This window comes from Dendrobates tinctorius, unplaced genomic scaffold, assembly GCF_039654945.1.
Source record: "Dendrobates tinctorius isolate UK_male_01 unplaced genomic scaffold, ASM3965494v1 ptg000158l, whole genome shotgun sequence".
In the NCBI taxonomy this organism is placed as follows: Eukaryota; Metazoa; Chordata; class Amphibia; order Anura; family Dendrobatidae; genus Dendrobates; species Dendrobates tinctorius.
Window position 1 is genome coordinate 25,877,302 of NW_027361825.1, and position 144,179 is coordinate 26,021,480.

General features: G+C 46.0%; 2 protein-coding genes across 3 annotated transcripts in view; both read right to left on the reverse strand.

The window, feature by feature from the left end:
• Window positions 1-24,602: 24,602 nt before the first annotated feature.
• On the reverse strand, window positions 24,603-64,787 carry LOC141051992 (olfactomedin-4-like). 2 transcript variants are annotated; one of them, XM_073549154.1, is made up of 5 exons: window positions 64,680-64,787; window positions 62,253-62,402; window positions 31,104-31,316; window positions 29,972-30,134; window positions 24,603-26,822 (listed from the first exon to the last, which is right to left on the reverse strand). In XM_073549154.1, the coding sequence occupies exons 1-5, from the start codon at window positions 64,731-64,733 to the stop codon at window positions 25,999-26,001; spliced, it is 1,404 nt and encodes a 467-aa protein (XP_073405255.1). In that variant the 5' UTR covers window positions 64,734-64,787; the 3' UTR covers window positions 24,603-25,998. The 2 variants fall into 2 exon arrangements, with proteins under 2 accessions (XP_073405255.1, XP_073405256.1); XM_073549155.1 differs by lacking the exons at window positions 62,253-62,402; window positions 64,680-64,787 and adding exons at window positions 42,510-42,714; window positions 42,877-42,894.
• A 70,804-nt stretch (window positions 64,788-135,591) lies between these two features.
• Window positions 135,592-144,179, reverse strand: part of LOC141051993 (olfactomedin-4-like) — an 11,750-nt gene continuing 3,162 nt past the window's right edge. The window contains exons 2-5 of the mRNA XM_073549156.1: window positions 142,847-142,996; window positions 141,691-141,903; window positions 140,018-140,171; window positions 135,592-136,802 (exon numbers count right to left, since the gene is read on the reverse strand). Coding sequence (XP_073405257.1) covers window positions 136,006-136,802; window positions 140,018-140,171; window positions 141,691-141,903; window positions 142,847-142,996 — 1,314 coding nt within the window. The 3' untranslated portion in view covers window positions 135,592-136,005. The remainder of the gene's footprint in view (window positions 136,803-140,017; window positions 140,172-141,690; window positions 141,904-142,846; window positions 142,997-144,179) is intronic.

The window sequence follows — 144,179 nt, forward strand, 5'->3', positions numbered from 1 at the left end:
TGTATGGTGGTATAGTGTGCGGGAAGGGGCACCTGAGTCTCATCAGGGTCAGAATCTGGCTCTGTACACTGCGAGGACAATGTAGTGCTCTGAGTGAATGTACCAGCAGAATCATCCATCAGCGGCTGTGCATCAGTGCACTCCATGTCAGATTCATCTTGGCCTGGGTAATTCACCATTTCACTTGATAATCCAGGCATGGTATGTGAAAACAGCTCCATGGAGTAATCAGTAGTATGGCCTGCGTCATCCTTCAATCTTGGTTGGGGTGAAGGACACAAGGAAAGGTGTGGTTCATGAACATGAGCCTCCAATGACGACTCAGTGCTTTTACTTTTTACAACTGAAGAAGAGGAGGCGATAGAGCTGGAGGCTGAGTCAGCAATGTAAGACAAAACTTTTTCCTGATGCTCTGGCTTTAAAAGCGGTTTGCCAACTCCTAGAAAACTAAGCGTTCGAGGCCTTATGTAGCCAGACGATGACGCAGGCTCAACACCTCCTGCATTCGGTCCTATTTTGCTCTTGCCACTACCATCAGATCCACCACCAACACCATCATTACCAGCTGCCAACCCCCGCCCAATTCCACGGCCTCTTCCACCAGCCTTCCTCATTTTTGGTAGAAATGTAGACAAAATCCAACAAACTATATAGTAATGTAAAACAAGGTACAAGGTGTCTATAGGACAGGGGAGATTTTGAATTTCTGCAGACACTTGTGGACACTGGACACTTTTGGATTGTGTGAGGCCCACTGACTAGTATCTGAGCGCTCTGTCACAGGCTCGATGGCAGAGCTGTGACCAAAGTGACTAGAGGATAAGGGAGATTTTGAATTTCTGCACACACTTGTGGACACTGGACACTTATGGATTGTGTGAGGCCCACTGACTAGTATCTGAGCGCTCTGTCACAGGCTCAATGGCAGAGCTGTGACCAAAGTGACTAGAGGATAAGGGAGATTTTGAATTTCTGCACACACTTGTGGACACTGGACACTTTTGGATTGTGTGAGGCCCACTGACTAGTATCTGAGCGCTCTGTCACAGGCTCAATGGCAGAGCTGTGACCAAAGTGACTAGAGGATAAGGGAGATTTTTAATTTCTGCACACACTTGTGGACACTGGACACTTATGGATTGTGTGAGGCCCACTGACTAGTATCTGAGCGCTCTGTCACAGGCTCGATGGCAGAGCTGTGACCAAAGTGACTAGAGGATAAGGGAGATTTTTAATTTCTGCACACACTTGTGGACACTGGACACTTATGGATTGTGTGAGGCCCACTGACTAGTATCTGAGCGCTCTGTCACAGGCTCGATGGCAGAGCTGTGACCAAAGTGACTAGAGGATAAGGGAGATTTTGAATTTCTGCACACACTTGTGGACACTGGACACTTATGGATTGTGTGAGGCCCACTGACTAGTATCTGAGCGCTCTGTCACAGGCTCGATGGCAGAGCTGTGACCAAAGTGACTAGAGGATAAGGGAGATTTTGAATTTCTGCACACACTTGTGGACACTGGACACATATGGATTGTGTGAGGCCCACTGACTAGTATCTGAGCGCTCTGTCACAGGCTCGATGGCAGAGCTGTGACCAAAGTGACTTGAGGATAAGGGAGATTTTGAATTTCTACACACACTTGTGGACACTGGACACTTATGGATTGTGTGAGGCCCACTGAGTATCTGAGCGCTCTGTCACAGGCTCGATGGCAGAGCTGTGACCAAAGTGACTAGAGGATAAGGGAGATTTTGAATTTCTGCACACACTTGTGGACACTGGACACTTATGGATTGTGTGAGGCCCACTGACTAGTATCTGAGCGCTCTGTCACAGGCTCGATGGCAGAGCTGTGACCAAAGTGACTAGAGGATAAGGGAGATTTTGAATTTCTGCACACACTTGTGGACACTGGACACTTATGGATTGTGTGAGGCCCACTGACTAGTATCTGAGCGCTCTGTCACAGGCTCGATGGCAGAGCTGTGACCAAAGTGACTAGAGGATAAGGGAGATTTTGAATTTCTGCACACACTTGTGGACACTGGACACTTATGGATTGTGTGAGGCCCACTAAGTATCTGAGCGCTCTGTCACAGGCTCGATGTCAGAGCTGTGACCAAAGTGACTAGAGGATAAGGGAGATTTTGAATTTCTGCACACACTTGTGGACACTGGACACTTATGGATTGTGTGAGGCCCACTGACTAGTATCTGAGTGCTCTGTCACAGGCTCGATGGCAGAGCTGTGACCAAAGTGACTAGAGGATAAGGGAGATTTTGAATTTCTGCACACACTTGTGGACACTGGACACTTATGGATTGTGTGAGGCCCACTGACTAGTATTTGAGCGCTCTGTCACAGGCTCGATGGCAGAGCTGTGACCAAAGTGACTAGAGGATAAGGGAGATTTTGAATTTCTGCACACACTTGTGGACACTGGACACTTATGGATTGTGTGAGGCCCACTGACTAGTATCTGAGCGCTCTGTCACAGGCTCGATGGCAGAGCTGTGACCAAAGTGACTAGAGGATAAGGGAGATTTTGAATTTCTGCACACACTTGTGGACACTGGACACTTATGGATTGTGTGAGGCCCACTGACTAGTATCTGAGCGCTCTGTCACAGGCTCGATGGCAGAGCTGTGACCAAAGTGACTAGAGGATAAGGGAGATTTTGAATTTCTGCACACACTTGTGGACACTGGACACTTATGGATTGTGTGAGGCCCACTGACTAGTATCTGAGCGCTCTGTCACAGGCTCGATGGCAGAGCTGTGACCAAAGTGACTAGAGGATAAGGGAGATTTTGAATTTCTGCACACACTTGTGGACACTGGACACTTATGGATTGTGTGAGGCCCACTGAGTATCTGAGCGCTCTGTCACAGGCTCGATGGCAGAGCTGTGACCAAAGTGACTAGAGGATAAGGGAGATTTTGAATTTCTGCACACACTTGTGGACACTGGACACTTATGGATTGTGTGAGGCCCACTGACTAGTATCTGAGCGCTCTGTCACAGGCTCGATGGCAGAGCTGTGACCAAAGTGACTAGAGGATAAGGGAGATTTTGAATTTCTGCACACACTTGTGGACACTGGACACTTATGGATTGTGTGAGGCCCACTGAGTATCTGAGCGCTCTGTCACAGGCTCGATGGCAGAGCTGTGACCAAAGTGACTAGAGGATAAGGGAGATTTTGAATTTCTGCACACACTTGTGGACACTGGACACTTATGGATTGTGTGAGGCCCACTGACTAGTATCTGAGCGCTCTGTCACAGGCTCGATGGCAGAGCTGTGACCAAAGTGACTAGAGGATAAGGGAGATTTTGAATTTCTGCACACACTTGTGGACACTGGACACTTATGGATTGTGTGAGGCCCACTGAGTATCTGAGCGCTCTGTCACAGGCTCGATGGCAGAGCTGTGACCAAAGTGACTAGAGGATAAGGGAGATTTTGAATTTCTGCATACACTTGTGGACACTGGACACTTATGGATTGTGTGAGGCCCACTGACTAGTATCTGAGCGCTCTGTCACAGGCTCGATGGCAGAGCTGTGACCAAAGTGACTAGAGGATAAGGGAGATTTTGAATTTCTGCACACACTTGTGGACACTGGACACTTATGGATTGTGTGAGGCCCACTGACTAGTATCTGAGCGCTCTGTCACTGGCTCGATGGCAGAGCTGTGACCAAAGTGACTAGAGGATAAGGGAGATTTTGAATTTCTGCACACACTTGTGGACACTGGACACTTATGGATTGTGTGAGGCCCACTGACTAGTATCTGAGCGCTCTGTCACAGGCTCGATGGCAGAGCTGTGACCAAAGTGACTAGAGGATAAGGGAGATTTTGAATTTCTGCACACACTTGTGGACACTGGACACTTATGGATTGTGTGAGGCCCACTGAGTATCTGAGCGCTCTGTCACAGGCTCGATGGCAGAGCTGTGACCAAAGTGACTAGAGGATAAGGGAGATTTTTAATTTCTGCACACACTTGTGGACACTGGACACTTATGGATTGTGTGAGGCCCACTGACTAGTATCTGAGCGCTCTGTCACAGGCTCGATGGCAGAGCTGTGACCAAAGTGACTAGAGGATAAGGGAGATTTTGAATTTCTGCACACACTTGTGGACACTGGACACTTATGGATTGTGTGAGGCCCACTGAGTATCTGAGCGCTCTGTCACAGGCTCGATGGCAGAGCTGTGACCAAAGTGACTAGAGGATAAGGGAGATTTTTAATTTCTGCACACACTTGTGGACACTGGACACTTATGGATTGTGTGAGGCCCACTGACTAGTATCTGAGCGCTCTGTCACAGGCTCGATGGCAGAGCTGTGACCAAAGTGACTAGAGGATAAGGGAGATTTTGAATTTCTGCACACACTTGTGGACACTGGACACTTATGGATTGTGTGAGGCCCACTGAGTATCTGAGCGCTCTGTCACAGGCTCGATGGCAGAGCTGTGACCAAAGTGACTAGAGGATAAGGGAGATTTTTAATTTCTGCACACACTTGTGGACACTGGACACTTATGGATTGTGTGAGGCCCACTGACTAGTATCTGAGCGCTCTGTCACAGGCTCGATGGCAGAGCTGTGACCAAAGTGACTAGAGGATAAGGGAGATTTTGAATTTCTGCACACACTTGTGGACACTGGACACTTATGGATTGTGTGAGGCCCACTGAGTATCTGAGCGCTCTGTCACAGGCTCGATGGCAGAGCTGTGACCAAAGTGACTAGAGGATAAGGGAGATTTTGAATTTCTGCACACACTTGTGGACACTGGACACTTATGGATTGTGTGAGGCCCACTGACTAGTATCTGAGCGCTCTGTCACAGGCTCGATGGCAGAGCTGTGACCAAAGTGACTAGAGGATAAGGGAGATTTTGAATTTCTGCACACACTTGTGGACACTGGACACTTATGGATTGTGTGAGGCCCACTGAGTATCTGAGCGCTCTGTCACAGGCTCGATGGCAGAGCTGTGACCAAAGTGACTAGAGGATAAGGGAGATTTTGAATTTCTGCACACACTTGTGGACACTGGACACTTATGGATTGTGTGAGGCCCACTGACTAGTATCTGAGCGCTCTGTCACAGGCTCGATGGCAGAGCTGTGACCAAAGTGACTAGAGGATAAGGGAGATTTTGAATTTCTGCACACACTTGTGGACACTGGACACTTATGGATTGTGTGAGGCCCACTGAGTATCTGAGCGCTCTGTCACAGGCTCGATGGCAGAGCTGTGACCAAAGTGACTAGAGGATAAGGGAGATTTTTAATTTCTGCACACACTTGTGGACACTGGACACTTATGGATTGTGTGAGGCCCACTGACTAGTATCTGAGCGCTCTGTCACAGGCTCGATGGCAGAGCTGTGACCAAAGTGACTAGAGGATAAGGGAGATTTTGAATTTCTGCACACACTTGTGGACACTGGACACTTATGGATTGTGTGAGGCCCACTGAGTATCTGAGCGCTCTGTCACAGGCTCGATGGCAGAGCTGTGACCAAAGTGACTAGAGGATAAGGGAGATTTTGAATTTCTGCACACACTTGTGGACACTGGACACTTATGGATTGTGTGAGGCCCACTGACTAGTATCTGAGCGCTCTGTCACAGGCTCGATGGCAGAGCTGTGACCAAAGTGACTAGAGGATAAGGGAGATTTTGAATTTCTGCACACACTTGTGGACACTGGACACTTATGGATTGTGTGAGGCCCACTGAGTATCTGAGCGCTCTGTCACAGGCTCGATGGCAGAGCTGTGACCAAAGTGACTAGAGGATAAGGGAGATTTTGAATTTCTGCACACACTTGTGGACACTGGACACTTATGGATTGTGTGAGGCCCACTGACTAGTATCTGAGCGCTCTGTCACAGGCTCGATGGCAGAGCTGTGACCAAAGTGACTAGAGGATAAGGGAGATTTTGAATTTCTGCACACACTTGTGGACACTGGACACTTATGGATTGTGTGAGGCCCACTGACTAGTATCTGAGCGCTCTGTCACAGGCTCAATGGCAGAGCTGTGACCAAAGTGACTAGAGGATAAGGGAGATTTTGAATTTCTGCACACACTTGTGGACACTGGACACTTATGGATTGTGTGAGGCCCACTGACTAGTATCTGAGCGCTCTGTCACAGGCTCGATGGCAGAGCTGTGACCAAAGTGACTAGAGGATAAGGGAGATTTTGAATTTCTGCACACACTTGTGGACACTGGACACTTATGGATTGTGTGAGGCCCACTGAGTATCTGAGCGCTCTGTCACAGGCTCGATGGCAGAGCTGTGACCAAAGTGACTAAAGGATAAGGGAGATTTTTAATTTCTGCACACACTTGTGGACACTGGACACTTATGGATTGTGTGAGGCCCACTGAGTATCTGAGCGCTCTGTCACAGGCTCGATGGCAGAGCTGTGACCAAAGTGACTAGAGGATAAGGGAGATTTTTAATTTCTGCACACACTTGTGGACACTGGACACTTATGGATTGTGTGAGGCCCACTGAATATCTGAGCGCTATGTCACAGGCAGAAATTGGCTAGTGTATCACAAACTACAAGGTGTATGTAGAATTGGGCAGAATTGGAATCTCCCTAGAGTGCAGGTCTGTAAGAACGGAACATGTCCTCGACTTATTCTCACAGAGTGACTCACTGATAGCTTCACTGTGGCTGTGATAACAGCCGTTACACGGTACTGTGTGAGGAGCGTACACCGCTGTATGGTGTGAAAAAATGCACGCTCAGTACCTCAGCAGGACAAAAAAAAAAAATTGTGATTGCTTTTAAAAAAGCTGTTTGCGGAGCAGTGGGTAAACAGCAATGCAGGAATGTCAGGAAGCCTTAGAAGGCAGCCCAACAACCAACACCACTGATACACCACTATATAGCCTCCCCTTGAACTGCACAGTGACTGGTGTGTTGTACAGGCAAAATCGCTAGCAGCAGAAGCAGTTTTTTTTTCTTCTCAGCAGGACAAAAAAAAAAATTGTGATTGCTTTTAAAAAAGCAGTTTGCGGAGCAGTGGGTAAACAGCAATGCAGGAATGTCAGGAAGCCTTAGAAGGCAGCCCAACAACCAACACCACTGATACACCACTATATAGCCTCCCCTTGCACTGCACAGTGACTGGTGTGTTGTACAGGCAAAATCGCTAGCAGAAGCAGTTTTTGGTGTTTTCTTCCCTGCCTAACGCTCTCCCTACAAAATCAGCAGCAGCAGCTCTCCCTATTCTGAGATCAGCATGAGTAACATGGCGGTCGGCGTGCACGCCCTTTTATACCCCCTGTGACGCCCACCAAAGCAAGCCAATCACTTGCATGCCCTTCTGAAAGATGGTGGTGACCCGTGCCTATGTCATCACGTTGCCCACAGTGTCCGTGGATCCTGATTGGCTGAAAAAGAGCGCAAAACAAACCTCTGGCACTGGACTGCTTGACCGTGTGCATGGCATTATGAAGTCTGAAGACTACCAACAAATTTTGCAGCATAATGTAGGGCCCAGTGTGAGAAAGCTGGGTCTCCCTCAGAGGTCATGGGTCTTCCAGCAGGACATTGACCCAAAACACACTCCAAAAAGCACTAGAAAATGGTTTGAGAGGAAGCACTGGAGACTTCTAAGGTGGCCAGCAATGAGTCCAGACCTGAATCCCATAGAACACCTGTGGAGAGATCTAAAAATGGCAGTTTGGAGAAGGCACCCTTCAAATATCAGGGACCTGGAGCAGTTTGCCAAAGAAGAATGGACTAAAATTCCAGCAGAGCATTGTAAGAAACTCATTGATGGTTACCGGAAGCGGTTGGTCGCAATTATTTTGGCTAAAGGTTGTGCAACCAAGTATTAGGCTGAGGGTGCCAATACTTTTGTCTGGCCCATTTTTGGAGTTTTGTGTGAAATGATCAATGTTTTGCTTTTGGCTTCATTCTCTTTTGTGTTTTTTCATTTAAGACAAATTAAATGAAGATAATAATACCAAAGAATATGTGTTGCAATCATTTTCAGGAAGAAACTGAGTATTATCTGACAGAATTGCAGGGGTGTCAATACTTTTGGCCACAACTGTATGTATGTTGTATGAATGTATTATATATGAAGTATGTATGTAGCATGTAGTATGTATGTATGTTGTATGAATGTAGTATGTATGTAGTATGTATGTATGTTGCATGAATGTAGTATATATGAAGTATGTATGTAGTATGTAGTATGTATGTTGTATGAATGTAGTATATATGTAGTATGTATGTAGTATGTATGTATGTTGTATGAATGTAGTATATATGAAGTATGTATGTATGCATGTTGTATGAAAGTAGTATATATGAAGTATGTATGTAGTATGTATGTATATGGTATGAATGTAGTATATATGAAGTATGTATGTAGTATGTATGTATGTTGTATGAATGTAGTATATATGAAGTATGTATGTAGTATGTATGTATGTTGTATGAATGTATTATATATGAAGTATGTATGTAGCATGTAGTATGTATGTATGTTGTATGAATGTAGTATGTATGTAGTATGTATGTATGTTGCATGAATGTAGTATATATGAAGTATGTATGTAGTATGTAGTATGTATGTTGTATGAATGTAGTATATATGTAGTATGTATGTAGTATGTATGTATGTTGTATGAATGTAGTATATATGAAGTATGTATGTAGTATGTAGTATGTATGTTGTATTAATGTAGTATATATGTAGTATGTATGTAGTATGTATGCATGTTGTATGAATGTAGTATATATGAAGTATGTATGTAGTATGTATGTATGTTGTCTGAATGTAGTATATATGAAGTATGTATGTAGTATGTATGTAGTATGTATGTATGTTGTATGAATGTAGTAAATATGAAGTATGTATGTAGTATGTATGTTGTATGAATGTAGTATATATGAAGTATGCATGTAGTATGTATGTATGTTGTATGAATGTAGTATATATGAAGTATGTATGTAGTATGTATGTATATGGTATGAATGTAGTATATATGAAGTATGTATGTAGTATGTATGTATGTTGTATGAATGTAGTATATATGAAGTATGTATGTAGTATGTATGTATGTTGTATGAATGTAGTAAATATGAAGTATGTATGTAGTACGTAAGTTGTATGAATGTAGTATATATGAAGTATGTATGTAGCATGTATGTATGTTGTATGAATGTAGTATATATGAAGTATGTATGTAGTATGTATGTATGTTGTATGAATGTAGTATATATGAAGTATGTAGTATGTATGTTGTATGAATGTAGTATATATGAAGTGTGTATGTAGTAGGTATGTATGTTGTATGAATGTAGTATATATGTAGTATGTATGTAGACCCCCGGCAGGCCCGCACAGACCCCCGACAGCCCGCACAGACCCCCAGCAGCCCGCACAGACCCCTGTCAGGCCCGTACAGACCCCCGGCAGGCCCGCACAGACCCCCGGCAGCAGGCACAGACCCCCGGCATACCCGCACAGACCCCTGACAGCCCGCACAGTCCCCTGGCAGCACCGCCCACACTCTTCCCCCCTCCCGAACTGGATGTACAAGTAAAGAAAGGGTTTTTTTTAATTCCGATATTTCTGTCCCAATGACTTGAATGGGACTTCCGGTATCGGAATCGGCGATACCCGATTCTTTTTGGGTATCGGCCGATCCAATCCGATCCGATATTTCTCAATATCGAATGGTATCGCTCAACACTATTTGTGACACATTCTCTCGGTCGTTTTTGTCATTAATAATTGATTATAATTCCCAGTCTTTACCAATACTGGAAAAGTAAATTGAGGATCTGAATAAAGATCTAAGTAAATTGATTACACCTGCTGAGATTCAAAGATTCAAAAAGGAATTAGAAGATTTACATTCTACATGGGAAAGACAAATTAAAGAGGTCAAGACCAAAAAATATACCAGGGACCTCTCCGATTCAGAGAATAATAGGGTATTTAAATGGAAACTTTCCTCGAGACAGAATAGGATGAGGAGTGCCTCTTCTATGACTTCTTCTACATCTATTGAATCATCCAGCTCCGGTTTTAGAAGAACGTATAATACAAGAGACCGGAAGTGGAAGAATTACCCCACACGGGTGTCCCCTACCAAAAAGAAGGATGTTTTGGGTCCAAGTGACATATCCTCTAATAAGGTAATCAATTTGTCTACTATTGAACTGACAGTACCACAGATGGAAGTCCTTGAGTTGGGACGTTCTCACCCACTGCTAAATTTGATCCATTTTTTGCAATAAAAGATTTACATCTTTTTGCTCGTAAACTCCTTCTCAAAAAGCTTCATCATAGGACAAATGCTGAAGTGAATGATGACTTCAATACGGAGGAAGAAATCGAGGCATTGGAAACCTTGAATGAATTGCTTTCGAAACAGGCCCCTAAAAAAATAAGTTTCCTGGTGCTTTGGTCCCTAGGTCAAAGAAATTTCCACCTCTAACTCTTAATGCGAATATTGACTTATTTGTCAAGTTGGTTAGCTCTGACCTGAAAAAAGTATCCACAGGGATTTCAGATTATAATTGCACTTTGGCACAGGCAAAAGCAATTAAAGAACTTTCTACCAGAACAGATGTGGTCATTAAACCATCTGATAAAGGTGGCAACACTGTATTTTGGCCATGTACTATGTATGAGAAAGAGGTGTATAAATTATTGAGGGATGCCAAATGCTACAGGAAACTTACTTTTAATCCTCTGAATTCCTTTTGTTCATAGTTAAAGACTATTTTGACACATGCGGTTGAGTCCTCAGTTATCACTCAAAAACAGATGGAATATCTTACCTTGGAACATGCAACTATTGCAACATTTTATATTCTTCGAAAGGTACATAAAATTGCAACTTGTCCACCTGGCCGCCCTATTGTGGCAGGCAATAATAATTTTTGTGAACCTATTTGCAAGCTAATAGATTATGTTCTTTATCCTTTGGTAGAAACTCTACCTTCCTATTTAAAGGACACAAATGATGTTTTGAGGAAAATGGATGGCCTACAATTGGAAGAGGATATGATCCTGGTGACATGTGATATAGAATCTCTTTACACATCTATATGCCATGAAGATGGTCTGTTTGCTGTCAAACAGTTTTTGAGAATGTCCAATGAAGATGGTGAGTTTTGCAGCTTCATTATGGATCTCCTCCAGTTTGCACTCAACCGTAATTTTTTTATTTTTTCTGATTGGTTTTTCCTATAGCTCCAGGGCACTGCTATGGGAGCGGCCTTTGCGCCCTCGTATGCAAATTTGTTCCTGGGGCTGTGGGAAATAAACATCTTTACAACTGATTCTACACCATTGGGGGATAGAGTGCAATACTGGGGGAGATACATTGATGATATTTTATGTATTTGGCAGGGCTCTCTGGACGAGTTACATACCTTCATGAACCATCTGAACAAAAATGATTTGAATTTGTGTGTAACATATAAAGCAGGAAGATCCAATATTGAATTTTTGGACATTATTTTCCAAGTTGATGATTCTGGTTTTGTCTCTTCTGATGTTTTCCGGAAGCCTACCTCGACAAATAGTCTTTTACACTTTTCTTCATCACATCAACAGAGTCTCATACGCGGTATACCTGTGGGACAATTTCTACGTATGCGACGTATCTGCTCAAAAGAAGAATTGTTTGAAAAACAGAGTATGGATTTGAGTCGCAGATTTAAAGAAAGAGGATATCCAACCAAATGTATCAAAATAGGATATTGGCGTGAAAAAGAAAACAGAACGTCTTGAGACACTCCATAAACGAGGAATTGAGAAACAACCTTCAGATAGGGTACGCTATATCCAAACTTTCAATTGCAAATGGCGTGAGATTAGTAATATCTTGACTAAGCATTGGCAAGTTTTGCTATTGGATCCGATTCTTACACAATATCTACCACTTATAGGAGATCTAGGAATTTTCGTGATACCCTTGTACATAGTCATTATAAGAAAAAGGAAGTTAATGTCTTTGGATCACGAGGCCCGCAATGAGGCTGTCGTCCATGTGGATCCTGTGTAGCATGTCCCAATATTGAAAGGTGTGCTGATTACTCCAATTCTGATAACAGGACATTTAACCCCTTAACGACCGCCGATACGCCTTTTAACGGTGGTAATTAAGGGTACTAAAACCACAGCGCCGTTAATTCATGGCGCTGTGATTTAAGTGAATAGCGCCCCCCAGTGTCGGACTTACTCCGGGGTCTCGGCTGCCAGGGGTAGCCGAGACCCCAGAGAACATGAATTGGTCAGTTTTTACCGACCCCCGCTTTTGCGATCGCCGTTATTAACCCTATAACGGCGACCGCAAAAAAAAAAAAAGCCGCGATTTTACATTTAATTTCTCTCTCCTCTGATGTGATCGCACATCAGAGGAGAGAGAAATAGGGTCCCCGATCCCCCCCGGGTACCTCTCCGTGGCCCTCCGTCCCCTCCCGGTGGTCCCACGTCCTGCCGGCATCCTCCGATGGGCGCCGCCATCTTGAAAATGGCGGGCGCATGCGCAGTGCGCCCGCCGGGAATCTGCCGGCTCCGACTGGCAGATTCCATTCATTATTTTGATCACTATGATAAACGATCATAGTGATCAAAATAAAAAAAATAGTACATAACCCCCCCGTTTATCACTCCCTTATATAGGCCAATATAATGAAATAAAGAAAATATTTTTTTTTTCAGTTTTCCATTAGGGTTAGGGTTAGGGTAGGGTTAGGGCTAGGGTTAGGGTAGGGTTAGGGCTAGGGTTAGGGTTAGGGTAGGGTTAGGGCTAGGGTTAGGGTAGGGTTAGGGCTAGGGTTAGGGTTAGGGTAGGGTTAGGGCTAGGGTTAGGGTTAGGGTAGGGTTAGGGTTAGGGTTGGGCTAGGGTTAGGGTTGGGCTAGGGTTAGGGTTGGGCTAGGGTTAGGGCTAGGGTTAGGCTAGGGTTAGGGTTAGGGTTAGGCTAGGGTTAGGGTTAGGGTTGTGCTAGGGTTAGGGTTAGGGCTCGGGTCACGACTAGGGTTAGAATTAGGGTTAAGGCGAACTAGAATTAGGGTTAGGATTAGGATTAGGGATTAGGGTTGGGATTAGGGTTAGGGTTGGGATTAGGGTTAGGGGTGTGTTGGGGTTAGGGTTGGAGCAAGAATTGAGGGGTTTCCACTATTTGCCAACTTTGGGGGTCTAAAAATTGGGGTCTAAAAGATCACTTTTGTGGAAATAAAAAAATACTTTTTATTTTCACGGCTCTGCGTTTATAAACTTTTGTGAAGCGCTTGGGGGTTCAAAGTGCTCACCACACATCTAGATAAGTTCATTAGGGGGTCTAATTTCCAAAATGGGGTCACTTGTGGGGGGTTTCCACTGTTTAGGCCCATCAGGGGCTCTGCAAGCGCAACATAATGCCCGCAGACCATTCCATCAAAGTCTGCATTCCAAAATGGCACTCCTTCCCTTCCGAGCTCTCCCATGCGCCCAAACAGTGGTTCCCCCCACATATGGGGTATCGGCGTACTCAGGACAAATCGCATAACAACTGTGCGGGTATGATTTCTCCTGTTACCCTTGTAAAAATAAAAATTTGGGGGCGAAAAGATCATTTTTGTGGAAAAAAAATGGATTTTTTATTTTCACGGCTCTACGTTATAAACTTCTGTGAATCACTTGAAGGTTCAAAGTGCTCACCACACATCTAGATAAGTTCCTTAATGGGTCTAGTTTCCAAAATGGGGTCACTTGTGGGGGGTTTCTACTGTTGAGGCCCATCAGGGGCTCTGCAAGCGCAACATGATGCCCGCAGACCATTCCATCAAAGTCTGCATTCCAAAATGGCACTCCTTCCCTTCCGAGCTCTCCCATGCACCCAAACAGTGGTTCCCCCCCACATATGGGGTATCAGCGTACTCAGGACAAATCGCATAACAACTGTGCGGGTATGATTTCTCCTGTTACCCTTGTAAAAATAAAAATTTGGGGGCGAAAATATCATCTTTGTGGAAAAAAATAGATTTCTTATTTTCACGGCTCTACGTTATAAACTTCTGTGAAGCACTTGAAGGTTCAAAGTGCTCACCACACATCTAGATAAGTTCCTTAATGGGTCTAGTTTCCAAAATGTGGTCATTTGTTGGAGGTTTCCACTGTTTAGGCACATTAAGGGCTCTCCGAACGCAACATGGCATCCGATCTCAATTCCAGCCAATTCTGCGTTGAAAAAGTCAAACGGCGCTCCATCCCTTGCGAGCTCTGCCGTGTGCTGAAATAGTGGTTTACCCCCACATATAGGGTATCGACGTATTCAGGAGAAATTGTACAACAAATTTTGTGGTTGATTTTCTCTTTTAACACTTGTGAAAATAAAAAAAATTGGTTCTGAAGTAAATTTTTTGCAAAAAAAAGTTAAATATAAATTTTTTCCTTCCACATTGCTTTAGTTCCTGTGAAGCACTTAAAGGGTTAATACACTTCTTGAATGTGGTTTTGAGCACCTTGAGGGGTCTAGTGTTTAGAATGGTGCCACATTTGGGTATTTTCTGTCATGTACACCCCTCAAAATGACTTTAAATATGATGTGGTCCCTAAAAAAAATGGTTTTGTAAATTTTGTTGTAAAAATGAGAAATCGCTGGTCAATTTTTAACCCTTATAACTTCCTAACAAAAAAAAATTTTGCTTCCAAAATTGTGCTGATGTAAAGTAGACATGTGGGAAATGTTATTTATTAAGAAATTTGTGTGACACATCTCTCTGATTTGAGGGCATAAAAATTTAAAGTTTTAAAATTGCAAAATTTTCAAAATTTTCACCATATTTCCATTTTTTTCATAAATAAACACAAGACTTATCGAAGAAATTTTACCACTAATATGAAGTACAATATGTCACGAAAAAACAGTCTTAGAATCAGCAGGATCCATTAAAACGTTCCAGAGTTATAACCTCATAAAGGGACAATGGTCAGAATTGTAAAAATTGGCCTGGTCATTAAGCTGCAAACTGGCTCTGTCGCTAAGGGGTTAAGATATTGCACCATATCACTTGCACTACTACTGCAGTGATCTATTGTGCGAGTTGTCCCTGCAATCTTAAATATGTGGGTTTAACATCTAGAGAATTTAGACGCAGAGTGAGAGAGCATGTTCTGGATATCAGAGCAGCACAAAATGTTTCTAAAATGGATTCTTTAAAAACACTGCCCAGGCACTTTAAACTCTTTCACCAATGTGATGAATCATTATTGAAAGTTCGAGGAATTGATCATGTTATGTTAAGTGCTAGGGGGAGTGACATCAAGAAGCGTCTCACACAAAAAGAATCCAAATGGATCTTTAGATTGGATATTGTTGCGCCAAAGGGTCTTATTGAGCAGTTGTCTTTTAATGCGTTTTTATAAGTTTTATTAATTAATTTTTTACTCTTTTCTTTTCTTTTGTTTCTAGCTTGGGTCCTGGCATTGGAAACATCTTTATCCATTATATATCCATATTTCATAGCACTTTATATAATTATAGTGCTTTGAAGAAAGCACTGTCTTGTAATCCGAACGCTGCTAACTTATTATAGTGCTTTGAAGAAAGCACTGTCTTGTAATCCGAATGCTGCTAACTTCTTCTTCTTCTTCTGCTTCTTCTTCTTATTATTCAGTTGATTTTCCGCAATTAATGCAGCCCGAACCGCTACACGCACAGACTCCGCTGAGGTGTAGTTTCGAAGCCAGCGTCCACGAGAGGTGTGCTAAGTAATTTTTGTGTTTCGATCGGATTTGCAGTTTTTGCGCAATTTGCGTTTGAAAAAACATTTTCCTCAATGCATTTCAATGGGAAAATGTTGCCACAGTCAAAACATGCCCTGAGGCGATTCAAATGGCAGTTAAGCTCGTTGCTATGCGCAGGCACATCCAGTTACTATGCCAACGCCTACGAACTTCACATGAAGCCCCCAGGACACAGATTCTGGCAGATAATATCAGCTCTTAAAGTGAAACCCACAGCACAAATGCAAATCTAGCTTCATCACATGATGCATGCCCCTGAGAGAGAATGTGCGCCAAAGTGGATTTAGAAGCCCAGTGAGCCAAACTGGCTCTTAAAGGGCCGACGCGCCAAAGTAATTCTTAAAGGGCCGGTGCACCGAAATGAGTCTTAAAGGGCTGGCACGCCAAATCGAGAGTTGAGTGATCCCAGGCTCCAAATCGGAGGCTGAGCCACCCCAGCCTCCAAATCGAAGGGCTGATCGACCCTGGCCTACAAATCGGATGCTGAGCCACCCTGGCTTGTGGTACACACAAGGACACAGGACAGAGGTTGAGTCAACTTTAATCCATGTCAACTGGCTGCAAGTGTGATTTAGTTATTGCGAACACCTGTTAGGTGCCACAGGTAAGTTACAGGTGCTGTTAATTACACAAATTAGAGAAGCATCACATGATTTTTCGAACAGTGCCAATACTTTTGTCCACCCTCTTTTTTATGTTTGGTGTGGAATTATATCCAATTTGGCTTTAGGACAATTCTTTTTGTGTTTTTTTCATTTAAGACAAATTAAATGAAGATAATAATACCAAAGAATTTGTGTTTGCAATCATTTTCAGGAAGAAACTGAGTATTATCTGACAGAATTGCAGGGGTGTCAATACTTTTGGCCATAACTGCACAGTGGTCCTGTGTACAATGTCACCAGTGATCACTGTATTACCTTTACATTATACACTATATACAGAGCTCCTGTGTATAATGTCACCGTGATCACTGTATTACCTGTACACAGACACTGCATGCTAAGTACAGCTCTCCTGTGTATAATGGCACTTATGGCGACATTACTATTGTGTTTTTTTACTACTGATCAGTATTGTAGTATTCAGTCACTATGTGGTGGTAATAAGTTGTCCGGCCATGGTGTGGTGGTATTTGTTCCTTGTATGTGCTATTATTTGATCACTATGTGGTGGTAATATGTGATCCGGTCATGGTGTGGTGGTATTTGTTCCTTGTATGAGGTAATATTGGTCATCATATGGTGGTAATATGTGGTCTGGACATGGTGTGGTGGTATTTTTTCCTCGTATGTGGTATTATTCGGTCACTGTGGTGGTAATATGTGGTCTGGACATGGTGTGGCAGTATTTGTTCCTTGAATGTGGTATTATTGGTCATCAAATGGTGGTAATATGTGGTCTGGACATGGTATGGCAGTATTTGTTCCTTGTATGTGATATTATAGGTCATTATGTGGTGGTAATATGGTGTCTGGTCATGGTGCAGTGGTATTTGTCCTCTGTATGTGATATTATTGGTCATTTTAAAAAATTGAAAAATAAATAAAAATTTACCTAAATTGTATTGGATATTTTAAAAAATGTTTAATAGGTTAGAGTAGGGTCCGGCCAAAAGAGTCTACCTTGTCATGGTGGTGGCATAAAAAATCTTTTGACTGTGGACAGTTCGAGGGGTGGAGCCTGGGCGGAGTCTCAAGGGGGCCCCAAAAATTTTTCCAGTATGGGGCCCTGAAATTCCTAGTGCCAGCCCTGCCCCCAAGCCCCCTTACTCTGTCAGTCTCAGGGATTTCCTGTTCTCCTCGGCAGGGCACCCTGGACCGGCCATCACCTTCCGTCTATGCTGGTCCCTGTCCATCTTCCTCTGTATGACAGAAAACATGATGTATTTGGCAGCCCCTATGTCAGACATTGGGCTCCGGAAATGACGGGAGCCACCGATCAGGGTCCCAGTAATGCCTCCCACTGCCTGGAACAAGCAACACATGCTATCCCTAGCAACCCACCGCACCTGAACTTGACCTTCACTATTCACTTCTCTACCTACTCACTAACTCATTACTACCAGGAAGTGCCCCGCTTTTTATTAACACTAGTGCCCACCCACTGGGCTAGTTCTATCTTTTACTATTTTCTATCTCATATGCTAAACCGCCGTTAACCCCCTCACACCCATAGCCGTATGTCTAGTTCACTGCACTGGAGCGCCAGGCAGGGGCACCACTCTCATGAGAAAATGAGAAGGATCCGGCCCATGCCTGGTGTACGCCCAGTAAAGTGCTCAAAATGTGCAGGAGAAAAATCAGAAATTGTATCTGCCTGCAAACTGCATATCAGTAAGGTTTGAAAATTAATGAAGGAATGAAGATTGTACATAGAAACCTTGTACAATTTTATTAAGTAAATGTGACAGCTAAGGCTACTTTCACACTAGCATTTTTTTGCGCTGCGTTTGGAGCGCACATGAAACACATGTCAAAAGCGCATGCAAACGCTGGTAAACGCTGCATTATTTTGTATCATTATTGTGCACATTACAACAAAAAATCACAGCGTTTTTATGTGTTTGTAAGCGTTTTTCATGCGTTTGCATTTTTTATGCGCAATAAACAGGAGAAAAAATCCTTGAAAAATTCTTGCAACACACTCCACCAATGGGATAGCAGTTTGCATGTCTTATGGAAATTCTTTATATAGACCATGTTTATATAGACCTTTTTTACAGCTGAATTCTTCACATTTGCTTGCATTTGACTTGAGAAACATGGATCTGCGCTGGAAGAGCTTTTACTTTGACTTGGATCTGGACATGAGGACGGCTCAGGCTTATGCTGTTGCTTGCCATGAACAGAGGGAGAGCCGTGGAGCGTACCACACCCTCTACAGTGAACTACAGGCAAACCTGGAGAAATTTACGGATTATACCCGGATGTCCCAAGAAACCTTTAACTTTTTGCTTGGTCGGGTAAAAGAAGTCATCCGGTGACAGGACACGCAGCTCCGGCGTGCGATTACTCCTGAGGAACGGCTCCTGGTCACATTAAGGTATGTAGTTTTGCTAAACCAATGCCTGTTGATTTTTCTTGCTTGTGACATGTACTCTTCCAAATCTGGCCTAATTACAGTTCTGCCATGTCGGTAACTACAAGCTGCGTTAATTTTTGGATGACATGTATTGAACCAAAGGCTGCAGAATTTTTTTTTTTAATTTAACGTGTTAAAAAAATTGTGCATACACAAATATTAATTATTGTTTTCTTTGTGTCACAGATTCCTGGCTACTGGAGAGACCCTCTCGTCACTGAACTTCCAGTACCGGATTGGAATCTCCACGTTTGTCTGGAATTGTAGCGGACACCTGCCGAGCTCTCTGGAACGTTCTTTGTCCCAAATTCATGCCCATGGCAACCGCAGAAAAGTGGTTGGAAATCACCGAAAGATTCTGGACTGTCTGCAATTTCCCTAACTGTTTGGGAGCGGTGGATGGGAAACACATCCGGATTATCAAGCCCAAAAGAACAGGCTCTGAGTTCTTTAACTACAAAAAGTACTTTTCTACTGTACTGATGGCCATTGCGGATGCAGACTGTATGTTTATTGCAGTGGACATTGGGGCATTTGGCCGTGGGAATGACTCCCAGGCTTTTAAGACCTCGGACATGGGCAGGAGGTTGTATGGCAACAACTTCAATTTCCCCATGCCACGGTCTCTTCTCAACACTGAAGGTCCGCCACAGCCATTTGTAATGGTTGGTGATGAAGCGTTCCAGATGTGCCAAAACCTGCTGAAACCCTACTCCAGCCGGGACTTGGACCACAACAAAATAATTTTTAATTACAGGCTCACCAGGGCCAGGAGAACAGTAGAGTGTGCATTTGGTATCCTTGTATCTAGATGGCGTATTCTTGGCACAGCTATTAAACTGGAAACCGTGGATGAGGTGGTCAAGGCCTGTGTTGTTCTACATAACTTTGTACTTTCTCGAGAGCACCCGAACCCAGATCATGTTGTAATGAAATCCATAGCTCCGTTGATAACTGTTTCACAAGAGCCCAAAAAAAAGAGGATTCCATACAACATGATCTTTTGGTGGACCTTGAGGACTGGAGTTGGGGAACCCTGCTGGATCGAGTATGTGCAATATTACTAGAATGTAGAGACTGTTGTTGAAAAGACAAGTTATGTAGATTTGGTTTGTTGACATCACACATATCTCCAAGACTGACACAAGAAACATGTCTCACACAAGAAACAGTAATGGAGATATATGTTGTTGCAAAAACGCTAAGTGTACGGCGCACTGTGTGTACGGCGCAGTGTGTGTAGTCGGCGATAGACACAGTAACCATTCCAAATTTTTTGAAAGCACAAGTGCACATTTATTTTGTAACAAAAAAGAACCAAACTTTTTTTTATTAGGAATGACGTTTGGGGGAAGATTGGGAGACTTTGGGTGTGTGGAGAGACGAGGAATGACTGGAGGTAGAGGAAGGGGTTCTAGGAGAAGGGGCGACAAAAGTACTGGGGGAAGGGAGCTCTGGAATGGACACTGAGCCAGCTTGAGACACATTAGGAGGAGACGGTGGATGGACAAAGAAAGTTTTTTTTTCTTCTTCTTTGGCGCAGGAATATCCTGCCCGGACCGATTTGCAGCCTGTGACCGCGTTACTTTTGTTGAAAGCCTGGTGACGGTGGACTGTGGCATTGCCCTATAAAATAGGGAATGCGGATCACCCCTTTGCTGCTCTGTGGTGGCGGTGGCGGTGCTGCTAGAAGTGGCGGTGCTCCTAGAAGGAGAGAAATTTGGGTCGGTGCTCTGAGCAGGAGGCTGCCTGTCTGGGATCTCATCCACAGTTCTTGGGGGCCTCAGAGGAGGAGAATTGGTGGCGGTTATGTTGACATGAGGAGTGGAGGTGGTGCTCCTTTGTTGAGGAGTGCTGGCGGTGCTCCTTTGCTGATGAGTGCTGGCGGTGCTCCTTTGCTGCGGAGTGCTGGCGGTGCTCCTTTGCTGCGGAGTGCTGGCGGTGCTCTGTTGCTGCGGAGTGCTGGCGGTGCTCCTTTGCTGATGAGTGCTGGCGGTGCTCCTTTGCTGCGGAGTGCTGGCGGTGCTACTTTGTGATGAGTGCTGGTGGTGCTCTGTTGCTGCAGAGTGCTGGCAGTGCTCCTTTGCTGATGAGTGCTGGCGGTGCTCTGTTGCTGCGGAGTGCTGGCGGTGCTCTGTTGCTGCGGAGTGCTGGTTGTGCTCCTTTGCTGATGAGTGCTGGCGGTGCTCTGTTGCTGCGGAGTGCTGGCGGTGCTCCTTAGTTATGTCCGGCTTCGCTGGGAATGCAGGTGGCCGTGCAGTGGTATGCAGCAGAAGTCGGTAGTGTGGTAAAGCGAGTCAGCGGTGGAACTGTTGGAAATGACACCACTGACTGCTGAACATACCGATTCTGCTGCATAGCCTGCAAGTAAGCAGTGTTGCAGGCCTGTAACACACTCAGCTGTTGCTCAGGACTAAGGTGTTCCGCCATGCCCTGTTCAATTTTACTGAAAAAATGGTGCGCTGGTCTGTTGAGTTCGGCCTCCAGACGGCCAAGGCGCTGGTCAACAGAGTGGAAGCGGTGTTCCATGTGGTTAAAACCACGTTCCATCAGGGAAAAACCGCTTTCTGTTCTGGCGGCCAGCGCCTTGAAGCTGGGCTTAAAGGCCTCGCTCAAGTGCATGAACTCGGGCATGACATTCCTGTTCAAGACCCTCTGCCGCTGGCGGGTAGTGCCCGCATAACATGTGACAGAGACCTGGGACAGGGGAACACCTGATGGACCAGCTTCCTGGTCATCAGCTGTCTGTGTTGCTGACCTGCAAGATGCTTCCTGGCTGTCGGATGGCTGGGACGGGTCCGAGGTCGATCGATGAAGAACTGCTCCCGGGACAGGGACAGGTTGCAGGGTGCTGCTCCAAGTGCTGTGGCAAGAAAGGGCAAACATGAGTATCATGTATTTACAAGAAACATCACCTGTGGAATAGAAAAGCACATAGTAATAACAAACCAAAAAAAAAAAACCACTTACGCTCTGCTGGCAAGGACCGGTCTAAGGAAAGCCAACTTGCGATGATAGCGGTACTTTCTTCTGCGCCTTGCCGCAGAACCACTCTGAACCTGTCCCTCAGCAGGAACATCAGTGTTGAAGCGGTCCTTCATCGAGCGCCAACGTGTGTGGATTTTGTTCACTGTTGGGAAAAAAAATAAAAAAAAAATTAGAAAATACACTTAAGGAAACTTAATTATCAGCACACACACCGGATAGAACTTTGCAAATAGTCAATGCTGCAGCACAAATAAAATTCTAGACACAATGCAGTCACTGTTGATACTGAGGACACTGTTATGTTTCCTGCTAGAATATATGTATCAACAAAAACAACAGTATCATCAGGAGCAAGAGTGAAAACAGGATCAAGACAGCAGTTGAAAAAGCAATCACAGTTTTCCACAAGGCATTGGTGTTTTAAAAGCAAGAATATATCTTGCCAAAAAAAACACCAGCACCATCAGGACCATAAATCAATGCAGCAGTTGAAGACACAAATCAATCACAGTTTTCCACAAGGCATTGGTGTGTTTAATGCAAGAATATATCTTGCAAAAAACACATCAGCAGTGCACCATCAGGTCCAAAAATCAATGCAGTATCACAGAGCATGTTTATACTTACTGAACGCCCTTTTTGAAGCTGCAGAGGCGCTGTCCCAGCCATCCATCATTGCTACGGCCACCTCATTCCAGAGCTGCCGGGTCACCACTGTGTCTTTGTACTGCTGGTCATGGCTGTCCCACAACGGGAAACGCTCCTCAACAAGGTGGATGAGGTGCTCGTTGTCGATGTAGACTTCGTCATCCCGTTGTGGAACCTAGAAAAAAAATATAGAATGTTTAGAATTTTGGAAAAGATACAAAAAGAAACAGAAAAGAAGCAAGATAAATAAAGACAGAAAAAAAATATATATATACACTCACATTGCATCTCCTCGCCACGACGTGACTACGCTGCTCCCGCTCAGAATCCTCAGACTGCTCCCGCTCAGACGGCTCCCGCTCAGACGGCTCCCGCTCAGACTGCTCCCGCTCAGAACGCTCGCGCTCAGACCGCTCCCGCACTTCTTCAGTGCCCGTGTCCGATGTCTGTAAAGAAAAAAAAATTAAAACACATTTCTAGAGGCAGCTATACTTACCAAAAGGCAGCAAGATTCTCACCTCACGATCAGCTTGGGCCAGTTCTTGCCGTGTTGGCGAATACATTGAGCCAGAAGAAGACATGCTGAAAAGAAAAAAAAATACATTAGTACAGTATAAAATTGTACAGGACACACAGACATTATGTTGAAGCATACTCACATTTTGGCTCCTGAAGCTTGAATCCACACTTGTAGGCTCTTGTCTGCTCTCTGCAAGGCTGTATGTAGAGTAATTGTCTGACCCTGAACACACCTTCTTTTATTTACACTCCTCCAAAACAATGTTGCTTGTTTAGGGGGAGTTCTAGACAAGTGTCTAGACATTGTTTACTCAAATCGCGTGCGCGCACAAGGCACTGACGTGCGCGGTGCCAAGCGCTCATCAGCGACCACATAGACTGTAATGCTATTTTTGTGCGCACACGTGCACGCGCGATTTTTTAACGATGTCGCCGGAAAAAAAATGCAACATGTAGCGTACGGCGCGTCTGGGCGCACACCTGTAAAATGCGCAGCGCACGCTAAACGCTGAAGAGCGCATACATTCGCAAGACCCTGCGATCACCATGTTAAACATAGCGGAACATTGCGCGTGCGCCCGATGCGCACGATGCGCTGCGCGATCGAACGCTAGTGTGAAACCAGCCTAACATATATTAAAATCAGTTTTTCCATGTCAAAGATGTCCATATCTTTCCCTATAAGAAGCAGTATTTAGTCCTAAAAACATTAATTACCACTGATGTGAATTTTTTTTTTTTTTTACTGTTCAAAACATTTATATGCAATAATTAAAATATATTTGGATTTCTGTTCCATAGGATTATAGGATCAATATATTCAATAAAATAATTAATAACCGTGACCGTGAGTCGTAGCCTATGGCTCAGTACATGAGTTAAACCTACATAGGTTGAACCATATGTAGTTCTAATGTCAGCAGTCTTAAAGGATGATACACAGCATATACAGCACAGAAATAGAAAAATAATACCTGCTAAATAAATGTATAATAATATCCTACATTTGTTGCATATGGTTATATTTCATTCATGTAGATGAGACAAATCTATAGCAGGAAATGGGCACATAAAACCTTTTATTGGCACAACTTTCCATAAGCATAAAGATCCTGTTGCACTGAATGCCAGCTACTTTAATTATGAGTAAATTTATTTGATAGTTTATATATAGACATAATATAAATGAAAATTAAGAAAATGAAATAACTTGCATCATTGAGTTCAATGCTAATGCAATAGAAGCTGTATAAATCCTTGATATTATCTTCTTTTATACAGCGATTGGCAGAAGATTGAATCTTATGATGTCACTCTATAGCTGCATTAATCTAATATTCTCATCAGACTTACAGGGATACCAGTTAACAGTTCATACCATGTATAATTTAGATCTACATAGTTTCATACCCGTGACCACGAAATATTGAAAATGAACCACAGCTTCTAACAGAAATGTGACGAATGCCATCAATAACCCATATACAAACTGAAAACGTGTAATAGAAAAGTGGAAATGTTGCAATCCGGCACCAAAAACATTTGAAAAATTCAAACTTTTATTTTAAGTTCCTTAAAAATACATAGCGTAAAAACTAGAGTTGCAGAACATACATTACCTTTTGTATTTCAGACAGTAATGTCCTTACTCAACAACGCAAACTGTGAAAATGTGCAATGTAATTTATGTATGACAGAGTAGGTATAAATGCAAAAAATATGCCATATCATTTGCAAATCTCAATTTACAAGTGCTGTAGTCATTGCATGGCATGACCACTGAGCCCAGGGATTGGAGGTCCCATATAGTCATCATGTAGCTTCTGCAGTCATATCATCAAATATCGAAATTACGGCACTCAAAAGAAATATATGCAGAAGAAATTTATTTGTACAACAGATTCTCCCAAAATTATATGACGTTTCGGTCTACAACTCAGACCTTCATCAGACTAGAGGTATGGAGATATATGTGAGCATGGAAAGTCCATGGAAGGCAGCCACGATAAGTAGCAATATTCTCCTTTTTGGAGGGGAAGAGAGAGAGATATCAAGGTCTTGGGACAAAGGGAGAGAGTCCCTATGGGCACATAGTCAGGCGTGCACGCAGCTCTGGCAGGGGGGCTGGGTTGCCCCGTGGTAAAAGCCTTTTGAGTGACGAAATTTCTTATACTATACATTTTGAGGAGTGGTATCCTTTTCCGTGCACCTCGAAGACGGAGTGACGTGTACTCTATTCTTGTTCTTATCAAATATCGAAAGGGAGAGGCAGCAGCACTAGGTAAGTAAGGTTCATTTTGTTATTTTTCTACAATTCAAAAACTACAAAAATTAAAAATGGAAAACGCTTGAAATAATTGTTTTATGTCTACAGCTCCTCTGCAGACCAATGTGAATCCATGATAAAACACAGCTAGCAAACCCTGTTTTAGGCTTATTCTGCAGTTATTATTATTTATTTTTTAGAGCACCATTGATTCCATGGTGCATGGTACATGACAGACTGGTACAGAAGGGAGAGGGCTCTGCCATTTCAGACTTACAGTCACACAAGATAATGGGGAAAGAGACAGTAGGTTGAGGGATTTGCGGCAGCACTGGTGCTGGTGAAGAAGCAGCAGGGTCATTTTACGTTGTAAGCTTTCTTGAAGAGATGGGTTTTCAAGTTCCGTCTGAAAGTTCTGAATGTGGTAGATAATTGGACTTGTTGGGAAACAGAATTTCAGAGTATGCTGATGCTCAGGAGATGTCTTAGGGGCGATTAGATGAGGACATAAAATCATCAGTATATCTTTTACTGGACCATAAGGGGCACAGGTTGGCTTTATAGTGGTTCTGTTTTGACCAGTTGGCATCATCATTGTCAAATTGAGAAATATGAAAGATCTAGATTATGAGGGAACACATTTTGGGGTGGTGGACGTATGTTGTGGTTATGCTTCAGATTTATCTTCTAGAAGAGGCTGAAAAGTAAGGTCATAGTTGACTAAGAAGCCATCATTGTACATGTAGAGCTTATGATCGTTAGGGTTGTAAGACAGACTCTGCACAGCGTCCTTTGGTTTCTCTAGGGGAATGCTCAGCCACCATTCCTTCTCAGTTTTTGTATCATACATATAAAATATGTCTTCCTTTTTTGTGTTGATGGCTCTAGTGACATACAAGACACCACACGCCATGAATGCATTGCTGGCTGAAGGTTTGTGCTGAGCAGTGGCCCAAGTTTGCGTTACTACAAGAGATATGGGGTCTAGTTTACTTATCACAATGTTTCCAGCATTTGATTCTGTTGAATAAATTGCCCAAAGTCCTTCTTCATCACTGGCCATGTCAATGTCTTGGTAAACTGAGGATGAATAGCTGAAACGGTTGTCGTAAACTGCATTTGGGAGGTTAACATCAAGTTCCATGCTATTGGTCTGTGGATTGTATCTGCAGATATTTCCATTGGTGTAGCAATTAAAGTACATAGATTCATTATACATAATCATACCACCACCTTGTCCAAATTGCCCATAGTTGATGCCTCTGTCAATGGTCGGGTTATAGATCAGAAAGTTATCATATGTGTCGTAGATACGTAAATTGTTCATTAACCTTCCATCCGTATTGAGTGGAGCCACCCACAGAATGTTCTGATCTGCTCCCACTAAGGAATCTCTTCCCCATCCTCCATATCTATAGCTGAATCCCAAGTAGTTCAATTGCACTACAACTGGTTTACTGACGCCGATAATATAGCCATGTCCACAGGCACCTGCACAATAAAACAATCAAATGTCATTAAAAACTAGAAAGTGGGTCAACATGACTTACATTAATCAACTAAGGCCGTGTGCACTTCTATTTTGGAGCCTCTTTAGCAGATTACATCATATTTTTTCAAATAATTAACTTAAAGGGGTTTCCCCACTAATGAATTTAAGTTTAATCAACATTTTAATCAATAGATCTTTGAATAACAATAATTTCCACAATTGGATGTATTTAAATAAAATGCTCCTGTGCTGAGATAATCTTATAAATGTGTTCCTGCTGTATACTGTGTAATGGCTGTGTCTGACTGTGCAGGAACATAGGCTGATCATACCACAGCTCCTGGGAAGGGGAGGACATAAAAGAGTATACAGACATTACAGCAGGGGAACACAGCTGATTCTCTCTTTGAGGTAAAACACTGGTTTAAAACTAGCAGCAAAATGATTTACCTCACAAAAAGAATCAGTTGTGATCCTATGCTGTAATGTCTGTATACTCTTTTCTGTCCCCCCCCTTCCCCGGCCAGGAGATGTGGTATGTTCAGAAATACAGTTCTTGCAAAAATTAAGAGACCACTGCACAGTTTTATAAAAATCAGCTTCTCTACATGTCTGACAGCCATTCCATTCCAGTGTCAGTTGAATTCCAACCAGAGTACACCTCATTCTACTTAATGTGCTTCTGATTAGGAGATCACCTGAAACAAATGTTATTTAACGAAGGAAAGTATAAAAAAAAAGCCTGCTGTGGTGTTCACAATCCTCTTGAAATAGGACAAACTGGATGGCCAAACAAGTGCTAGTAATATCCCAAAAGTAATAGGAATGAAAAAATAACTTTTAACCTTGCCAAAGGAGTTGAAAGGACAAGTCTTGAGTGAGGAAAAGAAGGGCTCAATTCTGGCTTTACTAGCAGAGGGATACAGTGAGCATCATGTTGCCTCCATCCTTAAAATTTCTAAGACAGCAGTCCATTACAGCAAGGTCAAGCAGCAGACATTGGGGACAACAAAGCTACAGATCGGCAGAGGGCGAAAATGACTGGTCGTCTAATGGTTAGACGGAAACCTGGAGAGGCATACAAGCCACAGTGTCTTGCATCCACTGTGATATCTGGTGGAGGATCGGTGATGATCTGGGGATGCTTCAGCAAGGCTGGAATTGGGCAGGTTAATATTTGCAAAGGAAGTAAGAATCAAGCCACATACAAGATTATCCTGGAAAAACAGTTGATTCCTTCTGCTCGGGCAATGTTCATCAACTCTGAGGACTGTTTTTTCCAGCAGGACAATGTGCCATGCCATACAGCTTGGTCAATCAGTGTGTGGATGAAGGACCACCACATCAAATCCCTGTCATGGTCAGCCCAATCTCCAGACCTGAACCCCATTGAAAACCTCTGGAATGTAATCAAGAGGAAGATGGATAGTCACAAGCCATCAAACAAAGAATTGCTTACATTTTTGTACCAGAAGTGGCATAAGGTCACCCAAAAGCAGTGTGAGAGACTGGTGGAAAGCATGCCAAGACGCAAGAAAGCTGTGATTAAAAATCATTGTTATTCCACAACATATTGATTTCTGAACTCTTCCTGAGTTAAAACATTAGTATTGTTGTTTCTAAATGATTCTGAACTTGTTTTCTTAGCATTATTTGAGGTCTGCAAGCTCTGCATTTTTTGTTATTTTGACCATTTCTCATTTTCTGAAAATTTAGTGCTTGGAAATTCGAAGACATGTTGTCAGTAGTTTATAGAATAAAAGAGCCATTTACATTTTACTCAAAAATATACCTAAAAGAGAAAAATCAGACAAACTGAAAATTGTTAAATACACACAATTTTGGCCGCAAAATAAATTTGGACTGAGAACTCACAATTAAACTAAACACAAAACCAACCAAACTAGAATTTATTCAAAAACAGAGGCTACCAATCCACACAAAAGGATAAACACTGGCAGAATAATACCATAGCTGCTCAAAGAAGTTCAAGGTGCCAATAGATAAATATGTGCAAATGTGCAAATGTCACTATTGCAAAAATTATGACAGCATTAAATCCTCTGCAAATACAGTAGGCTGCATGTAGATTACGGTAAGTGAAAAAATTATGTCCAAGTATTCATGAACAAATACAAAAAGGTCTCATGTATCCAGTGAGCAAAAAAGTGCAGAAGGAATTTGCATGCCAAAAAATAAATATATATCTGCAAAAATGCAATTTTTGCCAAAGCACTCAAGCAAAAGAGTATCATACAAATAGAGCAGTATTAATTCCCCTGCAAACTAGATAGACTGCAAATGGACCTAATATATAATTATCACCTGGTGGTCACAAGTAGTAAAAAAGGGCCCATAGGTCAAATGTACAGATATCAAATAGTAAAAGCAGGAGAAACTTACAAATAGCCAGGGGATGTCCAGTCTCCCCAACGCACGTTTCATGTCTCACTTCATTAGGAGGTGTCCATGATTATGTATAATGAATCTATGTACTTTATGGGCCCTTTTTTTACTACTTGTGACCACCGGGTGATAATTATATATTAGGTCCATTTGCAGTCTACTGCGTCTACGAGGTGTACGGAGCAGAGCTGTGTGTATTCGAGGTGTACGGAGTGGAGATGTGCGTGTATTTTGGCATGGGGGACCCATTTGAAAGTTTGCACCGGAGCCCATAACTTTGTAGTTACACCACTGCCAGGACCTCAACCCCATCCAACACCTTTAAGGCAAACTAGAACTGAGATTGTGAGCCCGGCTTCTCCTCTAACATCAGGGTTTGACCTCAAAAATACTCTTGTGGATGAAGGGGCAAATGTCCACATGGACCCCTCCAAAATCTTGTAAGAATCCTTCCTAGAAAAGCGTAAACTGTTTTTGCCTATTAATGCCTATAGTCAGCTGTCTTAAATTCAACTACATGGCACTTGGCCTGATCTACTACCTGGGCAGCCGATTTGGCACCGTTTGGTAAAATATACTGTGTTAGAGTATTATTTAGGCACTGTGCAGTATACCATAAGGGAAAATGAGGCATCAGTACAATGGCCAGCAACCAGGACTTCGTCAATGTAAAGATGCCGGTCCTGGTGATAGTTTTCATTTAGTCATAAAATACCTAGAAGCAAACACTGATTTTACTTACCATTTTCTTTTACTGGAAATGGAGGGTAAGACATTGGTTTTGACTTGTGGTTTTCACAATCTTCAAGTCGTTTTCTCAAGGCTGCAATTTCTTTTCGGATTACGATAACATTGTTCTTATCATGGACCTCCAGCTGGCTCACCATGATGGAAATGTTGTGGATCTTTAGGAAAGAAAAATAATAGCTTCGGCTATAGCAAAAGTAACATTTATCTTATCTATCTATCTATCTATCTATCATCTATCTATTATCTAGCTATCATACATCTATTATCTATCTATTATCTAGCTATCATCTATTATCTATATCTATCTATAATCTATCCGTCTATTATCTATTATCTATCTGTCATCTATTATCTATATCTATCTATAATCTATCCGTCTATTATCTATTATCTATCTGTCATCTATTATCTCTCTAGCTATCATATATCTATTATCTACCATCTATTTATTATCTATCATCTATTATCTATCTATTATTTATCATCTATTATATATCTATCATCTATCTATCATCTATTATCTATCTATTTATTATTTATCTGTCATCTATTATCTCTCTATCTCTCTATCTATCTATCTATCTATAAGTCATCTATTATCTCTCTATCTATCATCTATCTATTATCTATTTATTGTCTATCATCTATTATTTATCTATCATTTATCTATTATCTATCTATTATCTATGTATTATCTTTTTATTATCTATCATCTGTTATCTATCTATCTATCATCTGTCTATGTATTATCCATCTATCATCTGTCTATTATCTATGATTTCTATATATATATATCAATCATCTATCTATTATTTTATATCTATCTATCTATCTATCTATCTATCTATCTATCTATCTATCTATCATCTAGCTATTATCTATCTTATCTATTATTTATAGATCTATGATCTATCTATGTATTATCTATCATCTAGCTATTATTTTTTATCTCTATCTATCTATCTATCTATCTATCATCTATTATCTATCTATCGTCAATCTATTATCTATCTATCTATCTATTATTTATATATCTATTAGCTATGTATCAATCATCAATCAATTATTTTATATCTATTATCTATCTATCTATCTATCTATCTATCGATCCATCCTCTTCTCACCTCCATGTACAGCTCTTCCACCAGAACATTGGTGGCATTCATAGAAGTCTTCAGTTGCAGTATCAGAGCCTCCATTTCTTCAATCTCCAATTTAACCAGCTCAATTTCCAACAGAGTGTATGAGATTCCTCCTATCTCCATCACCTCCACACGTCGGGTCAGGTTAACCAGCCGCTCTGTATAACTATTCAATGTGCTTTCATAGTAATGGATCTGTGAGATTATTGTAAGTTTGTTTAGTTTTAGCCAAATATTAACAAAACACTTGAAACTCGAGATAAACAATTTTATGTGAGAGGTTGTAAAAAATCCATTTTTTTTACTTACATTAATTATGTACAGCACTCCTTCAAGTAAAATATAAAAAAAGGGCAGTGCATATATAGTACAATAGTACAATCAAAAAGTAGTACTGCACAGATAGTACAGACAGACAGCACCGCAGTGCATATATCACAGGTAGAGGATGACACTGTGTATGTGGTGAAGGTAGAGAGTCATATAGTACATTTAATACAAACTGGGAACAAGAAACTGCATTTAGTACAGTTAAAGGGCAGCATAAAACATGTAATCAGGGTACAGTAAATGTAGTAAAATGGTGAGCACTGCCGTATCTAACACAGACAGGGAGCAATGTACAATAAGTACAGATAATAGAGCAGTACATATAGCACAGATAGCTGTACAGTACATATAGTACAGATAGCTATATAGTACATTTAGTTCTTACAGAGAGCAGCACAGTACATGTAGTACAGATAGAAAGTATCACAGTAAATGTAGTACAGATAAAGAGCTATATAGTACATTTAGTTCTTATAGAGAGCAGTATAGTACAGCTAGTACAAGTAGAGGTTATCACAGTACATGTGGTGCAGGTAGAGAGTAGCACAGTACATGTAGCACAGATAGAGATATTGTCACGATGTGACTTTACCCAGCGGGTGGTCGGTCAACGGATGGCACAACACACACAAAACAGGATGGAATTGGGGAGAGGAAGGCTCTACTGATAGGGAAATGAGGGATGGTCACCACCTGAGTCTGTCCCTACACTATCCTAACGCCTTAAATGGGTCCTTCCCCCCACCGCCATCAGAATACCTTGTCACTGTCACCTCACACTGTCCTGGCTAGTGCATTGGCCGGCAAGGGGCGCTAGCCTCACCACTGCAGATAGCACACACAGGGACAGTGACAAACACGAAAGGGGACGAGGAAAAAACACCATATTTAGCTTCCAGACATCGCTGCCAAGCTCCACACCGCAGATGACACAGAAGCCGGACTCCCAACTTCAGAAACAGCAGACACCAAGAAGCTACCACACTGCTAGACTGGTCTCAATAGAGAAATTCTATCACCAACAGTCAGCTGATGCATCAGGTGACCTTTTAAAGGATTGTGGGAGTGGTCACCACCCACATCAGCTGACCCAGCAACTCTGCAGTACAATATATTGACAGTGGTGAAAAACTGACATTAACCTCCGATGGACTGAAAGGAAAAAAACTACATTTAAACAAAGTGGAATCAGAGCTGTCACAAATCCAAAAATGGATTGTGACAGTACCCCCTTTTCAATGAGGGGCCTCTGGACCCTCAACACCAAACCTCACCGGAAACGACATTCACCTTTACAGTCACCTGATCCTCAGGTTTATTAACGTAGCCCAATGGAGATGACAATAATGTAGACTCCAGAGGTGCCACAAACCTCCAGAGTGCTGACCTGTGGAATTTGTTGTGTACGTGCATTACTGGGGGTAACCCCAGCTGCAAAGTCCCCGGGCTGGGAATGGCCACCCTAGAACTCCAGGTCCCAGTAGCATACTTCCACCTGATGTTTTTGGTGGACACCCTCACTTACTCACTCATACACAGGTCCGGACCTGAACGTTTATTTCCATGCATGTGTTTGCCACAAGATGGCGAACTATTTGAGGAACCGACAGCAGAGGTGTCTCCCTGTGTCACCAAACTCATACCCCTACTACCCACAGAGGGAATCACCACCCTCCCCGACCTCTCCTCCTAAGAAGGCTCCGAGACTCAGCATTTACTTGTGGTGAGTGTTGAGTATTACCCCTACTCCCTGGCAGCTCCTTAGCTGCCTCCAACGGAGAGGAAGGGGTAGGTTTAAGAAGGACGGTAGAGATAGCAGCTCTCAGGCAGCAGTCTTTGCAAGACTGATCTCAACTGACTACCTCCCTGGACCACCAATCTATGATCGGGTTGTGTTTCTTCAGCCAGGGAAGGCCTAGGATGATGGGAATTGGCATACCCTCCAAGACGTAGCATGACAGGGACTCCTCATGAAGAGTCCCTACATGTAGATTAATATCTACAACTTGGGTCACTCTCCCCTGGCTGAGAGGAACAGAGTCAATTGCCTGAACCCTAATGGGTCTCGCCAGCGTCCTACCACCAGGCCATGGGTCTGAAAAAAGCAAGCATCCACCAAATTGACTCCCGCTCCAGTGCCCACGATTACCGGTAGTCTCAGTAACCCCACCAAACACCACTTCAGCAGGTATATTACACTGAGATGAAAAGATATAGGGAATATTCACATCCTTGTCGCCTCCCTCCACACAACCAGGGGGACCCAGTTTTTGAGATGGTGAAGGTACTTTAGCGTGAGCTGGGCAGTCACTGATGAAATAACCAGTCTGCCCACAGTAGAAACATACCCCCATACCATGGTGAACCGCAGGCAAGCCTGTTTGAGATGAGACTCCTCCCACCTGCATAGGTTCATCCGTCTGCACTGACTTGTCCTCCCTAGAAAGGATAACAGGGGGAAGATTTGTCGTATGTCTCTCCCTAAGGCTTCTATCCACTTGGATAGCAAGGGCCATGGCGGCTTTCAACGACCCGGGACTAGCGTTTACACTAGAGTATCTTGCAGCATAGGTGACAGACCCTGACAGAAATGGCTCCTAAGGGCAGGATCATTCCACTGCATGTCAGTGGCCCACCTCCTAAACTCTGCACAGTACTCCTCAGCCGGCCGGCCCCCCTGCTTGATTTTGCGAAGTCGAGACTCAACCAGGGAGACGCTATCAAGATCCTCATACACCAGCAACAATTGTTGTGAATTCTCTCTCTGGCTTCCCTCTGGTGATTTCTGAAGATAGTGGAGCTGGTCAGATTGAGAGTTCTCTTTCTGGGCTCCCCCTGGTGGTTACTGGAGGTAGTGGAGCTGATCTGATTGACAGAGGCTTGCCACCTGATAATGAGGAAGACGATTGGAGATCTGGGGTTTCTGATTGGGATTTAAGACAGCTGACTCCCTCTATCCCTGCTGGTGATTTTTTTCCTGTGCCTCCTTAGGTCTGATATCTCCTGCTCTTTCCCTGCATGTTCAGCTAAGTGGTTCATTTGCTATTCTGTTTGCATTTGATCTGGTTTTGTTTATCTCTGCTTTGTGCGGGTCAGCTAACTCCGGCTGGGGCTGTGCTGAATCACCACCCATATGTTACTGCATGTGCCAGTTTGTTTTGTCCCCTTTTATATTGGTTTCTTTTTGCTTGCTTTCAGAGTATACCAGAGTGCTGATATAGTGGGGGGCGAAGTCATGTGACTTCAGTGTTTTTGCATCAGACGTGTTGGACTTTTGCAGGGTTTTTTGCATGATTGCAGACAGTGTCTTTCCTTTCCTGTCCTGTCTAGTCAGTGTAGGCCCCATCGTTTGCTCAGTCTATTTTTCTGCCTGCGTTTGTGTTTTCATCTTGTCTCACTGACAATATATGTTTGGGGGCTGTCTATTCCTTTGTGGTCTGCTCCGGGGCAGTTTAGATTTCCCCTCTCTTGATTTGGCTTAGTTAGCTCTCCGGCTGTGCCGAGGCGTCTAGGATCATCGTAGGTACGCTCCACGGCTACTGCTAGTTGTGTGGACGGGATCAGGGGTCTGCATCTGCTTAGTTACCAACCTCTCTGGTTTTCTTTGGCTTAGCCTGGGCCTGCTATCCTCCACAGTGACCCATTCATAACAGACAATGCCGTGAAAAACTCTTCCACTGACCACAAAGATGGTGAATTGGTCAGCAGGGAGAAAGCCCAGGATTGGGGATTACCCTTGAGAAGGGAGACTATTATCCCCACAGGCTGTTCCTCACTCCCTGAAGAACAAGGGCGGAGGCTGAAATTTAATTTACAGGCCTCCTGAAAAACCAAAAATTTATCTCCCTCCAGAGAACCTGTTAGGTTGAGATATCTTGGGTTCCGGTTGAGTCTGCACATGAGTCGAGACACAGAACCCTGACAACTGCTGAAGCTGCTGCACCACCTGAGACCACAGCTCCTTAAGCTCATCAGTGAAGGTCTGGATTAGTTGGGCAAAGGCCTGCAATTGAGCCATGGTTCATTGGAAATTGTGATGATGATTGGGAAAATGTCACGCTGTGATTCGACCCAACGGGTGGTCGGTCAGGGGATGGCGCAACACACACACAATGGGATGGTATTGGGGAGAGAAAGGTGGGTCGCCCTTCCAGGGCTGTGGGGTACTCGGTACCGGGCCGGTGTCAGGGGGATGTGCTGCGGTGGCGGTGACCCGGTCCGTGGCCCTGGGCGCCCAATAAAATGGTGGTTTAATGTAATGGTTTAAATGGATAGTTCGTGACGCCACCTGTGGTGTTTGGCAAATGTGATGTTAAGCCAACGCTGCGTGCAGATCCGCTGGGACTGATGGTATAGTGCAGCAAAGATGGTGTAGCTCCCCACAGGTGGAGCTGTAGTCCCAGGGCAGTGTAGATGCGCTGTTAGAGGAGAGGTATGGGCAGTGTGGATGTTGGTGCACATATGTAGCAGTGCTGAAGGTGTGAACGCACAAATGATTGGAGGACACCAGGGCTTGCAGTTTCAAAGCTTTACTCACAGTTCTTGGTACACACTGGTGCCTGCCTCCGTGCCGTGTCCTCCAGGGCAGAGACCCAGCCAACCTCCAGGCAAGATAGGATTCTCCCCGCCAACACTCTGCCAACATGTGCCTTTCTGAATGACTCCTCCAATGCGCTTTTAATGGTGAAGCACTCCAGTACTTAGTTACCCTGGAATGCCTCCTGACAGATGTTCCTAGAACCTCACTTGTATGACAGACAGCTGTAGCCTGCTCGGGGACCTCCTGGATCCCGGCTCTCTATTCGTGTTGCTGTTGTGTCCCAAGTCTTGGATGGGAGTAGTGCATTTACAGCCAGCTACTCCACCGGTGTCTGCTGCAGAACCATAAGTGTCCATACAACCTCGGGGACCGGGCCCCGGCCTTGCGCTGAGAACCTATAGGCAGGGTTCCTCTCTCAACCCACGTCTCCTCTCTGTTCTCTTCTCCTTCGTTCCGTACTTGTCTTTCTCTCTCTTATGGAAGTGCAGGTTACAGTTCTACGTCTCTCTCTTTCTCTCTATCCCTCTTCCAGGGATCCCTTCTCCTAAGACCAGTCCTCAGTCTCTCCTGACTGACTGTCTTCCTCTTCTGACCTCCTGTCAGACTGACCTCCTTCTCCCTCACTCTCCTGGAAGACTGACCTGTAATCCTACACTTTCCCCTTCTTTTATATCTAACTCCACCCACCTCCCAGCACATCTCGTGTTACAAAGCAAGGACCCACGAAAGGTGCTCTGCTACCCTCTGAGCTAAGAGCCGCAATGTGGCCCTGCTGAACTATTCTGTGTGTGGGGTGCAGGTGTTGGAGTGTGGCAAGGAGTTCCCACCTTACCTGGACGGTGGGGCACCACACCTTAGGAGAAGGTGCAGTACCTCTGTGGCGACTGAGCCTCAGGGGCACCACAAAGGCCCTACTGATAGGGAAATGAGGGATGGTCACCACCTGATCTCAAACCAGAGCCTGTCCCTTCACTCCCCAATGCCCTAAGTTGGTCCTTACACCCACACCGTCAGGATACCTCATCCCTTGCTCTCACCTCAGACTACCCTGGCTAGTGCACTGGCCAGCAAGGGGTGCTAGCCTCACCACTGCAGATAGTACACACGGGACAGTGACAAACATGAAAGGGGATGAGATAAAAACACCACACTTAGCTTCCAGACACCGCTGCCAAGCTCCACACCACAGATGACACAGAAGCCGGACTTCATACTCCAGAAACAGCAGACACCAGAAAGCTGCCACTGCTAGGGTGGTCGCTATAGAGATATTCTATCACCAACAGTCAGCTGATGCATTTAGGTGACCTTTTAAAGGATTGTGGAAGTGGTCACCACCCACATCAGCTGACCCAGCAGCACTGCAGTTACACCAGATTGCCAGCGAGGAAAAACTGACTTTAACCCCTGAGGAACTGAAAGGAAAAAAGCTACATTTAAACAAAGTGGAACCAGAGCTGACACAAATCCAAAAATGGATTGTGACATATATAGTGCATTTAGTTCTTAAAAGAGCAGTATAGTACATCTAGTACAAGTAGAGAATAGTACAGTACATGTAGTACAGGTAGAGATTAGCACAGTACATGTAGTACAGATAGAGAGTAGCACAGTACATGTATAGATAGAGAGTAGCACAGTACATGTAGTACAGATAGAGAGTAGCACAGTTCAAGTAGTACAGGTAGAGAGTAGCCCAGTACATGCAGTACAGATAGTGAGTAGCACAGTACAAGTAGTACAGGTAAAGAGTAGCACAGTACATGTAGTACAAGTAGAGAGTAACACAGTACATGTAGTACAGGTAGAGAGCAGCACAGTGCATGTAGTACAGATAGAGAGCTAGGGAGCTTTATAGTACATGAAGTTCTTGTAGAGAGCAGTACAGTACATGTAGTACAAGCAGTGAGTATAAAGCAATTGTAGCATGAGAAGAGAGAAATACAGTAATGGTAGTACAAGTAACTAATAGTGCAAGACTTGTAGTCCAGGTAGATAGCAATACAGTACTTGTGATAAAGGTAGAGAGTAGCAGAGTACATTTTGTACAGGTAGGAAGGAGTGCAGTATATGTAGTACAGGTAGTGATTAGTATAGTACATGTCATACGGTAACCATAAAAATGCCCACAAGAAAATTGCCCACATGGAAAATTGCCCACATGGAAAATTGCCCACACAGAAAATTGCCCACACGGAAAATTGCCCACACGGAAAATTGCCCACATGGAAATTTGCCCACATGGAAAATTGCCCACATGGAAAATTGCCCACACAGAAAATTGCCCACATGGAAAATTGCCCACACAGAAAAGTGCCCACACAGAAAATTGCCAATTGCAGCATCACAAAGTTTCAGATCTACAATATTTGAGGTGCAAGGTGAGGATGTTCACATGATATGTGAAAAATGCCCACAGAAAATTGCCCACAGACATGAATACCCACAGAAAAACAGTAGCGAGTTATAGGTGAGATGCTCTACAGGACAGAGAGTAGCATAGATCTATAGGTTAAATGCTCTGCAGAACAGGGGGATAGTATGCAAGTATACATGAGATGCGCTGCAGGACAGGAGAATAATATAGAATTATAGGTGAGATGCTCTGCTGGACAGAGAGTAGCATAGATCTATAGGTTAAATGCTCTGCAGGACAGGGGGATAGTATGCAAGTATACGTGAGATGCTCTGCAGGGCAGAAGAATATAGAATTATAGGTGAGATGCTCTGCAGGATAGAGCGTAGCATAGATCTATAGGTTAAATGCTCTGCAGGACGGGGTATAGTATACAGGTATAGGTGAGATGCTCTGCAGGGCAGGAGAATAATATTGAATTCTAGGTGAGATGCTCTGCAGCACAGAAGCACATTTGCTTCTGCTTTTTGAGGGCAGGAGTCATGATAATGTTCTGTTGGTTTTGAGAATTGAATGGCACTTTGAAGAGCGATGCAGTCGGCATCTCCAAGTCACCACTGCGTTGATAGTATGAAATGCATGATATTCAAACCCCAAGTAAATCATAACTTTGTTGTTCCTCTAGCTAGAATACTTTAGATGAACTCAAAATACACTTTTATTGAAAAGAATATGAATATGAATGAATATGGGGATAGATCTATTACAGTACCGTACATGTTTTAACTAACCAAAACACAATTGGCTGGCACAGCAGGAAAGCCATTGTTCACAGAGGTTGTACCCCCTGATTGCCAATTGGAAACAATGGGGGTGGGGAAGTGCTGGAAGGAACATGTGAAATAATGTCAACAAGGAAACCCAGTTGACTTCCATGGGCTCCATTGAAATACAATACAGCACAACACAGGCAGCAAAGAAAATGCAGAATGGATTTCAACAAAAGTATGTGGGCCCAGCTTACTTCTCCGGGTTCTACAGGTACGGTTCACTCATACCTAGTCCCAGAATACAGATTCTGTTCTTGCAAGTTGTCATTCCAATCTCAGTGTGGTGTGTATGGGCCTAGAGACCCTTATTCAAATCTATTCTACATTTTCTTTCATCCTATGCCTGCCTACACCTGCAGTATATGTGTATGATACATAACTATGCAGGATCTATTCACTCTTACTCTTGGTAGTCATAAGTGGACAGGGAAGGAAGTGCAGGCACCAGATTCTCTGCCACTGAAATCAATAGGAGAGTGGCACTGCTATGGCACTTCCGGTGTAACGGGCCAGATTAACACCCCGCCCAGAATATAGCAGGGGTTAAAGTGGCCTAGGCCAGGTTATACCCCTCAGGGTCAGAATATACCCCAGCTGCTGTAGATCAGGCAGCACACGGGGCCCCAGGCAGCACATGGGCAGAGACAGCGAATGGGGTCCCAGGCAGCACACAGGAGCAGAGACAGCGAAAGGGGTTCCCAGCCAACACACAGGGCCCCAGGCAGTACACAGGGCCCCAGGCAAAGCACATGGGCCACAGGCAGCACATGGGGACCCCAGACAGCACATGGGGGCCCCAGGCAGCACACGGGGCCCCAGGCAGCACACAGGATACCCAAGCAGCGCATAGGGGCCCCAGGCAGAACACGGGGTCCCAGGCAGCACACGGGGCCCCAGGCAAAGCACAGGGGCCACAGGCAGCACATAGGGCCCCCAGGCAGTACACAAGGCCCCAGGCAGAGAACAGGGCCCACGGCAGCATACGGGGCCCCAGGCAGCACACGGGGGTCCCAGGCAGCACACGGGGGTCCCAGGCAGCACACAGGGCCCAGGCAGCACATGCGGGCTCCTGTTAGCACACAGGGCCCAGCCAGCACACACAGGGCCCCAGGCAGCGCACAGGGGGGCAGAGACAGCACGCAAGGGGGGAAAGAGACAGCCCGCAGGGCCCCTGTATGCTGTCTCTGCCCCCTGTGCGCTCTCTGGGACCCCCTGCGCACTGTTTGAGACCCCCTGTGCGCTGCCTGGGGCCTTGCCCACTTCCTGGGGCCCCCGTGTGCTGCCTGGGGCCCCTGTGCTCTGCCTGGGGCCCCGTGCTCTGCCTGGGGCCCCGTTTGCTCCCTGGGGCCCCGTGTTCTGCCTGTGGCCCCTGTGCACTGCCTGGGGCTCCTGTGTGCTGCCTGGGACCCCGTTCGCTATCTCTGCCCCCCATGTGCTGCCTGGGGCCCTGTGTACTGCCTGATCTAAGGCAGCTGGGGTATATTCTGACCCGAAGGGGTATAATCTGGCCTAGGTCACTTTAACCCCGGGTATATTCTGGGCGGGGGGTTAGTCTGGCCTGTTACACCAGCTCCTCTTTTGGTCAGTGACATCACTATGTGCTCTTGTCTGCTGACTTGGCTGTCTTTCGAGAGCCCTCAAGAACCAGGGCTCATCCCACTGAATGCCCGCACTCGATCCCCATGGGTAGAACACCACTCAGACAACACAGAGTGAGGGGAACACACATTGGTAAAACTATTGGTTCACCAACAGAAGAAAACACAGAGGTGTAACGACTGTGCTCCCAGGGATCAAGGCCGCGACCATGCACGGGAGTACAGGTGCCTGCTTCTGCTGAATCTGCGTCCTCACTGAAGACGCAGAACCAGATGACATGCATCGTGTTGCAGAGACCCGTCGGGTCCCTGGTCTGCGATACATGCTGCACTGCGACACATGCAGTGGCTATGAGCTGACGTCGGAGGTGCAGCCACAGGGAGCGGCTCATGACAATGGCGCACACTCCGATGTCAGCTGCCGGGCTGTGCGGTGGCTACAAAAGACATTGGGCGAGGTGGGAGCAGAGGAAAGGTGAGTAGAATGTTTTTGTTTTTAATTATGCATTAGGGGCAGAACGGGGACATATACACTAGGATTGGGGACCATGTGAACCAGGATGGGGACTAATATACCAGGAAGTGGGCATATATACCAGGGTGGAGACCATGTGGACCATACATACCAGGATGTGGACCATATATACCAGCATTGGGAAATATACTGTATACCAGAATGCGGACATATTCACCAGGATTATGGGCATATATACCAGGATGGGGGACATTACTACATAATGAAGGGGGCAATTCTTTATAGAATTTAGAATACAGAGGTGTTATGAAAGAGTCACCGTAGGAGGCAAAAACAGAAATATTAGCTAAGTCCAGAAACCCAGAGAAGTTGGCAGCTATCAGATTGCAGACCCCTGAATCTAACAACAACAACTAGCAGTAGCCGTGGGGGGTTCCTACGGTGCCCTAGACCCCTCGATCACAGCCAGAGAACTAAATAGCCTAAAGACAGAAAAGGGAAATCTAAGCTGCCCCAGAGCAGACCCCAAAGCAATAGGAAGCCCGCAACATATAATGACGGTGAAGCGAGATGGAAAAACACTCACACAGACAGAAAGATAGGCTGAGCAAATGGTGGGGCCCAAGCTAACTAAATAGGATAGAATAGAACAGATGCTGTCTGCAATCCGCCAAAACCCTCTCAAAAAACAAGAGCCAACAGACTGATAGGGAAAAAAGCCCTGAAGATGCTAGGCTTCAAAAAGACTATATCAGTACTCTGGTATTATCTGAAGACAGAGCAAAAAGGAATTCAGCTCATCCAGCAGGGAGAGGCAGAAATCCAGACCAACAAGGCAAAACAAAACAAAAACACAAATGCAATAAGTAGAGCAGAAAACTTAGCTTTTGAGGAGCAGGAATCAGACTGGTCTCCAAGAATCCCTCAGAGGAATCACCCGCAAGGCATAAGGGCGTCGGCTGTCTTATATCCAGTCAGCGATCCCAGTCACCCAGTCATCATCGCTCTGCTCAGGTGCTTTGTAATCAGCCTCACTACCTTCCTTCACCAGAAGAGGGAGTTCATCAGACCTCAATGGTGAAGGGGAAAACGAACTCACAACACAGAGGCCCATACAACTGACCAACGTGTGTGTGTGTGTGGGGGGGGGCAGGTCCAAATTTCGCACTGGGGCCCATTGAACTCCAGTTACACCACTGCAAAAACATATCATACATTCTCAGCAAGAATACAAGGTGGTACAAGTGACAGAATCTAACCTTTCTGCTGTGCCTTCTGGGCTTCCAGGAACAACTATCTCTGCCAGGAGCACCCTGCTTTTGGTGGGCTCCCACTGTATTAAATGTGACCTGCAGTCCCACGTAACTTCACAGATAACACAGTGATACTTTTGTGAGTACTGATAGCGGTGATGGCTCCTCTGTATCACACTGCTTCTGGTTCTGCATGTGCTGCTGTTTTGGGCTGGTGGGAGGAATAAGGCAGAATCAGTGAGAGATATGAGCAGACTATATCTATCTATTGCTGATAATGACAGACTGCTACAAACACAGATCTTCATTTCTGCAGTTTTGCACTAGATCAACTGTAAATCACAAGTTAATCACATATCATGAACATCCTCACCTTGCACCTCAAAAATCATAGATCTTAAACTTTGTGATGCTGCATTTGGCAATTTTCTGTGTGGGCAATTTTCCGTGTGGGCAATTTTCCATATGGGCAATTTTCTGCGTGGGCAATTTTCCTGTGGGCATTTTTCCTGTGGGCATTTTTCAGGGAACCATGTCATACTGGTAGAGAGCTGTATAGATAGTACAGGTAGAAATTAGTTCAGTTCAAATAGTGCAGGTTTGAATTACATGTATATGTTCAAATGGAGAGCAATATGATACATGTAATATTGCTAGAGAACTATACTGCTCATATAATGTGGGTAGTAAACCTTACATGTAGCACAGATAGGAATCGGTGCAGTACAGGTAGTACAAGGAAAGTTTAGTAATGTGAATGTACAGATAGAAAGTAGAAACAGGTCTAAAGAAGTACAGTACATGTTGTACAGGTATAGAATAGTAGAGAATCTGTAGTCCAGGTAGACAGCAGTACAGAATATATTGTATAGTAATGCCAGAAAGCACTACTATACATATAGCACAGGTAGAACGCAATGCAGTATATGTAGAACAGGTACTGATTAGTACAGCACATGCAGTATAAAGAGAGAACTGTACAGTACATGTAGTACAGGTAGAACAAAGTACAATAACTGTAGTGCAGGAAGACATTAGTACAGTACATATGGTATAGGTAGAGAGCAGTACAGTACATTTAGTACAGGTATAGAGTAAAAGTCCAGCCAGATATCAGTACAGAATATATAGTAATGCTAGTAAGCACTACTACTGTTAGCAGCGGATTAATCAGCGTAACATCCAGAGTCATCAACACAGAACGTAGATTTATTCATATCCAGGTTGAACAGCTTACAGCATGAAATGTGATCAGTCTGGTATGTGCTGTGGCTTGCAGCATGGGAGCATTACAACAACAAGAGAGGAAGAGAAGGAGGGGGCATCCTGTCTGAGTTTCCCGCCTCTTTTTTTTTTTAACACAGAACTTTGTTAACAATCTCACAATATGCACAATACATCAAACAGTACAGTAGTAGTTGTTGCAATACATACAGATCAATATGCATTATTCCAACACCCCCACTCAACAACTACTTATCCTCTTAGTCCCATTGTGGTTCTCAATTCTTGGAACCTGGCTCGTGGCAATGGCTTTGTCATAATGTCAGCTGCCATCTTATCAGTTTCACAATAGACGAACTGAATTATGCCACGATCTATCAAATCACGTAAATGATGATGTCTGACGTCAATGTGCTTGGTTCTAGCACTGATCTTTTCACTGCATGCAAGTTTAATGCATCCTTGGTTGTCCTTATAAATCACCGTCGGCTGAGTTGACGGTGTGCCAAGATCATCCATCAATTGTCTTAGCCAAATGACCTCCTGGCTTGCATAGGCTGCGGACACATACTCCGCTTCTGTAGATGACAAGGAAACAGACACTTGTTTCCTACTAGACCAGGAGATTAAACTTTCTCCAACTTTAAACAAGTATCCGCTTGCGGAATTACGATCATGCGAATCACCAGCCCAATCTGCATCTACATAACCGGTGAGTTCTAGATCTCCCGTTGCAGACAGCCTTAAATTTACATCTTGTGTTTCCTTTAAATATCGGAGAAGTCTCTTAACAGCATTCCAGTCTCTTGGCGTGGTTTTTCCACATATCTGCAAAGGATTCCAACTGTTGTTGTGATATCCGGTCAACTCATAGCTGATATGTATAGAAGTGCCCCCACTGCCTGACGATATTTCTCATTGTTTGGCAACAGGTCATCTTCTCCTTCCAGCTTCAGGTAGGATGGTTCCATTCGGGTTGATATACCTTTGGCCTCTGACATTCCAAACTGATTCAGAATCGAATTAATTTTTGCACTTTGGTTTAGAAGAAAACTTCCATCTTTCTCTCTCTGAATTTGGATTCCTAGATAATATGTCACATTTCCAAGGTCTTTCGTTTCAAAATGCTGGTTCAGAATTTCAGCCATTTTTCCAATTTCTGCGTCTTCCTGATGAACTACAATCACATCGTCCACATATAAGAGAATATACATCCACTTTCCATCTGTATATTTTGTGTATAAGCATGGATCCGCTTGACCTCTTTTAAAACCTTCTTCCAACAAGACCTTATTCATCTTGGTGTTCCACGCTCTCACTGATTGCTTAAGACCATAAAGGGATTTTTGTAGTTTGCAAACAAGATTCTCTTCACCCCCTTTTACATAACCTTCAGGTTGAGTCATGTATAAGTCCTCCTCAATGTCAGCATTTAAAAAGGCAGTTTTTATATCCAAATGTCTGACAATCATCTTTTGTACAGCAGCTACAGCTAACAAAGCTCTGAACGTGATCTGTTTAGCGACTGGAGCAAACGTAGCATCGTAATCTTCGCCATACTTTTGAGAATATCCTTTTGCCACCAATCTTGCTTTAAATCTGTGGATTTTACCTTCAGAGTCATATTTGGTTTTGAAGACCCACTTGCACTTGATTGCCTTTTTGCCCTGTGGCAGCTTGGTGAGTTTCCAAGTTTGAAGTTGATGAAGCGATTTGATTTCCTCATTAGTGGCATTGATCCACTTTGTTCTTTCATGGACAGGTAGTTCTTGCATTTCATCCCATGACTGCAGCTCTGATTCAGGTAGCATCTTGACTATGTAGGATAGACGTTTAGCTGGCATGCCTTTGTTTGATCTTGACGATCTCCTGATTTTGGATTTACCTGATTTTTCTGTTGTTCCTTCAGTGGTTGAAGAATCCAGCCAGACCTCTACATCCTCCTTGTTATTGTCTTGTAATTGTGACTTCAGCTGGACTACTGGCGTGATGTCACAAAACTTGGGGGACACAAAGTTCTCATCAATCACTACTTATTGTGACCTTGTTTGTTTCTGTTAGGCGTCGGATTCCTGGCACTGCACAGCGGGAATCCAGAGCCAGACATCCTGCGGTCTCCCATTCTTCCCCAACCGCTCAGACTCCTGCTCAGCAACCTCGGCAAGCCAGGAATTTCCCTCAGACTCGTTCTGTGAGCCTGGATGTTGCTGCCACCTCTGGTGCAGCAATGGTAGCGCAACCTGCTTCACAGGGAACTGCTCCAGAGGCTAAGTCCTCGTGCCGTGCTACTGGGCATGCCCGCAACTTGTCCTCTCAGAGGAGAGCAGGGGTCACATGTGCAGGTCCTATGTCGGATCTGATTGGTCCTTCCTAAAGTACTGGAAGGTCCCGGAAGCGCATGGCTATAAAAAGCCCGCATGGCGGCTCGGCCATGCGCTAGTGTAGCATATTATGCTGTGTGTGTATGGTGATGGATGCATGGACTGGTGACTGACTTATTATGAAACCCCTTCCCTTGGATATTACGATTGGTGACTGTGTGTCGGGTTAGTCAGCTCCAGGTTGTGGCAAGCTACACGCCAAGTGCGATCCACGCCTACACTAGCGTCCGTCGGTGCCCGGTTCTCGGTGCCGACACTTGCAGCTTTAGTTGCCGCTGCGCTGCATTACCAGCAGCTATTGGTGTTCGCGGCTGCGACGCCACACGCCGGCTCCTGTGACATTAACAGGGCCAGCGCCTTTGCATATACAGTGCCTACAAGTAGTATTCAACCCCCTGCAGATTTAGCAGGTTTGATAAGATGCAAATAAGTTAGAGCCTTCAAACCTCACACAAGAGCAGGATTTATTAACAGATGCATAAATCTTACAAACCAAAAAGTTATGTTGCTCAGTTAAATTTTAATAAATTTTAAACATAAAAGTGTGGGTCAATTATTATTCAACCCCTAGGTTTAATATTTTGTGGAATAACCCTTGTTTGCAATTACAGCTAATAATCGTCTTTTATAAGACCTGATCAGGCCGGCACAGGTCTCTGGAGTTATCTTGGCCCACTCCTCCATGCAGATCTTCTCCAAGTTATCTAGGTTCTTTGGGTGTCTCATGTGGACTTTAATCTTGAGCTCCTTCCACAAGTTTTCAATTGGGTTAAGGTCAGGAGACTGACTAGCCCACTCCAACACCTTGATTTTTTGCCTCTTGAACCAGGCCTTGGTTTTGTTGGCTGTGTGCTTTGGGTCGTTGTCTTGTTGGAAGATGAAATGACGACCCATCTTAAGATCCTTGATGGAGGAGCGGAGGTTCTTGGCCAAAATCTCCAGGTAGGCCGTGCTATCCATCTTCCCATGGATGCGGACCAGATGGCCAGGCCCCTTGGCTGAGAAACAGCCCCACAGCATGATGCTGCCACCACCATGCTTGACTGTAGGGATGGTATTCTTGGGGTCGTATGCAGTGCCATCCAGTCTCCAAACGTCACGTGTGTGGTTGGCACCAAAGATCTCGATCTTGGTCTCATCAGACCAGAGAACCTTGAACCAGTCTGTCTCAGAGTCCTCCAAGTGATCATGAGCAAACTGTAGACGAGCCTTGACATGACGCTTTGAAAGTAAAGGTACCTTACGGGCTCGTCTGGAACGGAGACCATTGCGGTGGAGTACGTTACTTATGGTATTGACTGAAACCAATGTCCCCACTGCCATGAGATCTTCCCGGAGCTCCTTCCTTGTTGTCCTTGGGTTAGCCTTGACTCTTCGGACAAGCCTGGCCTCGGCAGGAGAGGAAACTTTCAAAGGCTGTCCAGGCCGTGGAAGGCTAACAGTAGTTCCATAAGCCTTCCACTTCCGGATGATGCTCCCAACAGTGGAGACAGGTAGGCCCAACTCCTTGGAAAGGGTTTTGTACCCCTTGCCAGCCTTGTGACCCTCCATGATCTTGTCTCTGATGGCCTTGGAATGCTCCTTTGTCTTTCCCATGTTGACCATGTATGAGTGCTGTTCACAAGTTTGGGGAGGGTCTTAAATAGTCAGAAAAGGCTGGAAAAAGAGGTAATTAATCCAAACATGTGAAGCTCATTGTTCTTTGTGCCTGAAATACTTCTTAATACTTTAGGGGAACCAAACAGAATTCTGGTGGTTTGAGGGGTTGAATAATAAATGACCCTCTGAATAAACTTTTCACAATTTAAAAAAAAATTAAACAAAGAAATAACATTCTTTTTTGCTGCAGTGCATTTCACACTTCCAGGCTGATCTACAGTCCAAATGTCACAATGCCAAGTTAATTCCGAATGTGTAAACCTGCTAAATCTGCAGGGGGTTGAATACTACTTGTAGGCACTGTATTTCTCCCAAGCGACTCTGTGTCTGAACAGAGCCGCTCCTAGCGTTCGGGTGACGTTAACCCGTGCGCACTACGGCACCTTCTGGTGCATCTGCCATTGTCCAGCAGCGGTCTAGTCACCTACCGCACGGTGGACCCCGGCGGCGAACGCACCTCCTATTATTTATATTTGGTGCGTTCCGCTGTCCCTAACATTACACTAGCGCCAGGGTTTGGCTGGCAATGGCATAGGTGGTTTCCTTAATTGGAGACTGCCCTTCCCGTGGTTGTTCCTTCCCGGTGAAAGACCTGGCTAGTCATTGCTTGCGTTGAGAAACATGTGATGGTGTCTCCGCGGCTGATTGATTTACATGTTTTTGCATATTTCCCATAAGGGATGGGGGCATTGCTCTAGAATCACTGCGTTGAGAAACATGTGATGGTGTCTCCGCAGTGTTGGATGTTGATCTCCATGAGGTCACTCATCCTCATTTTCACAGTCTTTTACTAGGCATTGCTCCTACTAGCCAGTTTCCTACTCCACACTGATGAGGGGCAATACCCCGAAACAGCTGTCTGTGGATGGATACCGTGTTTTTGGCATAGGTGGTTTCCTTCATTGGAGACTGCCCTTCCCGTGGTTGTTCCTTCCCGGTGAAAGACCTGGCTAGTCTTTGCTTGCGTTGAGAAACATGTGATGGTGTCTCCGCAGCTGATTGATTTACATGTTTTTGCATATTTCCCATAAGGGATGGGGGCATTGCTCTAGAATCACTGCGTTGAGAAACATGTGATGGTGTCTCCGCAGTGTTGGATGTTGATCTCCATGAGGTCACTCATCCTCATTTTCTCAGTCTTTTACTAGGCATCGCTCCTACTAGCCAGTTTCCTACTCCACACTGATGAGGGACAATACCCCGAAACAGCTGTCTGTGGATGGATACCATGTTTTTGGCATAGGTGGTTTCCTTCATTGGAGACTGCCCTTCCCGTGGTTGTTCCTTCCCGGTGAAAGACCTGGCTAGTCATTGCTTGCGTTGAGAAACATGTGATGGTGTCTCCGCGGCTGATTGATTTACATGTTTTTGCATATTTCCCATAAGGGATGGGGGCATTGCTCTAGAATCACTGCGTTGAGAAACATGTGATGGTGTCTCCGCAGTGTTGGATGTTGATCTCCATGAGGTCACTCATCCTCATTTTCACAGTCTTTTACTAGGCATTGCTCCTACTAGCCAGTTTCCTACTCCACACTGATGAGGGGCAATACCCCGAAACAGCTGTCTGTGGATGGATACCATGTTTTTGGCATAGGTGGTTTCCTTCATTGGAGACTGCCCTTCCCGTGGTTGTTCCTTCCCGGTGAAAGACCTGGCTAGTCATTGCTTGCGTTGAGAAACATGTGATGGTGTCTCCGCGGCTGATTGATTTACATGTTTTTGCATATTTCCCATAAGGGATGGGGGCATTGCTCTAGAATCACTGCGTTGAGAAACATGTGATGGTGTCTCCGCAGTGTTGGATGTTGATCTCCATGAGGTCACTCATCCTGATTTTCACAGTCTTTTACTAGGCATTGCTCCTACTAGCCAGTTTCCTACTCCACACTGATGAGGGGCAATACCCCGAAACAGCTGTCTGTGGATGGATACCATGTTTTTGGCATAGGTGGTTTCCTTCATTGGAGACTGCCCTTCCCGTGGTTGTTCCTTCCCGGTGAAAGACCTGGCTAGTCATTGCTTGCGTTGAGAAACATGTGATGGTGTCTCCGCAGCTGATTGATTTACATGTTTTTGCATATTTCCCATAAGGGATGGGGGCATTGCTCTAGAATCACTGCGTTGAGAAACATGTGATGGTGTCTCCGCAGTGTTGGATGTTGATCTCCATGAGGTCACTCATCCTCATTTTCTCAGTCTTTTACTAGGCATTGCTCCTACTAGCCAGTTTCCTACTCCACACTGATGAGGGGCAATACCCCGAAACAGCTGTCTGTGGATGGATACCATGTTTTTGGCATAGGTGGTTTCCTTCATTGGAGACTGCCCTTCCCGTGGTTGTTCCTTCCCGGTGAAAGACCTGGCTAGTAATTGCTTGCGTTGAGAAACATGTGATGGTGTCTCCGCAGCTGATTGATTTACATGTTTTTTCATATTTCCCATAAGGGATGGGGGCATTGCTCTAGAATCACTGCGTTGAGAAACATGTGATGGTGTCTCCGCAGTGTTGGATGTTGATCTCCATGAGGTCACTCATCCTCATTTTCACAGTCTTTTACTAGGCATTGCTCCTACTAGCCAGTTTCCTAATCCACACTGATGAGGGGCAATACCCCGAAACAGCTGTCTGTGGATGGATACCATGTTTTTGGCATAGGTGGTTTCCTTCATCCTTCCATCCTCATTTTCACTGGCTGGCAATGGCAGACGTGCAGCAGTTGCTTCGCTATATTCGGCAGCTGGAGAGCAGGTTGGCGGCTATTGAGAGCGCCAACTCAGCAGCGAATACCGCGCTAGCTGCTGCCCAGACAGTCGCCGAGGCTGTCTCACGTGCGCCCGCTCTTTTGCCCATGCCGACACTTTCTCGCCTCCCGCTTCCCGACAAATTTTCGGGTGACAGCGCCACCTGTAGGGGATTCGTCAGTCAGTGCTCAATTCAGCTCGAGTTACTGGCTGCACGGTTTCCTACAGAGCGGGCTAAGGTGGGGTTTATTTTGTCACTTTTGTCTGGCAGAGCATTTCAGTGGGCCACGCCATTGTGGGAACGTGATGATCCCGTGGTTCAGGGTGCTGCGCAGTTTCTCGCGGCCCTGAAGCAGGTCTTTTTGGGACCACGGATCACTCACGACACCTCTTTACAATTACTCTCTCTAACACAGGGGTCACTCTCGGTCAGCCATTATGCCGTCCGGTTTCGGACATTGGCTTCCGAGTTAGAGTGGCCGGACAAAGTCTTAGTCCCGGTGTTTTGGAGAGGGTTGGCTGAGCACGTTAAAGACGCTCTAGCTACCAGAGAGGTTCCCACAAGTCTGGAAGATTTGATTGCCGTTTCCACCCGCATTGACCTCCGGTTTACGGAGCGCGGGTTGGAACGGGTACAATCCAGACGTAGGGTGAGCTTGGCTCCCACATTCACCGAACCACTAATATACCCCGCACAGGAGCTTTCACCCTCTGAACCTATGGAGGTGTCTCGCACCGGCTCAAAGCCACGACCGATGCGAAGCTCTGCACGTTGCTATCACTGCCGACAGTTTGGTCACCCGGCTAGCACGTGTCCTCTGCGGGTGAAAAAGCGTCCACGCCCAGTGGTCATAGGTAGTGGGCAGTCCAATATCAAACTCTTCTCACCCAAACCGGTGTTCCGGGGCCTTTTAGACAGTGAGTCCTCCACCTGGGAGGCAGAGGTTACCGTGGACTCTGGGGCCGAGGGAAATTTTATGTCTTCTACCTTCGCCCAGAAACACGCTGTTCCCCTGGTACTATTACCTCAGCCTCTGACCATCAGGGTGGTTAACGGAGCACCGTTACCCTCTCAGGTGACCCATCAGACAGCTCCACTAGGGCTCACTATCTCACCATCTCATCATGAAACTCTGTCCCTGCTAATCCTGCCAGACGGCATCGATCAGGTGCTGCTCGGGGTTCCCTGGCTTCGGTGCCACTCTCCTCATATCGAGTGGGCGACAGGGAAGATACTGGCCTGGAGCAAGGACTGCGAGGGGAGATGTCTGAGGGGCAGTCTTCAGGTGGCTTCCACTGAAGTGCCTGTGGATCTCTCCGCACTACCTAAACCTTACCACCAATACGCGGACATCTTCTCCAAAAAATCTGCAGAGACGCTCCCGCCGCACCGTCCCTACGACTGCCCGATAGACCTCATGCCAGGCACAGAGCCTCCTAGAGGCTGTGTGTATCCACTATCTCTCCCTGAGACAGAAGCTATGTCACAATACATCCGGGAGAACCTGGCTAGAGGCTTTATCAGAAAGTCGGTGTCACCGGCTGGTGCAGGGTTCTTCTTCGTTCAGAAGAAGAGCGGAGAGGTACGCCCCTGCATAGACTACAGAGGTCTCAATGCGATCACGGTTAAAAACAAATACCCTCTACCGTTGATCTCTGAGTTGTTTGACAGGTTGCGAGGGGCCCGGATCTTTACTAAGTTGGATCTGCGAGGGGCATACCACCTGATCCGCATTCGCGAAGGAGACGAATGGAAGACAGCTTTTAATACAAGGGATGGCCATTACGAATATCTGGTTATGCCTTTTGGTCTTTGTAATGCGCCAGCTGTCTTCCAGGATTTTGTCAACGACGTCTTCCGCGACATGCTTTCTACCTCAGTGGTGGTATATCTGGATGATATACGGTACTCATCTTTTCGCCAGATTTGACTACCCACCGGAGGGACGTCTGCAGGGTCTTCGACCGTCTGAGGGCGAATTCCCTCTTTGCCAAGCTGGAGAAGTGCCAGTTTGAGCAGGAGTCCTTGCCGTTCCTGGGCTATATCATCTCGGCCCAGGGGCTGGCCATGGATCCTGCCAAACTGCAAGCGGTAATGGACTGGCAAGAACCTCATTCACTTAAAGCGGTGCAGCGCTTTCTGGGGTTCGTGAACTATTACCGCCAGTTTATACCACACTTTTACACCCTGGTAGCTCCTTTGGTTGCTCTCACCAAAAAAGGAGCTAACCCCAACGCTTGGTCTGAACAGGTCTCCAAGGCCTTCTCGGCTATCAAGTCTCATTTTGCTGGCGCTCCCATACTACATCGTCCCGATGTGAACAAGCCATTTATACTAGAGGTAGATGCCTCTTCTGTCGGTGCAGGAGCAGTTCTTTTCCAAAAGGATGCTCAAGGTCGGAAGCATCCCTGCTTCTTCTTCTCAAAGACCTTCTCACCGGCAGAGAAGAATTACTCCATCGGTGACAGGGAGCTGCTAGCCATGAAGTTGGCCTTTTCAGAATGGAGACATCTCCTGGAGGGGGCTCGGTTTCCCTTCCAGGTATATACGGACCATAAAAATCTGGTCTATTTACAGACTGCCCAGCGCCTGAACTCCCGTCAGGCTAGGTAGTCGCTCTTCTTTTCCCGCTTCCGCTTCACCCTGCACTACCTTTCTGGAGAGAAGAACGTCCGTGCGGATGCTCTCTCACGCTCGGTGGTCTCGGTGGAAGAAGGAGAGGCTGAGCCTCGGTTAATTCTCCCGTCGGAGAGTTTTACGACCGTGGCTCCAGTCGCTCTCGAGTCAGTACCACCAGGCAAGACCTTGGTGCCTCCTCAGCTACGGCCGGAGGTCCTCACCTGGGCACATGCCTCCAGGGTGGGTGGCCATTTTGGCAATAAACGGACCACCGAACTCCTGGCAAGGTCATATTGGTGGCCACATATGGCTCGAGATGTCAAGGAATACGTGCGAGCATGCGTCTCGTGTGCTCGAAACAGACCCTCTAGACAGAGGCCAGCGGGGCTGTTGTATCCCCTGCCAGTGGCGGATAGACCATGGGAGATAGTTGGCATGGACTTCATAGTTGGCCTGCCCAAGTCTGGTGGCAGTACGGTCATCTGGGTGGTCACCGACCATTTTTCCAAAATGGTGCACCTGGTGCCACTCGCACGCCTGCCTTCCGCTCGAGGTCTGGCCACTTTGTTTATTAAGCACGTATTCCGTTTGCATGGCATGCCGGACAAAATCGTGAGTGAGCGAGGTCCCCAGTTTGCGTCTCGGTTCTGGAGGGAGCTCTGCAGCCTACTCAGCATCGAGCTAAATCTGTCCTCCGCCTACCATCCCGAGACGAATGGCTTGGTCGAGAGAGCCAATCAGACCTTGGTCACCTATTTACGGCATTTTGTATCTGCCAGGCAGGATGACTGGGCATCCTTGCTACCTTGGGCTGAATTTGCCCTAAACAATGCGGTGGCTGATTCCACTGGACAGACGCCCTTCCTCTTAAACTACGGCCAACATCCACGCGTCCCTGTCCCGATGCCAGTGTCCTCCACCGACTCCAGGGTGGCAGACTGGGCAGTGGAGGCCCGGGACATTTGGGATCGCACTCAGGATGCTATCAGGGCATCTAAAGAAAGGATGAGGGCGTCTGCCGACACGCATCGGCGGCCCGCGCCAAGCTTCTCCCCTGGCGACATGTTATGGCTCTCCACCCGAAACATTAAACTGTGGGTTGAGTCTCCCAAGTTCGCACCGCGATACATTGGACCATTCAAGGTCCTCGAGCAACTTAGCTCGGTGGCCTACCGCCTGGCTCTTCCTCCACATTTGGCCATTTCGGACGTGTTCCATGTGTCCCTCCTCAAACCAGTTCACATGGTCCGGTTTTCTGAGTCATCTGGCGGGTCATCAGACTTATCGTCTGATGAGTTTGAGGTTAACGCCATCGTGGGGCGCAGGTTTGTCCGTGGCAAAAATTTTTATTTGGTGGACTGGAAGGGTCATGGGCCCGAGGCTCGGACCTGGGAGCTGGTGGAAAACATTCATGCACCGCTCCTGATCGCGGCCTTTGAACACAGTGAGGCTCAGAGGCCCTGGGAGTAATGTTAGGCGTCGGATTCCTGGCACTGCACAGCGGGAATCCAGAGCCAGACATCCTGCGGTCTCCCATTCTTCCCCGACCGCTCGGACTCCTGCTCAGCAATCTCGGTGAGCCAGGCATTTCCCTCAGACTCGTTCTGTGAGCCTGGATGTTGCTGCCACCTCTGGTGCAGCAATGGTAGCGCAACCTGCTTCGCAGGGAACTGCTCCAGAGGCTAAGTCCTCGTGCCATGCTACTGGGCATGCCCGCAACTTGTCCTCTCAGTGGAGAGCAGGGGTCACATGTGCAGGTCCTATGTCGGATCTGATTGGTCCTTCCTAAAGTACTGGAAGGTCCCGGAAGCGCATGGCTATAAAAAGCCCGCATGGCGGCTCGGCCATGCGCTAGTGTAGCATATTATGCTGTGTGTGTATGGTGATGGATGCATGGACTGGTGACTGACTTATTATGAAACCCCTTCCCTTGGATATTACGATTGGTGACTGTGTGTCGGGTTAGTCAGCTCCAGGCAAGCTACACGCCAAGTGCGATCCACGCCTACACTAGCGTCCGTCGGTGCCCGGTTCTCGGTGCCGACGCTTGCAGCTTTAGTTGCCGCTGCGCTGCATTACCAGCAGCTATTGGTGTTCGCGGCTGCGATGCCACACGCCGGCTCCTGTGACATTAGCAGGGCCAGCGCCTTTGCATATATTTCTCCCAAGCGACTCTGTGTCTGAACAGAGCCGCTCCTAGCGTTCGGGTGACGTTAACCCGTGCGCACTACGGCACCTTCTGGTGCATCTGCTAGTGTCCAGCAGCGGTCTAGTCACCTACCGCACTGTGGACCCCGGGCGGCGAACGCACCTCCTATTATTTATATTTGGTGCGTTCCGCTGTCCCTAACAGTTTCTGGGTGTAGAATCCTATAACCTTTTTGGGTTTCACTGTAGCCTACCAGGATCCCTTCCTTAGCGTGAGATTCCCACTTAGTTCACCTTTCTTTGGGAATATGTACAAGTGCTTTACTTCCGAATATTCTTATATGATGTAGTTTTGGCTTTCTGCTGTTCCATTGCTCAAACGGAGTTTTCTCTGTAGCTTTACCTGGTAGTCTGTTCTGAAGATAGCAAGCTGTCATGATTGCTTCACCCCAATATGCTGTGGGCAGATTTGCATCAAACAACATACTTCTTCCACTTTCACAGAGTGTTCGGTTCCTTCTTTCCGTGACACCATTTTGCTCAGGATTGTACGGTACAGTGGTCTGAAATAGGATTCCATTTTTCTTTAAAATGCTCTGTGTCTCATTACTTGTGTATTCAGTCCCATTATCTGCACGTAGAATCTTTGGCATTCTCCCAAATTTATTATTTACTTCAGCTAGATATACTTCAAGTTTCTCTGGAACTTCTTTCTTGCTGTGAAGCAGATGGACAACTGTATATCTTGAATGATCATCAACAAATGTGAGAAAATATCTCTTCTTCCCAGGAGTCTGAGTGCTCATTGGACCACAGACATCTGTATGTATTAAATCTAGTGTCTGTTCTGTTCTTGTTGTACTTCTCTTAGGAAAAGCTTTTCTAGACATTTTCCCTTTGATGCAGCTTGTACATTTCATTGTCTGGTTACATAGATCAATTGTAATGTCCTCAGCTAGTTGCTTCTGAACTAACTTCCTTATTGCTTCTGGGTCTCTGTGTGCTAGGCGCCTATGCCATACATGAATGCAGGTATTGTGCCTTTCTTCCTGAGCAGTGTACACACACTCTTTGCATTTAAGCTGGTAAAGTTCATTTGTGATTTTTCCTTCTGCTAGTGGGTGGCCTTCTTTTGAGATGATGCTGCTATCATGCTTAAATGTAACTTCATTTCCCTGTTTTGTGAGTTTCTTCACAGAAAGTAGATTACTCTCAAGACTAGGCACATAGAGCACATCTTTTACTGGGATCTTCTTGCTTTGTGTTGGTGAGATTTGACAATCAATATAACCATCTCCTATACCTTGTGAAGTCATGTACTGACCATTAGCCATAATCACTTTCACTGACTTACTTTGGTTAAGCTTAGAAAAGAAGTCTCTGTTATTAGTCATGTGACTAGTTGCTCCAGAGTCTATACACCATGCATGCTCTGATGTACTTACACTGACAGTAAATGCAGTTTCAGCATTCACAGAATCATTTTCTGCAGACACAGCACTGCTTTGCTTTTTCAGCTGATTCATTCTAGCTTTCCAGATTCTACAGTCGGCTTTCAAATGTCCTGATTTCTTGCAAACAAAACATTCACGTGTTTCTTTTAGGTGCTTTCTATTATCATTTAGATTTTGTGTCTGTAAAGCAGACTCTGCATTGCATGTCCTGCTGCTTACACCTTCCGCTTTCTGCTTATATGCATCTATGAGCTTCCCTCTGACATACTCCAATTTAAGCTCATCATCTGGGCGCGCATCTGGTGCGGTTACAAGTGTGTCATAGCTTTCTGGAAGACCACTAAGCAGTAATGCGGCTACATGAAAGTCCTTCAAATCTTCCCCAATGCCTCTCAGGCGTTCTACAATCTCTAGAATGCTAGTTATGTAGTCCTGCATATCCTGGCCATTCTGTAGTTTAGACTGGTACAATTTTCTCATGAGATAAAGTTTATTGCTTAAATTTATCCTCTCATGCAGCTTTTGCAGCTGCTCCCACATTTCTCTTGCAGTTTCACTTTTAAACACATGCACAATCTGATCATCATCTATACTGAGTGATATGGTACTTTGTGCTTTCTGATCCATCTCTATCCACTCCTGTGATACTGGGTCAGGTTTAGGCTCCTGTCTGTATTATTATTATTATTATTATTATTATTATTATTATTATTATTATTATTATTTATTGTTATAGCGCCATTTATTCCATGGCGCTTTACATGTAAGGAGGGGTATACATAGTAAAAACAAGTACAATAATGTTAAACAATACAAGTCATAACTGGTACAGGAGGAGAGAGGACCCTGCCCGCGAAGGCTCACAATCTACAAGGAATGGGTGAGAATACAGTAGGCGAGGGTAGAGCTGGTTGTGCAGCGGTTTGGTCGGTCGGTGGTTACTGCAGGTTATAGGCTTGTCGGAAGAGGTGGGTCTTCAGGCTCTTTTTGAAGGTTTCCACGGTATTGTATTTCCACGTACCTTCTCTTATCAGCAGCATTTTCACTTTGAATTTCCAGGATTGATAATTCTGGTTAGTGAGAGTTGGTACTGTAAACTTCATGGAGTTGCTGTTGCTGGTGGCCATCTTTGCTGTCTTCCTTTCTTTTCTTTTCTCTGTGCTCTGGGGATCTGGGACTCTAGGACCCATAACCTGTTAGCAGTGGATTAATCAGCGTAACATCCAGAGTCATCAACACAGAACGTAGATTTATTCATATCCAGGTTGAACAGCTTACAGCATGAAATGTGATCAGTCTGGTATGTGCTGTGGCTTGCAGCATGGGAGCATTACAACAACAAGAGAAGGAGGGGGCATCCTGTCTGAGTTTCCCTCCTCTTTTTTTTTTAACACAGAACTTTGTTAACAATCTCACAATATGCACAATACATCAAACAGTACAGTAGTAGTTGTTGCAATACATACAGATCAATATGCATTATTCCAATAATTACACATATAGCATAGGTAGGAAGCAGTGCAGTATATGTAGAACAGGTAGAAATTAGTACAGTACAAGTAGTATAGTAAGAGAACAGTACAATACATGTAATAAAAAGTACAACAACTGTAGTGCAGGAAGACATTAGTACAGTACATATTGTTAGGCATCGGGAATCCCGAGCCTTGCCATCGACAGTCTCCCATTCCCCTCCAGCCACAGTGGAGCCTGCTCAGCAGACTCCACGATCCCGGTGTTCTGCCCACACCAGCACTGTGGGTTCAGTTGCTGCTGTTACCTCTGGTCCAGTTATGGCAATGCAGCCTGGCCAGCAGCAAAAGACTCCAAAGTCTAAGTCCTTCCTTCGGTCCACTGAGCATGCTCATGAGACGATCTCCAATTGGAGATCGAGAGTCACATGCTCAGGTCCTTCTCCAGTTCTGATTGGTCCATCTGGAGGATTAGGAAGGTCCCGGAAGGGCACGGCTATAAAAGGTTCGCATGGCCGCCCCGCCATGCGCTATGATAGACTCTGAGGCTATAGTACTTAGTGTATGCATGAAGATGGATGAATGAGCCTGGTGACTGACGCATTATATTTCCCCCTCCTTGGATATTACACATGAGTTAGGGTTAGGAATTAGAGTCAGCTCAATAGCTCGGACACTGCAAAGCGCCGCAGTGTTATCCTCATCTACCTTCAGCGCCTAGGGCGTCGGCCAGTACTGGCCTCCTCGACACTGCTACCGCAGCATCTGCCACAGTAACGCCGTACGCCATGTGTGCACTTTACAGCACCGTTGTTAGGCTGGTTAGTGGCGTCCGTCAGGGCGGACATTGCACCCATCATAAGCAGTGGTTCATACTACTGTGACCTGTGACGTAAACAGGTTGCGGTTGTTCACCGGCTGGCACGTGCTACGTGAAGCAACAGAGTTCGTGCCTGCTAGCATCGGGTCAGGGGTTACCTACTGGTGTCCTGCTTTTCTCCTACACGCCTTCCCCTCATTGTTTAGCAGCAGTTGGTCACCTCTGCACGGTGGGCCCGGGATGCGAACGGACCCCTTATATTATTTCATCTTTATTTATTTGGTGCGTTCCGCCAGCCCGTAACACATATGGTACAGGTAAAAAGCAATACAGTACATTTAGTACAGGTATAGAATAAAAGTCTAGGCAAATATCAGTACAGAATATATAGAGCTATTCTAGTAAGCACTACTACGCATACAGCACAGGTAGGAAATAGGAAGCAGTGCAATATATGTAGAACAGGTAGAAATTAGTACAATAACTGTAGTGCAGGAAGACATTAGTACAGTACATATGGTAAAGGTAGAGAGTAGTACAGTACATGAAGTAAAGGTAAAGAGCACTATCCTACATGTAGTACACATCGGAAGGAGTGCAGTATAGGTAGAGATTAGTACATGCAGTACATGTACCATACCTCCCAACTTTTGAAGAAGGGAAAGAAGAACAAAGGCCACTCCCCGACCACACCCATTTCACAACTAGTCACAGCCATGTCCACACCAAACCGTACTCATTTAGCACTGCTGATCACACTGACTGGTACTGAGGGCACAGTGGCTGGCATTATGGGCACAGTGGCTGGTACTGTGGGCACACTGACTGGTACTAAGGAAAAGAAAGAAAGAAAACATATGGCTACACTCCGTACACACACGGCTCCACTCCGCATACCCCATACACATGCGGCTCCGCTCCGTACACCAAGTACAAACACGACTCCACTCCGTACACCTCATACACGCATGGCTCCACTCCGTACACCTGCGGCTCCACTCCGTACACCTCGTACACGCGCAGCTCCGTACTGTACACCGCATACATGCGCGGCTCCGCTCTGTACACCTCGTACACGTGCGGCACCGCTCTGTACACCTCGTACACGCGCGGCACTGCTCCGTATGCCCCGTACATGCGCGGCTCCGCCCCGTACACACGTGGCTCCGCTCTGTACACCTCATACACATGTGGCTCCCTACACCTTGTACACGCGCGGCTCCGCTACGTACATCTCATACAAATGCTGCTCCGCTCCGTACACCTCATACACACGTGGCTCTGTACACCTCGTACACGCGCGGCTCCGCTCCGTACACCTCGTACACGCACGGCTCCGCTCCATACACCTCATACACGCGCAGCTCCGCACACCTCGTACACTCGCAGCTCTACTCCGTACACCTCGTACACGCGCGGCTCCGTATGCCTTGTACATGCGCGGCTCCGCTCCGTATGCCCCATACACATGTGGTTTCGCTCTGTACACTTCATACACATGCGGCTCCGCTCCGTACACACGCGGCTCCGCTTCGTATACCTCGTACACACACGGCTCTGCTCTGAACACCTCATACACACGTGGCTCCGTACACCTTGTACACGCGCAGCTCTGCTCTGTACACCTTGCACACAGCGGCTCCGCTTCATACACCTCGTACACACGTGGCTCCGCTCCGCACACCTCGTACACGTGGCTCTGCTCCGTACACCTTGTACACAGACGGCTCCGCTCCGTCCACCTCCTACATGCGTGGCTCCGCTCCGAACACCTCGAACACACACAGCTCTGCTACATCCACACTGTAAACCCCTCCTGACCCCACATAGAAACTTACCCCATCCAGCACCATGACAACCAGCACAGCAGAGTCCTGCAGACAGGAGGCCCCTGATCATGTGACCCCTGACTCCTCCCCTCCTGTGACCTCATCACAGGTCCTGTGCGCACAGCCACAGAACATCATTGCAGCGGTGGGTCTCTGGGAGGGCGAGGATGGTGTCGGTGCATGGGGGGGTGTGGCGGCTCAGTGCAGTGCGGGAAAAATAGCATCCCGGGCGGGACGCGGGTAGGGGGTGTCAAAAACAGGACTGTCCAGCGAGAATCGGGGTGGTTGGGAGCTATGCATGTACAGTACATGAAGTGCAGATAGGAGAACAATACATGCGGTATAGATAGAAAGCATTACAGTACATTTAGTATGAGGAAGGAGAGATTAGGTCAGTACATGTAGCTCAGGTGTAGAGCACCAAAGCAGTATAGCACATGTAGTACAGAACAGTCAAGCACATGTAATACAGGTAGCGTTATTCACTGACCATGTAGTACAAATAGAGATTAGTACAGTACATGTAGTACTGGTAGAAAACAATACAATATATGTAACACTGGTGGAGGGAAGTAAAGCATTTATGTATCTATAGAGAGTAAATCAGTAAATGCTTCACATGTGGAAAGCAGAAATTGTATGTGTACTGTAGTACAGGAAAAAGCTGCAAAAGCACATGTAGAGAACAGTACAGGACAAGACGTGCAGGTTTAGTACATATGGTACTGGGTAGATATTAGTGACTTACAGGTACTTTAGTTCTAGTAAAGTCCAGGACATATTTTTCTATACTGTACTACAGAAAAAAACATTGCTCCCTTAAACCTTTATCTAGATACCCTGACAAAAGGAAGAAAGCCATATTGGCACCTTCAGCTCCAGTCCTCACCCTCAGCTCCAGTCCTCACCCTCAGCTCCAGTCCTCACCCTCGGCTCCAGTCCTCACCCTAGGCTAGAGTCCTCACCCTCAGCTCCAGTCCTCACCCTCAGCTCCAGTCCTCACCCTAGGCTAGAGTCCTCACCCTCAGCTCCAGTCCTCACCCTCGGCTAAAGTCCTCACCCTAGGCTAGAGTCCTCACCCTCAGCTACAGACCTCACCCTCAGCTCCAGTTCTCACCCTCGGCCTGACAGAAATCTTTCTATCTCCCAACATGAAGGTAGACTTGGGAGGTCAGTTTTGGGGCCTTAAATAAAGTAAATCCTAAAACCATTTGGAGTTTTAATTATTTCTTATGTAGACAGAATTCTGGCTGCAAAATCAACAAACAAATATCTGGATTTTTTTGGGATGAAATCAAAATATTTCCTCCTATGTTCAGTATCAACAGACACTATTGTCTCAAAACAGATGTGATGGGCACTGTTATTATTATTAAGGGTTATTGCTATTTATTTACCTTAGTGATCTGCTCTTCAACGGTGATAGTCAAGTTCCGGTTGGATATCTCCAACATCTCAAAATGATCTGCAGGGAAGGTAGAGTCTGGGATGAGAACAGAGCAGCGACAGACCCCAGCCTCATCTTGCGACCCCGTGGTGTTCTGGATCTGTTGAAGCAGGAGGAGATGACTTTAAGAAGAAACATCTATTTCAGGTACCATAGCAATTAGATTATGCTATATAATAAAGATAAAAAAAACAACTAAGAAACTGTAAACATCAAAGACTATCACAAGGACAAGAAATACTTAATAGGAGGAGACAAGTTGTGGTTGCATGATGCATCCATGACCCATGAGCTGAAAAATAAGATGTCACTAAAAGCCCTAAGGAGACCTGATATTTTGAATATTTTGAAAGCCATGGGATCTTCCATCGTGGCCAAGCCAAAGTTAATACCGTCCAAGAGATGCTTCAAAAACATCTTACCCAGCCAATAAAAACTTCTAGCGTGTACTGATGAGGTGCAAAAAGTGTGAAACAGTCTTGTCTATGGATAGGTGTCTCTGGTTTGGCTAATATTCATAATTATATCTCTAGCCTCAGTATAGTGAGATTTGTTTTTTTTTTTTTATAAAAATTGTTTTGAAGGCAAGAACAAGGATTTCTGGAAGCCTAATTCAAATGGATGAGGCAATATGTTTCCCCCCAAAAATGTGCCATTTCTGAATTCACAGTAGGATTTGTACACTGGTTTAGGCCGGGGTCACACTTGCGTTGAATACGGATGAGTGCTATGCGATAAAACATCGCATAGCCCTCGGACCATTGTTAATGTATGGGGCAGCTCGCAACCCGTATTCTATGTGCGAGAGACAGTCTATGGGTGCTAATGACACAGAGCATATTACTCGGATATCATTCAAGGGCTGTGCAATATACGCTGACCCCGGCAATGGAGGAGATGGAGAAATTAGTTTCTCTGCCTCCTCCGCAGCTGTGCTCCAATTCTCTCTGTGCGAGAGGCTCGGAGCCCAGACGCATGATACTCGGCTCCGGCTCGCAGCAGAGCAGGAGCCGAGGGTCATTAACTCTCGCATCGGATGCCATACGCTAGTGTGACCTCGGCCTTACAGGGTAACTACCCATGGGTGGTGCTACAGAGAGAGTTTCTTTTCCTACTGGAGGAGAGCAAATTTGCATACTTTTCAAAGGTTGATTTGCTTTTAAAACTCCTTACACTACACATAGCTAAACATACACTCACTGGCCACTTTATTAGGTACACCATGCTAGTAACGGGTTGGACCCCCTTTTGCCTTCAGAACTGCCTCAATTCTTCATGGCAGAGATTCAACAAGGTGCTGGAAGCATTCCTCAGAGATTTTGGACCATATTGACATGATGGCATCACACAGTTGGCGCAGATTTGTCGGCTGCACATCCCTGATGCGAATCTCCCGTTCCACCACATCCCAAAGATGCTCTATTGGATTGAGATCTGGTGACTGAGGAGGCCATTTGAGTACAGTGAACTCATTGTCATGTTCAAGAAACCAATCTGAGATGATTCGAGCTTTATGACATGGCGCATTATCCTGCTGAAAGTAGCCATCAGATGCCTGTTCTTAGCTGAGAGGAGTGGTACCCAGTGTGGTCTTCTGCTGCTGTAGCCCATCTGCCTCAAAGTTCGACGCACTGTGCGTTCAGAGATGCTCTCCTGCCTACCTTGGTTGTAACGGGTGGCAATTTGAGTCACTGTTGCCTTTCTATCAGCTCGAACCAGTATGCCCATTCTCCTCTGACCTCTGGCATCAACAAGGCATTTCCGGCCACAGAACTGCCGCTCACTGGATTTTTTTTCTTTTTCGGACCATTCTCTGTAAACCCTAGAGATGGTTGTGCGTGAAAATCCCAGTAGATCAGCAGTTTCTGAAATACTCAGACCAGCCCTTCTGGCACCAACAATCATGCCACGTTCAAAGGCACTCAAATCACCTTTCTTCCCCATACTGATGCTCGGTTTGAACTGCAGGAGATTGTCTTGACCATGTCTACATGCCTAAATGCACTGAGTTGCCGCCATGTGATTGGCTGATTAGAAATTAAGTCTTAACACACAGTTGGACAGGTGTACCTAATAAAGTGGCCAGTGAGTGTATATTGATAACTATATAGATGCTATAAGTATGTGAACCCCTGGGAACAATGAAACATGTTCAGATGCAGCAGAATTTTAATAGCTTAGGGATAGAGGGACACTATTTTAATGAGAAGAGCCTATTTATTATTTTCGTATCCACCCATGGTCAATACAAAACCAAAAAAATTATCCTTGAATTTTTTTTTTTTAAGGATTTTATTTATTAGATGAAAGAGGGGAGATAGATTTGACACATGATATATAGAAAGCAATAGAGATGGAAATTTCCAATAGAACTTACACTGGCGGCCTGAGTCTGGTAGATGCCAAGGAACAAAAGTAAGAAGGTGAACATGGTGACCTCGTTGTCTTCTAATACCGCCAGCTGGTGTTATCCCACTATATATACAGTATACACCCAGATGTGTATATTCCCTCCCACTCGCTGTCTCCTCTTTCCTTACGTGTAAGAAAATGACTAATACTGTAATTGTTTGGATGATAAACCGTGGGAAAGAGACATTCCATATTCCATGAGAGATGAATATCCGCTCCCTGACAAGTCCAAACACATTTCAGTTATTATGACTTGTTTCAGTAAAGGAGTTTTCAAGAAAAGTTGCATAAAAATTTTAGGTTTCATTCTTAAGACCCCAAGGACATTTCCTTAAAAAGATATTTTTTTGGATGGGGAGAGGGACGTGATATTTTTCTTTTAATTCAGTTGTTTTTCATTTTACAACTTTTGAATGTTTAAAATGTTTTTCCTAGAAATTTTATTTTTGCATCACCAAATTCAGAGAGACATGATTTCTTAATTTTTCAATGAAGTAGCGTCATGAGCTTGTCTATTTGGGAGAAAAGTTACATTTTTTAGTAGTGCCGCTTTATGCTTTTAGAACTTTTAAAGGGATTGGAAAACTGCATTATGCCACTGTTCTTGGTGATTTATTTTATGGCTCCCCAAATATATGTATGCAGTCATCATGACCAAAAGTGTTGGCACCCTTGAAATTGTTCCAGAAAATGAAGAATTTCTCCTATTAAATTATTGCAGTTACACCTTTTTTGTTATACATGTTTATTTACTTTGTTTGTATCGGAAAAACACACTCACACACACACAAAAGAGAAAATAGGCAAATTGGACATAATTTCACACAAAACCCCAAAAATGGACCAGACAAAATTGTTGGCACCCTCAACTTAAAATTTGGCTGGACATCCCTTGGAATAAATAACTGCAATCAATCGCATCTTATATCCATCAACAAGCTTCTTACACCTCTAAACTGCAGGTTTTGACCACTCTTCTTTTATAAACTGTTCCAAGTCTTTCATATTTGAAGGTGCCTTCTGCCAACAGCAATTTTAACATCTCTCCACAGGTATTCAATGGGATTTAAATCCCGACTCACTGTTGGCCACTTCAGATTTCTCTCTAACTTTGTGTTTCTGTCCATTTCTGGGTGCTTCTTTAAGTATATTTTGGGTCATTGTCCTGCTGGAAGACCTATGACCTAGGCCGCAAACCCAGCTTTTTGACACTGGGCACTACAATGTGACCCAAAATCTGTTGGTAATCTTCATATTTCATGATGCCTTGCACACAGTCAAGGCACCCAGTGCCAGAGGCCGCAAAACAACCCCAAAACATCTTTGAATCTCTACCATATTTGATTGTAGATACTGTGTTCTTTTCCTTGTAGGCCTGATTCTGTTTTCGGTAAGGATATGCTTTACAAAAAAGCTCTATCTTGTTCTCGTCTGTACACAAGATGCTTTATCAGAAGGATTTTGGTTTACACAAGTGCATTTTGGTAATCTTCAGTCTAGATTTTTTATGCCTCTGTGTCAGCAGTGGGGTCCTCCTTGGTCTCCTGCCATAGCATATTATTTCATTCAATTGTCGACGGATAGCTTGCTCTAATACTGATGGACTCTGAGCCTGCAGGACAGCTTGAATTTCTTTGAAGCGTGATTGGGGCTGCTTATCCACCACCCTGACTATCCTGCATTGCAACATTTCATCAATTTTTCTCTGCCATCCATGTCCAAGGAGGTTAACTACAGTACCATGGGTTGTAAACTTATGTATTATGTTGCACACCATAGACAAAGGAACATCAACATCTTTGGAGATGGACTTGTAACCTTTAGATTGTTGATATTTTTCAGGACTTTTGGTTCTCAAGTCCTCAGACAGTTCTCTTCTCCTTTATCTGTTCTCATTTCTTAGTGTGGCACACACAGACACATCATGCAAAGATTAAGTCAACTTCTCCCCTTTTTATCTGGTTTCAGGTGTGATTTTCTGTTAGGTGTCTGATTCCTGCAGCTGCACAGCAGGAATCCAGAGCCATACATCCAGCGGTCTCCCATTCCTTTCCGACCGCTCAGGGACCTGCACAGCAATCTCGGCGATCCAGGCGCCCTGCTCAGACCAGCTCTCTGGGTCTGGATGTTGCTGCCGCCTCTGGACCAGCAATGGTAGTGCAACCTGCTTTGCAGGAAACCACTCCAGAGGCTAAGTCCTCTCGCCGTGCTACTGGGCATGCCCACGAGACGATCTCCCAGTGGAGATGGGGGGTCACGTCCTCAGGTCCTTGTTCTGATCTGATTGGCCCATCTCAGAGGTCTGGAAGGTCTCGGAAGTGCATGGCTATAAAAGGCTAGTATAGACTTTACTTGCTATATGTGAATGGTGACGGATGTATGATTCTGGTGACTGACTCATTATAAAACCCCTTCCCTCTGATATTATGTATGTGGTTAGGGAATTGGAGTATAGTCAGCGCCAGTCAGTGGCAAGCCATACGCCACAGTGCATACTGCACCGCTACACTAGCGTCCGATAGTGTTATGCTTCACGGCACTGTCGTACAGCGGCAGTAGTTACGGCCGCGCTGCAGTTAGCAGCACTTACCGGCGTCCTCGGTAGTGATGCCGCACACACGGTAGGTCAAGATGGACACTGACCTCTGCCTTGGGCCGTGTTCTGTGACCATATACCATGTGTGCACGCCAGCTGAGACCTGTGAAGCTAACAGGCTCGGCGTTTATGCTTTATTTATATTAAAGCGCCTCTGTGAGTTTAACAGAGTCCCCTCTGCGCACCTCGGGTGACATTTAACCCGAGCGCAGTATACTGCCATATAGCGAGTCTGCCATTACTCAGCAGCGGTTGTTACACCTACTGCACGGTGGACCCCAGGCGGCGAACGCACTTCCTATTATTTATATTTAGTGCGTTCCGCCGTCCCTAACATTTTCATATTACCCATACATGTTACTTGCTACAGGTGAGTTTGAACAAGTATCACATGCTTGAAACACAGTTGTTTACTTTACCCACAATTTTGGAAAGGTGGTGTCATGCAGCTGCAATGCAGGTTAGAGCGAATGTAGTAATCGCAGGTACGCAGGATGCAGTGACGAGGCGGAACACGGGAGGAACTTTAAGATGTAACTTGATTGCTTCGGCGTATCAGCCGCTGGGCCCAGCCGACAAGGACTTGGCGGAGACTTCGGGCGTTCCTACGCCCCGGCGAAGTGGGGGCACAGCAGGCCCCTGAAGAGTTCCTCTGCGTCGCACCTCCCAGCGGAGGTGGGACAACGTTGCCCAGGGTCCAGATGGCGTAGGCCGCAGGTGGCAGCAGACAGGCCACAACTGCAGGCTGGAATGGAGCAGTGGCGGCCACGGGTGGCAGCGGACGGGCTGCACCCGCGGGCTGGAGTCGGGCGGTGGCCACGGGTGGCAGCGGATGGCCTGCACCCGTGAGGTGGAGTTGGGCGGCGGCTGTCACAGGCGGCAGCGGACGGGCTGCACCTGCGGGGTGGAGTCGGGCGGCGGCTGTCGTGGGCAGCAGCTGACAGGCCACACCCGCAGGGCGGAGCCGGGCTCCGTTGGACGGCTCGGTGCCGTCTCCCTTCTGTTAACGGTGAGTCTCCCTTCAGTCTCTCCCGTCGCTGCTCTGCTCTACTTGCTCTGGTTCTGGCTCTCGCTCTGGCGCCCTATAGCTTCCTCGCTTCTCCTCTCCTGCTGCGTCGACTGACTCCTGCTGGCGTCCTCAGTCCCTTTTATAGTAGCTCCTCCCCCAACCTTTCTAGAAGTCTCTGCGGTCCGTCACCCAATTGTGTCCCCCGGAAACAGTTTCCCTAGGAACCTTGGTGACGGCCCCCTTGGTTCCGGCCCGGATACACAGCGGGGACTCCTCCTCCTTCACGAGCTCCACCAGATGGCAACAGAGTGGAGGAAGGGCTGCACACTCCCATGGCAGGCCTGCAATGCAACAGCAAGGCTACCACCAGGTGCCAGCGGAATAACCAAACTAGCAGAATCATCAGCAAGCACATGTTATACCAGAGGTCTCAGCAAACACGTGGTCAGAAAACAAGCCAACAGGTCAGAAAACCAGACGGGAGCGTGGTAACCAAGGGGAGAGATGGAAGGGTAGTCAGAGACAAGCCAGGGGGTCAGATAACCGGAACAAGCTAAACAATACCAAAATGGAGGATAGAAACACAGGTCAGGGGGCAAGCTGGGTCACACACACAAAGCGGGCACACATACAAAGAAACACGATTATCAACCGAGTAACCTAAGGTCAGCTGCTCAGGCCGAGGGACCGGAACTTTCACCAACATCGGACCTCGGTCGTGTGGCAACTAAATAGCCGTCCTCAGCCCGGAGAGAGGCAGATACAATTAACCCCTGTCTGACCAGGATGGGATAAAGACAAAACCCCGTTCTGGATCATGGCAGTTGGCATCAATTTTTTTTGTGTTGTTCCAATACACACAAAGTGAAGAAACATTTGTATAGTAAAACATGTGTAATTGCAATAATTTTTTGTGAGAAATACTTCATTTTCTGGAACAATTTCAAGAGTGCCAACAGTTTTGGCCTTGATTGTATGTGTGTGTGTATATACAGTTGTGTGAAAAAATGTTTGCCCTATTCCTGATTTCCTATTCTTTTGCATGTTTGTCACACTTAAATGTTTCAGATCACCAAACAAATTTAAATATTAGACAAAGATAACACAAGTAATCACATAATGCAACCTGCTGGGTCCTGTGTGAAAAAGTGATTGCCCCTTAAACCAAATAACTGGTTGGGCCACCCTTAGCAGCAACAAATGCAATCAAATGTTTGCATTAACTGGAAATGAGTCTTTTACAATGCTCTAGGTGAATTTTGTCCCACTCATCTTTACAGAATTGTTGTAATTCAGCCACATTGGAGGGTCTCTGAGCATGCACCGCCTTTTTAAGGTCATACCCCAGCATTTCAATCAAATTAAGCTGATGGCTTGGACTAGACCACTCCAAAGTCTTAGTTTAGTTTTTCTTAAGCCATTTAGAGGTAGACTTGCTGCTGTGTTTTGGATCATTGTCCTGCTGAATAACCCAAGTGCTCTTCAGTTTGAGGTCACGAACAGATGGCCGGACATTTTCCTTCAGGAATTTTTGGCAGACAGCAGAATTCATAGTTCCATTTATCACAGCAAGTCTTCCATGTCCTGAAGCAGCAAAACAGCCCCAGACCATCCCACTACCACCACCATATTTTACTGTTGTATGATGTTCCTTTTCTTAACTGCTGTGTTACTTCTATGCCAGATGTAATGGGGCATATACCTTCCAAAAAGTTAAACTTTTGTTTCATTAGTCCACAGAGTATTCTCCCTAAAGTGTTGGGGATCATCAAGATGTTTTCTAGAAAATCTGAGACAAGCTTTTATGTTCTTATTGCTCAGCAGTGGTTTTCGGCTTGCATTTCTGCCATGGAAACATTTTTGTCCAGTCTCTTTCTTATAGTGGAGTCATGAACTGTTATGGTCGGCGGAACGCACCAGATATAAAATAATAAGAGGTGCGTTCGCCGCCCGGGGACCACCGTGCGGTAGGTGGTAAGACCGCTGCTGGGCAATGGCAGATGCACCAGAAGGTGACGTGGTACGCACGGGTTAATGACACCCGAACGCTAGGAGCGGCTCTGTTCAGACACAGAGTCGCTTACAAGAAAAACATGCAAAGGTGCTGGCCCTGTTATCGTCACAGGAGTCAGCGTGTAGCCGCGAACACCAATAGCTGCTGTTAATGCAGCGAAGCGGCAACTAAAGCCACAAGCGCCGGCGCCGAGGACCGGGCACCGACAGACGCTAGTGTAGGTGAAGGAGCACTGAGACGTAGCTTGCCTCTACCTGGTGCAAACCTATGAACACACTCAGTCACCAAACGTATTGTCCGAGGGACGGGGTTTCATAATGAGTCAGTCACCAGTCCATGCATCCGTCACCATTCACACACATAGCAAAATGAGTCTACGCTAGCGCATCGCCGAGCCGCCCTGCGGGCTTTTTATAGCGATGCGCTTCTGGAACCTTCCATTAGCTTGGGAAGGACCAATCAGATCCGACGAAGGACCTGAGCATGTGACCCCTGCTCTCCAGTGAGAGGTCAAGTTGCGGGCAGGCCCAGTAGCACGGCATGAGGACTTAGCCTCAGGAGCAGTTCCCTGCAAAGCAGGTTGCGCTACCATTGCTGCACCAGAGGTGGCAGCAACAACCAGGCTGTCAGAGCGAGTCTGAGCAGCAAGCCTGGGTCGTCGTATTAGCTGAGCAACACCCGGAGCGGCCGAGGAAGAATGGGAGACCGCAGAATGTCTGGCTCTGGATTCCCGCTGTGCAGTGCAAGGAATCCGACGCCTAACATGAACTGACCTTAAGTGAGGCCTGCAGTTCTTTGGTTGTTGTTGTGGGGTCTTTTGTGACCTCTTGGATAAATAGTGGGGTAATTTTGTTCAGTTGGCCAGCCACTCCTGGGAAGGTTCCCCACTGTTCCATGTTTTTACCATTTGTGGATAATGGCTTTCATTGTGGTTCATTGGAGTTTCAAAGCTTTAGAAATTACTTTATAACATTTTCCAGATCAATAGGTTTCAGTTACCATATTTTTCAGACTGTAAGATGCACCAGAGCATAAGACGCACCTAGGTTTTGGAGGAGGAAAACAGAAAAAAAATTGAAGCAAAAAATGTGTTCGTAATGTACTTTTATGGGCGGGGGGGAGGGGAATCTGTTGCTGACACTGTTATAGGTGTAATGTTACACAATACTGTACTAATATCCCTCATCCTGGTGTGAATATGTCCCCAATCCAAGTATATGTATCGCCCTCACCCAGGGCAGTGGGGTACTTGGTACTGGGCCCGTTGAGCTCAATGGGAGATGTCACGGTAGCTGTGACCCGGTCCGTGGCCCTGGGCATCCATTGTAAAAGGGGAATGGTTGAACATGTGGATGATGATTAAAGTTTATGAGTGAATGATTCGTGACGCCACCTGTGGTGTTCGACAATGAAGATGTTAAGCCGACACTGCAGACAGATCCTCTGGGACTGATGGTGTGGTGCAGCAATGATGTTGTGGCCCTCCACAGGTAGGGCTGTAGTCCCAGGGCAGTGTAGATGGAAAGGTAGTGAAGAGACGTAGAGGGTGCAGTGTTAGGCACAGAGATGTAGCAGTGCTGAGGGTGTTGGCGCAGGAATAAGTGGAGGACACCAGGGCATGTAGTTCCAAAGCTTTACTCACAGTCTGTTGTGCGTACAGGTGCCCGCATCCGTGCCGTGTCCTCCAGGTCAGGAGCCCAGCCAACTTCCTGGCAAGATGAAGTACTCCGTTCCAACACTCCGCCAACATGTGCCTTTCCTGAACGTCTCCCTTCTAGCGCCTATTTGAAGTACTCACAGTACTGAGTTACACTGGAGTTCCTCCTTTCAGATGTTCTTAGAACTCTACTTGTACGGCAGACAGCTGTAGCCTGCTTCGGGGACTCCTGGCTACTAAGTCCCGGCTCACTCACGTTGCTGTTGTGGCCCCAAGTCTTGTGTAGGTATAAAGTGGTGACAACTTCTATTCCTCCGGTGTCTGCTGCAGGACCATTAGTAGCCATACAACCTCGGGGACCGGACCCCGGCCATGTGCTTAGAACTTGAGGAAGGGCTCTGCTCTAACCCTAGTCCTTAGTTCTCTTCTTCTCCTTACGTTCCATACTAATCTTTCTTTCTTATGGAGAATTAGGCTTTCTGAATATATCTTTCCAGTGCCAGCAGACCCAGGTCACTGAAGTCTGCGGCAGCACTTCCTTCAATCCATCCCACTCCAGGAGCTTTTCTCACAGTCTCCTCTAATCCTAAAGATCCCCCGCTCTTTGGTGCAGACTAAGCTCCACCCACCTCCCAGCACTCTTCGTGTTCCAAGCAGGGAGCCACCAAAGGTGCTTTGCTACACTACTATGGTGTGTGGGATGCAGGTGTTGGAGTGTGGTCAGGTGTCTCCACCTTACCTGGATGGTGGGGTACCACACCTCAGGAGGAGGTGCAGTACCGCTGTGGTGACTGAACCCTCAGGGGCGCCACATATACATGGCGCCCCCATTCTGATATATGATCTCCATTCAGGTACACGTGACCCCCTTATCCCCATCCTTGTATACATGGATCCCCTCATCCCCATCCTAATATACATGGCCCCCTCATCCCCATTCTGGTATATATGCCCCCATCATCCCCATCCTGGTGTTCATGGCGCTCCTATCCCCATCCTGGTATACATGGCCCCCTCATCACCATCCTGGTATACATGGCCCCCTCAACCCCATGATGGTATGCATGGCCCCATCATCACCATCCTAATATACATTTCCCCATCCTCATCATTGTGTACATGGCCCTCCATCCTGAAATATAAAGAAAAGTTTATCAACTCACCCTTAAATCATCTACAGCAGGTGCAGTTATCCACGGAGGTGCACGGAATAGCATTCAAGCCCGCATGCAAAATTAATCCATAATTATCCAGCACAACTTCTTGATTATAAAAAGCTTTTTCTTTATTCAAATCTTCTTAAAAACATCATTAGATATCAAAACAGAAAGGGATAGCTAATCCCTCATGAAAATAAAACTTTATGCGTTTTGACCCATGTGTGGGTCTTAATCATGGCCCTCCATCCTGGTATACATGGCCCCCCTCATCCCCATCCTTGTATACATGGCCCCCATACCAATCCTGGTATATATAGCCGACCTATCCCTATTCTGGTGTACATGGCTCCCCCAATCCCATCCTGGTATACATGGACCCCATTACGCTGCCCACATAAAAAAATAAACCATTCTACTTACGTTCCCTCTGCTCCCTTGCAGCATCCTGGTCTGATGCAGCAGATGATTTTAGCTTGTAAATAGCTCATGGCAATGATTTCCCACCAGTGGGAACCTTACTGTTCGGGTTTGGCCCATCCCTATTGACAGGTCCTTTTTCAGAAAATAATTTGGCAATTTCATTTTTCATATCACAATCTTTAATAAAAAGTATAAAATTAGTAATATTGCAATTTTTACACTACTATTTTAGACCCATGCTTTCTTTTCACTCAGGAACAGTTTTCAGCAGGCTCCTTATCATCATGTAAACATTTGCGCACATTCATTAGACACTTCAATACAAAATATAGGGTTGAGATCCGACCATTGGCACTAATGTACATGTATTTCTCGAAACAACAGTAAGTATGAGTAGAGATGATCGAACCTTTCAAGGCTTGGTTCAATTGGCCGAACGTTTAGATGTTCGCCGAACATGTTTGCCGAACAGTTCGATGAACGTACCCAAACCCCATTAGATTCAATACGAGGCCAAACCAAGTGTATACCCAACATTTTAAGAGGTGACAAAAAACTTTCCAAACAACTAAAATTAGGGGCAGACACCATGAGAAGTGGCATCAATTGACCCACAGCAGAAATTTGCAAATGGCACAGCAGCAGTCAGCCATGGGCCATGCATAAGTATCAGGGTCTGGACTAGCATTTACAGCTTGGAATTGAAATTTCAATGAGGACCTGGTGGCTAAGGGATCGATGTAAGCCTTCTTAGCTTGGAGCCCTGATACCATATGCAACACATCAGTCTCATGCAGAACTACAGTATTGGTAGAAAAAGTAGAAAAATGTAAGAATAGTAACACATGTAGTTGACTGAAAGTAAGTGATTTAAATAAATTATTATCATACACCATTAAAGTGGCATCAATTTCCACAGAGTAGAAATAGTATAATAGGCCTTAACCCCTTCACCCCCAAGGGTGGTTTGCACGTTCATGACCGGGCCAATTTTTACAATTCTGACCACTGTCCCTTTATGAGGTTATAACTCTGGAACGCTTCAATGGATCTAGGCGATTCTGAGATTGTTTTCTCGTGACATATTGTACTTCACTTTAGTGGTAAAAAATTTTCGCTATAACTTGCGTTTATTTATGAAAAAAACAGAAATATGGCAAAAATTTTGAAAATTTTGCAATTTTCAAACTTTGAATTTGTATGCCCTTAAAACAGAGAAATATGTGACACAAAATAGTTACTAAATAACATTTCCCACATGTCTACTTTACATCAGCACAATTTGGGAACAACATTTTTTTTTGTTAGGAAGTTATAAGGGTTAAAATTTGACAAGCGATTTCTAATTTTTACAACAAAACTTACAAAACCATTTTTTTTAGGGACCACCTCACATTTGAAGTCACTTTGAGGGGTCTATATGGCAGAAAATACCCAAAAGTGACACCATTCTAAAAACTGCACCCCTGAAGCTACTCAAAACTACATTCAAGAAGATTATTAACCCTTCAGGTGCTTCACAGGAGCAGAAGCAATGTGGAAGGAAAAAATGAACATTTAACTTTTTAGTCACAAAAATAATATTTTAGCAACAATTTTTTTATTTTCCCAAGGGTAACAGGAGAAATTGGACCCCAAAAGTTGTTGTCAAATTTGTCCTGAGTACGCTGATACCCAATATATGGGGGGGAACCACTGTTTGGGCACAAGGCAGGGCTCAGAAGGGAAGGAGCCCCGTTTGACTTTTTCAACCTAAAATTGGCTGGAATTGAGATCGGACGCCATGTCGCGTTTGACGAGTGTCTGATGTGCCTAAACAGTGGAAACCCCCCACAAGTGACCCCATTTTGGAAACTAGACCCCCTAAGGAACTTATCTTGATGTGTGGTGACCACTTTGAACCCCCAAGGGCTTCACAGAAGTTTATAAAACCCGGGCGTGAAAATAAAAAATCATATTTTTTCCACAAACATGATCATTTAGTCCCCAATATTTTGTTTTCCCAAGGGTAACAGGAGAAATTGGACCCCAAAGGTTGTTGTCAAATTTGTCCTGAGTACGCTGATACCCAATATGTGGGGGGGAACCACTGTTTAGGCACATGGCAGGGCTCAGAAGGGAAGGAGCCCCGTTTGACTTTTTCAACCTAAAATTGGCTGGAATTGAGATCGGACGCCATGTCACGTTTGACGAGCGTCTGATGTGCCTAAACAGTGGAAACCCCCCACAAGTGACCCCATTTTGGAAACTATACCCCCTAAGGAACTTATCTAGATGTGTGGTGACCACTTTGAACCCCCAAGGGCTTCACAGAAGTTTATAACACCCGGGCGTGAAAATAAAAAATCATATTTTTTCCACAAACATGATCATTTAGTCCCCAATATTTTGTTTTCCCAAGGGTAACAGGAGAAATTGGACCACAAAGGTTGTTGTCAAATTTGTCCTGAGTATGCTGATACCCAATATGTGGGGGGGAACCACTGTTTAGGCACATGGCAGGGCTCACAAGGGAAGGAGCCCCGTTTGACTTTTTCAACCTAAAATTGGCTGGAATTGAGATCGGACGCCATGTCACGTTTGACGAGCGTCTGATGTGCCTAAAAAGTGGAAACCCCCCACAAGTGACCCCATTTTGGAAACTAGACCACCTAAGGAACTTATCTAGATGTGTGGTGAGCACTTTGAACCCCCAAGGGCTTCACAGAAGTTTATAACACCCGGGCGTGAAAATAAAAAATCATATTTTTTCCACAAACATGATCATTTAGTCCCCAATATTTTGTTTTCCCAAGGGTAACAGGAGAAATTGGACCCCAAAGGTTGTTGTCAAATTTGTCCTGAGTACGCTGATACCCATTATGTGGGGGGGAACCACTGTTTAGGCACATGGCAGGGCTCAGAAGGGAAGGAGCCCCGTTTGACTTTTTCAACCTAAAATTGGCTGGAATTGAGATTGGACGCCATGTCACGTTTGACGAGCGTCTGATGTGCCTAAACAGTGGAAACCCCCCACAAGTGACCCCATTTTGGAAACTAGACCCCCTAAGGAACTTATCTAGATGTGTGGTGAGCACTTTGAACCCCCAAGGGCTTCACAGAAGTTTATAACACCGGGGCGTGAAAATAAAAAATCATATTTTTTCCACAAACATGATCATTTAGTCCCCAATATTTTGTTTTCCCAAGGGTAACAGGAGAAATTGGACCCCAAAGGTTGTTGTCAAATTTGTCCTGAGTACGCTGATACCCAATATGTGGGGGGGAACCACTGTTTAGGCACATGGCAGGGCTCAGAAGGGAAGGAGCCCCGTTTGACTTTTTCAACCTAAAATTGTCTGGAATTGAGATTGGACTCCATGTCACGTTTGACGAGCGTCTGATGTGCCTAAACAGTGGAAACCCCCCACAAGTGACCCAATTTTGGAAACTAGACCCCCTAAGGAACTTATCTAGATGTGTGGTGAGCACTTTGAACCCCCAAGGGCTTCACAGAAGTTTATAACACCCGGGCGTGAAAATAAAAAATCATATTTTTTCCACAAACATGATCATTTAGTCCCCAATATTCCTGAGCACCAAACATCATGGCCTTAACCACTACCTCCTGGAAATGAAGGTACGCCGTATCGCTGGGGCATGCACATTGTGACAGCAGGAATGCGTTGAGCATTGCCATTTGGACGATGTGCACGGCCAGCTTTTTGTACCACACCTTGGCCTTCCTCAATGCATTGTACGGTTGGAGGAGTTGATCGGAGAGATCAACTCCCCCCATTTTTTTGTTGTACCCCACTACACATGTCGGTTTGAGGACCTGTGTAGAGGTACCCCGTACAGTGCAGAGGGTACTGCCATCACCGTGTATGGTGGTCAAGAGATGTACATCTCTCTTGTCCTTGTACTTGATCACCAGCAGGTGGTCGCTACATTGGGCTCTGCTCTCACCTTTTCGGAGCATCTGCCCAAGTAGCGTCCTCGGGAGGCCTCTCTGATTTTTGCGGACAGTACCGCAGGCTGCGGTACGTCGCTCAGAGAGGGATTTGTAGAGTGGGATGCTGGTATAAAAGTTATCAGTGTAGAGGTGATAACCTTTATCCAGCAGTGGGTGCACCAAATCCCACACAATTTTCCCACTCACTCCCAGGAAAGGAGGACACTCAGGGGGTTCAATCCGGGTGTCCTTCCCTTCGTAAACTCTAAACTTGTGGGTGTACCCTGAGGTACTCTCACACAACTTATAGAGTTTGATTCCGTACCTGGCCCTCTTACTGGGCAGGTATTGACGGAATCGCAGCCTTCCCTTGAAGTGAACCAAGGACTCATCCACGCAGATGTCCCTTTGGGGCACGTACACTTCAGCAAACTTTTTGTTGAAGTGTTCGATGACCGGCCGAACTTTGAACAGACGGTCAAAGTTGGGGTCATTTTGTGCGGGACACGCTGCATTATCAGTATAATGCAGAAACTTGTGAATGGCCTCAAAACGCGTCCGGGCCATGACCATTCGGAACACTGGAGTGTTGTATAAAATATCAACACTCCAATATTGCAGAATTTCCGGCTTCTTCAGTATCCCCATATGGAGGACCAGGCCCCAAAACTGCGTCATTTCAACTGCGTCTACAGGAGACCAGTTTGAAAATGTTGAACACGGGTTTTGCTCCAAAAATTGACGAGCGTACAAATTAGTTTGCTTCACCATGAGGTTAACAAAATCCTCAGAGAAAAAGACTTTGAAAAAGTCAATTTCTGTGAGGCCGGTGGTGTCAAACTTGATTCCTGATTCTGCCACAAAATCAGGAATCAGTGGCTCGTAATTTTCGGGGGGCGAGGTCCATACGGGGAGCACTGGGTCAGCTGCGGGCATGGTGGGCGCTGCCTCATCTTCTGTCCTGGAGCGTCTGCGTGGCGGTTCCGCAGGACCCGAGGAGGAAGATGAGGAGGGGGAAGAGGAAGAAGAAGAGGATGAAGAATCCGAAAAATAAAGAAAAGTCGGATCGTCATCCAAATCGCTATCAGTTTCGGAGGCAAGTAAAGCATATGCCTCCTCCACTGAATAGCGCTGTTGGGATGAATTTGATGACATTTTTGTGTAAATATGGTGCTTGGGTGTACACTTTATTGAAAACTGTATGTGTACGTGAGGGGGGGGGGAGTGATTGATGTAAACTTTCTGTAAAGAAAAAGCTGTGGAAAAAAGTCTAAAACAGCAGGCCCTAGCTGATAAGTGTCACTTATCAAAACTAGGCTGCTGGATGTGCGCACAGGGTGGCGCAAGGAGGGGGTGGAAAAAAAAAAAAAAGGAAAACGGCAAACTCTGATAAGTGAACTGTGTCACTTATCCAAGTTTCGCAGCTGCGGGATGTGTGTATGGAGGGGCTAAGGAAAAAAAAGCGAGCTCAAGTGTTGATCGGTGAACTGCGTCACCAATCAACGCTCGGCGGCTGCGCACGGAGGTGGCGCAAAAGTGGGGTGGAGGGGGGTAAAAATAGGGGGAAGGGGGATGGGGGGATTGGGGTGGATGAAGAGAGATTGGGCAGGGATCAACAGTTAGGGTTGTAGTTAGGTGGCACAAAGGGGGGTGAAAAAAATGAAAAGCGGCAGGCACAAGCTTGGATAAGTGACGTGTGTCACTTATCAAACTTTTGCGGCTGCGGGATGTGTGTACGGAAGTGGCGCAAAGGGGGCTAAGGAAAAAAAAACGAGCTCAAGTGTTGATCGGTGAACTGCGTCACCAATGAACGCTCGGCAGCTGCGCACGGAGGTGGCGCAAAAGTCGGGTGGAGGGGGGTAAAAATAGGGGGAAGGGGGATGGGGGGATTGGGGTGGATGAAGATAGATTGGGCAGGGATCAACAGTTAGGGTTGTAGTTAGGTGGCACAAAGGGGGGTGAAAAAAATGAAAAACGGCAGGCACAAGCTTGGATAAGTGACGTGTGTCACTTATCCAACTTTTGCGGCTGCGGAATGTGTGAACGGAAGTGGCGCAAAGGGGGCTAAGGAAAAAAAAGCGAGCGCGAGTGTTGATCGGTGAACTGCGTCACCGATCAACGCTCGCCGGCTGCGCACGGAGGTGGCGCAAAAGTGGGGTGGAGGGGGGTAAAAGGGGGGTGAAGGGGGGTAAGAGGGGGGGATGAAGATAGATTGGGGGGGTTAAGATAGATTGGGCAGGGGATCAGGGATCAATTAACACTTACAATTGTAGTTTTCTTTCTTCTTCTTCTTCTTCTTTCTTCTGCAGGGATTGTGATGCTACAAGCTGTGGCACCACAATACCCAGCACAGGAGCTCTTGCTGCGTCCGACCTCTCTGCAGGAATCCTCAGCTAGAGTGAGGACCCCTGCAGACAGGTCAGACAGGTCAGGGGGCAGGTCACAGAGCGGTCACATCGCTGCTGTGACCTGTCATTGGTGGGATCGAATGATTACATCGATCCCACCAATCCCTGATCTGCCTGGTGACCATGGCAACTGCCTAGAATCGGAGCTCACAGCTCCGATTACTAGGCAGGTCATGCCCAGGTCACCAGCAGGGCACAGAGCGGTCACATGGTGACCACAGCTGTGCCCTGTGGTTGGCGCGATCGCCGATCTAATCGATCGCGCCAGCCAACTCCTGCAGGCCCTGCTGGGCCTGCATCAGGCTCCAGCACGATCGGTGCTAATATAGCACCGATCCTGGCCGGTACTGGCAGGGCACAGCGGCGATATAGCGCCGCTGTGCACTGCGATTGGCGCGATCGATCAGATCGGCGATCGCGCCAATCCGGGTGCTTTTTGCCGGTGCCTGGCGTTGCCAGGCACCGGCTCTAGGATCGAGTACATCGGTACTCGATCCCCGCCTAGGACATCATTGTTTCAGCCAAGCTGATTGGCTGAAACAATGAGAAACGCTGCGATTGGCTGTTCAGAATTGAACAGCCAATCACAGCGCTCTGGATGCCGGGGGGGCGGGATCGCAGCCCGGGATGCCGACGCCATCTTTTCTAAGGTGAGATGGCGTCGGAATTTTAATGCGATCACCGCGACTTTTGTCGCGGTATCGCATTAAAGGGCCCGACGTACTATCCCGTCCACGGTCATACGGGCCCGGGTACCGTGGACGGGATAGTACGTCGGATGTCAGGAAGGGGTTAAACACACCTTCCACTATAGGCAACTCACCAGATGGAGACCCAACTTGGAGTCTCCACATTTCAAAAGATTGTAACATCAGCAGCTGTAGCCACAGCAGGCACAGAAGCCACCACAAAGGTGTCACAGACTGCAATAATGTGAGATCAATGCATGACACTAAAAACAACATCATCACCTAGAGTGCCCAGTCTGCGACTAGGGTGCAAAAGTCATTAAAGATCCATGACTTGTTCATTTTGATGAAAGTTAGGTGATCTACACTATCAGGGGACAGCTGGAAGCACTTAACAATCAGGACACCACCAGCAGCGCTGAAAACACTTCTGAGAGAACGCTGGCTGCCAGACATAACAAAACCTCCAAGGCGTGACATGCGAGCTCAGGCCAATCTTCCATTTTTGAAGACCAAAATGGAAAAAGGGCCTAGACCCCCCTGATGGCATTGATATTGAGCTCCAGAAACTGTACTCCTGCACCATTCTCTCCAGCTGTTCACAACGTATCAGACTTGTACTCTGTTCTGCTGGTGCATAGGCTGGTCTAAACAATGTGTTAAACGACTCAGAGAAATTGCTTATGCCACTTACACTGTTGCTGCTAATGTTTTTGCGATGACGACTTAATGTTCCCGCGGTTGGATGTCTAGAACTGGGATGCACACTGTGTGCCTCACTGCTGTCTTGGGGAAAAACACTCTTAAGATTGTCTATAAGCATGTTTTGATACTCGAGCATGTACGCGTCCCTCTCCAGGGGGGAAGCATCTGTCGAAATTTACTCTTGTACCATGGATCTAACAGAGTGGCAACCCAATAGTCAGCACTATTTCTAACTCTAAGAATACGGGCATCATGTTGAGGATAGTGCAGCAAGAAGGTGCTCATGTGTTGGGTGCTTCCTTGAGGTCCAAGTCCATGGTGTGTTGGCGACGAGTTAACACTCAAGGTTGCTTCCTCCATACCTTCCAGTCTACTGTGGTACTAGCAGGTACGCAGGATGTGGGTCGCCCTCCCAGGGCTGTGGGGTACTCGATACCGGGCCGGTGTCAGGGGAATGTGTCACAGCAGCGATGACCCGGTCCGTGGCCCTGGGCGCCCAAGTAATGGGGAGATGTAGTTAATGGTAGAATACTTCGTGACGCCACCTGTGGTGTTTGGCAAATATGGTGTTAGGCCAACGCTGCATACAGATCCGCTGGGACTGATGATATGTGCAGCTTAAATGGTAAAGCTCCCTACAGGTGGAGCTGTAGTCCCAGGGCAGTGTGGATGTGGCTGGCACGGGGATGTAGCCGTGCCGAAAGCATAAGGAACAGACAAGACACAGTGGTTGTAGTTTCTGTACCTTTACTGAGTATATGCAGTCCAGAGTCCTGATTACAGGTGGTATTGGAGCAGGTTAGCCTGGAAGCAGATCAGGATTCTCTCTCAGCAGAAGGGCTGTGCAGTCTCCTTCCTAGCGCTTTGTAGTGTGAAGCACTCCCGTACTTAGTTACTCCGAAATGCCTCTCTTCAGATGTTCCTAGAACTATACTTGTATGACAGACAGCTGTAGCCTCTCTCGGGGACTCCTCACTTTAGTCCTTGCTTTCTATTCAATTGCTGTTGTGTCCCAAGTCTTTGGTGAGAGCAGGGAATTTACAGCCTCCTACTCCTCTGGTATCTGTGGCAGGACCGTTAGTATCCGTACCACCGTGGAGACCAGGCTCCAGTCTTTGCGCTCTAGCGGTGAGGGAGCTCTCCTCCCGGAGCTCGACCTCCACCCCGCTCCACACATCTACACACGTGGACCTCCTCACACTATCTGACTACTCCTTCCTCCTGACCCTCAGAGAGCACTCTTCCCCTCAATCCTGGTTCAGAGTTCCCCCTGGTGGCCTTTAGTGGAACTGTATTGCATGCATAGGTAAACTGCTGGAGAGACCATCACTGCTTCCAAGCCTGGTATTACCCTCCTCTGGAGGAAGGCAAAGCCAGTGTGGCGACCATACTCCAGGGGGGGGCCACATTCCCCCCTAGTGCAAGTCAGCACTACTGGGCTGAACAAAAACATGAAAAACAACATATAAACATTTAAAAAGTAATAGTTGTACAAGATTTAAAAATGAAAAATGTACAAAAACCAAGAGCTGCAAAAATGGTCCTATGATGACAAGTCCAACATCTATGTCCATGGACCATGCTTGGCAAATGGTGAACTATTTATAAATAAAGTTTTTTTGACCACACACAGGTCCTGTGGTTCAGTGTCCATGAAACAAAACTGGTAAGTTCCAAAGGAAACTCTTACAGGTTACCTGTAGGCACAAAACTTGAAAAACAACAGTTACATATATACATTCAATTTCAATATTCACATTCTACTTTAGATGCGGAACCTAACTGGTAGTACACCCTGTGTGGTACGAGTGGATCTGCGTAACACTGGTACTGCATTGGGCCTTACTGTTTGTCTGGTTCTAACTACCGGTGTAGTGTGTAATGTTCTAGATATGCTTCTGGTAGTTCTACGTAGCACGGGGACACTAACTGATCTGTGAACTCTTGGACTCGCCACGGGCACGACAGGTTCACCACTGGCAGGGCGAGGGTTCTCTGACTCCACTGCTGGTGTGGCCCCTGTTGCCTGATTTTCTCGGTCTTCAGGGTTTTCTTGAGTCCTATCCTCCTGTGCTTCTATTTGGGGAAATAACAACAACGGCACCACGATTGCATCATTGACTCTAGTCCAATTCGCAGGGAACTCTCCAAGCACTGTACTGACTGTCTTTTCTTCCTTCGCAGGTAGGATGTTATCTGATTCTCCCGCTTTTTCTTTCAACTAGTCAGGGCATAACTTCAAATGATCCCTGGATTCCGCTGCTGAAGTCTCTCCTCCATCTTTGCTAACAAGGCATATTTTGGTATTATCAAAGTTCGAGGGCAGAATCGTATAGGGCTCCTCTTCCCATTGATTATCCAGCTTATGCAGTCTTTTTTTCTCTTGAGAACTTGTTCTCCTGGGGAAAAAGGAGCAGCAGGTGCATTTTGGTTATAAAGACTCTCCTGCTTCTGCAGTGACGAGACGTGAGACGGTCTTGTGTTTTTGGTAACAACTTTTATAGGCTTATAGGTAACTATCCGCAGGGATAGTCTAAGCAACCAAACAAGATAACAGGAATTGTCCTCGCAGGGACTCAATACAAGCGAACACGGGAATATAAGAACACGGCGTCCGGCAAAGCCGGTCACTATAGGGCCGCCGTATGGCCGACTACGGGTCCTTAACTATATAGTGTCACTTAACTGGCTTGACGTCCCTTGGCATTTCGGACGTTGGTTCTTCGGCGTAGCAGCCGCTGGGCCCAGCCGCTGAAGATCTGTCGCATACTTCGAGCGTTCCGACGCTCCGGTGATGCAGGGGCACGACAGGCCCCGGAAGTGTCCTTGGACAGATGGGCCGCAGCCTCCGGTTTAGGGCAAACAGCGGCGATGAAGGGTGGCGGATGGCAGGCCACCTGCGCAGCCAGTGACTGCAACGGAGGACCCGCGGCGAGCAACGGCCGGAGCCCTTGCCGCGGACTGGAGCGGGACAGTGGTGGCCGCTGATGGCACTGAACTAGCCGCGGCCACAGGTAGAAGTGGGGCAGCTGCGGGCGGCGGGGGACAGGCCCCAGCCGTGGGCTGACGTGAGGCGGCAACGGCCGCTGGGACCCGCGGGCAGGCCGCGGGCAGGAGCTAGGCAGCAACAGCCGCGAGTGTCCGTGGGCAGGCCGCAGCCGCGGGCTGGAGGGAGGTGGCAGCGGCTGCTGGTGACCGCGGGCAGGCCGCAGCCACGGGCTGGAGTAAGGCGGCAGCGGCTGCTGGTGACCGCGGGCAGGCTGCAGGCACGGGCTGGAGTAAGGCGGCAGTGGCCGTTGGTCGATGCGGGGCAGAGGTTCTTGGACGGACGTATCGGCGCCGTCTCAGTGATGTCCAGGGGGAGTGTCTCTCCTGTCTCTGGCCTCCTTCCTGGCTCCGGTGAGTCGCTCTGGCTCTCAGTTGCTCCCACGGTCTCCTGCTACTTCTGTCCCGTTCTGCTGTCTCACTGTGACTCTCATTCCCCGCCCCTTTTATACCGGCTCCTCCCCCAGCCCATCTGTCAGTCTTACCAGTCCGTCCCTGAACTCTATCCCCCGGAAACAGTTTCCCCCGGAACCTAGGTGATGGTCCCCTTGATTCTGACCCGGACACTCGGCGGGGACCCGCTCTCGCACATTCCCCCACCCTGTATGCTCACCTCACATATCCCAACCCCAGGGCCGTGGTTTGGCAGATAAAACGGAGGCCACGTTTCTCATTCGGGGTCTGTGGCTGGAGGTGTGGAGACCTCCAGTGTGTGTTGTTAAAGACACTGACCTGAGCCGGGGACCCGCAGTGCTATAGGGACTATTTACTTGCAGTTCTTGTTCACCTTCAGTATGTGTTATTAAAAGCACTGACCTGAGCGGGTGGACCCACAATACCATATGGACTATTTGTTTTCAGTTTGTTTTTTACTTTGTGCCTGACAAGTCTCTATTTTGTTTTGCCATCTGGGGCAGTTTATGAAGTTAAATAAACTTGCCTGGACTTTGCATGAATACCGCCTCCTGTGCCTACCTCAAGAGCAGCTGAGTGAGTACAACCCTCTACAACAGGGGTGGGGAACCTCAGGCCCCAGGGCTATTTACGGCCCTCGATGACCTTTAATCCGGCCCCCGGGCAGATTCTCAGGGACCACAGTACTTTGGCAGGGAGTTATATTTTGATTGCCACCAGCTCATTAATTTCTTCTTCCTCAGTGAGCACACACATGCAGTGTTCACTACTGAACACTGAAGGGCATGCAGTGAAAGATTATGTCCTGACACCAGTGCCAGAGTCAGGATGTACTTTGTGGGCGGAGTTTGTACGGCCCCTGAAGGATGGGATAAATATCCAAATGGCCCTTGGCAGAAAAAAGATTCCCCACCCCTGCTCTACAATATACAGTATATACACTCACTGGCCACTTTATTAGGTACACCATGCTAGTAACGGGTTGGACCCCCTTTTGCCTTCAGAACTGCCTCAATTCTTCGTGGCAGAGATTCAACAAGGTGCTGGAAGCATTCCTCAGAGATTTTGGACCATATTGACATGATGGCATCACACAGTTGGCGCAGATTTGTCGGCTGCACATCCCTGATGCGAATCTCCCGTTCCACCACATCCCAAAGATGCTCTATTGGATTGAGATCTGGTGACTGAGGAGGCCATTTGAGTACAGTGAACTCATTGTCATGTTCAAGAAACCAATCTGAGATGATTCGAGCTTTATGACATGGCGCATTATCCTGCTGAAAGTAGCCATCAGATGTTGGGTACATTGTGGTCATAAAGGGATGGACATGGTCAGCAACAATACTCAGGTAGGCTGTGGCGTTGCAACGATGCTCAATTGGTACCAAGGGGCCCAAAGAGTGCCAAGAAAAAATTCCCCACACCATGACACCACCACCACCAGCCTGAACCGTTGATACAAGGCTGGATGGATCCATGCTTTCATGTTGTTTACGCCAAATTCTGACCCTACCATCCGAATGTCGCAGCAGAAATCGAGACTCATCAGACCAGGCAACGTTTTTCCAATCTTCTACTGTCCAATTTCGATGAGCTTGTGCAAATTGTAGCCTCAGTTTCCTGTTCTTAGCTGAGAGGAGTGGTACCCAGTGTGGTCTTCTGCTGCTGTAGCCCATCTGCCTCAAAGTTCGACGCACTGTGCGTTCAGAGATGCTCTTCTGCCTACCTTGGTTGTAACGGGTGGCAATTTGAGTCACTGTTGCCTTTCTATCAGCTCGAACCAGTATGCCCATTCTCCTCTGACCTCTGGCATCAACAAGGCATTTCCGGCCACAGAACTGCCGCTCACTGGATTTTTTTTCTTTTTCGGACCATTCTCTGTAAACCCTAGAGATGGTTGTGCGTGAAAATCCCAGTAGATCAGCAGTTTCTGAAATACTCAGACCAGCCCTTCTGGCACCAACAATCATGCCACGTTCAAAGGCACTCAAATCACCTTTCTTCCCCATACTGATGCTCGGTTTGAACTGCAGGAGATTGTCTTGACCATGTCTACATGCCTAAATGCACTGAGTTGCCGCCATGTGATTGGCTGATTAGAAATTAAGTCTTAACACACAGTTGGACAGGTGTACCTAATAAAGTGGCCAGTGAGTGTATATATATATATATATATATATATATATATATATATCTTAGCTCCATAACACTCAGAAACAAGATGGCACTTGCAGTACAGGGCCACTCTGATACAACATACATGTCTGCATTGCCCCACAAAGAGTGTTGGAATGATTGTTCAGAGGACACACAGAGAAGAAGAACCTAGGAGGATATTCAGAGAAGTGTGTTTCTAGGCACACTTGTGAGTGCAGAGAGGATGTAGCAGAAATGCCATCAGAGAATGGAGAGGTGATTCCATCACCAAGTTGCCCCAAAAGCAGAGAAAAGGATCAAAATAAAGCCGAGTTTCCTGAGCTCATACTTTTAAGCCAGAGTGTGACCTCATACCAGAATTTTAAGAATCATTGTAGTGGACCTTTCACCCTTTTTCAGGTTGAACTTTCTACCATGTGATAAGAGGGCTTAAGAAATTATTGAATTGTAGCTTTTGGGTCGCCACCATCCCAGGGCTGTGGGGTACTCGGTACCAGACCGGTGTCGGGGGTGCGCTGCGGTGGCGGTGACCCGGTCCGTGGCCTTGGCGCCCAATAAAATGGTGGTTCAATGTGTTAGTTTATAGGAATAGTTCGTGACGCCACCTGTGGTGTTTGGCAAGTGTGATGTTAAGCCAACGCTGCATGCAGATCCGCTGGGACTGATGGGGTGTGCAGCATAGATGGTAAAGCTCCCCACAAGTGGAGCTGTAGTCCCAGGGCAGTGTAGATGTAGTTATGGAGGAGAGGCGCGGATGGTGTGGATGCTGGTACCCAAGTGTAGCGGTGCTCGAATAACTGGAGGACACCAGAGTGTGCGGTTCCAAAGTTTTACTCACTGTTTGCAGTTCACACAGGTGCCTGCCTCTGCGCCGTGTTCTCCATGTCAGGGCTCCAGCCAACCTCCAGGCAAGATAGGATTCTCCCATCCAACACTCCGCCAACATGTACCTTCCTGAACGTCTCCTCTAATGCACCTTTAAGTGTGAAGTACCCCAGTACCGTGGTTCCCTGGAGTGCCTCTTGTCTCGGGTTCCTACGACCCTTACTTGTATGACAGACAGCTGTAGCCTGATCAGGGATCTCTATCTCCAGAGTCCCAGCTCACTATTAAGTTGCTGTTGTGTCCCAAGTCTATGATGGGAGTAAGGCGATAGCGGCTCACTACTCCACCGGTGTCTGTTGCTGGATATTAAGGATCCGATCAACCTCGGGGACCGGGCCCCGACCTTGCGCTCTGGACTGGAAGGGTTGTCTATCTCTCTAACCCACTTCCCACCGTCCTTCTGTTCTTCTTCGTTCCGATCTGTTTTGTCTTTCTATGGAAGCTGTAGTTTCAGGTCTACGTCTCTTCTCCTTCCTTTCCTTTCCGTGCCAGCTGGCTCAGGTCACTGAGGCAGCTGCAGCACGCCTTCCTCCATCCCTTCTCCCAGGGATCCTCACTCCTCACTGAGTGACTGTCCTTTCCTACTCCGCCTGCCCTCTCTGCAGACTGACCTCAGACTGATCTCTCAATCCTACACTTTCCCCTTCTTTTATACTAACTCCACCCACCTCCCAGCACCTCCCGTGTTACGAAACCAGGGACCACAAAAGGTACTCTATTACCTTTCCAGCATAAAGCATGGATGGGTCCCTGCTGAACTATCCTGTGTGTGGGATGCAGGTGTTGGAGTATGGTCAGGAGTTCCCACCTTACCTGGATGGTGGGGCACCACACCTTAGGAGAAGGTGCAGTACCTCTGTGGCGACTGAAGCCTCAGGGGCGCCACACTTTTATTTTTTTATTTCACCTCTTCAATGTAGAAATATTAGATTTTATACTTTAGGGTGCCTAGTATGTTAATGTTCCCTTCAATTAAGCAGAAATTGTTCTCTGAGGATGTATACTTTTTCCCCTGTATGACAATGCTCAATAATAAGAAGACAGCATCATACAGGGGTAAAAAAACACAGCCAAAAAAAGTCAGAACCATTTTTTCACTGTGATATGATAAGACTGATGTGTCTGACCTTATCACACTGATATCTCCTCACTGTCGGCACTTACTGTCATTACACCACTGGGAAACGAGAACTAAACTGTAATGTTTTTACATAAGAACACTGGATCTATCCTGGGTAATGGGGAGTAATACCCAATACCTTGGATAGCTGCTAAGCGTTGTATGTGATAAACGCAAAACAACATGACAGTGCCAACATAAGAGAGCTGTAGCATGAGAAAAGTGTTTGTCACATATAACTGGTATTGTACCGTTACATGGAATAGATCATTGTACATAATGAAATATAGGGCAGCTCTCATCCTCACTCCCACAGTTAGATAGTCGTATAGATTGGAACAAAATAGGAACACAGTGCATGGACTGGCCAACGACTCTACACACCCGACTGTGACAGCTAAATAGAAATGCATGAAGCTGTCATGGGAGAGCCACTGATCACTGTGCTCCGATCTCATTCTGATTAAAACGACTGTCTGACTGTGCCCCAAGTGCCAGGAGTTGGAAAATCTCAGTGTGGTAAGGTTAGACACATGAATCTAATCACATCACAGTGAAAAAGCTGGATCTGATCTTCTTAGGGGGGGGATTTGCTTATTTCATCCCCTGCCCTGTATGATGTGTAGGAGGGTGGACTAATATGTGCACTAATCTGGTTGTAAATAGTTAATATGTATGTGGGTTATGTGACATGCATCTCTGTAACTATATACTGTATACATGTAACTGCATTTAATGTGTCTCATATTGTTGTAAATGCATGGGTATTGTTTATTAGAAAGTGAGATAGGAACAGTGGAGTTCAGAAACTGGCCACTAGGGGGAGACATAGTACAAGGAAAAGCTAAGTCTGAGAACAGTCTAGACGGTGGGCGGAGTCAGTGGGACAACAGAAGGGGATTTCCAGGTCTGGAGGATAAAAGGAGGGGATTTCCAGACTAGACAGGACAGTCAGGGGGGTGGCCCCTGGAAGACAGCTGCGGGAGGGAAGAGCCTGGGGTAACAGAGAGTTGGGGAGCTGCACACTGAGAGAAAGTAGGTGTGGCAGCGGGTGGACGAGCTTGATGAGTTGATCGCTGTGGCCGGGAGCCTAAGACAGGCGCAGGGAAAGAGTACCGAAGAGCCGTCGCATCGGGAAAGCGGAAGGAGTTGAGGAGAAAGGAGGAGATGTGTTACGGGTACCCAGGCAGGTGTGCAGGAGCTGTCTGAATGTGGTTACGCTGGAGAAGAGACATAATAAAAGGAATCTGTTTGAAGTTCTACGGGCTCCGGTCTCCAGTCTTTGAGAACAGCGGGAAACACTTCGGCTGTTGCAGAGGTGTGGATTGTGTGGAAGGGACCACCCTCCCCGGTTGGCACACGTACTACAAGTGGCGTAGTCTGGGATGGAGGATTTTGGTGCCAAAATGGACTTCCGTGTCAACAAGGAGCACTTTGTGGGCATCGGGATGGCGCTAAATGCAGAATGTCAACCCTTCCGGGTCTGCCCCTGGGAGGGGTGGTATGTGCCGAGTGACAGGCGCCTCTTCTCACCCCTGGGATGGGGTGACGCGGCTGGAAAAGCTGGGTGCCGCTGCAGAAAAACCAGGCACTAATCCACGTTGAAGGACTACAGCGGGAGGTGGAGTCCCCAACAGCCGGACCTGCGGAGCTGGAGGCATTTACAAAAGCAGCAAGCTTTCACCCGGCCTGAAAACCCGCCGCAAATGGAGTCCCCGACATCTGAACCTGCAGCCCCGGAGCCAGATCACCCAGCAAAGATGCGCCCGCAATCTCTACAATCCACGCCGGAGACAGCACGGGAAGTGGAACCCGCTCTTCAGCCGGAGGAACTGAAAGACCCGGGAGCTGTTCCTGTCAGACAGCAGGCAGGAGGTGAACTCCAGCTCACCCCAGACAACGACACCGGAAGTGACGACGAGGCAGCGGGGGAAGCGGAACCTGCTCTTCAGCCGGAAGAACTGGGAGACCCAGAGGCTGTTTCCACTGGACGGCCGGAAGAAGGACTCCGGTGTGCCCTGAAGGACCGTCCCAGCAGCGACAACAGGATGGAGGAGACCGCCGAGCCGGTGGAGACCTCGGCCTCTCGCATGCAGCAGTACCTGCAGGAGCTGAGAGCCGGACGGAGCGGAGCCGCGAAAGCAGAGGAGGTGAGTTCATCTCTACCTTGGCCAGTGGTGGACTGTGTAGCCTCAATGCTGTCCCAAAGTGGGGACACGAGGCCCAAGGTCCATGTCACCGAGCACCCGCACTCCCACCCAGCGTCCCCTGAACCCACCGAGCCCTCCGGAGACGGTGTCGGTCCGCGGGCGGAGGCAATGGAGAACACGTCTGCCCCTGTTTCGTCTTTTAGATTTGGGGGCTCTGCGGCTGCAGATTGATCTTCAGCCTGCGCTAGGGCTCGGACCTCTCGTGGATATAAGGTGCAGAACCCTCCGTGGCCCCTTTTTGCCCTTCTAGTGCCTGTTTGCATCATCAGGGATGGGTCCATGGTTTCCCACCAGGGTAGGAAACCCTGCAACGCTCTTCTGGAGGGCCCATGACGGTCTACGGGACCTGAGGAAAATTGTTTTTCGGGTGCCTGTTGCGATCCTGTAGCAGAACTACAATGGGGATGTGGACTCTTCAGAAAAAAAACATGGACATACGCTGTGCTCCCCTCAAAGGATTGGGGGAGCACTGCTGTTAAGAATGGTGGCAAATGCTGCAAAATGTTGAAAGTATTAAAAATGGTAGAAATGTTACAAAGATTAAGGGAAAAACTGAAAATGTTAAACTATTGAGAATACATATCTGATGGCTGGTACTAAAGATAGTTCACGTATCATGTCCTTGGTGGGAAATACCCTAAGGGGGAGAAGGGGAAAATTGCCTGGTAGGCTCCACTGCAACCTGGGTTGTTCTACCCCTAAACTGAAAAGCACAGATGATCGGTTGTGAAGGTGTAATACCCTATAAGGTACAGAAGGGGAGGCTTCCCGTTGAGGAATCTGGGTTGTCCTACCCCAAGCAGCGGGGTTGTGTAAAAGGGTGAAGGGGGGGGAGACTTTCCGTTGAGGAGTCCGGATTGTCTTACCCCAACCAGTGGGGTTGTATATAAGGTAATGAAGGGGAGACCTCCAGTTGAGCCCAATGTGTTTCTGGGTTGTTCTATCCCAGTAGAAGTGTGGGAGTTGTCACATAGGCGCAAGCGCCTGCGGGTAGCCTTCAGCTACTCGGAGCTTAAGTGCTCCAGGCTCTGCCCAGCACCTTGTGAAGAGCTGAGTTGCTCCAGGCTCTGCTCGGCAACCTGTCATACAAGAAACCAAATATGTGGACTAATCTGGTTGTAAATTGTTAATATGTATGTGGGTTATGTGACATGCATCTCTGTAACTATATATATGTAATTGCATTTAATGTGTCTCATATTGTTGTAAATGCATGGGAACTGTTTATTAGAAAGTGAGATAGGACCAGTGGAGTTCAGAAACTGGCCACTGGGAGGAGACTTAGTACAAGGAAAGGCTAAGTCTGAGAACAGTCTAGATGGTGGGTGGAGTCAGTGGGATAAAAAAGGGGATTTCCGGGTCTGGAGGATAAAAGGAGGGGATTTCCAGACTAGACAGGACAGTGGGGGGTTGGGGGGGGTTATGTGACATGCATCTCTGTAACTATATACTGTATATATGTAACTGCATTTAATGTGTCTCATATTGTTGTAAATGCATGGGTATTGTTTATTAGAAAGTGAGATAGGAACAGTGGAGTTCAGAAACTGGCCACTAGGGAGAGACATAGTACAAGGAAAAGCTAAGTCTGAGAACAGTCTAGACGGTGGGCGGAGTCAGTGGGACAACAGAAGGGGATTTTCAGGTCTGGAGGATAAAAGGAGGGGATTTCCAGACTAGACAGGACAGTCAGGGGGGTGGCCCCTGGAAGACAGCTGCAGGAGGGAAGAGCCTGGGGTAACAGAGAGTTGGGGAGCTGCACACTGAGAGAGAATATGAGTGGCAGCGGGTGGACGAGCTTGATGAGTTGATCGCTGTGGCCGGGAGCCTAAGGCAGACGCAGGGAAAGAGTACCGAAGAGCTGTCGCACTGGGAAAGAGGAAGGAGTTGAGGAGAAAGGAGGAGATGTGTCACGGGCAGCGTCGGACTGGCCCACCGGAGAACCGGTGGATTCTCCGGTGGGCCCTGGCACCTGCAGGCATACAGGGCCAGCAGCTGCCTAGGGCCCCCGCTGCTCCAGGGGCCCCCAGCCAGTGGTGTGTCGCACACCATGCAGCTGCTATGGGGGCCCCTGCCAGCGGAGCAGCAGCGGGTGTCAGGAGGCAGGAGCCCCTGTCCCCGCTGCTAAAGAGAAATGAATATTCACTGCGAAGCAGTGAATCTCATTTCAGGTCTCCACTCCCCCAGAGGCCCCGCCCCCAGCCCAGTAAGCCGCTCTGCAGACTACAGCTGTAAATCAGGGCCGGCGCCGCCCTCAGTCCTCTCTGCTCCTGGCTCACAGCCAGTGCGCGATGACGTCACTACATCGCGCACCCGCTGTGTGTCTGGCAGACGGGGCAGCTCCTGACACTGAAGCCGGGATCAGCGTGGGAGCGAGGAGGAGAGGTGAGTATTGTGTTTTTTTTTTTTTTTTTTATATCTCTCGCTCTATCTATCTATCTCTATATATCTCTCTCTCTATCTCTCTTATATCTATCTATCTTTCTATCTCTATCTATTATCTATCTTTATATCTATCTCTATCTATTATCTATATCTATCTATTTCTATATCTCTATCTATCGCTCTATCTTTATATCTATCTTTCTATCTCTACATCTATCTCTATATCTATCTATCTCTATATCTTTCTATATATATCTCTATATCTATCTATTATGTCTATCTATCTCTATATCTATCTTACTCTATCTATCTCTATATCTATTATCTCTATATTTATTATCTATCTAGCTACCATCTATATCTATCTATCTTTATCTATATATATATCTCTGTCTAATATCTATATCTATCTATCTCTATACCTATCTATCTATTTATCTATCCGTTATCTATCTCTATATCTTTTCTCTGTATCTATCTATCTCTATATCTATATCTCTCACTATCGCTCTATCTCTATATCTATCTCTATATCTATCTTTATATCTATATCTATATATCTATATCTATCTCTATATCTATCTCTATATCTATCTCTATTTCTCTCTGTATCTATCTCTATATCTCTCTATAGCTATCTATCTATATATCTCTATCTATCTCTATATCTATCTCTCTGTATATCTATCGCTCTATCTCTATATCTATCTTTCTATCTATATCTATATATCTATCTTTATTTATCTCTATCTTTTCTCTGTATCTATCTCTCTCTATATCTATATCTATCTATCTCTATATATCTATTATCTCTATATCTATATCTATTTCTCTCTATATCTCTCTCTATATCTCTCTCTATATCTCTCTCTATATCTCTATCTCTATATCTATCTCTCTGTATATCTATCTATCTTTCTATCTCTATATCTATCTCTATATCTATCTATCTTTCTCTATCTATCTATTTATCTCTATCTATTATCTATATCTATCTCTATATATCTATCTATCTATCGCTCTATCTCTATATCTATCTTTCTATCTCTACATCTATCTCTATATCTATCTTTCTATCTATCTCTATATCTATCTATATCTATTATGTCTATCTATCTAGCTATCTCTATTATCTATATCTACCTATCTCTATATCTTTCTATCTTACTCAATCTCTATATCTATCTGTTATCTCTATATTTATTATCTACCTTTATCTATCTATCTCTATATATTATCTATATCTATCTATCTATTTATCGATCTCTGTATCTATCTCTCTCTATATCTATCTCTATCTCTATCTACCGCTCTCTCTATCTCTATCTTTATACCTATATCTATCTCTATATCTATCTATTATCTCTATATCTATCTACCTATCTATCTCTATATCTATCTCTATATCTATATCTGTTTCTCTCTATATCTATCTCTATCTCTCTATAGCTATCTATATATTATCTCTATATCTATCTATCTATATATTATCTCTATATCCATCTATCTATCTCTATATCTATCTATCTCTATATCTATCTATCTATCTCTATATCTATCTGTTATCTCTATATCCATATCTATCTCTATATCTATCTATCTATCTCTATATCTATCTATCTCTATATCTATCTATCTCTATATCTATCTTTCTATCTAACACTATATCTCTATATCTATCTCTATATCTCATTATCTATCTCTATCTCTATCTCTCTCTTTATCTATCTATCTATTGATCTATCCATCTATCTCTATATCTATCTATTATATCTATCTATTATCTCTATTATCTATATCTATCTATCCATCTATCTCTATCTCTATATCTCTCTATATCTATCTATCTTTCTAACTCTATATCTATCTATCTCTATACATATCTCTATATCTAGCTATTATCTCTATATCTATCTCTATATCTTTCTATATCTGTCTCTATATCTATCTCTATATCTATCTCTATATCTATTATCTCTATATCTATCTATCTCTATATATATCTCTATATCTATTTTTATTTATAGCCATCTATCTATATATGTCTATATTATTATTATTATTATTATTATATCTGTATATCTCTATCTATTATCTATCTCTATCTATATATCTATCTCTCTATATCTTTCTATCTATAGCTATCTATCTCTATATCTATCTATCTATCCATTATCTATTTTCTATCTATCTCTATATCTAGCTACCTATCGATCTATCTATCTATATTTCTTTCTATATCTATCTTTATATCTATCTCTATCTATCTCTATGAATCTTTCTATCTATATCTATCCATTATCTACTTTCTATCCATTATCTACTATCTATCTCTATATCTATTTCTACATCTATCTTTCTATCTATATCTATCTAACTCTATATCTATATATCTATATAGCATTATACCCTATGATGGGGCAGCGTTATACCCTATGAGGGGGGCAGTATTATACCCTATGAGGGGGCAGCATTATACCCTATGAGGAGGCAGCATTATACCCTATGAGGAGGCAGCATTATACCCTATGAGGAGGCAGCATTATACCCTATGAGGAGGGCAGCATTATTCCCTATGACGGGGTGCATTATTCCCTATGAGGGGGGCAGTATTATTCCCTATGAGGGGGGCAGTATTATACCCTATGAGGGGGCAGCATTATACCCTATGAGGGGGTGCATTATTCCCTATGAGGGGGGCAGTATTATACCCTATGAGGGGGTGCATTATTCCCTATGAGGGGGGCAGTATTATACCCTATGAGGGGGTGCATTATTCCCTATGACGGGGTGCATTATTCCCTATGAGGGGGGCAGTATTATTCCCTATGAGGGGGGCAGTATTATACCCTATGAGGGGGCAGCATTATACCCTATGAGGGGGTGCATTATTCCCTATGAGGGGGTGCATTATTCCCTATGAGGGGGGCAGTATTATACCCTATGAGGGGGTGCATTATTCCCTATGAGGGGGGCAGTATTATACCCTATGAGGAGGCAGCATTATACCCTATGAGGAGGCAGCATTATACCCTATGAGGAGGCAGCATTATACCCTATGAGGAGGGCAGCATTATTCCCTATGACGGGGTGCATTATTCCCTATGAGGGGGGCAGTATTATTCCCTATGAGGGGGGCAGTATTATACCCTATGAGGGGGGCAGTATTATACCCTATGAGGGGGTGCATTATTCCCTATGAGGGGGTGCATTATTCCCTATGAGGGGGGCAGTATTATACCCTATGAGGGGGTGCATTATTCCCTATGAGGGGGGCAGTATTATACCCTATGAGGGGGCAGTATTATACCCTATGAGGGGGTGCATTATACCCGATGAGGGGGTGCATTATACCCGATGAGGGGGTGCATTATACCCGATGAGGGGGGCAGTATTATACCCTATGAGGGGGCAGTATTATACCCTATGAGGGGGTGCATTATACCCTATGAGGGGGTGCATTATACCCTATGAGGGGGGCAGTATTATATTCTATGAGATGGCTGCATTATATTCTATGAGATGGCTGCATTATATTCTATGAGGGGTCTACATTATATTCTATGAGGGGGCTGCTTTATATTCTATGAGGGGGCTACCACAACTCCTGCTACATAATTAAGACATGTACAACCTTATATTATACCCGGATATTAGCGTGTTTTACCGCACAATTGGTGGTCTGGTATTTAACTCTATGCAGCTACATAGTGGGCCCCAAGAATGATTTTCTCTGGTGGGCCCAAGGTGTTCCAGTCCGACGCTGGTCACGGGTACCCAGGCAGGTGTGCAGGAGCTGTCTGAATGTGGTTGCGCTGGAGGAGAGACATAATAAAAGGAATCTGTTTGAAGTTCTACGAGCTCTGGTCTCCGGTCTTTGAGAACAACGGGAAACACTTTGGCTGTTGCCGAGGTGCGGAGTGTGTGGAAGGGACCACCCTCCCGGTCGGCACACGTACTACAGATACATTGCTGCCTTCTTATTGTTAGGCAACATTATACAGGGGAAACAGTAAATGCCCCCAAGAGAAGAATCTTTGCTAAGGCCCCTCTTGAATGAAGGGGAAATTAGGATATTAGTCTCCCTAAAATTTTAAATCCAATTATCTTTTCCATGGAGAGGAAAAATAAAAAAACCTAAAACTAAATTTTACTCATCTCTTCAGCCTCTTTATCGTTATGTAGTCAGTTTAACATGAAACGAAGTGTTGGAAGATCCTCTTTAAGGACTCATAATCTTCTCACATGGTGTTGGCTCTGAGGTCAGGCTCTGGCTTTAAAGTGTAATCTTGGGATGCATGACCTGAAGAACACTTATCTTTACATCCCTGTGGCAAACGAGCATAGATTTCTGAGAAATGTCATAATAGCATTTACTGGCATTGACTGCTAGAGGGCGCTCACTACATGCAGAATAATAAAGCCATGTACATGTAGAAATCTTGCCTGATAGCTGCACTCTCATTTATCAGGTGAGAAAAAAAAAAGTTTGGCTCTACAGATATTTTATTAAATGAATCAATAAACAGTATTGACCCCAAAAACAAAATACTTGAGACACTACTGTTATATTGAAGATGTGGTGCGTGTGTTCTGAATGACTTGTGAGCTGTGCCATGGAGCCCATGATGTTCATGTACATATCTCCTGTTTGCAGATCTACCACAACATAGAATATCTCTCATTTAGTTATGCACATATTTAGCTATATTGAGTTAATACAGATGACGTTATATAGCTATATTGAGTATTACTTCAAGTCCTGTCTGCAGTCTATTTACAATGAATAGTAGATGTACAAATCATACTTCATTAATGACGTCATCACTGGAGTACACCAACTTTCATGTCTGTATTTTATTCTGAGTTTTCAGTTCATTGCTTATGGGTTTGTTATATGCAGTAATAGGCTGAATAATATGATTATTTCCATACTCAGACTACACATGGTTTGTTTATAGTCTGTTACCATGGAGGCAAATATGCCTCCATATAAGCTAGACATTCATGGTAGGAGATTTTTAAAGCACTACTCCAGTGTTGTTTTTTTTTTATTGCAGCGCTGGAGTGGTGCTAGTAAGTCATATTTTCCAGCTGCTTTCTTCATCTTTGATCAGTGCCGCTATGGTTGGCCTCCAGCAGTTTGTGACCTGCCGCATCGTTCCATATTTTTTGGGTGATCCGAAAGTCACAACTTAATGTATGAGGTTGTCACTTTTAGCTCTAAATTCCAGTCAGTCACAAGTAGTGGTCACAAAGTGGCAGCACAAAACCAGAGTGGTGCCGGTAACAAATGAAGACGATGGTTAGTAAACATAATACTAGGGTCAGGTAACTTAGATTAGTAGAACATCTCCAGTGCTGCAATAAGAAAAAAAATGCTGGACTGGTGCTTTAATTAAAATCACAAAAAAATGCTTTGTTTTGTAAAATGGTTGTGATACCAGGTTTACACGTTAAATTTATTTACTGTAATCTGTGACCTGCTATCTGCTAATTTTTTATCGGCTTATATGATGATTTCTAAGTAACAGTTGTGAGGCAGTGAAGGGGGATCATATATGAGAGTCGATATGTGTCCCCCAGGATGGGGACAGTCCTATTAAACCCGCTGGAGTGCCTTGTATTCACAGCAGGATGCCTGTGAGTCACAAGGCAAAATAAAAGAAAGAATGCATTGGGTCCAAGTAGTGACTCAGTAAGATTTGCAGGTTTGGTTATGGGGCGAATCCTTCTCTCCACTACGGTTTTTGGAAGAGGCTCTATGGCTATGATTCCATTTAACCTGTCAGTTTTGCCTTGGGTGTGTCAGTTTGGAGTTTGCAAGCTGCAGAGCAGGTGGCTCTGTACTGTACAGCCCAGGACTGTGTGAAGCTAATACAGAGCCAGGGACTTCAAGGTGGCTGACGCACCCAAAAGACACAGCAGTATCATTGTCCACAGCAACGGTTTTTGAGTTCTGCACTGTGCTTGTGGAAACTCGACTGAGATCCTTAGGACATCATTCCTATGTGTGTGTTCTGAAAATAAAGACTCCATTTATGTTGAACTTTCTGTTCCCTGCCTATCTGTTGCACTACACCAACCCCACTGCACTACATATGGTTGGAGAATGCGGGCAGTGTGAACTGAAGCATACCCAAAGCCACCTGAATGTCGGTTGTTAGGCCAGCAATGTTGCAGCCCAAGCCGGCCGACAAAATGGAGGAGCTGTTGAAGCAATTGGTTCTTAGTCAGCTGCAGCAGCAGGCGTTGTACCAGCAGCAGCAGACCAACAATTTGATGCTGCAACAGATTGCGGCCCTGCGAGAGGCGCCCTCACCAGCAACCCCGATCCGTTCTGAGGCCCGGTACAAAATCCAGTCAGCACTGAGGAAGATGAGTCCGGAGGATGATATGGAGGCTTTCCTCACCGTGTCTAGCGCACAGCAAAGCATGAGAGCTTGCCATTTTCCCAGTGGGATGAAGGGAGATGCCCAGAAGGAATACTTTGACCTTAGTCTGGACAATGCCCTGGACTATGAGAAACTGAGAGGTGAGATCCTTGCCCTACTGTGGGTTAATACGCATGTACGAGTCCAACGGGGGTTCCAGTGGTCCTTTGTGGAGACACGCCCAGCCAGGTCTCAGGCATATGACTTACTACATCTGGTAAAGAAATGGCTTCAGCCTGAGACCTTAACCTCTTTCCAGATGGCAGAGAGGGTGGTGGTCGATTGGCTAGTAAGATCCCGGCGCCCTAGACCAGATGGTCAGCCTAAGTGAGAGGTATATGGCCACTCAGGACTTTATATGGAACTCTGCTCCACTACGTTTGTCACGTCGGGCCCCACCAGCCCAGGAGCTTGAAAAAGGTCCAGGGCCCTCTGCTGGGGCCAATCTGGACCAAGCCCATACTGAGGGGGTACCCCGAAGTGAGAGTGACGAGAGACCCGTTTCCTCTAAACTGCTCTTGGGGCCCAGTTGTGCCGCATCTATTAGGTGTTGGCGGTGCCAAGGGCCAGGACGTGTGGCTGCCAACTGCCCCCTGGCGGCTGAACCCATGGACTGACTGTTTACTCGGCATGTGTCGATGTACACCCAGGCTGTTTTCACAGCGGATATCCATTTTTCCCAACGGGGGAGCTGAATCTGTGCCAGGTGCGTGTCAACGGACACCAGGTCGAGGCCCTCCTGGACTCAGGGAACTTAGTGACACTTGTGCATGGGTCATTAATCTCGGGCTTAGAACCCACTGGGAAAAATGTATGCGTCATGTGTATACATGTGAACTCCGCGAGTATCCGACAGTAAACCATGTGGTGGGGATAGTGAAGACCCTTCCTTACGGTACTGTCCTGGGAAGGGATTCGCCCCTCTTCTGATCTCTGTGGAAAAATAAAATTAACCCGGGAAAATGTTTTTCTGAGGGCAGATCCTATAACACACAAAGAACAAAAACCGCGATCCAAAAACTCCCAAGAAATTATATAAATATGCAAAAAACTATTTTATTAAATAATTAGGTACAAGGAGAGGAAGAGTTACACCAAATAGCACATGTAGAAATAGGGCGCTCACAAGGACCAAATACAAAATATTAGAATGGCATTGAGAATGTATGGTAGTACACAAAATTAAACCAAATATTGCACATTCCCTATATAGCCTACTAGATCAATATTAGACCCCATGTATAAAGTATATCATTTTGAATATACATAAATTCATGCTATTACCTATTAGAGGGTCAGGAGTAGGTCCAGGAGCGTCCTTCCTGACGCGCTTTTCGGCGGTATAAGCCTTTCTCAAGGGATGTGGGATAAAGGGAAGGAAGGGTATAAAAAGCCCCATCAACCAATGGCAATAGCGTCCATTCACTATGACGAATATGTGTCCAAGCAACAAGTGTACCAATCACAATCAGTCAATCAGGCTTAAGGCATCATGTTTCAGTACTGGCGCCAGCCTGATGTGAACATCCATGACGCCGCAACCACATTGAGCGGCGTGTGTGCAGTCATGGTGTCAGGACGAGCAGCGGTGTTGGCGTCACGTGCCACGTGATGTCAGATCATGTGACCATCACCACAGCAACAGGAGACACCGAAAGCCGAAGCGCGAGCCGGGACCATGGCGAGCATGCGTACAGGGGTTGACAGCGGAAAATAGCATGCGAGAATAGCTCAGATGTCCTTTTGACCCTGAAATGTCCACCCATCCTGGACGAGTGGGCCCAGGAGAGAACCTCCGGCCGCAAGTTAGGTGGCACCAGAGTCTTGCCCGAGGGCACAGACTCAAGGGAAACTGGAGAGACAGTTCTCAGACTCTCCGACAGGACAATAAGCTAAGGTTCATCTCCCTTCACAGATGAGACAACGGAATGGGAGAGAGCGTCGGCGTGTAGATTTTTTCCCCGGAGAGTTAAAGAAAGGTGAAATTAAATTGGGAAAAGAATAAAGACCATCTGACCTGGTGAGAATTCAGACGCTGCGCCGTTTGTAAATATAGTAGGTTTTTGTGGTCAGTGTACACCTGGAAAGAGTGCCGAGCTCCTTCCAGGAGATGTCTCCACTCGGAAAAAGCCAACTTCACGGCCAGTAACTCCCTATCCCCAATGGAGTAGTTACTCTCCGCCTGTGTGAAGGTCTTAGAGTAAAAGAAACATGGATATTTCTAACCTTGAGCATCCTTTTGGTAGAGGACTGCTCCTGCACTGACGGACGAGGCGTCAACCTCCAAAATGAATGGTTTATCTACATCGGGGTGATGTAACACAGGATCCCTGGCGAAGTGTGACTTCACAGATGTCAAAGCCTTAGAGACTTCTTCTGACCACACCTTGGGATTGGCTCCTTTTTTGGTGAGAGCAACCAAAGGAGCTACAAAGGTAGAGAAGTGGGGAATGAACTGGCAATATTAGTTGATGAACCTCATTAAGTGCTGCACCGCTTTAAGGGAAAGACTTTCTCGCCAGCTCATCACAGACTCCACTTTGGCTGGATCCATAGCCAAACCCTTGGCTGAGGTGATATAGCCAAAGAAAGGCAAGGACTCTTGCTCAAACACACACTTCTCTAACTTAGCATAAAGGGAGTTGGCGCGCAAGTGGTCGAAAACTTTGCAGACATCTTTTCGGTGGGCATCTATATCTGGCGAACAGATGATGATATCGTCCAGATATACAACAACCAAGGTGGACAATATTTCCTGAAAGATATCATTAGCAAAGTCTTGGAAGGCGGTCGGGGCATTACAAAGGCTGAACGGCATCACCAGATGTTCATAGTGACTGTCCCTTGTATAAACGCGTCTTCCACTCGTCCCCTTCGTGAATGCGTATCAGATTATACACACCCCGCAGATTCAGCTTAGTAAATATCCTTGCTCCTCGAAGCCTATCAAAGAGATCCGAGATGAGGGGTAGAGGATATTTATTTTTTACAGTAATGGCATTGAGACCCCAGTAGACTACACACGGACGTAACTCCCCACTCTTCTTCTGACCCTAACCCTAACCCTAATAAACCCCCTCGCCAGATTCTCTTTGATATACTGGGACATAGCCTCCATGTCTGGGAGTGAAAGGGGGGTAGACACGTCCCCAGGGAGGTTCTGTACCAAGCAAGAGGTCTATAGGACAGTCATAGGGGCAATGAGGCGGCAGAGTCTCTGTGTTAGGGTTGGTAGATAGCACAAAATATAAATTATGAAAAGGTGCGATCACAACCCGGGGTCCACCGTGCAGAGATGGTATACTGCTGCTATACAACAACGGACAGCGAGTAGTAAAATGCTTGTTTGACACTGGCGGGTAACTACTGACCCGGTGTGATAGAAAACGGGCTCTGTTACTGCACAGAGTCCGCAGAAACCAATGGCGAAGCCTGTTAAACCTCACAGGCTACAGCTAGAGGAGCGCTAGCGTGAGGTCACAGGACACTGCTTCTAATACACAAGAAGCGTGCCCCTCTAGACCCATTAGCACCTGGAACCGCTACTGCGGAGCCAGGGAAAGTTCCCCCTGGAACGCTGTGCCCTGTTAAACATCACAGGGTGCAGCAAGCATTAGCCTACCGCTCTGAGCGTGTACTGCATCTGCACTTGCGGTCGCCGCTAACCAGCCTGAGCTTAGTGCTGGAAAGCACACTATCTGTGCATGGCGCCGTACAGACGAACACTGCAACATATGCGGTACTGTGATGCCTGTGCTGACTGGAGCCCACTGGCGATGAGTGAGCTGAATGCACTGCGGTGCTAGGCAATACCAGTACTAAGTGCTGACTCTCACCTCTAAACCCTACTAACACAAAGGGAAGGGGTTTCATAATGAGTCATTCACCTGTCTCATACATCCATCATCACACACATCACTATAAACATTAGAACTAATGTCTATCATAGCGCATGGCGGGGCGGCCATGCAAGCCTTTTATAGCCACGACCTTCCGGGACCTTCCTGATAATCCAATCATCGCAGAAGCAGGACCTGAGCATGTGACTTCCGATCTCCAATGAGAGATCGTCCCACGGGTATGCTCAGTGGACCAAAAGGAGGACTTAGTCCCTGGAGTTGTTCGCTGCTGACCAGCATGTGTTGCTATAGCTGAACCAGAGGTGGCAGCAGCAACCAAACCCACAATGCTAGTCTGAGCAGAGTGCTGGGATTGACGAGTCTGCTGAGCAGCCTCCTCTGCAGCCGGAGAGAAATGGAAGACTGCAGAAGGCAAGACTTGGGATTCATGCTGTGCAGCGACAGGAACCCGACGCCTAACATAAAGGCCCCGTCTCACTAAGCGACTTACCAGCGATCCCGACACCGATATCAAGGTGTCAGGATCGCTAGTAAGTCGCTATGTGATCGCTGGTGAGCTGTCACACAGACAGCTTCACCAGCGATCAGCACAGCGATGCCGAGCGCCCGGCATCGCTTGCCATCCTGTAAAAAATAGAATCAAAATAAAAAATATTGTTATTCTCACCTTCTGACGTCCCACGCAGTCTTCCGGCCTCTCTCCACGCTCCGGTCCCAGTGATCCTTTGCACGAATGACCGCGAGATGTCACGGTCTCGCGGGATAACAAAGTCTCGCGGTCATTCGTGCAAAGGATCACTGGGACCGGAGCGTGGAGAGAGGCGGGATGGCTGAACGGGACGTCGGAAGGTGAGAATAACAATATTTTTTATTTTTTTTATTATTTTTTACACCTGATCGCTGGTCTCCCGCTGTCACACACAGCGATGCGTGCTGGCCAGCGGGAGACCAGCGACAAAAGAAATGTCCAGAGATTTCTTGCAGCGATCAGCGATACCGGCAGGGGGGCCGCTCGCTGATCGCTGTCACACACAGCAATCTCGCTGGTGAGATCGCTGTTACGTCACAAAAGTTGTGACTCAGCAGTGATCTCGCTACCGAGATTGCTTAGTGAGACGGGGCCTTTACCCCCTCTCCTCTCTGAGCCTCGCTACGCTCAAATGCCGCAATGAGAAGCGGAGCGAGGATGTTCTCCACTGGCTCCCAGGTCCGAGCATCTGGACCATGACCCTTCCAGTCCACCAAATAAAATTTTTTTCCACGTACCACCCTGCATGCCATGATGGCATTAACCTCAAACCCGGTCTGATGTCCCGGCAGATGACTCGGAGAACCGGACATGTGGACAAGCTTAAGGAGGGACACGTGGAAGGCGTCAGCGATAGCCAAGTGTGGTGAAAGGGCCAGACGGTAGACCACAGGGTTGATCTGCTCAAGGACCTTGAAGGGGCCAATGTAGCGAGGTGCGAATTTAGTGGACTCGACCTGCAGCCTGATGTTACGGGTGGAGAGCCATACTAAGTCGCCAGGAGCAAAGATCGGAGCGGGGCGCCGGTGCGTGTCGGCGGAGACCCTCATTCTCTCCTTGGAGGCCCGGATGGCGTCCTGAGTGCGATCCCAAATGTCATGTGCCTCCGCTGCCCAGTCTGCCACCCAGAAATCGGTGGACGACACGGGCATAGGGACAGGGAAGATCGAATGCTGGCCATAATTAAGGAGGAATGGGGTCTGACCGGTGGAATCGGCCACAGTCTTGTTCAAAGCAAACTCCGCCCAAGGTAGCAAGAATGCCCAGTCATCCTGCCTGGCCGAGACAAAATGTCGTAGGTATGTGACCAGGATCTGGTTGGCTCTCTCTACCAACCCGTTCGTCTCGGGATGAAAGGCCTTGGAGAGATTTAGCTCAATGCTGAGCAGATTACAAAGCTCTCTCCAGAACCGAAACACAAACTGGGGACTCTGGGCACTGACTATCTTGTCTGGCATGCCGTGCAAGCGAAAGACATGCCTAATGAACAACGCTGCCAGGCCCCATGCAGAAGGTAGCCGCGAGAGTGGCACCAGGTGCACCATCTTGGAGAAATGGTCGGTGACAACCCAGATAACCATGCTGCCACTGGACTTGGGCAGGCCCACCATGAAGTCCATGCCCACCATTTCCCAGGGCCTGTCTGACACCGGCAGGGGGTAAAGTAGCCCAGTGGGCCTTTGCCAAGAAGACCTGAAGACCTGGGCGCAGGAGATGCACGCCCGAATATAGTCTCCAACGTCCCTGGCCATATCTGGCCACCAATATGTTCTCGCCAGGAGTTCAGTTGTCCGCTTCATACCAAAGTGACCGCCCACCCTGGACGCTTGAGCCTAAGAGAGAACCTCCGGTTGCAGATGGGCGGGGACAAATGTCTTGCCCGGGGGCACCGACTTAAGAGTGACTGGAGCCACGGTCCTCAGGCCCTCAGATGGGACAATCAGCCGAGGCTCAGTCTCCTCCTCCGAAGACACCACAGAGCGAGAGAGAGCATCGGCCTGGATGTTCCATTCACCAGACAGATAATGAAGGGTGAAATGGAATCGGGAGATAAATAGCGACCATCTGGCTTGACGAGAATTTAGCCGCTGGGCCGTTTGCAGGTACACCAGGTTTTTGTGGTCGGTGAACACCTGGAAGGGAAACCGGGCCCCCTTCAGGAGATGTCTCCACTCCGAGAATGCCAACTTCATTGCCAGCAACTCCCTCTCCCCGATGGAATAGTTCCTCTCCGCCGGTGAAAAGGTCTTAGAGAAGAAAAATCATGGGTGCTTCCGACCTTGAGCGTCCTTCTAAAAGAGGACCGCTCCGGCACCGACGGAAGAGGCATCCACCTCCAGGATAAAGGGTTGGACGGTGGAGGATGGGAGCGCCAGCAAAATGAGTCTTGATGGAGGAGAAGGCCTTGGAGACCTGTTCCAACCACACCCTGGGGTTGGCTCCCTTCTTGGTGAGGGCAACCAAGGGAGCTACCAAGGTGGAGAAGTGGGGAATGAACTGGCGGTAGTAGTTAACGAACCCCAAAAAGTGCTGCACCGCTTTAAGGGCGTGGGGTTCCTGCCCGTCCTTTACCGCCTGCAGTTTGGCAGGATCCATAGACAATCCCTGGGCCAAGATGATATAGCCCAGGAAAGGCAAGGACTCCTGCTCGATCAGGCACTTCTCCATCTCGGCGTAGAGGGAGTTCGCCCATATGCGGTCAAAGACCTTGCAAACCTCTCTCCGGTGTGAGTCCAAATCTGGAGAGAAGATAAGAACGTCATCCAGATAGACCACCACCGAGGTGGAGAGCATATCTCGAAAGACATCATTTACAAAGTCTTTGAAGACGGCTGGGGCATTACAAATGCCAAAGGGCATGACCAGGTACTCATAGTGGCCATCCCTGGTGTTGAAAGCCGTCTTCCATTCGTCTCCCTCACAGATACGTATCATGTTGTAGGCTTCCCGTTGATCTAGCTTAGAGAAAATCTTCACTCCACGCAGCCTATCGAACAGTTCTGATATCAGGGGCAAAGGGTATTTGTTCTTAACGGTTAAGACCCCTGTAATCGATACAAGGACATAGCTCACCACTCTTCTTCTGAACGAAGAAGAATCCCGCCCCCGCTGGTGACACAGACTTCCTAATGAACCCTCTTGCCAGATTCTCTCTGATATATTGTGACATGGCCTCTGTCTCCAGGAGAGACAGGGGGTAGACTCGAACCCGGGGAGGCTCAGCACCAGGCAAGAGGTCAATAGGAGAGTCATAGAGGCGATGCGGCGAAAGAGTCTCTGCCGCTTTCTTGGGGAACGCGTCTGCGTACTGCTGATAGTGCTTTGGGAGCGAGGAAAGGTCTGCGGGGACCTCAGTGGAGGCAACCTGTACGCATTCCCTCAGACATCTACCCTCACAGGACTTACTCCACCCAAGAATTCTCCCCGAGGACCACTCTATATGAGGAAAGTGGCAATGCAACCAGGGAACCCCTAAGAGAACCTGATCGATACCCTCAGGCATAATAAGGAGAGAATGTCTCATGGTGTGACGGAGACAACGAGAGCCTTAGTGGAGCATTTTGATGGGTGATCTGTGAGGGTAGTGTAGAGCCGTTCACCACTCTGATGGTAGCAGGATGAGGTAACAAAACCAAAGGTATTGCATGCCGTTGAGTGAAAGCTGAGGACATAAAATTACCCTCCGCTCCAGAGTCCACGCAAACCTCTACCACCAGAGTGGAGGGACCGAACTCTAGCGTCCCCTTGAAGGACAGCTTGGAGGAGAAAGTTCCGGTGTCTAGCAGGCCTCCTCCGATTACCACTTGACGTGGGTGTTTCCCGACCGCTGTGGGCACCTGTTAGCCAGGAGACCAGGCTGTCGACATTGGAAACAGATTAGGGGGGTGCGCACTGAGCACACTGAGCGGGACTTGGAGCCCATGTGAGACACCTCCATGGCCTCAGGAGGCTCGAATGCCCGATCGGAGGGTTCCAGAGGTTTAGAGAAGGATGGGGCCAACCTAAACCTCGGTCTGGACTGGGAGCGCTCCTACCCTCGCTCCATGAAAAGGAGGTCAATGCGGGTGGAGATGGTGATAAGCTCCTCCAGAGTAACAGGAACTTCTTTGGTGGCCAGAGCGTCTTTGACATGTTCTGCCAAACCTCTCCAGAACACTGGTATAAGCACCTTGTCCGGCCATTCCAGCTCGGAGGCCAGTGTCCGAAACCGGACGGCATAATGGCTGACTGTGGAGGGACCCTGCGCCAATGTCAACAACTGGAGAGCGGTATCGTGTGACCCATGGCCCCAGAAAGACCTGTTTCAGGGAGACCAGAAACTGGGAGGCACTCTGAACCACGGGGTCACCATGCTCCCACAGTGAAGTGGCCCACTCCAGTGCCCTGACCGACAGGAGAGAGATAATAAATCCCACCTTAGCCCGCTCTGAGGGGAATCGTGTAGCCAGCAGCTCAAGCTGAATAGAGCACTGGCTCACGAAACCCCTACAGGAGGCGCTATTGCCCGAGAATTTTTCGGGCAGCGGGAAACGGGACAACGTCGGGGCAGGGATGGACGTGGAGGCTCTGGAGACTGCCTCTGCGGCTGCTTGAGCAGCGACTGCAGTAACATCCGCAGCTGTGGTTGACCGCTCAAGAGCTGCCAACCTGCCCTCCAGCTGCTGGATATATCTCTGCAGACGCTGATCGTCCGTCATTGCTATCCAGACCCTGCCGCTATGATATTGTTAGGGTTGGTGGATCGCACCAAATATAAATTATGCAAAGGTGCGATCACAACCCGGGGTCCACCGTGCAGAGATTGCATACTGCTGCTATAGAACAACGGACAGCGAGTAGTAAAATGCTCGCTTGACACCGGCAGGTAACCACTGACCCGATGTGATAGAAAATGGGCTCTGTTACTGCACAGAGTCCGCAGAAACCGATGCCTTAGCCTGTTAAACCTCACAGGCTACGGCTAGAGGAGCACTAGCATGAGGTCACAGGACACTGCTTCTGATAAACGAGAAGCGTGCCCCTCTAGACCCACTAGTGCCTGGAACCACTACTGCGGAGCCAGGGAAATTTCCCCCTGGAACACTGTGCCCTGTTAAACGTCACAGGGTGCAGCAAGCATTAGCCTACCGCTCTGAGCGTGTACTGCGTATGCACTTGCGGTCGTCACTAACCAGCCTGAGCTTAGTGCTGGAACGCACACTATCTGCGCACGTCGCCGTACAGACGGATGCTGAAACATATGCGGTACTGTGATGCCTGTGCTGACTGGCGCTAACGGATGAGTGAGCTGAATGTACTGCGGCGCTAGGCAGTACCAGTGCTGATTCTCACCTCTGAACCCTACTAACACGCGTATCAAAGGGAAGGGATTTCATAATGAGTCATTCACCTGTCTCAGCGTTGCTATAGCTGGACCAGAGGTGGCAGCAGCAACCAAACCCACAATGCTAGTCTGAGCAGCCTCCTCTGCAGCTGGAGAGGAATGGGAGACTGCCGAAGGCAAGGCTTGGGATTCCTGCTGTGCAGCAACAGGAACACGACGCCTAACACTCTGCTGCCTTCTTGGAGAACACATCCACATATTGCCAATACTGTTTGGGTAGCGAGATTAGATTTGCAGGTATTTCAGATGACCCAACCTGCACGTGACTCTTGTGACACTGTCCCTGGCCTGCTCTACTCTACCCCAGTATTCTCCCAGTAACCCAGTCAATATGGGATGAATGGTGACGCAACCAGGGCATACCCAGCAACACCTCATCAATACCCTCGGGGATCACTAACATAGATATTAACTCCTGATGACAAGGAGGAAACTCGAGGGACAGAGGAATGGTCTGATGGGTGATTTGATAGGGCAGCGCAGAGCCATTCACCTCTCGAATGGTAACTGGTTTAGAGAGCATGACTAGGGGTATTGCGTTCCATAGAGCAAAGGAGGAGGACATAAAATTACTCTCAGCCCCGGAATCCATGCAAGCCTCTTCAGCATGGGAGTTCGCCCCAAGGGACAGCATCACTGTAAATTAATTTTGGGAGATGTGACAGACGAATCCGGACGCCCGCTCTAATTGCCACTAGAGACGAACGCGCGCCAGTTGGCTACCGAGTCAGTCTGTCTATTGTCAGGAAGAGATGCTATGGCATGAACTGAATGGACCTTAGTCTCCGTATGCTGATCCTTCTGAGATTTAGTTGGTTCTTTGAACTGCCTAGGAGACCCCAAAGGATTGGCGAAACTGGGTGCCAACCTAATCCTTTGCCTACACTGGGCTCTTTCCAACCTTTGTTCGGCAAACCGAAGGTCGATACGAGTGGATATGGTAATTAACTCCTCCAGTGTAGTGGGAATCTCCCTCGAGGCCAGCGCATCCTTAACATGGTCAGCAAGTCCTCTCCAAAAAATACGGAATCAGGATCTTGTCTGACCATTGCAGTTCGGAGGCTATGGTCTGAAACTTTATAGCGAACTGGCTGGTTGGTAAGGAGCCCTGCATAAGAGCCAGGAGTTGGAGTGCGGCATCATGGGTGACCTGTGGTGCCAGAAAGACCTGTTTCAGAGCTCACAAAAAGCGTGTGGCGCTCTGAACCACCAGGTCCTTACGTTCCCACAACGGCGTAGCCCACTCCAACACCCTGTCCATTAAAAGAGGTATCACAAATCCCACTTTGGCCCACTCGGACGAGAAACATGAACCCAGAATCAAGCACTGGTTCACGAATCCCCTACAAGCCTTGCTTTCCCCACAGAACTTATCGGGGAATGGGAGTTGCGATAGAAACAGAACAGAGGTCGCAGCAAGAGCCCTGGTAGCGGCTTCACTGGCCACCTGCGTCGCTACCGTGGACGAATCCACAGCTGAAGCTGCATGCTCTAAAGCGGTCAACCTGCTCTCCAGCTGCAGAACACTCCGCGGAAGCTGCGGGTCGTCCGCCATTGCTAGCTAGACCCTGGCGCTAGTATAATGTTAGGGTTGGCAGAACATACCAAATGAAATATAATAATAATGAGGTGCATTCGCAACCCGGGGTCCACCGTGCAGAGATGGAACCTGCTGCTAAACAATGGCGGAACAAGATGATGGTTGAACACCGAAAACACGGTTAGATGTCACTCGGTGTAAACAGCGGCGAACTCTGTTACTTCACAGAGCTGCAGCCACTACGTAATAGAATGCTGTTCCCTGTTAAATGTCACAGGGCTCAGCTGATATGGCGCAAGTGAGGTCTCTAGGCTCAACCCCTAGAAAGCGGGGACTTGAGTCTGACTGGACCCACAATGCACATGGCGTCGCACAAGCGATGCCACTATTTGGCACTGACACTAGGCACTGACTATGCCTCCTACCTGCACTATCAGCCTAGGCACTAGCTGGCAGGACTGAATAACTCATGCATACCAAGGATAGGGGTTTCATAATGAGTCAGTCACCAGAGACAATCATACGTGCATACAACACACACCACATGGTCTATACCAGCGCACGGCTGTGCGGCTGTGAGATCCTTTTATAGATCCCAGTCTGGGTAGCAAATTGGTATAATGAAAATTAAAACATAACTTTTAATTATCTGTTAAAATAAAAAATGAGTGCAAAACAAAGTGTATAAAGTGCCTGTGCAATCGTGCATAAAAACACACCGTAATAAACTGCCTCAAAAGTCCTGTAACAAGGACCCACGCCACTTAGTAAGCATAATTTGCATGACACACATAGAACACAGTACAATGGGGTATGACTAACCCCCTTGAAACACTGCTAAATTTTTGTTCCTATGGTGCTCATTATTGCAGATTAACTGTACTTATCTTAACGAATACCGGGTTCAGCATGTCGTCATGCCCATTGAGGTGACCCTATCCCTTGCCTTCTTCACCCAACGCGTTTCATCTTATTAAAGAATCATGAGGGGTGTCCTGACTTCTGTCCTGAGGCATGGCGCGCTTAGTTCTAAATGTCTGCCTAAAATAGATTTAGGCGTCCCTCGGTCTGTTGCCGCTTCCGGTCGCCATGAACATCACTTCCGGTTTGCGATAGGAGCCGTGATGTAAGTGCATTATCTGCCCCACTTCCTGGGCGGTTTGCAAGTCACGGCACGTAGTATCTGATCTGCGCCACGCTGGGACACATGCCCCACTTCCTGGGTTTGTCCACAGCCGCTGCGCTATGTTCATACGGACCCTGTGTAAAGACGTCATCACTGTCACACGGTCATATGACGTCAGAGTACCAATAAGAACTCCTCCATCAAACAGGACGTTATACCATTATTATCTTCCTGTATCATTTCTTTATAACGTACTCAGATAATCCAAAAGTGCCCCCACATCTATATATACGAACATGTTTCAGATGCTTTTTAGGGGCCTATTCAGATTACAAAATCTGCGTTACGATATACATTACAATATAAGTTCAGCGCAGATTAACCCATTAGGTGGACATTTTCAAAGATTACCAACACCAATACGGTCATACATCACTTCAGTGGTCAAAAGCAAAATAAAGAGAGATTAAAAATGGATCTCACGGAAGAAAAAGGATACTCATAATAGAAAACATTTTTTGTTTTGTATGTAATTGAATATAATTCAATATATGATGGATGATGTGGTTGGGATACCACAGACCTTCTTTAGATCAGTAGAAAATATAGAAAGGGTGCTCACTAGAACTGTCCCTATTACACCCTCTCTATCTGACCCCTACCTCACGCGGAGGTTGGCACCCTAAATCCTGCGCAAGTGGCACCCCCACTCGTCGGCGGCTCTCCCTACAAAATAAAGCCCTATTAAAAACTCCCTACAAGAAGGAAGAAAAGGAGAGTGTTTCATTGAGTCCCTTGGGGTGTACAGTTTGTAGAGAAAAAATCCAAAAGCTTCTCTCTGGAGGATTCGTTTGTCCCAATCTCCTCCTCTCTGATTTTTAGAGACTCTTTCAATGCCCATGAAACTGACAGCCTTCAAATCCCCATTATGGACTTGGTTGATATGATTGGAAACTGGTGTATCACGTTTGTTTATGGTGTCTCGATGATGCTCTCCTACTCTAACCCTGAGCTCTCTTTTTGTTTTGCCAATATATCCTAAACCGCATCTACAGGTAATTTTGTACACAACTCCCATTGATCTACAGTTGATGAACTGGCGGATAGAGTAGGTCTTTCCTGTGACGTTACTGTAAAATTCTATGTTTTGTTGAACCGTCATACAGTATTTACAGCTACCGCATCTGTAACATCCTTTGGGTTGTGTACCTAACCATGTAGAGCTCTTTAGGTTACTCTGGGTAAAATGGCTGCGGACTAGCCTATCCTGGATGGAACGGCCTTTCTTATCGGTTATTTGTGGATTTTTAGAAATGACACCCATGAGGTCCTGGTCCATACATAATATGGGCCAGTGTCTATCAAGAATAGCTCTAAGATCATTTGCTCCATTAGAGAACCTGGTAATAAACCTTATGATGTTTTCATCAGGTTTCTTCTGCCTCGGTATAAGCATGTCTTTTCTTTCTCTAGCCACAGTTGTCTTATAGGCCCCTTTGAGGATATAATCCGGGTACCCCCTTTCATGAAAACGGGATCTTAAATCATCTGCTTGTTTTTTAAAATCTCTGTGATCAGAACAGTTCCTTTTCATTCGCATAAAGAAACCTGATGAAAACATCATAAGGTTTATTACCAGGTTCTCTAATGGAGCAGATGATCTTAGAGCTATTCTTGATAGACACTGGCCAATATTATGTATGGACCAGGACCTCATGGGTGTCATTTCTAAAAATCCACAAATAACCTATAAGAAAGGCCTTTCCATCAAGGATAGGCTAGTCCGCAGCCATTTTACCCAGAGTAACCTAAAGAGCTCTACATGGTTAGGTACACAACCCAAAGGATGTTACAGATGCGGTAGCTGTAAATACTGTATGACGGTTCAACAAAACAAAGAATTTTACAGTAACGTCACAGGAAAGACCTACTCTATCCGCCAGTTCACCAACTGTAGATCAATGGGAGTTGTGTACAAAATTACCTGTAGATGCGGTTTAGAATATATTGGCAAAACAAAAAGAGAGCTCAGGGTTAGAGTAGGAGAGCATCGTCGAGACACCATAAACAAACGTGATACACCAGTTGCCAATCATATCAACCAAGTCCATAATGGGGATTTAAAGGCTGTCAGTTTCATGGGCATTGAAAGAGTCTCTAAAAATCAGAGAGGAGGAGATTGGGACAAACGAATCCTCCAGAGAGAAGCTTTTTGGATTTTTTCTCTACAAACTGTACACCCCAAGGGACTCAATGAAACACTCTCCTTTTCTTCCTTCTTGTAGGGTGTTTTTAATAGGGCTTTATTTTGTAGGGAGAGCCTCCGACGAGTGGGGGTGCCACTTGCGCAGGATTTAGGGTGCCAACCTCCGCGTGAGGTAGGGGTCAGATAGAGAGGGTGTAATAGGGACAGTTCTAGTGAGCACCCTTTCTATATTTTCTACTGATCTAAAGAAGGTCTGTGGTATCCCAACCACATCATCCATCATATATTCAATTATATTCAATTATATACAAAACAAAATTTTTTTTCTATTATGGGTATCCTTTTTCTTCCGTGAGATCCATTTTTAATCTCTCTTTTTTTGCTTTTGACCACTGAAGTGATGTATGACTGTATTGGTGTTGGTAATCTTTGAAAATGTCCACCTAATGGGTTAATCTGCGCTGAACTTATATTGTAATGTATATCGTAACGCAGATTTTGTAATCTGAATAGGCCCCTAAAAAGCATCTGAAACATGTTCGTATATATAGATGTGGGGGCACTTTTGGATTATCTGAGTACGTTATAAAGAAATGATACAGGAAGATAATAATGATATAACGTCCTGTTTGATGGAGGAGTTCTTATTGGTACTCAGACGTCATATGACCGTGTGACAGTGATGACGTCTTTACACAGGGTCCGTATGAACATAGCGCAGTGGCTGTGGACAAACCCAGGAAGTGGGGCATGTGTTCCAGCGCGGTGCAGATCGGACACTACGTGCCGTGACTTGCAAACCGCCCAGGAAGTGGGGCAGATAATGCACTTACATCACGGCTCTTATCGCAAACCGGAAGTGACGTTCATGGCGACCGGAAGCGGCAACAGACCGAGGGACGCCTAAATCTATTTTAGGCAGACATTTAGAACTAAGCGCGCCATGCCTCAGGACAGAAGTCAGTACACCCCTCATGATTCTTTAATAAAATGAAACGCGTTGGATGATGAAGGCAAGGGATAGGGTCGCCTCAATGGGCATGATGACATGCTGAACCCGGTATTCCTTAGGATAAGTACAGTTAATCTGCGATAATGAGCACCATAGGAACAAAAATTTAGCAGTGTTTCAAGGGGGTTAGTCATACCCCATTGTACTGTGTTCTATGTGTGTCATGCAAATTGTGCTTACTAAGTGGCTTCTATGAATCTATATATATCTGAAGGTTCATCTGACATACATGCAAGGTATTTTTTGCTGCCACTGGGAACCTATAGCTGTAGTTTGGTTGCAGTACACAATTGGTCCCAAACTGTAGCTGGTTGTTTTAGGTGTGTATAAATAACTATTATACCTGAATTTCCAAGAAGGGTGCGACAGGATACTATTGCACTCTCGTGTGATATCGTGGGTCCTTGTTACAGGACTTTTGAGGCAGTTTATTACGGTTTGTGTTTTTATGCACGATTGAACAGGCACTTTATACACTTTGTTTTGCACTCATTTTTGATTTTAACAGATAATTAAAAGTTATGTTTTAATTTTCATTATACCAATTTGCTACCTAGTTAATCTGATATTGGTGTGTAAACCCCCGCTATTTGAATAGATCCCAGTCTGCCAGGAACTTGCTAGTGGAGAAATCCGGGCTCGCTTGAGGACCTGAGCAGCTGACGGGTGACCACCAATGAGAGGTTGCCACCTCACAAGCATGCTCAGTAGGGCGAAATCCGGACTTAGTCTAAGGAAAGACTGCTCGCTGCTGTTTCCTGTTGATTGCTATAGCTGAACCTGGAGAGGCAGCAGCAATCAATTGCGCAGCACGGGTCTAAGCAATACCCTAAGATTGACGTCTCTGCTGAGCAGGATCCGCTGTGGCCGAGACTGAATGGGAGACCGCAGGAGAAGACATGGCTTGGGCTTCCTCCTGTGCAGAGGGAGAATCCTGGCACCTAACACATTTAATACTATTAGCACATTTATTACTCCTATTCACCTCCCTTCTTGCCTTGCATGTCTCAGACTCCTTAAATCCTCATTGACCCCTACTTTTCTCCCTAGGTCTTGTTATAACTGTTGCCCGGCTCCCTTTTTCTGGGTCCTGATCTTCCCCACCTCCACATCCCTAGCCCAAGCCAGTGCATGCTCAGTGGGCTCTAAATTCGACTCCAGGTTTGTAATACTCATGAGTGTTGCAAGCCACATATTTAGATTCGTTTCCTGGGCTTCAAACATGTAACATGCTGTCATCGAACGCACATATATTCACCTTCAAACATCTTTTCAAGGCATGCAAACATCTCACAAGATGCACACCTGGTAGCGTTGTCCATGGAGTACATGCTAAATGGGTATAAACAGTACAGATGAAAGCAGAAAAACACTGGAAAACTAGTAAGGAAAACACCAAACTATGCTCTTGTGTTAAACTATGATATTATGTTTAACTATGCACTTATCTGCAGTTCTGCAGTTAAAGTGAACTTATCCACAGGATTGTGGTCAGTAAACTACAGACAGTGTCGGGTTGGCTCTGTTATACTGATTACAATGATACCCGGGTTGATGAAATCTGTTTTGTGGTTGTTGTTTAATCTGTATTTGTAGTTTTCAGTTAATGAGATTCTTGTGATCCGTGGTGACTAGAGTTGAGCGACTTTTGGTTTTTTAGGGTCGCGTTTCGTTTCGTGAAACCCGACTTTTCCAAAAGTCGGGTCGAGCAAGATCGTCCGATTATAGGGAAAAGTCGGGGTCGTCCCGAAACACGAAACCCAATGTAAGTCAATGGTGAATAAAAGTCGGCAGTGAGAGGAGGACAGGAAACACACCTACAGTGCCCATTTGAATGCCAAAAGCATCAATTCTTCTTACTTAAGCTTGTCAACCTTAATTAACTTCATAATACAAGTTACGCACTGAAAAATGGAGGTTATTTGGCTAAAGTTGTGGGGGGGGGAGGGCTGGCTGCAGGTTTTCATGTGCCCTGGGCGAAAGAGCGCCCCTTTAACACATACCACAACTCATCATGCTCCGACACGGCAGAGAAATAGCGGTATAGTACAATGAAAAATACCTCACTTTTTACATCTCATGACGAGGCCCATCTATTTCTCCATACAGAATCATTGGTCCCATATAATATTTGAAACAGTATATGATGAGCTCCACATAATGCTACAGTATATGTTGGTCCCCATGGATGAAGCTCCACTGTCTTATGGGCCCAAATAATGCTCCAAACATAATGGGCCCCATTTCTAATGCTCTAGTGTATAATGGGCCCTGTAAATGCTGCTCCAGTGTCTGATGTCCACCTTTGGAATGTTCCAGTGTATGGTGAGCCCCATCTATCATTCTCCAGAGTATAGTGCTCCCCAAAAATTGCTGTCCCAACATTGAAAACAATCAAATAAGTCTCCTCGCTAGGGAATCCCTGTACTAGTCTAGACTCCTCGTCGTCCCCATCTTCCATCTCACTGCACAGTATTTCAACTTTGCAAGTGCTGTGATCCTGGGCAAGCAGGGGGGGCCCACTCGTTGGCGACGGCACTGGCACAGGGCCCCTGATAGTACGGTGGTGTGTCTGATGGCGGGAGGGCCGAACCTGCACTTTCATCTGTAGCTTCCTCTTTGTCACCGTGTAAGATGGAACTGTATATGGGAAGGGTAACCTGAGTTTCATCAGGGTCAGATTCAGGCCGTGTAGCGTGCGAGGGGAATGTAGTGGTCTGGGTCAATGTACCAGCAGATTCATCGAGCAGTGGCTGGGCATCAGTGCACTTGTGTCGCCCCCAGGAGTACGGTCGCCACAGTGGCATTACCTTCTTCCTAGGGAGTGTGATGTCATGCTTGGGAGCAACGAAGGATCTCTCTAGCAGGTTAACTGATTGGGCGGCATTATTCCCACGAGTCATGACCCTCCAAACAGCGTTCATGAAGGCAAAGTGTTTGTTTTACGTGGGCAGTATGGTTGCAAAGCTGAACCTTAAAGGAATGTCCAGAAGGGCACCACCAGGAGTGGAGCCTACGGTTAAATTCGACTCCACCTGGGAAACCTCAACCATGCCAGCTACAGAACAGATGCACACATTGCAAGCTTAATTCCGTTAACGAACGAGACTCCGTCATGCCCCGCGGTCCGAGTCCGGCTTACTAGAGGGACACGTGAGGCTCTGGCACATGAGATTGGCCAATAACTGGTGTGTCATGCCTTTACATGTCCGTGGCTGCATGTGCGCTACACTGAAAAGGCCAGCGTTTGTCGCTTACAGGTGCATATAACCCGCTGAACAACGTTAGTGATGGGGATCACTGATTACAATTATTACCCGCGAACAATGATTTCCCAGTAAGTGCAGGTCAACCGCAGTTCCGGAATTAGGCCTAACCGTCATTCCTGAAAAAATGAAAAACTTACGTGTGCAAACCACAGGTGCTGTAGCTTGCTTAACAGCTCGCCAGCCGTTCTCACGCCCAGTATGGATTACACGTGATTGCACAAAGGTGAGAAAGGGTACCGTATCCCCGGATAACATGTATGGATAGCGTACACATTCAAAATATATGTCTCAGGAGGCAGGCTCAGACGGTGTTAGGCCCAGTATGGATTGCACGTGATTGCACAAAGGTTAGAAAGGGTACCGTATCCCCGGATAACATGTATGGATAGCGTACACATTCAAAATATATGTCTATACATCAGGAGGCAGGCTCAGACGGTGTTAGGCCCAGTATGGATTGCACGTGATTGCACAAAGGTTAGAAAGGGTACCGTATCCCCAGATAACATGTATGGATAGCGTACACATTCAAAATATATGTCTCAGGAGGCAGGCTCAGACGGTGTTAGGCCCAGTATGGATTGCACGTGATTGCACAAAGGTTAGAAAGGGTACCGTATCCCCGGATAACATGTATAGATAGCGTACACATTCAAAATATATGTCTCAGGAGGCAGGCTCAGACGGTGTTAGGCCCAGTATGGATTGCACGTGATTGCACAAAGGTTAGAAAGGGTACCGTATCCCCAGATAACATGTATGGATAGCGTACACATTCAAAATATATGTCTCAGGAGGCAGGCTCAGACGGTGTTAGGCCCAGTATGGATTGCACGTGATTGCACAAAGGTTAGAAAGGGTACCGTATCCCCTGATAACATGTATGGATAGTGTACACATTCAAAATATATGTCTCAAGAGGCAGGCTCAGACGGTGTTAGGCCCAGTATGGATTGCACGTGATTGCACAAAGGTTAGAAAGGGTACCGTATCCCCGGATAACATGTATGGATAGCGTACACATTCAAAATATATGTCTCAGGAGGCAGGCTCAGATGGTGTTAGGCCCAGTATGGATTGCACGTGATTGCACAAAGGTTAGAAAGGGTACCGTATCCCCAGATAACATGTATGGATAGCGTACACATTCAAAATATATATGTCTATACATCAGGAGGCAGGCTCAGACGGTGTTAGGCCCAGTATGGATTGCACGTGATTGCACAAAGGTTAGAAAGGGTACCGTTTCCCCGGATAACATGTATGGATAGCGTACACATTCAAAATATATGTCTCAGGAGGCAGGCTCAGACGGTGTTAGGCCCAGTATGGATTGCACGTGATTGCACAAAGGTTAGAAAGGGTACCGTATCCCCGGATAACATGTATGGATAGCGTACACATTCAAAATATATGTCTCAGGAGGCAGGCTCAGACGGTGTTAGGCCCAGTATGGATTGCACGTGATTGCACAAAGGTTAGAAAGGGTACCGTATCCCCAGATAACATGTATGGATAGCGTACACATTCAAAATATATGTCTATACATCAGGAGGCAGGCTCAGACGGTGTTAGGCACAGTATGGATTTGACGGCCCAGATTACACAGCGGAGGAGCAGGGAGAGGTAAAGATTGCAAATGCTGGGGCCCTGCCCAAGCAAGGGGGGCCCACTCGTGGGCGTCGGTACTGGCACTGGGCCCCTCATAGTACAGCGGTGTGTCTGACGGCGGGTGTGCACCACCACCGTCAGAGACACTTGATTGCACTATGAGGGACCCTGTGCCAGTGCCCGCGCCCAAGAGTCGGCCTACCCACCTGTCCAGGGCAACGGCACTCGCACGGTGTCGTGCGCTAGGTGGTGACCCCGGCCATGGGGGGGAGGCAGCACAGTTAGGGAGTTTTAGAAAGTGGCATATGTTGATGTTGGACATTCAGCTGATGCAAAAGGCGAAATAGGTGAAGTCCCAGGAAGAGGTGGACCAAAGCAAGCCATTTTTCTGTCACCCTATGTGTCATCAGGGGAAGGTGGGACAAAATCCTTGGAAACCCATGCATGGTTCATTTTAATGAAGGTTAGATCATCCACATTTTGGGTTGACAGACGGGTCCTTTTTTCTGTCAGGATTGATCCAGCTGCACTGAAGACTCTTTCCGATAGCACACTTGCAGCTGGGCAAGCGAGCTCCTGTAAGGCATATTGGGCCAATTCAGGCCAGGTGTCCAGTTTAGCGGCCCAATATTCAAAGGGGAATGACCTGTGTGGGAGAACATCGATATGGGAGGAAAAGTAGTTTGTAACCATAGTTGACAACTGCTGTCTCCTGTCACTTTCCATCGATGCAGTATTACCAGTTGTGTGAGCGGTATTTGAAAAATCAGTCCACAACATTGTCATGAAACCCCTGTCTCCAACGCCACTTCTGCTGTGTGCACCACGAACACCTCTGCCAAGCTGCCCCCGGCCCGTACGGCTCGTGTGAGAACCATCACCGCTGCTGTGTGCTGGGAATGCCTCAAGCAACCGATTTACCAGAGTTGCTTGTTTATTAGCCAATATTAGGTCAAGGTTCTCCTGTGGCATGATGTTTTGTAATTTGCCTTTATAGCGTGGATCCAGGATGCTGGTCATCGTTCATCATTTTGGCAATGCGTGGGTCCCTTTTTAGGATCTGCAAGGCATAATCTGACATGTGGGCCAATGTTCCCGGTGTCAATGATGCACTGCGAGTGCTGGGTGGAGGAGCACTTTCTGGCAAATCCACATCCCTCCAGTCACGCACAAACCCTGTACCAGACCTTGCTACGCCAACATTTTCACTTGCCCCACGAGATGCATCCTCCTCCCCTAAGTAATCATCCCCATCATCCTCCTCCTCCTCCTCTTCTTCCTCCACCTCGTCCAGGAGAGGTCCCTGAGCAGACAATGGCTGAATGTCATCAAGGATTCCCTCCTCCTCTTCCTCCTCATCAACATTGGCTGCAGACGCCTGCTCCTTAAGGTGCGTCAAAGTTTGCATGAGCAGACGCATAAGTGGGATGCTCATGCTTAGGATGGCGTCGTCTGCGCTTACCAGCCGTGTGCATTCCTCAAAACACTGAAGGACTTTACAGAGGTCTTTCAGCTTCGACCACTACACACCTGTCAACTCCATGTCTGCTCTCAAAGTGCCTGGCCGTGTATCCTCCCACAAATGCATTATGGCCTGCCTCTGCTCGCACAGCCGCTCCACCATGTGCAGGGTGGAGTTCCACCTTGTTGCAATGTCGATAATGAGGCGGTGGTTGGGAAGGTGGAGCAATCGCTGCAGCTTCTGCATACGAACGGAGTGTACAGGCGACCGGCGGATGTGCGCGCACAGTCTTCGCACCTTCTGGAGCAGGGCTGTTAACTCCGGATAATTTTTGAGGAAGCACTGCACCACCAGGTTCAAGGTGTGAGCCAAGCAAGGTATGTGGCTGAGTTTTGAAAGGGCTATGGCTGCCACAAAATTACGGCCGTTATCACTAACTACCTTGCCTGCCTCAAGATGTACACTGCCCAGCCATGACTCAGTTTGTCGCTGAAAGTACTCGGCCAGCACCTCGGCGGTGTGTCTGTCGCCCAAACACATCATCTGCAACACAGCCTGCTGACGCTTTCCACTAGCTGCTCGATAGGGGGACACATCGTGTGCAACAGTGGCAGCTGCAGATGGAGTGCTCGTACGACTGCGCTCTGTGGACGAGCTTTCGCTTCTGGAGGAGGAGGAGGGTCGAACGCCTACAGCCAACTGTTTCCTATACCGTGGGCTAGGCAGCACTGTCCCACCACCGCTGTCCCCTGTGGACCCTGCATCCACCACATTAACCCAGTGCGCAGTGATGGACACGTAACGGCCCTGGCCATGCCGACTGGACCATGCATCAGTTGTGAGGTGCATCTTTCCGCTCACTGACTGCTTGAGTGCATGGACAATGCGGTCTTTCACATGATGGTGGAGGGCTGGGATGGCTTTGCGAGAGAAGAAGTGGCGACTGGGTAGGTCATAGCGTGGTACTGCATAGGCCATGAGTTCGCGGAAAGCTGTGCTTTCCACCAACCGAAAGGGCATCATCTCAAACGAGATTAGTTTGGCAATGTGGGCGTTCAAACCCAGTGTACGTGGATGAGAGACTGAGTACTTTCTTGACCTACTCATAGTGTCTGGGAGGGTGAGCTGGACTTGAGAGCTGCATATGGTGGAAGTAGCGGTGGACAGGGCGGACTGAGAGAGGGTTGATGATGGTGATGGAGTTGGTGTTCTTTCTGATGGCCTAGAATCAGTCTTTCGTTGATATAACAGTGGGATTCCCTGACTGCTGTGGCCTTGCAACGACACCTCAACATTTGCTGCTGTGCTAACCGGTGGGCTTACAGTGGGGGAAACAATGTAGCGTTGCTGACTACCTTCGTTGTGATCAGTTGCACATGTGGCACTTGAGGTTTGGTGTTGTGTCCACGCTTGCAAGTGCATGCTGGTTAAATGTCTAAGCATGCAACTGGTATTCAAATTTTTCAGATTTTTCCCTCGGCTAAAGGTCTTTGCGCACTTCTTACAGATAACCTTGGCCTGATCATGAGGATTTTGTTCAAAAAAGTGCCACACTGCACTCTTCCTACTTTGGCAGACATTTTGCGGCCTAGCACGCTGTGATCTTTTGACCCTCTGGACAAGCTGTCCAGCAACTCTTTTGATGTTTGGAACCTGTCTTTGGAGTGCTCCGGGCCTGCCAGATAAAAGCTGTTGCGATGTCGATGTCTGCTGTGGATGCTCCTCATCTGAGCTATTGGAAGCAGCACCCTCTTCCCCCAATGGATGCCAATCTGGGTCAACAACTGGGTCATCCATCACCTCCTCTTCTATGTCATGTGCACCTTCCTCTGTGTCACCGTGTATGGTGGTATAGTGTGCGGGAAGGGGCACCTGAGTCTCATCAGGGTCAGAATCTGGCTCTGTAAACTGCGAGGACAATGTAGTGCTCTGAGTGAATGTACCAGCAGAATCATCCATCAGCGGCTGTGCATCAGTGCACTCCATGGCAGATTCATCTTGGCCTGGGTAATTCACCATTTGACTTGATAATCCAGGCATGGTATGTGAAAACAGCTCCATGGAGTAATCAGTAGTATGGCCTGCGTCATCCTTCAATCTTGGTTGGGGTGAAGGACACAAGGAAAGGTGTGGTTCATGAACATGAGCCTCCAATGACGACTCAGTGCTTTTACTTTTTACAACTGAAGAAGAGGAGGCGATAGAGCTGGAGGCTGAGTCAGCAATGTAAGACAAAACTTTTTCCTGATGCTCTGGCTTTAAAAGCGGTTTGCCAACTCCTAGAAAACTAAGCGTTCGAGGCCTTATGTAGCCAGACGATGACGCAGGCTCAACACCTCCTGCATTCGGTCCTATTTTGCTCTTGCCACTACCATCAGATCCACCACCAACACCATCATTACCAGCTGCCAACCCCCGCCCAATTCCACGGCCTCTTCCACCAGCCTTCCTCATTTTTGGTAGAAATGTAGACAAAATCCAACAAACTATATAGTAATGTAAAACAAGGTACAAGGTGTCTATAGGACAGGGGAGATTTTGAATTTCTGCAGACACTTGTGGACACTGGACACTTTTGGATTGTGTGAGGCCCACTGATATCTGAGCGCTATGTCACAGGCTCGATGGCACAGCTGTGACAAAAGTGACGAGAGGATAAGGGAGATTTTGAATTTCTGCACACACTTGTGGACACTTTTGGATTGTGTGAGGCCCACTGATATCTGAGCGCTATGTCACAGGCTCGATGGCACAGCTGTGACAAAAGTGACGAGAGGATAAGGGAGATTTTGAATTTCTGCACACACTTGTGGACACTTTTGGATTGTGTGAGGCCCACTGATATCTGAGCGCTATGTCACAGGCTCGATGGCACAGCTGTGACAAAAGTGACGAGAGGATAAGGGAGATTTTGAATTTCTGCAGACACTTGTGGACACTTTTGGATTGTGTGAGGCCCACTGATATCTGAGCGCTATGTCACAGGCTCGATGGCACAGCTGTGACAAAAGTGACGAGAGGGTAAGGGAGATTTTGAATTTCTGCACACACTTGTGGACACTTTTGGATTGTGTGAGGCCCACTGATATCTGAGCGCTATGTGACAGGCTCGATGGCACAGCTGTGACAAAAGTGACGAGAGGATAAGGGAGATTTTGAATTTCTGCAGACACTTGTGGACACTTTTGGATTGTGTGAGGCCCACTGATATCTGAGCGCTATGTGACAGGCTCGATGGCACAGCTGTGACAAAAGTGACGAGAGGATAAGGGAGATTTTGAATTTCTGCAGACACTTGTGGACACTTTTGGATTGTGTGAGGCCCACTGATATCTGAGCGCCATGTCACAGGCTCGATGGCACAGCTGTGACAAAAGTGACGAGAGGATAAGGGAGATTTTGAATTTCTGCAGACACTTGTGGACACTTTTGGATTGTGTGAGGCCCACTGATATCTGAGCGCTATGTCACAGGCTCGATGGCACAGCTGTGACAAAAGTGACTAGAGGATAAGGGAGATTGGATTGCTTTTAAAAAAGCAGTTTGCGGAGCAGTGGGTAAACAGCAATGCAGGAATGTCAGGAAGCCTTAGAAGGCAGCCCAACAACCAACACCACTGATACACCACAATATAGCCTCCCCTTGCACTGCACACACAGTGACTGGTGTGTTGTGCAGGCCAAATCGCTAGCAGCAGAAGCAGTTTTTTTTTCTTCTCAGCAGGACAAAAAAAAAAAATTGGGATTGCTTTTAAAAAAGCAGTTTGCGGAGCAGTGGGTAAACAGCAATGCAGGAATGTCAGGAAGCCTTAGAAGGCAGCCCAAAAACCAACACCACTGATACACCACTATATAGCCTCCCCTTGCACTGCACACACAGTGACTGGTGTGTTGTACAGGCCAAATCGCTAGCAGCAGAAGCAGTTTTTTTTTCTTCTCAGCAGGACAAAAAAAAAAAATTGGGATTGCTTTTAAAAAAGCAGTTTGCGGAGCAGTGGGTAAACAGCAATGCAGGAATGTCAGGAAGCCTTAGAAGGCAGCCCAACAACCAACACCACTGATACACCACTATATAGCCTCCCCTTGCACTGCACACACAGTGACTGGTGTGTTGTGCAGGCCAAATCGCTAGCAGCAGAAGCAGTTTTTTTGTCTTCTTCCCTGCCTAACTCTCTCCCTACAGAATCAGCAGCAACCTCTCCCTATACTGATATCGGCAGAAGTAAGATGGCGGTCGGCGTGCACGCCCTTTTATACCCCCTGTGACGCCCACCAAAGCAAGCCAATCACTTGCATGCCGTTCTGAAAGATGGTGGTGACCCCTGCCTATGTCATCACGTTGCCCACAGTGTCCGTGGATCCTGATTGGCTGAAAAAGAGCACAAAACAAACTTTTGAAACTCGACTTTGGCGCGTAAGTCGCCGACCTCGTGGCCGACCTCATCCTAGGGTCGGGTTTCGTTTCATGAAACCCGACTTTGCCAAAAGTCGGCGACTTTTGAAATTGTTCGACCCGTTTCGCTCAACTCTAGTGGTGACCTGTAGTGGGGTCTTTATGTGGTGCTCTGCTTACATATGCATCTATATGGGCTTGAGACAGATCATTGATCCTTCAATGACCTGCCTCCTGTTTTACATAATGCATAAAATATTGTGGGCTTAAAAAAAAATTACAGTCATTAAAATGGCACTGGCGGCAGCGCCTGTGCTGTAGAATGATACATATGCCTAAATATGCATATATGCATTTATACTTTAGTCCCGTACTATCGTGGAGGAAAAAAAAATGTTTATCAAAATGGCGCTGGAGGCACCTTGTGTTCTGATAGATGCTACTGCACAAGCACCACCAGTCTATCTTCCCACCCTGGGGTGTTATAATGGATCGAGTACCTGGAAGGTGTTCAACTCATTCCAGAGATCCCGAAACTGTAACTGGTGTGTGGCTAGGATGTACAATAATTCCATATTTATCTTAAATGTATTTATGGAATTCCACTATGACTGGATACAGCAATTACATAGCATGGGCTCCGCAGGAGGTCATCATGTATGAGATTGGATACTAGCTGGGGTGGCTAGACCACCTCCTGAGCCAGTTGTCTTGTTACAGCTACACATGCTGAAGGAGGATGGTAAGCTGCCTTTAAATACCCCCATTCTTCATAGCATTATTTTAAAATAGTGCCTACATGGTTTTACTAAGGACAGAAGTTGTCAAACTAACCTGGTTATTGTAAAATGGTGAGTAGAAATCTGGACAGAGAGGTAACTGTGGATATAGTGTTTTTGGACTTTGCAAAGGTATTTGACACTATCCCATTTAGAAGCCTAAAGGGTAAAATAAGGTCTGTAGGCTTAGAAAGTAAGGTTTGTAATTGGATCAAAAACTGATTCAAAGACTGCACCCACAGAGTTGTGGTGAATGACTGCTACTCTAAATGGTCTCCAGTTATAAGTAATAATCCAAAAGTTTGGTGTTGGGTCTGTTATTATTCAACTTTTTTTTATTAATGATATAGAAGATGGGATTAATAATGCTGTTCTTATTTTTGCAGATGACACCAAACTATGTAGTAAAGTGCAGTCTATGGAAGATGTTCATAAGCTACAGGCCTACTTGTATAAACTTAATGTTTGAGTAGCTACTTGGCAGATGAGGTAAAATGTGAAGAAATGTAAAGTTGTGCACTTCACCACTAATAATATATTGTAATCAAATGTTCTAATGGAAGTAAAACTAAGAAAGTCACTTCTGGAGAAGGATCTGGATGCAGTTGTAGATCACAGACTAAATAACAGCATGCAGTGTCAGTGTCACGGGGGCTAAGTTCAACTAAGGCTGAAAGACCCGGGGCCCCTGTGGTGTCCCTTTACTAGGGGAAACCCTGTCTGACCCTCAACCCAGGGTTTTTGCTGAAGGTGCAAATGCCTGAGCCTCCGACCTTTCCTTATCTCCTGCTCAGCCCTGCACTTAACCCTCCACCCTCCACCCAGTGAGAAGTCACCACCAAAGCTCCCACACAAATAATGACAGACAGGGAGAACTTAAACTGCACTGCGCCGCACACACACAGGAATAAACAGTAATGTGAACAGGGCACAACTAAACACAAATATGGGAAGGAGAAAGGATAACGACGGATCATACGACACCAGATATGAATCTCTCTCTCTTGAACACCTCCACTCCAGACCGGAACCACTTGGTATGAAACACAAGCTATAATCGGCGACGCCCATAGGCCAGCATGACTATTTAAAGACCGTGGGCGTGACTAACCATCCAACCTGGTCTCCAGCAGGATTAACCCCCGAGAGCCTGAAGATCAGGCCGGCGCCACTGAGGCTATAGTGGTTGGAGGTGGAACTACCTCTGCCTGCCGGATGCTGTGGTGTGAACAGCGTCCGACATGACAGTACCCCGTCTTCTACGAGGGACCCCAGGGCCCTCAAGACTCATAGGACCCGGCTTGTCCGGATGACGACGGTGAAAAGAACTGACCAGCCGATCCGCATGTATGTCTGAGGCTGGAACCCAAGACCTCTCCTCTGGACCATACCCCCGCCAGTGCACCAAATACTGAAGAGTACGGCGTACTACTCGAGAGTCCACTACCTTGGCGACCTCGAACTCTAACTCGCCATCCACCATGACTGGAGGTGGCATCGGCGTTGTGTCCACAGAGCCTACCACCTTTTTCAATAAAGCCCTGTGAAACACGTTGTGTATCTTGTACACTGCGGGAAGTTCCAACCGATAAGCCACTGGGTTAATGATGGCAGAAATCCTAAAAGGCCCAATAAACCTTGGACCCAGTTTTAAAGAAGGGATTTTGAGTTTTATGTTCTTCGTAGCTAACCACACCCATTCACCCACACACAGGTCCGGACCTGGCACGCGTCTACTGTCAGCCACCCGTTTGTACCTGGCACTCATGCTCAACAAACGCTGTTTCACCCGCCTCCAGACTGATGACAATTGGGCTCCTAGCTGATCCTCCTCCGGGACACCCCCGGAGTCACCCTGACGTAAGGTACAAAACTGAGGATGTTGACCGTACACACAAAAGAATGGAGACTCTCCTGATGACTCTTGGCGGTGATTATTTAATGCGAATTCGGCCAGAGGAAGGAAAGTAGACCACTCCTCCTGGTTGTCGGACACAAAGCATCGTAAATACTGTTCAAGATTTTGGTTCATGCGCTCAGTTTGTCCATTAGACTGTGGATGAAACGCCGATGAATGTGACAACTTGATCCCCAACCTTGAGCAAAAAGCTTTCCAAAACCTCGCCACAAATTGCGTACCCCTATCAGATACTATGTCAGACGGTATTCCGTGGAGTCTGACCACCTCCTTCACAAATACCTGAGCCAACGTCTTAGCATTGGGCAAAGAAGACAACGCCACAAAATGCGCCATCTTTGAAAAACGGTCAACCACCACCAGGATGACCGTGTTCCCTGCCGAGGCTGGCAAGTCAGTGATAAAATCCATGGAGATTTCTGTCCATGGCCTATTGGGTACCCCCAGAGGCTGTAGCGTGCCAGCAGGACGGGTTCGGGGTGACTTAGCCCTAGCGCACGTGATGCAAGCTGCCACGTACGAGACCACGTCCTGCCGGATTTTGGGCCACCAGAAACGACGCGATACCAGCTCTAAGGTGCCCTTCACCCCTGGGTGACCAGCCAGTACCGAATCGTGGTGTTCCTTCAACACCTTAGGCCGAAGATGCAGGGGTACAAATGATTTGTTGGCGGGAAGTCCTGGTGGTACCTCCTCTTGGGCCTCGGCAATCTCCGCCTCTACCTCAGTCGTGAGAGCCGAGACCACTACCCCTTTCTGGAGGATGGGTACCGGCTCTTCCCGAGGTTCTCCCCCCGGAAAACACCTAGACAAAGCATCCGCCTTGGTGTTTTTAGACCCGGGACGGTACGTCACAAGAAAATTGAAACGAGTAAAAAACAATGCCCAGCGAGCCTGCCTAGGAGACAGACGCTTGGCCGACTCCAGGTAGAGCAGATTCTTATGGTCGGTGATAACTGTGACCTGGTGAGCCGCCCCCTCCAAGAAGTGTCGCCATTCCTCAAAAGCCAGTTTGATGGCCAACAACTCCCTGTTGCCGATATCATAATTCCGTTCGGCCGGCGACAACTTCTTGGAGAAGTAGGCGCATGGATGCATCTCGCTCAAGGACGAGCCTTGAGACAGTACTGCCCCCACTCCCACCTCCGACGCATCAACCTCTACCACAAAAGGTTTAGACACGTCTGGTTGCACCAGAATGGGGGCTGAAGCAAAACTATTCTTCAGACGCTCAAATGCACGTATAGCCACCTCAGGCCAGTTCGCCAGATCGGCACCCTTTTTTGTCATGTCCGTGAGCGGTTTGGCGACAGTCGAAAAGTGTTTTATAAATTTCCTATAATAATTCGCAAACCCCAGGAACCGCTGGAGTGCTTTCAGACTCTCCGGCCTCTCCCATTGCAACACCGCTTGCACCTTAGCGGTGTCCATTTTAAAACCAGCTGCGGACACAATATATCCCAAAAAGGGCAACTCCTGGACAAAAAATAAACATTTTTCCAGCTTAGCATAGAGCTGGTTCTCCCGGAGCAACTGTAACACCTGCCTAACATGCTGCAAATGAGTGTCCCGATCGCTAGAATAAATGAGGATATCATCCAGGTATACAATCACAAATCTCCCCAGGACATGAGCAAAGACATCATTAATAAAATGTTGGAAAACGGCAGGCGCGGTGGTCAACCCAAACGGCATAACCAGACTCTCAAAATGACCCTCAGGAGTGTTAAACGCCGTCTTCCACTCATCCCCCTGACGGACCCTTATGAGGTTATACGCCCCCCTGAGGTCCAGCTTGGAAAACCATTTTGCCCCCGCTACCTGGTTGAACAAATCCGGGATCAACGGCATTGGGTAGGGATCACGGATAGTAATCTGGTTTAACTCTCGGAAATCCAGACACGGGCGTAACCCCCCATCTTTCTTCTTAATGAAGAAAAACCCCGCGGCTACAGGCGAGGACGAAGGCCGGATGTGACCTTTGCTCAGACTCTCCGCGATGTAGTCTTTCAGAGCTTGTCTCTCAGGACCAGAAATATTAAACATCCTGGCCTTAGGTAATTTGGCCCCGGGTTTTAGCCTAATAGCACAGTCATAGGCTCTATGTGGAGGCAGTTCTGAGCAACCCTTCTCAGAGAAAACATCCGCGAAATCCTGCAAAGCCTCCGGCAGGCTGGGCGTCACGGCGGACACACATGTGGCCAAGCAATTGTCTTGGCAGAAACCACTCCATTGTACTATGTCCTGAGTTTTCCAATCAATTACCGGGTTGTGCCTGGACAGCCATGGAAAACCCAGGACCATTTGAGCTGGGAGATTACGGAGGACCCTACATGTAACCGACTCAGAATGTAGGACCCCAATGTGGAGTTTCACCTCTGCCACAAACTCAGTAATCTCCCCTTGAGGGAGGGGAACAGCATTAATGGTCACCACCTGTATGGGGTGAGGAAGTTTTTCAATCTTAAACCCGGCGGTGTGTGCAAACTCCTCATCTATGAGATTGGTGGCGGAACCGCTATCCACAAACACTGATATAGGTAGCTCTCTGCCGGCGACAATAACCTTGGCAGGGAGCATACATTGAGATACCATCATGGAGGATATGCATACGCTCAGTTGGGTCTCCTCCATACCCTCTGAGCTTAACAGTTTTCCGCCGGTGTGACCCTCTTAGGTAGTACCGGGCAAACGTTAACATAATGACCACCTTTACCACAGTAGAAACATGCTCCGGACTTCCGGACTCCCGGAGCGCGAGGCCGAACCTGTGCCACGCCAGCAATCTGCATAGGTTCAGGGGACTCATCTACTTCAACCACACCTGCACCTCTGTTTTCCCCCAGAGGTAGCGTCTCCTGTGCCCCCTGACGAAAACGGCGATCAATACGTATCACCAAACTCATGGCAGACTCCAATGATGCCGGAGTCTCATACATCAGGAGGGCTTGTTTCACCCTCCCTGATACCCCATGAATAAACTGGCTCCGCAGTGCTGGGTCATTCCACTGTGTGTCTACAGCCCAGCGGCGAAATTCCGAACAATAGTCTTCTGCCAAGCGCTCCCCCTGGCGGAGGGCGCGGATTTTAGATTCCGCTAGAGCCAGTCGGTCAGGGTCATCGTAAATGAGCCCGAGGGCAGAAAAAACATTATCGACCGAATGAAATGTAGCAGAGTCAGGTGGTAAGGAAAATGCCCATGCTTGGGGGTCACCACTCAGTAATGACAACACCAGCCCTACTCGCTGGGCCTCATTACCTGAGGATATTGGCCGCATGTGGAAGTATAATTTGCAGGCCTCCCGAAATACGACAAATTTGCTGCGATCGCCTGAAAATCGTTCTGGCAGCGGAAACTTCGGCTCTGCACCGATACCTGCAGATGCCGTTTGCACCTTTGCTACTACCAGGCCATGCTGCTGAACTGCCCCATTCAACTCGGAGACCTGTATGGACAGCGCCGCCAACTGGCGGGTTATGGAATCTAATGGATCCATGGACTCCTGAAAAATGTGGGCCGATTATAATGTCACGGGGGCTAAGTTCAACTAAGGCTGAAAGACCCGGGGCCCCTGTGGTGTCCCTTTACTAGGGGAAACCCTGTCTGACCCTCAACCCAGGGTTTTTGCTGAAGGTGCAAATGCCTGAGCCTCCGACCTTTCCTTATCTCCTGCTCAGCCCTGCACTTAACCCTCCACCCTCCACCCAGTGAGAAGTCACCACCAAAGCTCCCACACAAATAATGACAGACAGGGAGAACTTAAACTGCACTGCGCCGCACACACACAGGAATAAACAGTAATGTGAACAGGGCACAACTAAACACAAATATGGGAAGGAGAAAGGATAACGACGGATCATACGACACCAGATATGAATCTCTCTCTCTTGAACACCTCCACTCCAGACCGGAACCACTTGGTATGAAACACAAGCTATAATCGGCGACGCCCATAGGCCAGCATGACTATTTAAAGACCGTGGGCGTGACTAACCATCCAACCTGGTCTCCAGCAGGATTAACCCCCGAGAGCCTGAAGATCAGGCCGGCGCCACTGAGGCTATAGTGGCTGGAGGTGGAACTACCTCTGCCTGCCGGATGCTGTGGTGTGAACAGCGTCCGACATGACAGTCAGTCAGTGACTTATTAGTTAAGCAGGATACTATCATGTATTAAAAGAGGTATGAACTTGCTGGACAGGGACATGCAATAGCACTTTACAAAGTGTTCATGTGACCCAAAATGGAATACAGTATGTAGTTCTGCTCTGGGCACCAGTTCATAGAACGGTGCCCTGTAATTAGAAAAGTTACAAAGAAGAGCCACAAAACTGATAATGAACCTGAAGGATCTTGGTTAAAACAAAAAACTAAAAGAATTACATTTATTTAGTCCTGGGAGGAGAGGTCCAAGGGGCGACATGATTAATTTGTACAAGTACTTAAGTTGGTCAAACAAAATGTAAGATTAAAAACTTTCATTTAAAATCACCTAAAAAAACAAGATGATATTCCCTGTGTCTGGAGAAAAAAGTCTTCTTTGTCATTAAAACTATTAATTGAGAATTAGAATATCAAAAATAAAATCCTGAAAATCACATTGTATAAAATGTATACATTTATTTGCATTTTGCAGTGAGAAATATGTATTTGATCCTCTACCAACCATTAAGAGTTCTGGCTCCTACAGACCAGTTAGACACTTCTAATCAACTCGTTACCTACATTAAAGACAGCTGTCTTACATAGTCACCTTTATAAAAGACTCCTGTCCACAGTCTAAATTAATCAGTCAATCTCTAACCTCTACAACATGGGCAAGACCAAAGAGCTTTATAAGGGAGTCAGGGACAAGTTCATAGACGCGCACAAAGCTGAAATGGGCCACAAAAGACAACTGTTGGTGCAATAGTAAGAAAATGGAAGAAATGCAAAATGTCTGTCAATCGACATCGATCTGGGACACCATGCAAAATCTCACCTCGTGGGGTATCCTGGATCATGAGGAAGGTGAGAAATCAGCCTAAAGCTACACAGGAGGAACTTATTAATGATCTCAAGGCAGCTGGGACAACAGTCACGAAGAAAACCATTGGTAACACATTACAATGTGAAGGTTTAAAATCCTCCAGTGTCCGCAATGTTCCCATGCTGAAGAAAGCACATATGCAGACCCATCTGAAGTTTGCCAATGAACACCTGGATGATTCTGTGAGTGATTGGGAGAAGGTGCTGTGGTCAGATGAGGCAAAAATTGAGGTTTTTGGCTTTAACTCAACTCACCGTGTTTGGAGGAAGAGAAATGCTGCTATGACCGAAAGAACACCATCCCCACTGTCAAGCATGAAGGTGAAAACATTATGTTTTGGGGGTGCCATGCTCACCGCATCAACAGGAGAATGGATGGAGCCATGTACCGTAAAATCCTGAGTGACAACCTCCTTCCCTCCGCGAGGAAATTAAAAATGCAGAGAGATGATCTGCAAAGAGGAGTGGACCAAAATTCCTCCTGACATGTGCGCAAACCTCATCATCAGCTACAAAAAACGTCTGACTGCTGTGCTTGCCATCAATTATTAAGTCTTGTTTGCCAGAGGTATTATATACTTATTTCTCACTGCAAAATGCAAATACATTTATATAATTTATACAATGTGATTTTCTGGATTTTATTTTTGATATTCTATCTCTCAATGTTAAAATTAACCTACCCTTAAAATTATAGACTGTTCATGCCTTTGTCATTGGGCAAACTTACAAAATCAGCAAGGGATCAAATACTTATTTCCCCCACTGTAAATGTGTAAAGTTCCTTTCTGAATGTTTGGTGCAGTGAATTGACAATTAGGATCATTAGGGAAAGATTAGTTCTTTTGGGGCGTACTTAAAAATGCATTGTGGTTGTGCACGTGCCTCTTCCCTTTCTTCTTCCCCATGCACTGGTTGAACTTGATGGACATTTGTCTTTTTTCAATCTTACTGAAAATCATACAAAGAGAGCAATCACTGGAGAAGAACATCATGGTCGGAAGAATAGAAGGAACAAGACAAAGAGGAAGACCAGCAATCCGATGGCTTGATGCGATCAAGACAACAGCGGAGAAGACCCTGGTGGGTCATTAATCCATCAAGTCACCAAGGCTTCACATCGAACCAAAGGCAGAAAAAAATGAGTCATATAACTAAGTACGGTAACTAAGAAAAGCAAATTGAATGAAAATTGATTCAAAATCGATCGATTTAATCATCTCTAGTTCACAGTTTTCTTGAATGTGGGTTGAATGTTATTTACTATGTAGATTAAGTGAATTTGTACCTAAAAAATAAATGTTTTGGAAATTTCTTTGAGAATATGAAAAAAATTGTAGATAAACATATAACTTTTTCTAATATTCTAACAAACAGTCAATCAAGTGACCTTATGTGGTTAAATAGCTCACAAATTCCTTATTTGAGTGTACAGGAAAGATGTATATCTTGATACCGTGTTACCATCTTTTCAGTTAGCCATTTTATTTGAGTATAAGAAGATTCACAAGCATCAGTAGATTTTTTCAGTTGTTTATTTGGTTTAGTTATTATTCTTTTCAGCTCATATGAAATGCAATACAATTTAGCTTTATTTGCATGAAATTAAATCAATTACTAACAAATATAAATCAAATACAAAATTCTAAAAATTCAAAATTTTTTCAAATCTAAGTTCATATGTAGATAAAAGAATAGATCTATCAATAGGGTATATGGAATGTCAATTAAACCAATAGGCTCTGCTTTTTCTAAGAACCGCCATAATTAAATACAGACATGGCTCTGGGGGTGAGGGGTGCCATTTCTGAAAAAAAAGCCAAACTTTTTGTAGGCTCAGGCAATCCCTTAAAACATCAATCATCAGCATATCATAGGACTCTTAATTATTGATTGATGCAATTAGTTGAAAAATACATTTGAGATTCTTTTCATTTAAGTGCTTTAAAAATAAGATCATATGTGAGGAGATAACCATCATTGTACATGTAGAGCTTGTGATCGTTGGGGTTGTAGGAGAGACTGTGCACGTTTTCCATCATTTTATCAAATTGTACGCTCAGATAGGCTTCTTTGCTGTTTTTAGTGTCATACATGTAGAAGATCTCCTCTTTCTTTGTACTGAGGGATCTAGCGACATATAAGACTCCACACACCATGAAAGCATTTGTGGCCCCACGTTTGTACTGGGTAGTGGACCATGTGTGCATTGACTCAAGAGTAGTGTCATTAACTTTACCAATGCGAATGTTTCCTCCATCGGCTTCAGTTGTATAAATGACCCAGAGCCCATCCTCATCACCTGCAAAGTCTATGTCCTGCCAAGCAGTTGATGAGTATGAAAACCGATTGTTGTAGGCGGCATTAGTGAGAACCTTGCGCTCCACAGTGTTGGCTTGTATGTTCAATTTGCAGAGATTCTGGGAGTTATGGCAGTTATAGTACAGTGATTTGTTGTACATGATCATCCCACCTCCTTGTCCACTTGTTGGAACGGTTTTTTCTTGTTTATGTTTGTAGATCAAGAGATCATCGTAGGTTTCGTAGTAACGTACGGTCCTCATTTCCCTTCCGTCTGTTTGGATAGGAGCCACAAATTGCATTCCTTGATCAGCTCCAAGAAACGAGTCACTTCCCCAACCTCCAGATTTGTAGTTGACTCCCCAAAAGTTCAGTTGTACTACAAAAGGTTTGCTGATATTCGCTATTCCTCCATGGCCACATTTGCCTTTGTAAAGAAACAAAATCACATATAACATATTCATAAAGTATTTACAAATCAGTCAATGACTTATTCGTTAAAAACTACAAATAAAATTCAGACGTTTTCAGTTTTTTTCACATTCTCTTATGTTACAGTTTTATTTTGCAATGATCTAGCTCTCTTTAAGAAGACGATCATGTTTAGTCTTATTGGCTATGAACCATGGAACTAACATGCAAATTAGAGCTCTCTCAGAGGAAAGAAGATTACGGTATTTTGTTAGTGCTACCTATATTAGATACCTACTCTATAAGTCAGTGTTTTGCCATTTAATGTCCTTTGCATATATTACTGGTCATTTTGACATAGAGAATAGCTTTCTCCAATTGGGGGCACTAGCAAGATAATTTTGTTCCTTCGGGAAGCCAACTAATTTACATGCAGGTATGGTAAAAATAAGAAAATGAAATATAATAGATGTGTTCTGACTTTTTATTGAGGAACAATTTGCAGCATTTACAGCATTGGGTCTCCATGGCTATGGAGTTATAAACATAGCACACTTACATTTGAAGACTTTTTGACATTTTACCTACAAATAATGCCAATGTTTGTCAGATTTTACAAGTTTCACCAGCACATGTCTATTTACAGGCCTTGTTGGGAATCTTTGAGTTTGTTTGGCTTCCTGTAGGCAAGACAGCTGGAATTGGTTGACATGATTGTATATTTTGAAGGTTCTCTAGTCTTCACTGTGGAACTCTAGGAGCCTTCCATAGTCACTATTCTACTATGACTATTGTTCTTAAAGTCACCATTTACTTTTTTGTCACCTAACTAAGGCTTTTCTTCTCTCAGTTTGGTAGGGCAACAAGCTCTCTAAAGACTACTGATGGCTGTATGTGGCTCTTCTTTATAATACAGTACTGCATGTTCTGTGTAGCTCTTTATCTGTACCAGGACAAGCCACTTCTTTTAAGGTTACTTATTAATTTTTGTCTGACACACTGTCTACTACAGTATATGAGACCAGGAAGAAGCTGCTGTCCTTTAGATGGAAATGAATGTACAGACTTCCACAGCTCTTCTTGACATTTAAATTTAATGACCTTTGTCTTATTTGTCTTCGTTTTTACTTTAATTTTCATTATTTTTTTGGCATGGCATTTTCGGTGCTTTCGAACAAATTTTTGGTTAATTTTTTCAATAGAGCTTTCTCAGTTTACAATGCTTTCATTATAGGATGGTCATATTTAAAGGGCGTAGGTTGTATTAAGTTTAGAGATTATCCCCTCCCTTTCAATAGGATAGTAGGGGATAACTTCCTGATTGCTGGGAGTTTGACCCCTAGCAGCCCTGCTCCATTCTTAATGGGAGTGACGAAAAACTACCAAACTCAGTGCTCAGCTACTGTATCTCCCTCAGCGCCTTAGAGAATCAATTGAGCTGCAGTATGCATGATCTACCATTGCTTCATTCACATGGGAATCTTCAAAGCCCTGGTTCGGTAGAGGTCCAGTAATCAGGAAGTTTTCCGTAGTGTATAAATAGGAGATAACTTCTAAACTCGGTACAACTCATGGAAAACAGTAAAAATTGTTTCACATCATGCGGCAGTACGGTGTCAGACTTGGGTTCCTTGGAGTCATCGAAGGAAGTTACACTGAGGGCATGCCCTTCCACCTATGTAGAGCTTGCATATAAACTGTTTTTGACAGTAAATAATCTGTTCAGCAGAAGAAGCATATTTCTCTAATAAGATATATTCAAAGTAACTTTTGTTTATATGTGCTCTTCATTTCTGAAAAAATAATTAAAATTATTCTTATTTTTTATTAATGCCATTTATTCCATGGCGTTTTACATGTGAAAAGGGATAACAAAGACAAGTACAATAATATTGAACAAAACGAGTCACCAACTAGTACAGAAAGAAAGAGGATCCTTCCCGTGAGGGAACATAATCTACAAGGGATGGGTGTAAATACAGTAGGTGAAGATAGAGCTGGTCGTGCAGTGGTTTGGTGGATCGGTGGTCATCATTGTAGTCATTTATATTTGACATTGTTATTTCGAGTGAATCGCGATTTTCTAATTCAGCAATCCTCTCTTCCTCTCTTTCAAATTCCCTCATCATTGTGAAGGCTCTTGTGAGTGGGTTGATTGCTTTCATTTTCTCTTCAAGAAATGACAGCAGTGCTGGGAGGCACTTTTTATTTGCTTGACTTCTTGTACTTAATGCTTCTTCACTGTCCAAGATATAAATCTGGGCATACTTGGGAGTACTTCTCACAGCGGGATGCAATGGGGCAGTTCTGTGGTAAATTTGTCCATGAATTCGAAAACAGTAATGGACCATGCCCAGGAGGTGGCACTACTTGTGCTTCCATTAATGCCAAAGCAAGAGAGCAATTGTATTGCCTTATATTAGCCATAAAGTTATTGGAGTGCTGATGTTCTCCTTTCATCAACTTGACTAATTAATCATCAATAAGAATGGGATGTAGTTGGATGTGCCCTCTCTTGCAGCAGGAAGGGAATGTTTTGTCCTGTGCCATTTCGTCTTTGAAATTTTTATATTGGTAGAATGGACATCGAAATGTCAGTTTGCCAGCATAGTGCTCTTCAATACGTGTCTCATCAATTTGATTAAGAAGCCCTCTAACGGCAAATGTAACTTGCCGTCATCAAGTGGCTCTTGCATTTTGGGCATCTTGTTCTCGTCTTTGTGAAATTTGTGTATCACTTTGTGCATTGCGTGTTGCTCGTTGTAGTGCAGCATTGGATGTTCTACGTGATTCAGTTACTTCATTCGTTTCTCTTGCTCTGGCCGCCCTCTGTCGGGCTGCATCAGCAGTTCTTCGACAATTTCGTTCGTCTTCTGTTTCATTAAGATGCAGGTTACGCATCCGTATGCGATTCGCTTCTCTACGTGAATTTGATCCATCTTGTGCACAGACAGATGGTTGGGCTGTGGATGACTCATTGTGCACAGACACATCCAAATTAGGTATATGGATAGTGAGCGGAGGGGTAGAACAAAGGCACACACACAAACAGACACAAACATTCTTCTATAATTTTTCTAGAAATGACAGTTAAGTTCTTCATACTCAGACTAATGTTGGCCAATAGTCTGCTGGAAAAAAGCAGCTACCAGACGGACCTAGCTACGGTACTCTCATAGAATGACAGGAGCATAAATAGGGTGGACAAGTAATGTTTTTTTGAAGACTCACCATAGTCCACTGGAGGAGGTGGATTTGGTCTAGTCTGGTTCTTCTCACAATCCTCCAGCCGTTTTTGTAAGGCTGCAATTTCCCTTCTAATCACTAGAACATTGTTCTTGTCATAGACTTCCAGCTGGTTCACCATGATGGAGATGTTACGTATCTGCAACAGATAACACATTACACTGAAACATATGCAAAGAACATGTGGTCACCTTGGTGTCTCATGGGGTCCATTGTAAAGAGATATACAAAAAATTTATTTAACTATAATTTCCCAATCTGCTCAATATTGAATTTTAAACTCACAGATATAAAACAGTGTGCAAAAATCATATCATCATACTTTCTAATTAAAAAAAATATCTTTTGTTGTGTCCTGATCACAGACATGATCTGTAGCTATGTAGAATAGACTACCCAATGAAATTAGCTTTCAAAGCAGAGAAGGTTAAGTGACTGTCTATTGGCAATCTTAAGGTACTGTCACACTTAGCGATGTACCAGCGATCCCGACCAGCGATATGATGCTGTCAGGATCGCTGGTACATCGCTAAGTGGTCGCTAGTGATCTGCCACACAGGCAGATGTCACCAGCAACATCGCTGGGGACGGGGGTCGCTACTTACCTGTCAGACGAGGCGATCCTGCGTCCTCCCGCCCGGCTCCACGCGTCGCTCGTCTCTCCACAGGAAGCGCCGCAGGAAGCTGACGACAAGAAACAGTCAAGGACGTTCTCGCGCGATCAGCGATAAGCAGCGGGGGAGCGGGTTGTAGGTAAGTATCAGACACAGCAATATCGCTAGCAATATCGCTATAACGTCACAAGTTATAGCGATATTGCTAGCGATATCGCTTAGTGTGACAGTACCTTTACATGTCTGGGTTACGAGAAGGTAGTACAACATATGGTTGCAAACTTTGTTGCTGCAGGCTTGCTTTCATTATTAACAACCATATAATATACTTCCCTACTATCATAACAATATTCTGTCTTTTCAAATTTCAGAATATTATTTCCCTTTCTAAATGGACTGTTAAAGCTACTAAATATTGAACTAGTTCCCAAAAGGACTTACAAAAAAATATTAAGACTGGATTTCAACTTAAGCCTGACAAAAATGTCAGACTAGGACATTCACCTGGTTGGGCAGATGCAATATGTTTAATATGAGTGTATTCCAACATCTGCTCTACCCTCTACAGGCTCTTCCAATCAAAATGACATTATTTTAGGGGCTTTCAATCTCAGCTTATTTATGAAATTCATATAGTCATTTAGTTCTAGTAAAGTAGTTTGCTTAATTACTAAAGGGACAGTCATCTAAACTGCATTGTGGACTGGTGCAGACACGGAAAACCTAAGCTTTGAATGTCACTGAAGCAGATGGATTTGTGGGTAACTCTTGGGTCTTCTTGGCTTGAAGAAGCTAGTCATTCTTTTGATAAACATCCTACTATCTCAATTCTGTTAAGGATATTTCACCAATGTAGATGCCTTTCGCTGATCTTTTCTTCTCTAGCATCCTTGATTCCTGCATTGGGAAACCCACTGGAGAAGTGGTTTCTGACATAGAGAGACCATGGCATATGGTATAGTAGATAGTGATCCTAGTACATATTTTAAGTTGGGACCAAAGAGCTTTTATTTGTGTCTTTTTTACTATCCACATCTCTCTTACCTCTAAGTAGAGAGCTTCGACCAGAACATTTGTACCATTCATAGAAGTCTTCAGTTGCAGTATCAAAGCCTCCAGTTCTCTAATCTCCAATTTCACCAACTCAAAGTCCAGCTCGGTGTACGAGAAACCTCCCATCTCTATCAACTCCACACGTTTGGTCAGATTAATTAGCCTTTCCTTGTAGATAATCAGTGTACTTTCATAGTGGTGGATCTGTGGGGTAGTAGGATGTTATAAGAAGTTTGTTCATTGGTGGCAGAAGAACTTTGTGAAATAATACAGGGGGTGGATATACAATATAAGCATACAGTGTCTATTGGTGTTATTTTTTTATCATTATAAGAGGATAGGTAGACAGGGACAGATTGGATGGCCATAACAGTCACCAGATCTAGACTTTTTTTCTTGGGAAGTTATCCAAGAATTATATGAATAGTCAAGAAAACCATGCACAGTTGATAACATGACTATAATTCAACTACTCTTTAAACTGTATACCTACTTCTGCAACCCCCTAGGTAGTAAATTTACCAATTCAATAGCTGAATCCTCATTTTGAAACATTTTATGTGTAAAAAAAAGGACAATCAAAAGCATTGTTAATGGAGACAAATGTAGGACCAGGTTTAAGGTGCACTAAGTTCATGAGCTGAAAAATAATATAAATAATATAAATAAGTGTCTCTGTATATTTTTATGCCTTGTTTAGAATCTAGTGCCAATGACTTTATAACTTCAATGTAATATTAATGTTATATTTGGTTAAAGTGGTTGTTTTATTATGGCAATTGCTAAGCTAGTGGTCAGTTGACTGATGTTGCTTTGGCTACAGAAGATATGGAGGGCCATACAATCAAATGAACAGCTATAAAATACATGGGTGGACTAGGTCTGCCACTAGGAAAGTATATTTTTGTTAGAGGCTCTCCAGTCTGACAAGAGATGCCCACATTGGGGAAATTCTGTACTCTGAACTGACCATGTACTCTTGTAGAGCATATAGAAAAGTGTTTCATTTACAAAAAACCCTTAAAGCAAAGTATTATGGATTTGTAAAAGTGGACATGATGTTTTAGAATAAATGCCTTGAGTTCTCTACATCTGTTATAGCAATATTCATATTCAATGGGAGTAGAGGTCATAATTCTTCCTATACCTTTATGATCTCCTTCTGGACAGTGATACTCAGGTTCTGGTTGGCTATTTCCAGGTATTCCAATCGATCTGCTGGGAATGTAGAATCGGGGAGAACAACGGAGCATTGGCAGACACCAAACTCATCCACAGAACCCTTGAAATTTTGAACCTGTTGAAAAGTGACAAAGTTAGTGTTTTATTGTGAGAATTATGTTATAATATAATCTTTGATAATGCAAATGTACTTAATTGTAGTTTTCTAATAGTTTTAACAAGCACTTGAAACAGCAGATCGGATTTTTGACTATACAGTAGATTGACTGCATGTTACCATTGTCTGACGTTTCATCAACTTCACAACAGAAATAAAAAGGGACATTTAAGGCTGTAAACAAAGTAATCAAGATGGTGGTGGAGTAAAGAGTAGCCATCATATACATTTTTATTAAATAAATGAATAGCACACGTGAAAATAAGAAACTTTTTAATATATCACATTAGAGAAATTCACTTCTCTCTCCACCATGACAGAACTTTCATTTTCAAACTTCTCAATTCACAGGTAATATCTGTATTCATTGAAGTAGCATGCACTTCTTAAGGAATTAAGACTGACATATTCAATGCCAGTCCTAATAAATTCTGCCTAAAATGTTTATCCCACAACATTTTAAAAATATTTGCATGCCTAGTGATGAACTTTGCCCCATCACTGTGCCTATTTTCTGTATCTAGTAGTTCTCAACTCATTAAAAATTTATTTTTTAATATCAATTTTAAACACTTTAAAATGTACAATGCATATGTTTGCATCTTTGTGGCATGATAGTGTGCAATAATGACATGTTTGATGCACAAAGATTAAGTTCGTCTAATCAAAAAATATTGACTTTAGATAAGATTCCGACCTAAGCATACATCATGTGTTGAGGGAATATTTTGCATTATTGTATTGAAACTTTTTCATCTATAGTCTAATATATTTAATTTTTCTAGATATTTTTTGGTATTGTACTTCATTTTTTTTGTGTTATTGTCACTAGTAACCATGTATATGTTGGATGTGAATGAAGGGAAATACAGCAACACAGAAAGTTAGAATGTTCCTGAAAGTGGTACCAGTAGACATGTACATTGTATACAGTATAAAATTTATTAGAAACAGCACTAAACAGGTAAAGACCCTACCAAAAATACCCATAGTCAGGGAGCATAGTGCTCTGACTAGTACTAAGTGATTTAGTGAGAAAGATAAGTACTGTAAATACATGATACATGTGTCCTGGTGCACAAGCCCCATCGCACGTTTCACCCAAGGCTTCATCAGGGGATGTGAAACTAATTTTAATGTT

Coding starts and splice junctions, on each gene's coding strand:
- LOC141051992 (XM_073549154.1), bottom strand. CDS start 64,733: ATGTTCACCTTCTTACTTTTGTTCCTTGGCATCTACCAGACTCAGGCC. Junction 31,317..62,252: donor TTGAAGAGCAGATCACTAAG/GTAAATAAATAG, acceptor ATAATCTCACAG/ATCCATTACTATGAAAGCAC. Junction 26,823..29,971: donor ATTTCCAGTAAAAGAAAATG/GTAAGTAAAATC, acceptor TTTATTGTGCAG/GTGCCTGTGGACATGGCTAT.